The sequence below is a fragment of the Nuphar pumila genome, chromosome 17 (assembly GCF_984573655.1).
Source record: "Nuphar pumila chromosome 17, dmNupPumi1.hap1.1, whole genome shotgun sequence".
Taxonomy (NCBI): domain Eukaryota; kingdom Viridiplantae; phylum Streptophyta; class Magnoliopsida; order Nymphaeales; family Nymphaeaceae; genus Nuphar; species Nuphar pumila.
Window position 1 is genome coordinate 58,580 of NC_143265.1, and position 144,179 is coordinate 202,758.

Below are 144,179 nucleotides of genomic sequence, written 5' to 3' on the forward strand. Positions count from 1 at the left end.
TTATTATATTGAATAATCTAACATTGAGGCTATTACTCCAAGAGAGTCTCATCTAAAAATTACTTAGTTGAGAAGCAATAACAAGTTCAGTAACGTTTCATGTGTACCTCAAGAGATTGCTGAAGGTCATAAAATGACTTGCACATCTAAATTCTGTTGTGTTGCATGCTTTGCAAATGACCCATTGTTTTAGTGATTTTATTTTAGATTTGTTGATGGATAGAAGATGAGATTTGATGAATCTAAATGACCTGACATGTGACCATTTTGAATTATTTGATTTTTGGAAATTCTTAGTTTGTTCTTGAAGGTTGGTCATCTCTGTTGGTTTCTACAAATTTAAATATCATGTTGCAGGTCAGGCAACATAAGATGATGTGGTCTGTTTTGATGATTTATGAGTAGGCAGAAAAAGCACAACCTGCATAGCTATTGTCACAGCTAACTTGTCAGCCAACTACCAAGGCCACTAGCTGCAATAGCCTTCAAAATCCAACTGGTGACAAACTAGTGTGCCTAGTTGATGAGTGGTCAGTCAAAACTAGTTTCCAAAGATTTTTTTTTCCTGTCAAGACTTTTTTTCCTGCATTTTTCCTTTATATGTAGTCAAAAGTGCTGGGTGGAACTAGGTAGTGGGCCTTTTAAAAGGACTAGGCAGGCCCAAAAAATAAAAAGGAATACGTACTGTAAAAAACTGAATCACAACATATATGAAAAACAGTCACTAAATATATGAGCGGACATTAATAACACACACACACACCATATAAACAAGAATATAGAACTATAGCAGAATGCACCGTTAGCCACAAACTTTGTTAGTTCACTAACTCTGCTTTTCTTTTCCCTTTTTTTGTGGGGAATAGGACAAGAAGCCGATGTATTCTTGTGATTTTATTTATTAAGAACTTTTTTTTATTGTAAAAATAAAAATTGTTAATACTTAGAAATATTATTAAAAGGAGTGCCCATGAGATCATAGGAACACCTAAACGTAATTGGTCAATCTCTTTGATGTCATTCGTCCATGCATCAAACTTCTCTGGTTTGTCCATAGTTGGGTTGTCAATACATGGGCCCCGCAAAAAAAACCTTGTTCCTTTTGATTAATAATTTCTAAACTCCCCATTAAAAAAGTTTATTTGTGATTCTGAGGCTCTGATTCTCGACACAACACTTTCCTTGCATGTGTTGCACAAGATACATGACCATGATGACAACCATCGCTTTTTTTAACATTAAGGAAAAAAAACTTTTATAGTAGAGTGCCTATTCAATTGACAATTTTTCAAATCCATCCTTTTTTCCTAGTGTTTCTGATATCCTCTATGTTTCTTTAAGGACAAGTCTGTCATTCATGTTATAGCCCGTTAACTTGTTATCTAAAATTGTTTAATTTGGCTAACAAGACAATTTTACCTGCAATTAGATTAGAGATAATTAGTAGAACAGGTAGAAATGAAACTAAACTACAAAAGAAAATATAAAGTCAAAAAAATTCAAAAATAAAAAGTGAATTATCATGACACCTCATCTTTTCAAGCATCTTGTACTGTTTTTTATTATATTTATTGTTTTTATTTTTTCACTTTTTTCATTTGCTTAATTGGCTTTTACTTTTTCCAGTTAATTCTTTTTTGTTTTTATCTGGTAAAAATGCAAAAACTAAAAGGTTTTAAATTGATTTCTACTACACATTCAGTGCCAATATTTTGCAATTCATACTCCTCAATGTGATACTCTTTCCTCCTAAAGAGAAGACAACAACTAATAAAAAGGAGAATATGATACCTTTTTTTCGCATAACTCAATCCTAACCTTTAAATATCAATACAACCAAGAGGACGCCATGAAGAAGAAAACCAAGAAAAAACAGACTCTCAATTAAGACCATTAAACAATATAATCAACTAAAAAAATGACAAGAAGCATCAATTTATAAAAAATTTACACAAACTATGTAAAAAGATCAGCCAAAGGGCTTTCTCTGGCCACATACACACCCCATACGTAGAAGAGAGAGAGAGAGAGAGTAGATGCAAAAATAAAATGGTTGTTGCAATTAATGTACTTCACAAGAACCAAAGATTTATTAAAAAAAACCCTGAAAAAATTTCTTATATATTTGAGCTTGATTATGAATTTTCTTTCCCTTGTGTTCTTGAAACTAATATATGAACCCACAATTGAGACAGACAAAAAATGCAAACACAGTCCAAAGACAGAGAGAGAGGAGAATGAGGTAACAGTTACACAACGTGACAGAGTCGGAGGCGGTTAAGAGAGAGAGAGAGTAACAACGATTTATGTGGTAAAGAAAACAATAACATTTGTAAGAAAAACTCAGATTGGCCCCACAAAAATAGCTTCTTTGTCTTATACAGTTTTTTTGTTTTTTTTGTGCTTCCTATATAATAGAGATTTAGAAATGTTTACAAGAAATCATAAAAAATTTGCAAAAGCTGTGAAATTCATCAAAATTTGAGAAACTTTGTCAGTTATAAAGTTTGTAAAATTTGTGGAACTTCGTAAAGTTCGCAACAGTTTAAAATAGTTTTAAAATGTCCATAAAATCACAAAGAATATTTTAAAATTTGTCAATACTTGTCAAAAGCTATAAAATTTGGCACAAGTTGCAAATTTTATAAAGTTCTTAAAACGTTGTAAAATTTGTGAAATTTGTAAAACTTTTCAAAACTCGGCAAAAGCTATCAAATTTGTACAAATTGTCAAGAGTTGCCAATTTTGTAAAGTTTGTCAAAAATTATAAATTTTTTAAAGTTCGTGAAAAGTTGTAAAGTTTGTAAAAGTTTGAGATAGTTTAGAAATGTTTCACAAAGAGCACATGAAAATTTGTAAAAATTTTAGAAAAGTTGCAAAATTTCTAACGTTTTTCAAAATTTGCAAAGATTGAAATAATTCAAAAATGTACATAAAAATCAAGAAATAGTTCAAAAAAATTATAAGACCTCCACACAAGTTTATAAAACATTCTATATTTAGACCTCTCTAGCACACAATTTAAAAAACTTGCTTTCTCATATAGAGGTGAACCTCATGGAAATAAATGAAACTAGTTCCCATTATTCTCAAAGTTAATTTGTGATGCTTAATATATCTATTGTAGATCAAGTACATTTGCTTCTACACCCAAAAGGTAAACTAAAAAGAAAAAAAATTTGTTAATTTGTCATGCTTAATATATCTCTTGTAGATAAAGTACATTTGCTTCTACACCCAAAAGGTCAACTAAATCAGCATTACAAGTATGAACACTTTCCTACACCTAACTATCTCCAAAACCTGAACTAAAAATCGAGGTTTGGGCATTTTAAGTAATCTAACCCTAGATCCCAAAATTGTTCAGCAAATATGAAGGCCTACTCCTATCTAGTCCAACCTCGAAACTCTTGCCATCCGTGACGACTTTAAATAGATGATCAAGGGGTGTAGCATGTTTGGAACCACTTCCAATGTTTGGTAATGCAACAAAACAAAGTCAAGTAGTAAAACGAGGTAGTTGCCACCATTAAAAAAAAATGAGAAACGATGACAAGTTTTGTCCTAATATATAGTCCTATTGAGATTACTATGGAGATCGACCAACAAGCCTAAGTTCTTAAGGCCTTTCAAACTCTTTCTATAATGTACGAGAAGAGTCCCTATGAAAAAACTCACCCGCATGACATCAATGCCCTTGACAGGTGTGAAATGATTATAAGTGACCCTTATAGTGTTCTTTCCAAGCAGGTTGAACAACTCCATATGAAAAAAAAATGTGACCTTACTACAAAGGACTCAAAACACTTACATTTGAAGGAGTGCGCAACAAAAGCAATTCATAAGAATCTCAAGCCAGATCACTTTTTTGACCTTTTGTGTTTCTTAGTATTCTATCCTGTAGTCACCAATATTGTTCTGGGCTATTTGAGAAAATCTAGCAAATTTTAAAACTGGAAAAATATAAACAATAGAAGAAAAAGTTATCGGATAATTGGTTTTCTAATATTTTTCTTGCAAAAATTATAAAGAAGCAGTCGAAAAACCATTTCAAAATATAAAGAAACAAAATGAAAAAAAAATCACATGCTTAAAGATATGAAATAAAGAGATATTTTTGAAAGCTTTTTGAAAAATATCAGCAATATCTCGGCATTATCACATGATTTTTTGCGTTTTTGGTGATATTTTGTAAATATCAGGATATTCTACTGATATTATTGGTTGGCTTCAAAATGGCGATAATATTGAGATATTTTCATGTTCTTACCTAATAAGGGCCTAAAAGCTCCTCTAACTACATTCAAATGGTTCTTGAAAAGAGTCCAACTGACATTCAAAGGGTTTCTTGCTTGTATTCTCTAGCCAATATGGACCTAGAGCATTCTCGCCCATGTTCTTGCACAGGCTAGAGGCAAAAAACATCTATTTCACCTAAGCATTCTCAGAGTTTTTGTTCACAACCATTAAATTCTTGTTGTATTTTCCTTTTGAGTTGTATATATGTATATACATGTACAGAACATCATATATCCGATGTGATATTCCAAATTGAGGGTGGAAGTTGATGGCATAGCATAAATGATTGTGTATATTTATGCATTTCGATTGTGATAAAATACTTAATACATTCCCAAAAAACCAAGACCCTTGAATTATGAATGAGGTAAGGTAAACGAGGAAGAAACCTTGGAGGTTGCATAGGTTGCTTCTAGCCACTATAACAGAAGTTGTTTTAAAATCATTTTTTTGTTTTATTCGATTTGCTTGAGATAAATTGTCTTGTTGGAGATCTATAATGATATTTAATTTGGAGACTGATTGTATTATTCAGTTATGATATTTATGATTGAAATATTCAACTTTTGCAAAATTGTCAATTACTAGTTTTCCCTAATCAAAAACTCAAATTTATGAGATGTTTTAGATAAGGAAAGGTTTTCGTCTTGTTTTAAAAAAAACTCCTAATTTTATAGTTTGATCGCATTACAAATATTAAAATTCAATTCATTATCAATAAATCTAATTCGTTACACCTATGATGGCCTGACAAATGAGAGAACTAAGGGAGAAGGGCCCAAAATGGTCCAAGAGAAGAGGGAAGAATGAAAGGAGACAGACGAGAGAAAAAAATCTTAACCTTAAGCAAAAGAATAAGAGAGAATTAAGTAGAGAGAGAAAGTTCAACACATTTCATTAGTTGTCAAAGACATTCATTTCACTTGCTTTTATAGCCTTCTAGGTTGATACATTGCACCTAGTCCCATTTCAAGAAACCCCCAAACCTACATCCGAACAAACCCCAACCGTTCTCGCAATAAACGATTAGCCCTCTGCACGCACTCGGCACTATGGCGCCCACATGGGCTAAAACCTGCACAACCTCCCTAGACGTCGATGCTGCCTCATCAGCGCCCACCCATGACTTGCCTTGCTGCGATAGTGGCCCCTTGTAACTCGACTAGTTGTTGGATTCATATCAAATCTACCTCTTGGAATGCTCTGACCCAGATGGCCTATCACCCTGACTCGTGCAAGAACTCCTCCAAGTGTAACAAGGAATCAACCACACAGTTTTCACGTCCATTCTCATGTTGGACCTCGAAATCACAACCAACTTAACCATTTTTGCTATCTAGTGGTGGTGATCAATAACACAATGCCTTGCTCATGTAAGCAATGAGATGCTCCTCCTGCATAATCACTAAGCCTATGCTCGTGGTTGTAACTTGTGAAATCGAGGAATCCCCTCAAGGTTTTAATGTATTTGGGTGTCCTTCATAACTCAATGCATGTCGGGGTCAATTCTTACTCCATCACCCATCACAATATGGCCCAAGTACATGACCTCATTTTGGCCAAAATTACACTTGAATCTTTTGGCCTAGAGTTGGTGTTGGCTAAGGACAGCCAAGACACCTCACATGGTCAAGTTGTTCACTCATGACTTTCTAAACTACTAAGAAAAATCATTCATCAAACGTTGAAAAGTGGCGAGTGCGTTGGTGGGGCCAAAGGGCGACACAAAGAATTCATAATAGCTATCATGTGTAGAATACACCATCTTTTCAATGTTATCACTAGCTAATCGAATTTGGTGGTACCCTACTCTGATAGTTTTACCAAACTATGAGTTTATAAAAGTTTGAAATTTTTGTGAATTGAGTGAAGTTCATGAAAATATAATTTCACCAAAACTCCTAATAAAGACACGAAAGTCTAAAATCTTAAAGTTTATAAAAAATTATGAAAATCCATGTTTTCACAAAAGTTCATAAAAATTCTCTCAAATGTCATGCAACATCGCCAAAAACTTGGTGGAGATGCATGTCAAGACTGTTCATGAAATTTTAATAAAAGTCAACAAATGATTTGTGAGTGACCAACCCAAATCCATAAATGTTCATGAAAATTTCCAAAAGATGTATAGAAAAGTTTCAACAATTTTCATATAGGTTTAGAAAAACTTTTCACAAAGTTTCAAGGAAGGAGGTTCAAGACAAACTGTGTGAAAGACAAAGTTGACAAGCATCTATAACAACTTCATAAAAGAAACACAAAGTCAAAAAGTTTACAAAAATATCACGAAAGTCCTCAAAAATCTATAAAGCTTCAAGCATGTTTTTAAAAATATATGAAAAACTTAAGGTTCATAAAAGCACTTATTCAAAACTTATGGAAGTTTAAAAAAGTTTTGCAAAGTTATTTAATGAACTATGAAAATCAGAACAATTTGAAAACATTGATATTCATGAAAATTTTCAAACAGCTAGAAATACTTTTAAATAATTTGCCAAAGCTCATGTTTAAAATGATCAATGAAGTTCACAAAGATTTTTTAGAGCCTGTGTTTTTATAGAAGTTCATAAGTCTCTCAGTCATCAACAAGGTTTTGTAAACAATTTGGTAGAAATCCATGAAACTTCATGTTTGCTTGTGAAACCTTATAAAAGGTTAACAAGTTATAGATAAGTGTAAAAAATTGCAAAACATTCACCATACAAGTCAATAAAAACTACATTAAACTCATAAATATTCACCATATGTTTGTAAAAATTGCAAAACATCTTAAAAAGTGTGCGTAATTATTAGTGATAGTTTCATAAAACGGGCGTCGAAATTATGAAACACATAAAACATTACAAAAAGTTGCGAGAAGTTACAAGATTGGTATCTTGGAAAACAATATAAGATCATACAACTCTACAAATTTTGAAAAAACTCATGAAAGTTTGCAAACTTTAGATAGTTTTTAACTCGACAAAGCTCATCAGAAATTAAAATATCAAAAAATAAAAGCTCATCAAAAAAAGTTTAAAGCGTTCAATGATGCTCAAAAGAGTTTCTAGAAGTCCATATTTTCGCATAAGTTAATACGATTTTGTCCAACAATGTCACCAAAATTCAAAAACTTGGTGAAAATCCATGAAAATTCAACAATTTTTTGTCAAACAAAAATTGATCATGGAATTTTATAAAATGTCAACAAAAAGTTTGTGAGACTAGACAAGTCTGTTAAAGTTCATGAACATGTTCCAAAAAATGTTTGGAAAACTCCATTAGACCCTAAAACCCTAAACCCTACACCCTACACCCCAAACCCTAAACCCTAAACCCTAAACCCCGAAAACCCTAATCCCTAAACGCTAAACACTAAACCCTAAACACTAAACCCTAAACCCTAAAACCCTAATCCCTAAACCCTAAAACCCTAAAATCCTAAACCCTAAAACACTAAACCCTAAACCCTAAACCCTAAAACCTAAAACCCTAAACCCTAAACCCTAAAACCCTAAACCTAAACCCTAAACCCTAAACCCTAAACTCTAAAACCCAAAACCCTAAACCCTAAACACTCAAACCCCTAAAACCCTGAAAATCTAAACCCTAAACCCTAAACCCTAAACCCTAAACCCTAAAACCTTAAAAACCCTAAAAACCCCAAACCCAAAACCCCAAACCCAAAACCCTAAACCCTAAACCCTAAACCCTAAACCCTAAACCCTAAACCCTAAACCCTAAACCCTAAAACCCTAAACCCTAAAACCCTAAAAACCTAAAACCCTAAAACCCTAAAACCTAAAACCCTAAACCCTAAAACCTAAAACCCTAAACCCTAAACCCTAAAACCCCAAACCCTAAACCCTAAACCTAAAACCTAAAACCTAAAACCTAAAACCCTAAACCCTAAACCCTAAACCCTAAACCCTAAAACCCTAAACCCTAAAACCCCTAAAACCCCTAAAACCCGTAAAACCCCGAAACCCTAAACCCTAAACCCCTAAAACCCCTAAACCCTAAACCCTAAACCTTAAAACCTAAAACCTAAAACCTAAAACCCTAAAAACCCCAAACCCAAAACCCTAAAAACCTAAACCCTAAACCCAAAACCCTAAACTCTAAATCCTAAAACCCTAAACCCTAAACCCTAAAACCCTAAAATCCTAAACCCCTAAACCCTAAAACCCTAAACCCTAAACCCTAAACCCTAAACCCTAAACCCTAAACCCTAAACCCTAAACCCTAAACCCTAAACCCTAAACCCTAAACCCTAAACCCTAAACCCTAAACCTTAAACCCTAAACCCTAAAACCCTAAACCCTAAAACCCTAAACCCTAAACCCTAAAACCCTAAACCCTAAACCCTAAACCCCAAAACCCTAAAACCCTAAACCCTAAAACCCTAAACCCTAAAACACTAAACCCTAAACCGTAAACCCTAAAACCCTAAACCCTAAAACCCTAAACCCTACAACACTAAACCCTAAACCCTAAATCCTAAATCCTAAAACCCTAAACCCTAAAACCCTAAAACCCTAAAACCCTAAAACCCTAAACCGTTAACCCTAAAACCCCAAACCCTAAACCCTAAAACCCTAAACCATAAACCCTAAAACCTAAAACCTAAAACCTAAAACCCTAAAAACCCCAAACCCAAAACCCCAGACCCCAAAACCCTAAAACCTAAACCCTAAACCCTAAATCCTAAAACCCTAAACCCTAAAACCCTAAAACCCTAAAACCCTAAAACCCTAAAACCCTAAACCCTAAAACCCCAAACCCTCAGCCCTACACCCTAAATCCAAAAACCGTACACCCTAAACCCTAAAACCCTAAAACCCTAAACCCTAAACCCTAAAACCCTAAACCCTAAACCCTAAACCCTGAACCCTAAACCCTAAAACCCTAAAACATTAATCCCTAAACACTAAACCCTAAACCCTAAACCCTAAACCCTAAACCCTATAACCCTAAACCCTAAAGCCTAAAACCCTAAAACACTAAACCCTAAACGTAAAACCCTAAACCCTAAAACCCTAAAACCCAAAACCCTAAACCCTAAACCCTAAAACCCCGAAACCCTAAACCCTAAAACCTAAAACCCTAAAAACCCTAAAAACCCTAAACCCAAAACCCCAGACCCCAAAACCCTAAAACCCTAAACGCTAAACCCTAAACCCTAAATCTTAAAACCCTAAACCCTAAACACTAAACCCTAAAACCCTAAAATCCTAAACCCTAAACCCCAAACCCTAAGCCCTTAACACTAAACCCTAAAACCCTAAACCCTAAACCCTCAAACCCTAAACCCTAAATCCCTAAACCCTAAACCCTAAAACCTAAACCCTAAAACCTAAAACACTAAAACCCTAAACCCTAAACCCTAAACCCTAAACCCTAAACCCTAAAGCCTAAACCTAAAACCTAAACCCTAAACCCTAAACCCTAAACCCTAAACCCTAAACCCTAAACCCTAAACCCTAAAACCGTAAAACCTAAACCCAAAGCCCTAAGCCCTAAGCCCTAAGCCCTAAGCCCTAAGCCCTAAGCCCTAAACCCTAAAACCCTAACCCCTAAAACCCTAAACCCTAAACCCTAAACCCTAAACTCTAAAACCTAAAACCCTAAACCCCAAAACCCTAAAACCCCAAACCCTAAACCCTAAACCCCAAAACCCCAAAACCCCTAAACCCTAAAACCCTAAACCCTAAAACCCTAAACCCTAAAGCCCTGAACCCAAAACCCTAAACCCTAAACCCTAAAAGCTAAAACCTAAAACCCTAAACCCTAAAACCTAAACACTAAAACCCTAAAACCTAAAACCTAAACCCTAAACCCTAAAACCCTAAAACCCTAAAACCTAAAACCTAAAACCCTAAAACCCTAAACCCCAAACCCCAAACCCCAAACCCTAAAACCCTAAAACCCTAAACCCTAAAACCTAAAACCCTAAAACCTAAACCCTAAACCCTAAACCCTAAACCCTAAACCCCTAAACCCTAAACCCAAAACCCAAAACCTAAACCCTAATCCCTAAACCCTAAACCCTAAAAACTTAAACCCTAAACCCTAACCCTAAACCCTACCCCTAAAACCCTAAACCCTAAAACCCTAAACCCTAAACCCAAAAACCGCAAACCCTAAAACCTAAACCCTAAAACCCTAAAACCATAAACCCTAAACCCTAAAACACTAAACCCTAAACCCTAAAACCCTAAACCATAAAACCCTAAACCCTAAAACCCTCAAACCCTAAACCCTAAAACCCTAAACCTTAAAACCGTAAACCCTAAAACCCTAAACCCTAAACCTTAAAACTCTAAAACCTTAAAACCCTAAACCCTAAACCCTAAACCCTAAACCCTAAACCCTAAATCCTAAATCCTAAACCCTAAACCCTAAACCCTAAACCCTAAACCCTCAACCCTAAACCCTAAACCCTAAAACCCTAAATCCCTAAACCCTAAACCCTAAACCCTAAAACCCTTAACCATAAAACCCTAAAACCCTAAAACCCTAAACCCTAAACCCTAAACCCTAAACCCTAAACCCTAAACCCTAAACCCTAAACCCTAAAACCCTAAAACCCTAAACCCTAAACCCTAAACCCTAAAACCCTAAAACCCTAAACCCTAAACCGTAAACCCTAAATCCTAAACCATAAACCTAAAATCCTAAACCCTAAAACCCTAAACCCTAAACCTTAAACCCTAAACCCTAAAACCCTAAACCTAAACCCTAAACCCTAAACCCTAAACCCTAAACCCTAAACCCTAAACCCTAAAACCCTAAAACCCTAAACCCTAAACGCCAAAACCCTAAAACCCTAAAACCCTAAACCCTAAACCCTAAACCCTAAACCCTAAACCCTAAACCCTAAACCCTAAACCCAAAACCCTAAACCCTAAACCCTAAACCCTAAACCCTAAACCCTTAAACCCTAAACCCTAAACCCTAAACCCTAAACCCCTAAACCCCTAAAACCCTAAACCCTAAACCCTAAACCCTAAACCCTAAACCCTAAACCCTAAACCCTAAACGCTAAAACCCTAAACCCTAAAACCCTAAACCCTAAACCCCTAAACCCAAACCTTAAACCCTAAACCCTAAACCCTAAACCCTATACCCTATACCCTAAACCCTAAAAAACCCTAAACCCTAAACCCTATAAACCCTAAACCCTAATCCCTTAAACCTTAAACCCTAAGCCCTAAACCCTAAACCCTAAACCCTAAACCCTAAACCCTAAACCCTAAACCCTAAACCCTAAACCCTAAACCCTAAACCCTAAACCCTAAACCCTAAACCCTAAAACCTTAAACCTTAAACCCTAAAACGCTAAACCATAAACCCTAAACCCTAAAACCCTAAACCCTAAACCCTAAACCCTAAACCCTAAACCCTAAACCCTAAACCCTAAAACCCTAAACCCTAAAACCTAAAACCATAAACCCTAAACCCTAAACCCCTCAACCCGTGTTAAACCCCGATTCAAGGTAATACTTCATGTAGAAAAGAGAGAATATTTTCACAGCAATGTGCATCATTTTCAATTATTTTGAATCAACATCAATTTTCAACATTTTGACATTATTTTCTAGCTATCCTGACGTGAAGTGAGAGCTTGATGTCCGCTTTGATACATCCTGACGCCATTTGCCATCCCTCTTTAGGACTTGATAATGGAAGTTTTCAAGATTCCTTCCCTTCTTTGGTATAGTCTGAGCGCCTGGACTCTCAAATTTGCACACTTTCTCGTGTCCCCACTGTCCCACCATAGACAATCCAATTCCAGCTCGTTGTTAAGCCACCAATCATTTTCTCTCAAAAGGTCATCAATTTCAAAAGTTATTTAGTCTCAGCAATGAGACACCCAAAATCAACCCCTTTTCAAGCTTTAGAGACCTTCGTTTTCATCCTTTTGCAAAACCCCTATCGGATTCATTATGCGAAAGTCTGAAGGTTCCATCATGGTGTCTTCTTTCGAGGATTCCATTATTTTCCGATCAGGTTAAGGGATAAACCTGAGTCTCATTTTGATGAGGTATTTTGTTTTCATATCAGGTTAAGCGGTTAAACCTGAGCCTGATTCTGATGAGGTATTTCACTTTCCGATCAGGTTAAGGGTCAAGCCTGAGCCTCGTTTCTACATGAGGTATTTTTCGTCTCATCCAGGTTAAGGGCAAAACCTGAAGCTCACTTCTATGAAGCAAATCTTTCTTCGTCATTTTCCATTTCATACCTACCATTTTCATCACGGCTAATTTCTTCATACCCAGTCAGATCCTTCTAATTGGGACATTTTTATAGCCGAAATTTGGTGTGTTTTCTTTGTCACTAAGCTCGGCCCTATACCAGCTTAGTATCCAAGTGGGGCATCAGTAAACACCCCAATTTTTTCTCATCCATTCTTAGACACATCCCTCGTGTGGATGCCAACCCTAGTAGGCCAGTACAGGAGTCCAACCTCAAGTTTATGTTTGGAAATTACCATTTTACCCCTAGGTCATCCTAGACCCATGTCATTCAGAGTCACCCAAGCTCATTTATAAGCTCAGAACTGTTAGAATGTCAGTCATTTCTAGCTCACCTGAGCTCACAATGAGAAGACTATGTTCATTTCTGACCATTCCTGCCAGAATGGGACCATTTCTTTAGAAATGAGCTCATTTATCACTTAAATCCAAGCCAATTGTCTCCAAGTCAGTCATTCACAGTCAATCCTAGTCCTTTGAGTCTAGCTTGAGCTCACTAGAAGTTCAAGTGCTTCAGTTTCAGTTCAAAATCACTTCCAAGTGTCTAGGAGCCCATTTTTGCTCATTTCAGCTCTTTCAGCTGAAATTGAGCTGAGTCCAGTCAGTTGAGCTTGTGTTTGAGCTCCAGTTTTAGTTCATCTCAATATTACTAATCTTTGTTCCAGCTCAAACCCAGCTCTGGTTTGTAATTCACTTCACTTCAGTGATCATTTCTCTAAAAATGGCAGCTTTTCTTGACAATTCAGTCTGAAACCCTAAAACTCAGCTCAATTCAGTTTATTTTAGTTCAATCCAGCTCAAATCTCAATTTTCAGTGTCACTCTGGCTCGATAGAGACCAAAAACCATTTCTTGAACCATTTTCCCATTTTTGTTAAAATTGTCACTTTTTAAACTGGTATAACTATCAATCGGGGTCTAATATCCAAAATTCTTCATCCAGGGTTAGCATTTCACATGGCATTTCATATCATTTCTCATCATTTCATAGCAATTCATCATATTTCATTTCATTTTTGAGATCTAGAACTCTAGCTTTCAAAATTTCAATCTAGATTTGAGTTTTAAAGTCTTTAAAAATCAATTTCAAACCCTGGGTTTTCAAAATTGATATTTTTACCCCCAAAATTCTAAATTTGAAAATATTTTTCTGAGAAAACAATCTAGATTCTTTTCAAACTTGTTTTCTCAAATTCTAAACTGGATTTGCTTCGCAACGGGGTACAGAACTTCAAATTCTGAGTTCATTTCAAAAACTGCCAAAAATAGCTCATTTTATCCGAAAACTTTTTGAGAGAATTTTATTTCCTTTCGTTGAAAAAGAAAAAAAAATCTTTTACTCGCTTTTCATTTTCTTTTTGTTTATTATTTATTTTTATTTTTTTTATTCCATTTTTTTTAGAGAGGTGGGACCCACAAGGGGGTCGACCCCCTCTCTCTCCTCTCCTTCTCTTTCTTTCCTTTCCCCTCCTTTCCCTTTTCTTTCCCTTTCTTCTTTTCCCTCCTCTTTTTCTTTCCTTTCTTCTTTTCTTCTTCTTTCTTCCTTTTCTTCTTCTTCTTTCTTTTTTTTTTCTTTCTTTTTCTTCTTTCCTTCCTTCCTCCTTTCTTCCTCCCCTTGGTCGACCAGCCTTCTTCCTCTTTTCTTTTCTCTTTCTTCCTTCCCTCCTTCCTCTCTTTCCCTCCTTAGTCCAGCCCATACCTTAGTACCCCTTCCTCACTTCCCAAAGCCCTAAGCAATACACATACGGTGGGCTTTCTCTTTGATTACCCTCTCACACTCTCCTTTCTTGTTCTCCCAACACACATTACACGCCCAACCAACCCTAGCAATTCTCTCTCTCCAGCTCTCTCTCTCTCTCCCCTCTCTCTTGAATCCCCTTTGAATCCAGCCATCTTTTGTTGCAGCCAACATCTCCAACTTGGACAACACCTCCAGCCATCTTTTGTTGCAGTCATCTCCACCAAGCAGCTACCACCACTGGTCATCTCCAGCCAGCATCTTCAAGGGATCTCCAGACTCTATCTACGGTAGCACCTTCTCCTCTAGCCGGTTCTCCTTGCAGCATCAATCTGCCCTAGCTACATCACAACTGTGACTTTCACCATAGCTTCATCCCCTTTCAACTGCAGTCGGTCCAGCCACTTCAACACTGGAGCAACAACACCTGCAAATTCCAAGACTTCCATCATCATCTTCAACTGGCGCCATCTCCTTCAAACTTGAAACAACAACCTCCATCCTCCAATCGATCCCAGTAGGGTGCTCTTCATCCCTTTGGTGGCAACCATAGTCAATTTCTTCCAAGTAGCCGACCAGTCTAAGTTTTCTCCCTTCAACCGGATCTAACAAGACCTCCCTTCTCAAGGTAATTTCCTTTATTTTGGCAAAATTTTCATTATTTGATTGTTTTTTTTTCCTTTTTTTGTTGTTTTTCCTTTTTCTTTACATATATTTCATGCTTTGCTATGTGAGAGAGGAGGATTCGTCCAATCCATGGATCGGATCCTCTCTTCTCATAGCCAAAAAAAATGTATAAATGTGGTTCATATTTCTCAGTCATTGATGCATTTATTTTTGTTTTATGTTAAAAATGCATTCTAAGCACTTTATTAAGTTAGTTTTATGGTTTTGTAGGTAGATTGTTTAATCTTATTAAGACTTACATTAAGATGTCTAGATGTTGGTTTTAGCATATATGACAATCATTATTTCCTGCAACTTTTTTTGTCAATAAATCATAAGAATTTTATGGTAAATAGGTTTATATATTACTGATTTCCTGCTGAAAGTTTGTATCCATTTGTGTTTCGGAACCCCAATGAACAAATAGAACACCAAGTTAGGTTTTTAACCCTTTGGAGATTCCAGATCTCCCTTTAGCAGGGTTGTCGGTCTGAGATCTCCCACATGGGAGATTCGAATCTTTCTTTAAAAAATTTAATAGATTTTTGGATGGATCTACTATTTTATTGTACTTTTCTAGATTTTTCTAAAAGGATTTGATTCCTGTCAAAAATCGATTGTCTCAGTCCACTGTGAATAGCCTGTCACAGGCTTGTCAGGGTCTAGACCAACCCAAATCTGCTACGGCGCTTCAATCCGTAGGTTAGATGCTCCAACTATCAAAAGATGAATTGTTCCTCAGAACATTCACTGCCATATTCTAGAGTTTCAGTATTTTTAGAGTTTATATTCTATCATTTTTAGATTTTACAAACTCACCTGTCCATGCCCTGTCATTTCAAGTTTATCAGAATTAAAGGTCTGATAACCCATTGTGTCTTCCCAATCCATGAGTTCAATGCCAAAATAGTCAAAAAAAGAATTGTTCCTCTGTGTGTCAGGAACGTTCTCCTAGAATTTCAGCCATTTTGGCCACTATTTGCCATTTTTCCTGCATTGTTTGTGAAAACCTATTAGTCTGCCGTAAGTTCTACAGTCACCGGATTCTGATCAAACTTGCCGGAGCTGTAAAGCTCCGACCATAGGTTAAATTCCAAATATGTAAAAGACAAAAATCATTGCCTAACTGTCCTATGTCTCCCCATAAAATTTGGGGCATTTCTAGGGTAGGTTAGTACCTGAAACTAGGTCATCATTAAGCTAAGCCTAAATTTTTAGGCAAAAAATATATTTTTCTAAGTTTTTTTACTAATTTCCATATTAGAAAATGCCAAAAAAATAGATTTTCAGATTTCATTATGTTTTTAGAGTTAGTCTAGGTGTCCATGTCAAATTTAAGTTAATTTCAAATTCATTTGCCTTGTGGGTTAATTAGCTTTTAAAATCAAAGGCGAAATTCAACAATTTTGTGATAATTTTACATTTTAAGGTTTTTAATATGTTTATCACCATCTCATATCATATTATAGTTGATTTCCATATCATTTGCAATCATTGGAATTTCAAAGTTTGCATTTTTACAAAATTTATTTCAGAAAACCCTCATTTCAAGGCCATAGTCATGCTATCAGGGAAATTTTGGTCATTTGACCTCAATTTCGAATTTCCAAACTTTGATTTTCATATTTGTAATCATATTATATCATCTTGTGTTTGATTTATTTTTATTTAAATTTCAAAATTCTCATTTTTATAAAATATCTTTCTGAAAACCCTCATTTCAAGGCCATAGTCTTGCTATCAGGGGCATTTTGGTTATTTGGATCCTAATTTCGAATTTTCAAACTTTATTTTCGGATTTTCCATTTATTTTTATCATATGTTTCTTATGTTTATATCAGGGAGGTATGAATTGGGTTTATATTTGGATAATATATGATAATTTTCTTAATATTTTCGGATCAATTCAGATAAACCTACATTTTTGTGCTAACTTATTTTCTAGTTTTACAGGGATATTCAGGAAGAAGATTTCATTTATTTTTCTTTTATTCAATTTAATGTAAATATCAGATGTAATATTTGGAATAAGATTTACATTTTCTGCTTAGAATAGGGTGCATTGCATATAGTTTGCTTTTGCAATTTCAATATCTGATGAATGTATAATTCATGCATATTTTTTCAAATCCACTATATTTGACACGAATAGCACGTTCACAAGCTCTTAGGGAGTTGACAAATTCGATGAAATTTGTATTTATGGCCATAGTCAGAATACGAATAAAACCCAGATTTGTGATCTTCGTATTAGCCACATTCAGCCAACACTCTTAGGCTAACTTCAAAATATACTGCATTTCTCACAAATACAAAAGGAATTTCTCAATTCCTCAGAAAATGTCTTCCAAATCCATATTCATTTATTTTTTTCAACTTACAACATTTTCTAACTCAAATTCCAATTCTATTTCAAAGAAATCGATTTTCTCAAGAATTTTAAGTCTTTCTCAGGAAATGATTTTCTGAAAAATTCTGAGTTTTCAAATGCTATTTCAAATATTTCCCAAGTTAAAATTATGATTTTCCAATGTTTTAACATTCTCAAATTTTAAAATCCCAAGTTTTCAGAAATCGATTTTCCCAAAATCTTTTAATTATCTCTGAAATAGGTTTTCTCAAAATTCTCAAACCCTTCTTAGAAATAGATTTTCATTTCAAAAAGCAATCCAAATCTCAAAAATCGATTTTCTCAAAGTTTCAGTTTTTCTCATAATCCATTTTTCATTTCAAAAGTCGTTTTCCAATGCAATACCTGATTTCCAATGAAATTCATGATTTTCCCAGAAGCATCACTTTTTTTAAGTATTTCCAAGAATTTTCCCAAACAAATATCATATTTCCCAAAATGTGCATTTTTCAAAACTTCCTAGCGCATGCCTGATTCTCTGTGCATTTTAGGAAAATAGAGCATAATTTAGACATTTGAACTTAGTTGAACACACTATTTATCATTGGTTCAATTACCCCTGGTAAAGGTGCCAGGAATGGTTGAACCTCGTACCGACAGGCAGATCTCATTCCACAGAATTTTCCTGCAAATTTTTAAAACAAAGGCGAGTAATTTTCAAAACTTTGGTCGAGTTTGACTCGCATAATCGTTTCTTTTCTCTTGTAGAGGGAGGGAACAAATTTTGCGATGATAACAACACCCTAAACCCTAAACCCTAAAACCCTAAACACCTAAACCCTAAACCCTAAAACCTAAAACCCTAAAACCCTAAACCCTAAAACCAAAAACCTAAAACCCTAAACCCTAAAACCTAAAACCTAAAACCTAAAACCTAAACCCTTAAACCCGGAAACCCTAAACCCTTAAACCCGAAAACCCTAAAACCCTAAAACACTAAACCCTAAACCTTAAACCCTAAACCCCAAAACCCTAAACCCTAAACCCTAAACCCTAAAACCTAAACCCTAAACCTAAAACCCTAAAACCCTAAAACCTAAACCTTAAAACCCTAAACCCCTAAACCCAAAGTCGTAAACCCTAAACCCTCAATCCAAAACCCTAAACCCTAAACCCCAAAACCCTTAAACTCTAAACCCTGAACCCTAATCCCTAATCCCTAAACCCTAAACCCTAAAACCCTAAAACCCTAAACCCTAAAACCTAAAACCTAAACCCTAAAATGCTAAACCCTAAACCCTAAACCCTAAACCCTAAACCATAAACCATAAAACCCTAAACCCAAAACCCAAAACCCAAAACCCTAAACCCTAAAACCCTAAACCCTAAACCCTAAACCCTAAACCCTATACCATAAACCCTAAAACCCTAAACCCTAAACCCTAAAACCCTAAAACCCTAAACCCTAATCCCTAAACCCTAAAACCCTAAACCCTAAAACCCTAAACCCTAAAACCCTAAACCCTAAAACTCAAAACCCTAAACCCTAAAACCCTAAACCCTAAACCCGAAAACCCTAAAACCCTAAAACCCTAAAACCCTAAACCCTAAAACCTAAACCTTAAACCCTAAACCCTAAAATCTAAAACCTAAACCCTAAACCCGAAAACCTAAACACTAAACCCTAAACCCTAAAACCCTAAGCCCTAAACCCCAAACTCTAAACCCTAAACCCTAATCCCTAAAACCTAAACCCTAAAACGCTAAACCCTAAAACCCTAAAACCTAAACCCTAAAACCCAAAACCCTAAACCCTAAAACCCTAAACCCTAAACCCTAAACCCTAAACCGTAAAACCCTAAAACCCTAAACCCTAAACCCTAAACCCCTAAAACCCTAAAACTCTAAAACTCTAAAACTCTAAAACTTTAAACCCTAATCCCTTAACCCCTAAACCCCTAAATCCTAAACCGTAAAACCGAAAACCCTAAACCCTAAACCCTAAAACCCTAAACCCTAAAATATAAACCCTAAACCCTCAACCCTCAACCCTAAACCCTAACCTCTAACCCCTAAACCCCTAAACCCTAAGCCCTAAACTGTAAATCCTAAACCCTAAACCCTAAAACCCTAAAACCTAAAACCTAAAACCTAAAACCTAAAACCCTAAACCCTAAAACCCTTAACCCTAAACCGTAAGAAAAATTAAATCAATTAGAAAGGAAATTCGAGTCAGAACTCGAATCCCGAAAGAAAATTAAATCAATTGGAAAGAAAGTTCGAGTCAGAACTCGAATCCCAAAGGAAAAAGATTCTAACCTGGAAGTTAGATTTGAAAGAAAAGAAGTCCGAGTCGAAACTCGGATCCTTAAAGGAAAATTAATTTTGAAGGAAAACCCGAGTTGGAACTCGGATCGTCAAAAGAAAAAATAATTTGAAGAAGAACCCGAGTCGGAACCTGGACCTTAAAAGAAAATTAAATTAAAGGAAAACCCGAGTCGAAACTCGGATCTTCAAAAGGAAAAATCTTTCGTCCTGAAATTCGGATTTTAAGAGGGATTGACAAAAATATTGAATTGAATTTGAAGATTTTGAATTTTCAGAGATGAGAAATTCATTCAAAATTCTTGACCCAAGATGGTTTAGGATTAGAATTGTTCATGATGGTTTCAGGATTATTCCCTATCCTGAATGGAAGTGAAAATGAATGCAAATGGATGCAAATGGATGCAACTGAATGCAAATGAAATGCAAATGAATGATGAAAGATTTTGTTTGATCCTGCCTGCATACAAGACATTTTAAAGTAAAAACAAATTTTCAAAAAAAAATGTCTCAGTATAACTGGGCAATAAGATGTTGGACGAAAGGAGAAGTAATTGATATTTGACGAAAGCTCTTTGAAGATAACAGGGGAACAATGCGTTTCTTGATTGATTCAGGAGGCACTTTGAGAGAGGTCACTTCTTGTAAGAAGACATTTAAACATTTTGCAAAGGAGAAATAAAAGATGGCGCCAAGCCGTGATGAAAATTGAAAAATTTATTAATGCATTGAAGCGAGAGATAACAGATTGATAAGAGAACTGAGACTACATTATCCCTTCAAAATGTCAAAAGCAAAATGTTAGAAATGATATGGCGTTGGCATCATTCTTTTTCTTCACATCCTGAAAGGATGTTGGCAGGATGGATGATTGATTCTCTAACTGCCTCAAGAAGTCCTGTGTCGATGCAATCTTGCATGATGCTCTTGAAGTCAGAGCAATGTTCTATGTCATGCCCCAATTCTCGGTGAGACTTGCAGAATTGATCTTTCCATTTCCCCATAGTGACGAAAAGATCAGCAGCCTTCGGAAGTCTGACCATATCTTTTGCGAGCATGTGTTTGAGAATACTCTCGAGTGTTTGATCTAATGGGGTCAACTTGCGGTCATGATTCCAACTATCGCGTTGTATCTGTTGCTAAGTGCTTGATTTTTGCTGAGACTTGGCCAAGACAGTCGACTGGTCCTCTTTTTTATCCTCAATGAAAAAATTCTTGTCGATATAGTCTTGGACGATGTTCTTGAAGACAAAGCAGTGATCAGTATCATGCCCTACTACCCCATGGAATTTGCAGAACTGGTCCATGAATCTTCCCATGATCGTGGGAGGATTTGTGGCTCTTGGGAGATTTACCAATTCCTTGGTCAACATATATTCAAGGATTTCATTGAGAGACTGCTCAAGAGGAGTGAACTCGGGATCGTTACCCCAACCATCCCACTTTGTCTTTTTTTTTTGCTGAGATTTCTGGTGAGAACCTGACGGGAAAGGCTTATTGTCATGCTTGAAGGCATCTCCCTTTTTTGCATCCATTGCTACTTCTGTCGGACTGAGAAGTTTCTGTGTTGCTGCTCTTGCTAGTGATATTCTTAGAGAAGGAGACATGTTTTTTCCTTGATGGGAGCCTTGTTGTGACTGTCTTCAGCTTACTCAGACATCATCTTAACCATCATTTTCTTGAACAACTAATATGCAACGAGATTGATGTCATCCATGTTAGTCTGACTCTGTCCTCTAACAGATATTGGAGAATTCATATCTTCTTGATTGCTACTGATATTACTAATGCACTGATATAGTGACGTCTTTTTGCCTGATCTGATCTGGACCACTTGGGAATACCGATGCTTTCTGCAGAATGAGATGGATGATTAAAATTTGATGATGACGATTCAGGATAAAAATGAATAGAGGAAAAATATTTGATGAGAATTTGGTAGACAATTGGAAGGATATCCCATTACTCGGGATTGAGTCATCGTCGGAATCACGACAATTGTGTTATTATTCTTTGCAATTTGACCATGAGATGTGAACCTTTCAATTATCTACTCAGAAAAGGAGTAAAGTTTGAATGGGGACCAAAGTGTCAACAGTCGTTTGAGCGCATCAAGAAATATCTCCTTAATCCACCTATTTTGAAGCTGCCAGAATTAAGAAAACCTCTTTTGTTATATGTCCCAGTTAATCAAACCACTTGTGGCAGATTCTTGACGCAATATGAAGAAGGCAGTCGAGGGAGACATGTCATCTACTATGTGAGCAAGACCTTTGTTGATTATAAGAAGAAATATTCTCAAATAGAGAAGATATGCCTAGCTCTGGTCTCGATGTGTCAAAAATTGAGGTATTACTTGTTAGCATCAGAAGTCAAGATTCTATCAAAGCTTAATCCTATCAAGTATATTCTCGAACAACCATTTCTCAGTAGATGAATTGTCAAGTGACAAGTTCTGTTGATGCAGTATGACTTAAAGTATGTCTCTCAGAAGTCAATCAAAGGCCAAGCCATCACCGACCAGTTAGCAAATTTTCTTTTGTCAGAGATGTGAAAGGCGATGATGACTTCCCTGATAAGCGCATCCATAATGTCCAGCAACCTCCAATTTTGGAGTTTATTTTTTGATGGCTCCAAGAATATGGTTGATATAGGAATCGAGATCTTATTGATCATGCCTGAGAAGGAGATGATCCCTTTTTCCCTCAAACTTGATTTTCAATGTACTCATAACATGACAGAGTAAAAAGCTTTAATACAAGGTCTAAGAATTCTGCAAGACTTTAACATCAAAAGAGTGCACGCCTTTGGCGACTCATTGCTTGTCATCAGCTAGGTCAGAGTCAAATGACAAGTGAAAGATCAGAAGCTACTTCCCTATCAAAAGATTATTTTAGCTCTCATCAATAACTTCAAATAATTCCAGCTTTATCATATCCAAAGAGAGTTCAATCAAATAGCTGACGACTTAGCCAACCCAGGCTCCATCATGTCCTTCAAAGACAATGAGTCCTGTTGTTCCTTTAAAATTGACAGACTCGATCAACATGCCTTCGTTTCATCCATGCAAATCAATCAGACGGAGCAAAAGAAGAAGCCTTGATACCAAGATATAAAAAATTTCATTGAAACTGGTGAGCTTCCACCAGAATTGTCAAAGAGGGAACAACGAGCGATTCAGCATATGTCTGCCCGATATTTCATTCTCGCCAATGTCCTTTATAGACATGAGTTCAGTGTCGAGTATTCCAGATGCTTGGATAAAGATGAAGCCAAGGAGGTCGTTCGAGAAGCATACAAAGGCATTTGTGGTGGCCACGTCGGTTATCAGACCATTGTTAAGCAGATCATTCGAGCAACGTACCATTGGAAAACCATGCAACAAGACTGCTATCGTTTTATAAAGAAGTGTGCCCAATGTCAGATGCACACACCTTTCATTCATGCGCCAACCACATATTTATAATTAGTCGTATCTCCATGGCCATTCTCCATGTGGGCTTTCGACATTATGGGCCTAATTACTTCTTCTGCTTTTAATGACCACAAATATTTTCTTTCTGCAATAGAATATTTTATCAAATGGGTTGAAGCTGCTACTTTGCGTATAGTGGAAGGACGACATGTGATCCAATTCATCCACAAGAATATTCTTTATCGTTTTGTCATACCACGTGACATTGTTTCAGATAATGACAGTCATTTCAAGAACGAGAGAATGAAGATCTTTTATTTCAAATTCAGGATTCATCATCATTTCTTAGCTCCCTATTACCCTCAAGGGAACGGTCAAGCCGAAGCCACCAATAAAATCCTAATTCGTATCTTGAAAAAAGCCGTTGAAACAGGTCGTGATTGACACACAAAAATTCATGATGCACTATGAGCATATAGAACCATCATTCAAACTCCAACCAATGCCACTCCATCAGAGCTCGTTTATGAAATAGAGTGTGATCGTTGAAAAAATTTTCCTTTTCTTTTTTAGGAAAAAAGAAAACTCTCGCAAGGTCCACTTGACCTTGTGAAAAGATTTTGAAAAATTACTCATCTCCATTTCTAGAAATCTCCTAAGAATACATGGGCAATGACAGGCATAAAATGGGTGGGGGAAACAAGGTGCAGCTCGCTGATCCACCCTTATCAATCCATACCATACGCACATATACCCGAACGGTTCTCCACGATCGCCAAGGAGCGGCCAATATGCGAGACCACGGGGAATCCTGCTCCTACCATCATAAAATCTCATCAAGAGCGCTGATCCTGGGTGGGGCCCGTTTCCAGGTACCGTGGGCCCATGATGAGCCTCATGTTAGATGTTGGGCGTTGGTCCTGAGTCCTGACGATTACAAACGTTGAATGGGTTATTGGTTCGATCATGCTGTGCTTTTCTAGACCTCATATGCAGCACGGGGTGGAAGAAACGTCCACGCGAGCGCAAGCGCACGGTCGACGGGATAGAGCAGGGATCGTCCGCCCTCCCTGCTCCGGATTGTTGATACATCACTGTCACTTGTAAATAATCGGCTAATATCTCTGCTGCGAGCAGGAAGCAGGAGGACGAATTTCTCTTTACCACGAGATGCTGTCGCTGCTACGACCGAGGGACCAAGAGCAACCAACAAACAACTCTCAGAACCAGGTCCTTTGACCACCGGAAAGTTAAAATTTCTCTCGATATGGCAAGTTCCATTACGGCACCCGCTGTAAACGTTCACCTGTGTGCCAACCGCCAGGATCCGAGCAAAGTAGCGCGCCTACAGGTTTGGGGGGGCTTGACCTTTGAGCCCGTTCGCTCCACCAGTAAGGCTGGTTTGCGGCGCCGGGTTGGCAAGGGCATCTCCTGTTACGCCGACGATACCGGTAGTAGCAAAAGAAGAGATCCCGTCAGAATTGAGCTGTACAACCAAATAGAAAGGTACGCCCTCCTGCTCTCTTCTTGTCGATTTTGTTTTTCATTGCTTCTATGTCCAACGGGTTGCCTGTCTTCATTCGTTCCTCTGTTTATACATCTTATACTTGAACTAGTCTTGGATTGATACCAAATTCGACCATGATTGGTAGTGGTTTTTCTTTGGGCCTTTTTGTAGGGTCATCACAGAAACTGCTAAGCAGTCTCAAGATGGATGGGGTTCTTCGGGAGATTGGACTGAGATCGAGGTGTAGTCTTCGTTTATCTTCTATTATCACCCTCGCCGTCCCAGCCTTTAATTTTAGTTCAGCTTATTTATTCTCTTCATATCCTTGAATAGTAGGGATTAGAAATTTTAAAATCGCTTTGTTTCTTTTTCCCGACTGCTGCACAGAAGTTGCATCCTTTCCACTGGGGTATAAATTGCCACCCCGTTCCCATATTGGCTGAACCAACTTTCCCTTGCCACATGTTCTTGGTGTAGTGCATGCCACAAATATCACGGTATTTTGAATTATTTGCAATTACATCGTAAGAATTTCACAAAATGAGAAAGTTTGATAAAATCATATAAATTCAAAAAAATGGAGACTTGTGACAGTGGATCTAGCTTTTGGTGGCAAGATCCACACAAGCAAAATTGTTTGCATCCTATGGTGCTATTGTTGTAAACCATTACCATATAGGGTTTTGTCAAGATGCATTGTTTGTGGTGGACAGTGACAGGTCTAAATTGTATTTCCGTTGGTGTTTTGTTTTGGATAGGGCTACCTAACGGGGATCTTAATCCGATCTAGTATTTTTTAGTGATCCCCTTCTTATATGTACAAATATAAAACAAACAAATTATATATATATATATATATATATATATATATATATATATATATATATATATATATATATATATATATATATATATATATATATATATATATATATATATACACACACCATTTATTTGTAAATGGGTATTGTTATGTGTGCATGTGCGGTCATACACACACACACAGTTTGTGTGTGATTGCACACATGAAATGTCTAAGAACTTTATAAACCTTATATTTGTATATTATGCCAGTCTTCATCAATTTCTTTGTATTTTATCTTAGGGGACTTGGGTATTGAAACCAAGAAAAACAAAGCCAACATCAATAGTCCATTTCGTTGGGGGAATATTTGTTGGGGCTGCTCCGCAACTCACTTACCGCCTATTTCTTGAACGTCTTTCAGAGAAGTGAGTAGCTTTCCGATTCAAGTTTCTCTTCTAGTTTCAAATTATAATTCTACTTTTATACTTGAATTTACTAACCCTGTTGTTATATATCAGCTTGAACTGACTGGCCTTTAGATATTTTTGCAATTAACTTGGTGGGTGCAAGAAGGTGACTTGCATAGTTGACAGTTTCACACTCCTAGATGCTCAAAGTTTTATTTCTCCTCGTTTTTTAATTCTTACAATGCCCATGCAATTTTCTCTCTCATGCACTCATGAGTTCATATTTAGCACATGAATGTACGATAGAGTTTTCTTTGATAAATATTTTATATTTTGACAACAATTATCTCCATTTTTTCTTGCAAGTACAAGTTTCTTGACTAGAATAGTCCACGAAGCATCTATGGCTGAATGGTTAAAGTGCCCAACTCATAATTGGCAAATTCGTCGGTCCAATTCGTGCTGGATGCACACAGATTGGAACATTCAATAATAGAATTGGCTCCATATCAAGGGAATCTCATCATGCTAATTCACTAATTCAATTTAAACATATTCATGATGCTCTTTATTTGATTATGGGAATTGTATTTTGTGATGATTTTTTTTTGTGTACGTATGTGTGCACGTGCATGTGTTGTATCTCTTTTGATGACTTTCCATCCTTTTATGCTCTCCAACGGTGGTGGAATTTCAGCTTGTGGATACCAAAAAAAATCTGATTAATTGATAAATGCAGAGAATGATAATAACTTTATTGACATAAATATCCTTATGAACATATGGTATCCCAAAAGAACTTGTAGTCCCTTCAACCTTTTAAATAAGATGACTCTTGTGCACTTCATATTAGTGTCTGATGTCTTATTTTCTCCCAAAAATTCAACCAATGAAGAATTTGATCTTTGACCTTTATTAAGGACAAATATGAGAGTTTTCTGGAAGGAAGAAAGATAGAGGCAGAACAGATTATGGCACCCAAAGCATGTTACTTTAGTATGACTAGAAGGTGTGGAAGTCTCTAGTTTCTTATCGCACCACAAACCAAGGTGAGAACCAAGTAAATAATCATCTGGCTCTAGTGTGTCGTTTAGAGAGCTTCTTACTGAGTACAAGGCATGTCACATAGCGTTTGTGAGGATCTATACAGAAGTATATTCTTAGTGAGCTTGTTGTAAATGTAAGGCTGAAGACCGACTTACAATGAGATAAAAAAACAACAATTCAGTTGTCTTCAGATCCAACTTATCTTAAAAATACAAAGCATATAGATACAAACTGCCACTTTATCAAATCGCTCATGCAAGATCTCAATTTTAGTTTGCTGATATCTTCAAAAAACTGTTAAAGATCAAGCCTTGAAGAGACCAACTAGCAGGTTGGGGATGATTGTCATTTTTTCCTATCTTGAAGGAGAGTGTTGGAGTACATAGGGATAGATTTGCTCTTTTAACTGTTTATTTACATTCTCAGTCCTTATATACATGTGTATAGAAATGGCCTGCTTATTTTGCCCTAGTCTATGCCTCTCTTCTCTCTTCTTCTTCTCTATGCCTTTCCTCCTTATCATCCATATAAATCTTCTAAATATACTAAGGCAGAAAGAGGGCCTTGTATGAAGCCTTTTTTGTCGTCTTGTGGTGTCTCCTCCAATGTGGGAGAAAAACAATGTTACTTTTTGACACAAATATTTATTAATTTGTGCAGGAAATTGTGATACAAGTATTCATTGGTTTGTACATAAGAACTGTGGAATGAACTGGTTCTTCTTGTTCTTCCCCAGTTGAGTCAACGTATGTTTGTTGGGTTGTATGATATATCTATTTATCTATGCTCACCGAAGCCTATTGTGAATGAACTGGCCATTCTTGTTCTTTTCTGTTGCTTTGCTCTTTAGCCAACTCAATTGGGTGTTCTTGCAAAAGAAAATTTCTTCCTTCAATAAATGAGGTGATGGTTTTTTGCATATATATTTTAATTTTTAATCAACATATATTTATTGGTTTGTATGGTATGCCTAGGTATCTATGTTGACCAAGCCTATTGAGGTTAATAGTTAAAGTAATATGTCCTCCAATAGAAAAATCTTGTTCTTCCCCAGTCATTAATTGCTGAATTGTTTTTTTGTACAAATATTTATTGCTTTGTACAAGAAATTGAACTTTTCTTTGAATATATTTCTTAGATTTTAGTCAATTTACATTTATTGGTTTGTATATCTAAGTATCTATGTTGACCAAAGCCTATTAAGGTTAATGGTAAGAGTAACTTGCCATTTAATATGGGAGCAACGTTTGTTCTTCTCACTCACTATTATTGTTTTTTAGTGAGTCCAAGGGGGTGTTTCTTCCTTTTATTGCTTTTTGGTACAAACATTTATTGATTTGCCTGTTGGTCAATTGATGGGAAAAGATATGATTGATATTGCCAAATTGATGGCTATAGATTGTCCCTATATCTTAACCATTGAGTATATGGTCATTCTAATGTGTATTTATTTTGATCTACAAATTTTTTAGTGCATCATCATCCTTCAGTGTATCTAAACCTCTTTCTAATTTTATGGCAAAAGGTCTAAATGTTGGATATGTTGTACCTCTTTAATTGATGGATTTGTACAACTGTCCCTTCAACATTTACTCAAAGTCCCTGCCAAGTTTTATTTCCATTGTGTTCTCTTGGATTGTAACCCATAAACAAGATAATGAGACAAATCTTAGTGGGTATTGTATTTATTAGACATGTGGTACTGGAAGCCTCTTGAACACTATAACTAGAAGTGTGCCCATTGCTTCATCATCCAAATCATTCAGGGGTTTTCAAACTTTAAATAAAAATAGAGATAAAGGATCATACTTGGCTTCATTGTAGGTGAAATCTTTGTTTTGTTTTCTTTAAAATCACTTCATTGGTTTTCACTTCTACTGGTTAAAACATCTTATCTCTCTCTCTAAAAAATTAAAACCTTGATTGCATGTCTTGAAGCTTCATGCCATTTGCTTAAGTTACCTTTTCTTTTTTATAAGATTGGAGACACCAGTGTTGTAAGTATCATACCATGCCGTATCATACGATACAGTACGATATGTATCGTTACTTTTGGGTTTTGTGATGTGATACAGTACGATATGTATCGTACCTGTATCGGGCATATCATATGATAAACCTCTATATCGTGTTGTATTGTACGATACAGGGTGTATCATACGATACAACTTCAATGCACTTTAATAAGGCCGAAAGTTACTTTTTCATTGTGGGCTTTAAATACTTTTTGAGGGCCAACTTCTCCATTTATCTAGAGGCCATTAGATATACATTTCCACTATTTTTTCACCCAAATAAGTGAGTTAAGGTAAAAAAATGCATTTCCACCATTTTTTCACTCAAGAAAATGGGTTAGGAAAATTACAAAGCTACTCTCCAAAAAAGTTAGATTTGCAAAAATTAAAAATTTATATCAAAGGTAGAAATCAAGCTCCACACTCCTCCAGCAAAGATGGCATAAGATGATCTGGCATGGCAATGGGGCACTCAAGTAATGAGTGAAAACCGATTGAAAATCGAGTGCAACTATTGCCATAATATTTTTGTTTATGTAATATAAAAGTATGAGTCTTGTGGAAATAAAACGTGTAGGGATGTCAACTGAATGTATTTAACAAAAGAATTCTTGCCTACAATGATACTTGAACCGTTGACCTCCCTAACATAAACCACAACTCTAACCACTACACCATGAAACTTGCTGATTATTTTATGAAAAAAATTATATATTTAGGTTGTGATAAGCCGATCAACCCAACAATTACTCGAACCACCAAAGACTGATCATACAAATGTGATCTACATGTTTAATTTTATAGGAATAGACTCTTGAATCTTCCGATTATGATACGTAGTTAGGTTTTTATAAGACTTAAAAATCAATGGTCTATAATTTTGAAAAATAGTTAATGCTTAAAAAATTATGTTTTTTTATCAAAAAACATGATCCAAGTGTCAATTTCTAGCAAATCAACCATGCCGAACACATCTGCAAGGTCAGATTTGCAAAAAACAATCTGAAACCCCTATTTACTGGTGATAGACTCAAAAAGTGTTAGGCAACTACCACTTTTTCTGTAACGCCCCAAATTTGTATCGGGAAAATTTCGAGAATTAAAAAAAAAAACAAAACGAAAGTGATTTTCAAACTATGCTCAAACCCGAATAAACTTGGGCGCATTATAATTGAACCAACTACATGAACATGATTGAAATAAAGTTTAACAAACCATTCATTAATTGAAGTATTCAATCTTAAACAAATCAGAGTCTTAACAAATAGATTAAAAGTCCTAAACATCTAGGATGCCCAAGAGCCAAAAACCAAGAGTCGTAGAGATATGACGAATGTTCTGTACCACCCCAAGCATGCCATATCACCCAACTTACTCATTGTCTGAAAAATAGTAAAAGTAGGGGGTCAAATCATGCCCCAATACCATATAGACAAGGAAATAAATTCCAAAGACACTAAGTATGCAATTGATCATATCATACACACACAAACCAAAAATTTAGATTACATTCAACAGAAATGAACATAAAGGTAAAAAAACTACATTACTTACTCTCTAATTTGGTACCTGCATACAAGTTCATCAGTAATCAAAATCATGCAACATTGCATATATTCATTTCATACATCTCAATATAAAACATGCAAATATGTGAACCAGGTGAACCTCATCTATAATGTATTGTTTCTCTTTTCTCGCCCTATAAAGGTACACTCTCGGGCACTCAAACTTTGATCCAACCAATCCGATGGGGTGTTCATTATTTCATGTGTTTTATTATCCCCATGAACTCAAAAGGATCTGCAAACACCCAATGGGTCGGTCCACAATTGAGAGACACTCCAGTGGTACAGGGAATCGGTTCCTACTCTGTAGAGTCATGGGTTTACCAACCCAGGCCTTATCAGGTAGTCCTGGTTCTTTACATTGAGGATGGAGAACCGGGGAGACACTTCACTTTCCAAAGCAAACATCTCTTTCCTCGATCATGTGTACCGGCTACCCTCTCTAAGGTAGACACTGGTTTGAACAAGTTACTTAGTGTTAATTAATTAAACTCATCAGTCAATTCAAGTGCCTCAGCACCAAGGGCCTTCCAACCTGAGCTTCCCTCAGAATGCTCTCACAAACACAAAACAACATACCCATTCAAACCAAACCTTCAGCAACATATTCCTGTTTCGGAATACCCTTGAGCCAGACTCGCAGTAACATACTTCTCTCGAAAGTACCCTTGAGCGATACCTCCCTTGAGGTTTAAGAATGTATGTGCATGCATTATAATTATTCATAACATGGTGCTTACGAACACCGCAATGGTTCCACTGAACCCAGGTTTACTTACGAGCTATATGCACGTAGGGTTTCTTATGACCCATGTCACATCCAACATGCTTTACATACACCTTTCAACACAATGCATGATACCCATGTCTATAACACAAACCATTTATGCCACATTCGTGTAAATTATCATCATACATGGCTTATCCCATCATGATTCATCACATCAAGAAACATGACATTTATCAAAATCATCATGCTGTCACATATCAATTTTACACATTTCATAGATTGTACACAAATTCATAAATTGACTATGTGCATGTGAGTATGATAGGCATTGAATCACATAGGTTGACAAAGCATACTTACAAACAATAATCTATAGAAATCATGCTACTGTTATAAGCTCTGCCGCGACTCATACAGAGCACCAACAATCAATAAAAAATTATGGGTAACACCTCCATGTGTCCCCTAACATCTCCAATTTTCAGATCCAGAAAACCTCTTATATTTTTACAGTATTCCCGGTCTAAAACTGGTTTTTCTGTTAACAGTTACAGATGCAAGATTTTGTTCCCTGAAGAAATAGTGATTTAACATCATTTCCAAGGGCTTATAATTTTATATATTTTTTTTGATAAAATCCTTGTCTGTTACCTTTCAACAGAGTCCACTCTTGCTGTTAAACTCCATGCCATTATTTTTAAACATATTCTGGACCGGACCCCTATAAGGAAATTTCACAGGTCCTGGTTTTCTGTAACTAATAGAATTTCACCAACTTAGATGAAGTTCTGGTACTAATTTGCAAGAGTTACGCTTTTTCTCTTATTTTTCATGGGATCTACAAGATGTCTAACAACACATGTCCAAAAAACAGTCGAAAAATCCATAAGCGGAATTTACTGGATTTTCGTGGTAGAACATACCAGATTTGGTTTTGTACACAGGCCAGATTTTTTTGTTCGTATCACATAAGCTATAACTCTCAAACAAACCACTTTTTGGCCAAACCCTATTTACTGGAACTTCATGTACATGTCCACATGACCCACATAGAAGAATTTCGTCAAACTCCAATTCGTTTGAGTGTTATGATTTTTCTACTGACATTACTCAGTTAGGAAAACAAAACTGTACATAGTTATTTTCTTAATTGAACTATTTACATGGAAATTCATGTGTAAAAACGTCTAGTCATGGATTTTTAAGCATGATACACACATGATCTAGCAAACATGATGTTGTAACATAACATAGAAATCAAATCATGCATTAAAACCTAATCACATTCATGTTTTTACCAAGATCTAAATCACATCTTTAGAAAAACACCTTTTTCATAACTTTTTATGAAATTTAATAAAACAAGTAGGATTCCAGATTTATAAAAATCTTGTTCACATCAATTCTAACATCATATCACATTGAATCATGCATTCAAATCCATAAACAATCATATAAAAATCGATTTGCATCTAACATTCAATACTACATGATTTTTTGAAACCGATTTTGGTAAAAGCCCCAAAAAATAATTATTTTCAAAGAAATCAATGTTTTTGAAATATTACATCATGAGGTATATCATGTACAAACATTTACAACCTCTCTAATGCAAAATCTATGGCAGATCAACCATGGATCACCATTGATCTTGATTTTGCATTATCTACGTACCTGAAATTCATTTTCGAGCCTATACGATAGAGGTACCTACCTCAACAACGAAATCCAACAGACTAGATGTCTCCTCCACTTGATGAAACCTTCAAGTGCAGTTCCAATGGCGGCTGAAACCTCCTTCAAGAATTATAGAAGAGAGGAGGAGAAACAGAAAAATAGAAAGAGAGAGAAAGAGGCTGAGACACCCCCCCTTTCTCCTCTTATTTTTAAAGGGAATTAGACTTAACTAAGGCAAGACTTGGGCTTGTCTTAGTAGTTGTGATCATTGCAAAATTTTTCCTCTCTTGTATTCCTTCTCTTTTCCTTTTTTACCTCTATTTTCCCTTTGTGAAGGGGAAATAAAAGACAGAAAAGAAAAGAAGAGAGAGATGAACTCTTTTGCGAATGTCTCACTTGACCTTAATTTTGAAAATGTTTCGAAAATTTACTCGCTTCCGTTTTGAAAATATTTACGGAAAAATGAAGAGACGAGATTCGCTCGTCGGTACGAGGTTCGACCATTCCTGGCGCCTTTACCAGGGGTAATCGAACCAATGATCGAATTTATGTCTTTTTGCTTTGCTAAAATATGATATAAGAATTTATTATAAGTATAAATGCACAAAGAATCATGCTTGTGCAATGAAAATGCAAAGATATATGCTTTTGAGAAAATAGTTTAGAAAATTTGAGATTTTCCAAGTGATTCTGAAATAAATTTGATAATGGAGTGAAGAAATGATTCAAGAGTTTGAAATTGGTTTGAAAAAGTTAGATATTGAATCTAACTTGGATTTTTGAAATAGATTTGGAAGAAGAGACTTGAAATTTCAAGTCCTGGAGTGATTAGATTTTGGAAAGATAAGTTTTCAGATAAAGAGAAAAGGAATTTAAAATTGGGATTTTTGAAATAAGAATGAATTTTGAAAGTCATAATAGACTTTGAATTTGAATCGATTTTCATGAATCGATTTTGAAAAGGAAATTTTGAATTCAAGACCTAAAACATGAATTGAATTTGACTTCAGATTTTGAGAAATAGATTTGAAATTGGCCTTGGAAATGAGAATTGGAAATGGAACTAGATTTGAAATCTAGAATATAATTTTGATCTGAAATCTGGAATCTTAGATGGATTCGAATCTGAAATCTGGAATCCTAGATGAAGCTGGATCCGAAGTCTGGAATCCAAGATGGAGTTGAATCTGAAATCTGGAATCATAAATGGAATTGGATCTGAAGTCTGAAATCCAAGATGGAGTTGAATTCAAAATCTGGAATCCTAAATGGAATTGGATCCGAAGTCTGGAATCCAAGATGGAACTTGGAATTGAATTTGAGAAATCCAACCGAAATTTGAAGATAGAATTGGATTTTGAAGATCCAGATGGAACTTAGATTCAGATTTGTGAGATCCTAAATCGACTTTTGAAATTTGAAAGGAAGGAATGAAACGTGATTTTCAAACTTGAATTTTGAAATCAGGAGATGAATATGGAAATTTCAAAGTTGAATTGAACTTTGAAATTTGATTTTAAATATTAAATTAAATCTGAAATTGAATCCTGATCCTGGAAATGAATTTGAAATTTCAAAGTTGATTTGTACTCTGAAATTGGATTTGGATTGGAAATTGAATTTAGAATATAGGAATGACTTTGAAATCTCAAAGTCAAATTGAACTTTGAAATTGAAGTTTGAATCTTTGAAATAAGATAGAATTTGAGGATAGAAATGAGATTTTGAATTTACAAATGAGAATTGAAGATTGATCTGAGAGGTGAAGAAGATATTTGAAGAAAATCACTTGGATTTTGAAAAAGAATTTTGAAAATATGATATAATTTTATCTTAAATGATGAATGAATTGAACAATTTTGAAAATCGGATATTGAAAAGCATATTTCATTTTTTAAATGAATTAAAATAAGATTGAAGATATAATACATTTCTGACTATAGCCATAAAATGTATTATATAATAATTTATATTTAAATTCAGGTGAAGAATAAAACATATTTTGGTGTCTTTATAGAGTTTAAAATGAAATTAACTCTCAATATATCCTGACTATGGCCATTGATATATATTTTGAGTTAATTTTAAGTTAAACTCTGATAAAGGAAAAATATTTAAAAATATGATGATTTTTGAAAAGAGATCCAGTGTGGATCCAATGTTATTTCATAAAAGATAAAAACCATAAGTTTTGTTCATCAACTTAGGATTTAATCACCTTTTATAAAATGGTGCACGTGCCATTCATGTTCCTATTTGTGGAGTTTTTGGAATAAAAGAGAATATGATATGAAATAAGCCATTTAAGATATCTACAATGCTCATACATTCTAATCTAGTACAGGAAATGGAAAATTCTCATTAATACTTAACTATTGCAACTTAAATTGACTTTGAATTTGAAATATCAAAATCCTAATCTAAGAAGGAATTTAAAATGTTTACATTTTTCCTGCAAAACTGAGTTAGTACCAGGCAATAGAAAGGCAAGTATGGAGAAGAAATATCATATTAGAGCTAGCATGCATATGACTATACCTAAATGCTAAATGAGAAGATGGATATCTAAAAGGCACGGGTAATATCCTAAACTAATGAGAACGTGGATATTAGGATGAATATGCACAATACATCTTATAATGCATATGTAAAGTATAAACCGATGGAAAAGGGGTTTATATAAAAAAAAAATGCATATGCATTTAGCTAGGGATGATACCTATGCTAGCTGAAGAACATATATATATATATATATGACCTAAGTATTATATCTAAGCTAAAACATGGGAATGCAGGTGATATACATAGCTAAAACGAGGGTAGCCTACCAAGGTGGAGATGTAGATACAACAAATGAGAGAAAATAATGAGATGGTGTTGTAATGCTGGCAGTACCGGTGCAAGAATGAGGGGTTGTGAAAAAGATGAAATGGCCTAAGCTGTGACTGTACCTAAGTTACGGTAAAACACAGACAATGCTACCCATTATGAGATGTAGATTTTTTAATTTAACATAACATGCTGTAATGTGCAGGTGTGGTGATGTTTGCAGGATGTGTATGGCAAAGGGGTCACAGTGATGCTATATGCATATGGGTGCAGGAAATGAAGACCTGCTACTGAGATGAATACCCTGTGCACAGGAGCTATGCATGGGCAAGTGATATGGTGTACAAACTCAATGCAGTGGTGTTCCTAATAAATCTACAGTGGTGAATGCAGAGAATGGAACAACAAAAGAAGAAATGCTACGAAGTGCTGAGGTTTTGCTAAGACTCAATTTTGCCAGCCGTTTTCAATGGCTTCAATGCATAGACCCTGCTGCAGCAGGTGATGGGGGAAGATGTGTGCTGATGGTGGGCAATGTACAACAATGACTGGTGGTGCTGGGCAGTGATATGACTGTGATAGGCTACAGGGAGGTGGCGCAGCAAGGTGCTGCCGTAGGATTGGGTGGTAATTGTGAGGTTGTAGCAACAGGTAAATGTGCAGATGTGTACATATGTTACACGTCTGGATCAGACGGGGTCTGAGAACCATTTATGGAAGGCAGTCTTAACATAATTTGGCACAAAATATTTGAAAGCACAAGAGCACTTCTATAATATCTCAGGGAGCAAGTGGCTTTATTGGATGTTCCAATTGCTCATGGGACCACAACTATTAAACCCTCAGCAAACTGGATCCAAAAGTAGCTTCAAAACACTGACCAAGCAGTATAACTGTAAGAATTTGGATCATACCATTAAATCAATTTCAAGCCCTGATTTTATTCACAGTATCAACAGGGACAACGTTAACACTATGTGTCACAGAAAAACAGGTATTAAATATACACCATGATATTTCACCGAAAACCCCTTTATTATCATACACAAGGCTAAGAGGAAAAGAGAATCCGCTTGTGATATTTAACATTGAACACATTTACCCTGTCTATGATTGCTCAGACAACGACTATCAAGGAAAAGGTCAATAACCACCTGATCATCCAAGTGAACCTGTACGGAAAACACTTACCAATCATTCCACCATAATCAGGTATTTAAAATTACTTGACACAACTGGCTGAAGGAAAATTCCAACGACTTTGACCAAATTCTGTTTTTTTCTTTTTGTTTTTAGATGATAGAATGCATTTGGGTCTGTATATACATAATGAGAACAAACCTAACAACGACTTTTTTTTTTCTGTTTTTCTCTCTTTTTTTTTTATTTGCAGATCAACCTAAAGACCAGACAACCTTCTTGATTCCGTCACATCCTTCTTGCTCAGGATGTAAGACAACCTGTCCATGAGGCACAACAACGGTGAGCCTAGTGGATATAACTTTATCCTATTACAATTGCTTGAAAGGCCTTTAAGATCTTCTTGCCCATAGATCGTGCCATAATCTAGATGAATTACATTAAAGCAACTTGCTGTAGGACGAGATATGCCCACATATGTGTAGGAATAACGTCACACTAAAGCAACTTTGATAAGTTAGCCGATCATCTTCAACGACTATTTTTCCTGAAGGTAAAGTAATCCTTATGAACTTCTGATCCTATCCAGTGGTGCTAGCTTCTCCTACTACAACATTGGGAAGGTTCATGAAGCATACACCCTATGGATCATACATCTACTCTTTTTTTTCCCTTTTTTTTAAGAACCTAACAAACTCACAGATACTCATCTTGAAAAGGTCGATGATCAGAAGGTACATGTTTTCCATCCCTTCTTATGCTATGACCAACATCTCTGTTTATCCTCATTCAATCAGAGGGCCGTATGCAACATAGCTATACCTGGTGATCCGAAAACAATCGGCAGTGTTCATTCACAAATGCAGTTACCCAGATGATAAATACACCCATCAACATAAGCGAGGTGATAATGGCATATAACATTGAGAATGCCAACCTCATTATTATTCTTACAGCATTATTAAAACAAGATTTTCTAGCCCATCGTCTATGCAAAGACACAAGATGGCATGAAACAATTAGAAGTAAGCACAACTAAAAGCAAAACAGATCGCATATCTGAATCTGTTTCTATGATAAACCTGTCAATTAGCATACTAAATGATGGAAAAGCATATGAGAATAAAAAGGAAACACAATACATCAATTTAAGCAAAATCCCAGGGAAAGAAACTAGCCATTCTTGACTTATTAGAAATTGTTTCTATCGGTGAAACGAATGCAGATTCAGCCAGAAACTCTATGTACAACCTTTCTGCTCCGAAGTTTTAAGTCTGTGTAATGTTTGGCTTGATGGGAAACATTTGTGGTGGGATATTAATGCTATGGAGGATGAACACCAATGCTGAATCGGAAGATGGTGATGCAAAACACGATAGAATTATCAACTGAAATATACAGGTAAGCTGGACTGATCTAATACAGGGTGAACACGACGTTAAGGAGCAAAGCAAAAGTATGATGATCAAATGCGCTCATGCGATGTAACATGCTATCAAAGTGAAACCAGAAATCAGACATAAACAGGAGAATAAAATCAAAGGCCATAATGAAAACATGATACGGATCAAAATTGCAATACATAGAATGATGATAAACCGAGTGAGTATGCAAATGTTGATGATACGGATATCATGCAATTCTAAATGCCAAGATGCAAATGGGAAATCCCTACTGAATGAAATATGGGAACAAAGGAAAACATATAAAAATCGGATGGGACAAAGATTGCAGAAATGTAACAGGGAAGACAGAATGGAATCTAGCATATTCAACTCCCTCGATAGGCAAATGAAAAATAGTGAGATCTATACGTATAACGGGAATCAAATCAAAGTGAAAATCAAAACGAAAATGCTTACCGTGACATCAAAATGAAATTGCAGCATTTAGAGAAATAATGAACAGGGATAAAAAAACGGTAAAAAAAAAGACTAGAAGCAAAATTCAAGACGAATTAAGATCGAAATAGGAATCAAAGCTAATTAAGAACAGAAAACGAATGTGAATCAGAGATTAAACGCTGATTAAGATCATAATAAAACAGTAAATTAAAATGGCTTGCGATATCTATAAGATAATAGAGATATCATAAAACATGTAAAATAAGAACAAAAAAATGTGACCCAGTGGAGGGCCGAATTTCTATTGCAAAAATGCAAATCAGGGCTGCTATAGACAGACCGATATTGCAATGTTGCTTTAGCAGCAAAGAAACAGAAAATCAAAAGGAGATTCTGAGAGAAAGAAGGAGGGGAGAAGCAAATTTACAGAAGGAACAAAGGAGAAGAGGCGACTCTTACCGTGTAGAGGTTGGGATGGACCTTCCTTCTTGGTGGAACTTCGTAGCTGCGGCTGGAGATTTGATTTCGATTCCCCGATCAGAAGAAATCTCAGAGAACGGGAGAGGAGATAAGAAGGGATAAAGGAGAAGAAGAGGAAGAACGGAAAAGGGGAGGAAGAGAGAAGGATTTCAGAGGGCTCGGCTGGGTGAGAACGGATGGTGATGGATGAAGGCGCTAATGGATTGGGTGAATAGTCGATCCTTTAGCCTTCCCCTATGGTTACTTATATAGGAGACATAAGAAGGATCTGGAAGAGGGGGGGGGGGGGGGGTCGTTGGAGATCAACGGGGAGAGGAAGACGAAGGTGGATGGAGGTTGAAAATGGACGAGCGATCTGCTGAAGAAGTAGATGGAGGGAAGAGGCGTACGGTGGTTGGGGATCGATGGTCATCCGTGAAGGAAGAGGCGGATGAGGAAGGCGATGGAGAAACAGTTCGCAGGGAGAGAGAGCGAGAGGGAGTTCGTGAAGCGGGAAGGCGAAAGCTGTTGCAATTTTTTTGATTTTTCAAAAAACAGGGTTCCTTTAAAAGAAATTTTTCTAAAAGGGGTTTTTATAACCTAAAAGGGGGTCTCTAGACCGATCTTTCGTACTTTTTTTTTCTATTTTGATTTTTTCTCGCTTTTTTTCTTTATATTTTCTGTATATTTTTGAAATAAAACTCTAAACTTACGAGAAAACAAAGGATTTTGAAATACTTTTGTAAAATTTGAAAATATTTACAAATGAAGGATTTTCCGAGAATTCAAGGCTATTCTTTGAAAAATTCTTCAGAAAACGGGTTTGGATCCAGAATTTGAGAAGATATTCAAGTTTTGGATCTCAAATCGAGAAATATAAGACAGTGGATCCAACCAGATACCGGATGGATTGTCTGAGCCTGTCAAACATTATTTTTGATATTTTTGTAGATTTTGTTCAAAATTTGGATAACGAGTCTTGGATTTGGATTTTGACATTGGATATGAAATTGACTCAGATATAGAAAATGGATTTGATTCCAGTGAATCCGAGAAATAAACTAGAATTTTGAGTGAAAATGACTCAATTTACTCAGAAAATGGGGCCAGGGGCAAAAATGAAATGTTCACAGAATTTTGAAAAATTTGGGGTGTTCACAGTAGCCCATAAAGAGAGAGAGAGAGAGAGAGGGCGCTAGTCGACCCCCTCTTTCTTTTCATTTTTTGAAGTTTCCAAAATCCAACTTGGTTGGATTCAAAACTTACATTATTTCTTTCTTTTTTCTTCCTTTCTTTCTTTCTTTTTTTTCTTTCTTCACTTGGACTCCCAAGAGGTAGGGATGTCCCATGTGGACCCCTCCTCATTTCGGTTGCCACATGTCATCCATGTGTGCCTTAGGCTTCTCATTTCAAGCCTTATTTAATATTTAGTAAGTTTTGACTTTTCATTTTTTTTCTAACTTAATTATTTTTTATAAAATCAAAAGTGAATTGATTTTTAGTAACATTGGTCCAGCCATGAGGGTGTGGGCCCACCTAGGGGGCGTCCCACCCTCCTTGGTTAACTTACATAATTTAATTTATTTAATTAAGATAAATCCCTAATTTCTAAAATGGATATTGGATCCATATTAAGTCTTGAATTTCATACCAAATTCAAATCTAATAAATTTTCAAACCTAATTTGGATCCAAACCCACATACTAAATCCAAATTTAAGTGAAATTAGTTCCAAACCCAATTAAAATTTAAATTCTTATTTAAATCCCAATTTACACTATTTTAACTCAGGATTAAATTCTATTTCCATTTTAACTTTGGATAAAATTCTAATTCACTCGGAATTTCATTTCGAATCAGTGTACAACATAAATTATAATTCACGAGATATTTAAATAAATAAAAACCATATTTAAGATAATAAATAATCTTTATTTATTTAAATAATTGTCAAAAATTTTGCGGGTATTACATTTTCCAAATCTATATAGGCTCAAAATTAAGTGGATTATGTTGTCAGATCTAAATGAAAACCTTAAAACTCACATAGTTACTATCATAGCAATAACTAATTGATCTTGATTCTTGAATTAGTAAAACTTGTCAACTATATATAACTATATCAGCTTTTGGGTCAAATGAAAATGCATTTAGTTTGTGTTCAGATATTTATCAGATCAACTATTGAGGAACCAAACCTACCCAATTGTGTTATAGTGGGTCGAGTAATTGTTGGGTTGATTGGCTTATCACAATCTAAATATATAATTTTTTTTCTAAAAATAATCAACAGGCTTCATGGTGTAGTGGTTAGAGTTGTGGTTTGTTAGGGAGGTCAACGGTTCAAGTACAATAAATTTTTTATTAAATACATTCAATTAACAACCCTACATGTTTTATTTCCATAGTTATAGAGGTAAAATGGTAACTTCATGGCATGTGTTAGGTTAAAAACTAAGAACAACCCAACGTTAGTTTATGATTGGGGTCATTTGATTAACAAACAACAACTACGCCTTCATCCCAAAATAATTGGGGTCAGCGATATGAACCAAAAAAGAAAATCATTATGGGTCTTCCACATGAATCCTTCTCCAATCATTTCTATCCAATGCCATGTCCTTGGTGAGGTTCAAAGCATTCATATCCTTTCCTATCACCTCCATCCATGTCTTCCTAGGCCTACCCTGACCTCTTTTAACTAATATATATTCCCATTTCTCCATCCTTCTAACTGGAGCATCATTAGGCCTTCGCCGAATATGTCCAAACCACCGTAAACGATTCTCTCTCATCTTATTTTCAATGGGTGCAACGCCTACCTTCTTACGTATCTCCTCGTTTCGAATCTTATCTTTTATTGTATTTCCACACATCCATCTCAGCATACGCATCTCAGCTACACTCATTTTTTGAATATGATGTCTCTTGGCAGCCCAACATTCCGTACCATATAGTAAAGCAGGCCTAATAGTCGTCCTATAAAACTTTCCCTTCAACCACAATAGCATTCTACGATCGCACAACACTCCAGTTGCACTTTTTCATTTCATCCACCCAACCTTTATCCTATGATTTACATCTCCATCAATTTCTCCATACTTTTGAATGATAGATCCCAAATATTTGAAACAATCATCCACCGGTATTTCTTGCTCACCAAGCTTCACTACACTCTCATCATTACTTCGTTGCTTACTAAACCGACATTCCATGTATTCTGTCTTACTCTTACTCAACTTAAAACCTCTTGCTTCCAATGTCTGTCTCCATAATTCTAACTTAGCATTAACCCCAGCTCTAGACTCATCAATTAAAACAATTTCATCAGCAAACAACATACACCACGACACATTTTCTTGAAACGTTTGGTGGGCATTTGCAAAGTCTGAAACGTTTGGTGTGCAGATGAATTAGGCCGAAACGTTTGGGGGTATTTGAAAATTTCCCTTTTTTTAGATGTCCCTCACTTTTCTGTTCATATTCTTATAGGGCATCCTTGATCCATATTCCACTCATCACCTGCGTTATCCCCATCGTCATACCCCATCTAGGGTTAAAAAAATGTATGTTTTTTTAAATCAACACCTTTTAACATTTAAGGTAGGGTTGACAGGGGAATTGATGGAACCAAATTTACTTAGTTCCTTTGCCAGCTGGACAAATGGGCATAAATGCAATGGCAAGAGTTTAACTATTTCATTTTTGCAAACTGAGCAAAGGCAAGATATAAGAGGCTGCTTATTTTCCTTTATATTTAATTAATGTAGTTCTTTAATTGATATATTAATAGTGTATTCTTGGGGAAGTCTTGTCTATCTCACCCTCTTTTGATCTTAATGGCTCAAATAAATTCAATAGAACCACCTGGCATTACTAGCTAGAATTTCTTGTGCTTCTAATGTCGATGGTAAGATTGCAGGATATAAACGTAATGGCACTTTCCTATTTATTGGTACTTTAAGGTGTTTGTCTGGAAATTTCTTGATGGTAGGATGTCTGATGATTTATTGCTAGTGGGTTAAAGTGCCCTCTGTAATGAAATGGTGGTCGTCCACGATTGCCCTTGGAATACTCAAAAGAAGTGTCTAAAAGACACTTTAAGCAAAGCCCTTAAAAAGGGTAAAATAGGAACAACACACACATAAATAAATAATTTTATTTATGTAAAGGGATGCTTGAAAGGCATTACAAGAAGTGTTTTTACAAGAGGGGCCTGTACCCCTATTTATACAAGAGCAAAGGGGAGAGCTCATAAGGAGCTCTCCCTTCTAGTCGTTGGACTAGTCCAACGGCTAGAAATCTAGCCGTTGGACTAGTTCCAACGACTAGACAGTTTGGTTAAGTTCCAGTTGGAACTTAACCAAACTATATTATCTAGTTCAATATGAACTAGATAATATATATTACATAAAAACTGAAAGAAAAATAAAAATAGAAAAATAGAAAAAATATATAATAATATTATTATTATAATATTATATATATATGTTACATTTTAACACTCCCCCTCAAACTTACAGTACAATGAGCAAAAGTTTGTCTAAAAGGAAGTGGAATCTGGGAGCTGCAAGAGGTTTGGTGAAGAAATCTGCTAATTGGTATTCTGATGTAACATATGGCAGATCAATGGAGCCATGTAGGAACTCCTCTCCGACATAGTGACAATCCATATCTATGTGTTTGGTGCGTTCATGAAAGGTCCAGTTGCTTGCGATGTAGATTGCACTCTTATTGTCAAAGCACATGCGCGGGGCCTGTGTTGCTTCAGCTCCCATGTCAACTAATAGTCTTGAGAGCCAAACAACCTCCATTGTGGTAGTTGCCATGACTATTTTCGGCTTCAGTGGAGGAAAGAGAAACCTTCTGCTGCTTCTTGCACCTCCATGATATAAGAGATTCACCTAAAAACACACAAAACCTAGTGGTTGAGTGCCTATTATTAGGATCACCCCCCAATCAGCATCAGTATAAGCAATTAAATCTAAAGAGGATGATGCGGACAAGAAGAGTCCTCGTGAAAGAGAACTCTTTAAATATCTAATAATGCGTAAGACTGCTCCCATGTGAACAGAGGTGGGGGCATGTTGAAATTGACTAGCCGTATGGACGGCATGTGCAATGTCTGGCCGAGTGATAGAAAGATAGGAAAGAGCTCCAACAAGTTGTCTAAATGGAGTAGGATCTTCAAGTCGTTCTCCATCATCAATTTTCATCTTAACATTAACTACTTCTGGAGTATCTACTTTCTTTTCATTTGAGATGCCAGATCTGCAAACAATGTCAGAAGCAAATTTAGATTGAGATATCAAATACCCTATGGGGGAATAAGCAACTTTTATTCCTAGGAAATATCGTAATAGTCCTAGATCAGACATCTCAAAATGAGTTTTAAGAAGAGTTTTGATATTAACAACTCCCTGTTTGTCACCTCCAATGATGATCATATCATCCACATAAAGAAGAAGAATGATGATACCTGCATCAGATTGCTTAATAAACAAGGCAACGTAGTCAAACAAGAACGAAAACCAATATCAGTCATAACATGACTAAACCTGTCATACCAGACTTTTGGTGCCTGTTTAAGACCATAAAGAGCTTTCTTCAGACAAAGAATTTTACCCTTAATACCAGGAGGAGCTTCCATGTACACTTATTCAACAAGACTCCCATTTAAGAAAGCATTTTTAACGTCCATTTGAAATATAGTTCATTTCTTAATAGAGGCTAAGGCAATTAAAGTTTGAACTGTGGTCATTCGAGCCACATGAGCTAAGGTTTCTTTGTAATCAATGCCATACTTTTGAGCATAGACTTTGGCTACAAGTCGTGCCTTATATCTTTCTAGGGTCCCGTCACTTTTGGTTTTTACTTTATAGACCCATCAACAACCTATAGGTTTCTTTCCAAGAGGTAGATCTTGGATGGACCAAGTATTGGCCTTTTCTAAAGCATCTAGCTCTAATTTCATAGCTTCAATCCATTCTGCATGATTTTTGGCTTCAAGATATGAGGAAGGTTCAACATAGGATTGAATTAAAGCAAGAGCTGCCCTATATGAGGGTGAAAAGGACTCATAAGACACAAACTTCTTGGGGGGTCTAGAGATTCTAGAAGTCCTACGAGGAAGAGCTTCAGAAAATCTTTCTAACGCACATGGAGGGCGTTGCTCTCCAATTCTTCGTCTTGAATACTGAAGACTAACATCCATACTAGTTTGATCTTCAATATCATGTTCATAGCTAGTAGGGCTTTGATCATTGTCAAAAATACATTCAAAATCCTTTTCATCGGATTTGGAAGTTAAGTCAATTAAAAAGGAATATTCAGCAATATCCTTGGGTTTTTCACTTTCAAAAAAATTTTCTTTTTCAAGGAAAGTCACATTCCTTGACACATATAGCTTATTATTTTGAACATCGTAACACCTGTACCCTTTTTGATTTTTGGCATATCCTAAAAAGGTACATGGAATAGCACGAGGAGAGAACTTATCATTTTTGTCTGTAAATACAAAACATTTGCAACCAAATACTCTTAACCTGGAGTAGTCTGGAGCTAAGGTATAAAGTTTTTCAATCAGAGATATGTTTTCTAAAGAAGAAGATGACATTCGATTTATAAGATAAGTAGCAGTTAAACCTGCTTCAGCCCAAAATCTTTTTGGCACTTGACTTGCTATTAGCAAGGTCTGAGTGGTCTCCATAATGTGATGATGTTTGCGTTCTGCAAGACCATTCTGTTGCGGGGTATTTGGGCAAGATCGTTGATAAATAATGCCATATGAATTAAGATAGTTTTTAAACTCTCTAGACATAAATTCTCCCCCTGAACCAGTGCGAAAAATGGAGACATTACTTTGAAATTTGTTTGTGACCATTTTATGAAATACTTGAAAGTGAATAAAAACTTCAGATTTATGTTTAAGAAAATAAATCCAAGTATGTCTAGTAAAATCATCTATAAAAATGACATAATATGCGAAACCACCTTTAAAAATCACTGGTGCGGGTCCCCAAACGTCCGAATGTATTAACTCAAGAGGTTTTGAAGAGACAAAAGTTCTACTAGAGAAAGGTAATCTTTTCATTTTTCCCAGAATGCAGTCTTTACAAGTAAAATTTTCAGATTTACAGAACTTTCCCAAACTTTGGATTTTAGACATATGAGGAAGGCCAAGTCTTTTGTACCATAAGTCTGTTTCCAATTTCTGAACATTTAAACAAAAAACATTCTTGGGTAGTTCCAAAAAGTCCATGTAATACAGTCCTCCTTCTCTATGGCCTTCCCCAATCAGCTTCCCTGACTGGCGATCCTGTATCCAACAACCATCAGAGGAGAAGGATATATTACATCCATAATTAGAAATTTGAGAGACAGATAAGAGATTCAAATTAAGTTTTGGGATATATCTAACTTCTGGAACACAAAAAATTTTGGTTTTTTCAAAACACTCAATTCCCTTTATTTCAAGAGATGTTCCATCTGCTGTAAAGACTTTTGAAATACTTGAGTTATTTTTAAAACATTCAAATAAGCATTTATAATGCGGGGTCATATGAAATGAGGCACCAGAATCTAAAAGCCAAGGAAAGTTACCTGGACCGGAAATAGATGCAACTGTCGCTCCAGTTGAGGCTTCAGTGGAAGAAGAGGCCTTTTGAAGAAGAGGCTGAAGAATCTCCAAAAGTTGAGCTATAGAAGCAGGTGCATCTTGGCCTTTTGATTCTTCAACTGATGCAACCTTCTTTTCATCTCTTTTCTTTAATTTTGGACATTGAGGCCTATAGTGCCCCGGTTCATGACAGTGATGACAAATCACTTTTCTTTTATCAAACTCCCCATTTTGCCTCCTAAAATGAGGTGGCCTGTAAGTGCGAGTATGATTCCCATGCCTAGACACAACTAGGACAGAATCATCATGAACTTTAGAGGAACCTTTCCGGAGACGATTTTCCTCCATTGTTAATTCTTCAGTAGTTTCAACAATGGACGGAATTTTTCTTCGGTGAAGAAGGGCACATTTGGTGGTTTCAAATTCCGGCCTTAATCCAGTTATAAACTGGTAAAAGTGTTCAACATCTAGTTGCTTTTGACGAAGCTCGATGTCTTCGACACAATGCCACTTTGGTTCTAAGAGATAAAGTTCCTCCCAAAGTTCTGACAACCCATTGTAGTATTCACGAATCGTTTTATCTCCTTGGGTCATTATTCGAACATTTTCTTGGAGGTTGCACACATGTGCAATATCTTTAAGGGAATACATATTTTTAAGGTATTCTCATGCCTTATCAGCATGATCAAACTTGGCAAGACTAACACTTTTTAATGTCAACACTATTGATAAGCCATGACATTCTTTTTGCATGAGCCATTCTCCACTCCTTCCATTTTTTCTCATAAGAGGATAGGGCCTTGATTTTCTCCTCTTCCGATAGAGGAACCTCTTTATCTCCCTCTTTTTTGGTAAGAGATAGTTTAGGTTCCGACTCGGAACCATCCACAATCCCCCAAGGACCTTTTCCCCATATATGGTGCTTCATGATTGAAGCCCATGTTACATAGTTCATATCACTTAGTTTCATGGGAATGATGGTGACTTTATCATTGTCATCCATCGATTACAAAGGAAGAGAAAGAATAGGGATAGAAGAGAAGAACAATAAAAGAACGAAAAAGAAAGAGATACAAGATGTAGAAACTCTTCCAATGAAGTGATAAAACACTTCTCTTCAAGTGGTGAAATGCTTTTGCAAAGGGCATGGAAACCGAGACAGTTTTTCTCCAAGATCTAATATTCCCGTAGCTCTGATACCATGTAATGAAATGGTGGTCGTCCACGATCGCCCTTGGAATACTCAAAAGAAGTGTCTAAAAGACACTTTAAGCAAAACCCTTAAAAATAGTAAAATAGGAACAACACACAAATAAATAATTTTATTTATGTAAAGGGATGCTTGAAAAGCATTACAAGAAGTGTTTTTACAAGAGGGGGCTGTACACCTATTTATACAAGAGCAAAGGGGAGAGCTCATAGTCGTTGGACTAGTCCAACAGCTAGAAATCTAGCCGTTGGACTAGAGATGTTCTTTTCCTAATTATGTGTTGGTGGGTGAATGCATGATCGTAGATTGGCTGCAGATTTGATAGTGCCACTGTTTGGGCTCTCCCTTGTATCACGTTGTTATGTATTTCTCTACCAAGTGTTCTACTTGCATGGAGCTTTTGAGGTATTTTTTTCCTAATTATGTATTGTGTGTATGTATGTATCTAAAGAGGACATTTCATATTGCTGCCTGTGAGATCCCTTGTAAGGTCCACAAATTTTCTATGCTTAATTCCGGTATTTATACAAAATTCATCGACCATGGAAAAATCGATGAACTTTTGGATGTTAAGAAGGGTTGGAGCTAAATCAAACGTATTATGGATTTGGACCTCGGTAAGAGATCCAACTACAAACCTTTCTTTCTTTTAGGTTTTTTTGGTTTGGATCTTCGAAAGATCCAAATCCAAAACACATTTTCTTTGGTTTTTCGATATATATACATATTACATATAATATATATATATATACATATTACATATAATATATATATATATATATATACATATTACATATAATATCTATATATATCTATATATATATATTTATAGTGGAGGACTGATTTGGGTCTTATTGGACCCAACCTAGTCCAATTTGGGGTTCCCAACCCAAAAGTTGGGATGGATCCATATTGAATCGAACCAGAATCCGAGTTGGGATGACGACACCACCGTCGACATCCCCCCCCCCGTTAGCCCCTATTTAAACACCCTACGGGGGTTGTTCTTTTAAAAAGAAACGCACACCTCGTCCCTCTCTCTGCTTACCCTCTCCCATCACCGGGAGCCTCTCCCCTCTCGTCAGGACCCTCCGGTAAGTCTCTCTCTCTCTGATCGACATGAGGGCGCCACCCTCTCGTCCCTCTATTTTTTCGATAGGAGGGCGCTGCCCTCCTGCCTTTCTCACCCCCTTTACGATCAACAAGAGGACAATGTAATAGATATGCGGAAATACAAAGAGTGCTATAAGCACTTGCAATGTCCTACAATGGACAAACAAAAGAGACAATAGCCAAGTCCACAAAGGGACAACACATACACAAGCCTTGAGATAGGCAAAAATATAAGTCTCTTTATTGAGAGAGAGAGAGAGCTCTCAAGCATAATGCAAATACAAAGGGGTTCACCCCTATTTATACAAGAGAAAAGAGAGGAAGAGGGGGGGCCATATGGCCTCAAAAGGAGAGCCACAAAAGGGGGCTCCCATGGAGTCGCTGGGAACCCCCAACGACTCTATGGTGGGGCCCCTTAGGTGGCTAAAAGAAATTTAAAAAATAAAAATAAAAATAAAAAATAAAATAATTACAGAAAATAAAAAAAGAAGAAAAACAAGTACCCCTATCGGGTATGGTGTGAAATGACCATAATACCCCTATCTGGTATTATGGTGTATTTGAAGAAATACACACACACACACACACACATATATATATATATATATATATATATATATATATATATATATATATATACCATGGTTGCCAGTTGAGGAAGCGGGTGCGGGAAGCGATACGGGAAGCGAGGCACTTTCAAAATTTTAGGAAGCGGGGAAGCGTGAGACCACTTAGGACCGATTCGGGAAGTGTCTCAGAAGCGACCTAGGAAGCGTCTCGGAAGCGACCTAGGAAGCGTCTCGGAAGTGAGGGGAAGCGAAAAAAAAATAAAAATAAATAAAAAATACAAAAAAATTGAAAAAAGCAGGGGAAGCGTGGGGGGAAGTGAGGGGAAGCGTGGGGGAAGCGAGGGGGAAGCGAGGGGAAGCGTGGGGGAAGCGAGGGGGAAGCGTGATGGGAAGCGCGCTTCCCATTAAAGGGAAGCGCGTCCCCCATTAAAGGAAAACGCATCCCCCATTAAAGGGAAGCGTGCTTCCCAAAAAAGGGGGACGCTTCCCCCCACGCTTCGGAAGCGCGACGTTTCGCGCTTCCGAAGCGCGCTTCCCCTTTTAGGTAGGCGCTTCCGGTAACCCTGATATATACATATATATATGTATTACATGTATTTTAACCCTCCCTCAAACTTTACGGGGAGATGACAGAAAGTTTGATAAGAAGAAACATGAAGCGGGGAGTGGGAAGAGCTTTAGTGAGGAAGTCCGCCATCTGATATTCTGAAGTGACATATGGAAGAGTAATTGTTCCTCGTAAAAATTCATCCCGAACAGAATGACAGTCCATCTCGATATGTTTGATGCGCTCATGGAAGGTGTGATTACTTGCAATATATATGACACTCTTGTTGTCACAACATAACTTTGAAGTTCCAACAATATCAATCCCCATGTCTTTGAGAAGACTGCGAAGCCAAACTAGTTTCATTGTTGTGGTTGCCATAGCCCGGTATTCAGCTTCAGGAGAAGATAGCGAGACTTTCTGTTGCTTCTTGCATCTCCAAGCAATTAAGGAATCTCTTAAAAATACACAAAAATCAGTAGTTGAGACCCTATCATTAGGGTTACCTCCCCAATCTGCATCAGTATAAGCAAGAAGGTTTAATGAAGAAGATGAGGATAAAAATAACCCTTTATTTATAGTGTTTTTGATGTATCAGATGACCCAGAGTACGACGCTCATATGCACAGTTATAGGAGCATGCTGAAATTGGCTTGCAGAGTGAACCGCATGAGCGATGTCTGGTCTGGTGATGGTTAGGTAAGTGAGAGATCCAATGAGTTGTGTAGGGTGTGGGATCTTCCAGAAGAACCCCGTCCTCTAACCTTAATTTGGTATTAATAACCTTTGGAGTCTCTACCTTTTTGTCATCTGAAATGCCAGACTTGGTACATATATCTGCAGCAAGCTTCATCTGTAACAAAATATATCCTCTAGGAGAATATGCAACTTCAATACCAAGAAAATATCTAAGGAAACCTAAATTAAACATGTCAAAATTATTTTTCAACATGGTTTTAACATCAACAGTACTATTTTGATCATTCCCAGTGATAATCATATCATCAACATAAAACAATAAGATAACAATGCTAGTACCTGCACTTTTACCAAAGAGAGCAGTGTCAGTATAACAAGAGTGAAATCCTAATTTAACCATGATATCACTAAAACGATCATACCAAGTCTTGGGGGCTTGTTTAAGATCATATAAGGTTTTTAAGAGTTTAAGAGTTTGATCTTATTCAATATTAATTCCAGATGGTGGATCCATATATACTTCTTCATTTAAATTCTCATTTAGAAAAGCATTTTTCACATCGAGTTGATATATAGGCCATTTTTTGGTTGATGCGACAACTATTGGAGTTCTGACACTAGTCATTCAGGTTACAGGCACGAATGTTTTCTCATAGTCGATTCCATATTCTTGCGAATATCCCTTTGCTACTAACCTGACTTTATATCTTTCTAAGAATCTCATCCTTTCCCTTTATTTTCTCAAACCCCGGAAGATTTTCCCAAATATCCAATTTCTTTCAAAACTCCAGGTGATTTTTCCATTCTTCCGTTCTACTGGATCTTGAATTTTCAGCTGCATTTTTATCCTGCCTGCAATTTTTCTAAATCATATGTTTTCTCTCATTGGATTTTCAATCCTTTTGTCTATTTGCAAAATTCTTCATCTTATTTTCCTCGTGCATACCTTGACTATTGCAGTGGAAATTGTTTACCCACTTGCTTTCTCCTTATTCTAAATCCGTTTGTGGATTATTTTTATTTTTTTTCTTTCCAAGAGATATCTCTTTCCTTCAAAAAAGGTGTTTTCCTCGTGGTTGACGACCTCGCCTAGGTAACAAGGCACATTTTTCGTTGTTTATTTCTCTTACAAAGAATGACAACACAATCCAAACATATCGAGTAAAGTCATCGATGAAAGTAACATAGTAGGAATAACCCCCTTTAGACATGACCGAAGATGGTCCCCAAACATCCGAGTACACCAATTCAAAGGGTCTTGAAGAGAGAAAAGTTCTAGTTGGAAAATGAATAGACTTCATTTTTTCAAAAATACAATCTTTGCAATTAATGTCTTTTTCCTTACAAAATTTGTTTCCAAACGGAAAAAGATACATTTTTGAATAGCTTGGATGACCAAGCCTTTTATGCCAAGTTTCAATATTTTTTTCTTGGACATAAGAACAAAAATGGTTTGTAGGAAGGTTTAGATGATCCATATAGTAGTGGTCCCCCTTCCTATGGCCTTGCCCAATCCGCTTCTCGGACCGAAGATCCTGCACAAAGCAACCATTAGATGAGAAAGATATTTCACATCCATGGTCGGCAATTTGGGAGACCGAAAAAGGTTTAAATTTAGTTTTGGGACAACTCTAACTTTTGGAACAAAAAGATTTTGAGAATTTTGAGTTTAGAGTTCCAATACTAGAGATTTTCAAAAAAGTTTCATCGGCCGTAGAAACACAAGAGCCTTTTGAATTGGTGCAAACATCGACTAAGGCATTTTCATGAGGGGTCATATGAAAAGATGCTCCGGAGTCTAAGATCCAAGAATACGTACCGGGTGATGATGTAGACGCAATGACTGCACCCGATGTGAAGGAATTAGCTTTAAGGATTTGTTGAAGAGCCATGGATATTTAACCAAGGGTCTCTTTGAGATCACCATTCTTGCCTTCATCTTCTTTGGTGGTAGATTCTTCAAGAGAGGCCACCTTAGGTTTGAAAGTTCCATTGAGCCTTGGGCAAGCGGGTTTAATGTGACCCGGCTCATAGCAATGATGACAAACAATCATTTTTCTTCCTCCATTGTAGTTTTCTTGTTTGCCGAAGTGAGGAGGTTTATAGGTTTTTACATTGTTGCCGGGTTTGGATACGGTAAGCACTTCATCAACATTCTTACTCATGCCAAGCCTTGTTTCTTCTTGAGTGATTTCGGCAATGACATCCTCTATTGGAGGAAAGATAGATCTACGGAGAAGTGATGACCTCACTTGCTCAAATTCGGGACGTAACCCAAATAAGAATTGGAACAATCGATCTTGTTCTATTTGCTTTTGTCTTAATTCAACATCTTCCATAGCAACCCATTTTGGCTCTAAAAGAGCCAACTCATCCCATAGTGGATTTAAAACACTATAATAATCTTGAATACTTGAATGACATTGTTTGGTGGTTCTAATTTTTTCTTGCAAGAAATATGCTGATGCAAGATTCTTTTGGTTATACATACCCTTCATAAAAAACCAAGCCTCATTGGCCCGGTGAAATTTAACTATATTAGCACATACCTTGAGTTCGACATTGTTCATGAACTAAGCAAGGATTTTTTCGTAATTGCTTTCCCAATCTTGAACTTATTTTTGATGATTTTCAATGGCTTTGAGACGAGCATCTCTTTCAAGAGCCTTTTCTTGGTCTCCTTCGATCTTTGTGAGCTCCAATCTAGGTTCCGGAATGGAACCCCATAACATACCTCCAAAGTTTCTTACTTTTGAGGTTGTTTTCCATAGCCGAAGCCCACATCATGTAGTTCTTTCTCTTGAGTTTGAAGGATAGGTCAATTTTTGCTTCCATAATGCCACCAAGAAGTGAGAAACGAGAGACAATAGATGAGAAGTATACGCATCACACTTTTTCCTCTAAGAACCGAGTGGCTCTGATACCATGTAATAGATATGCGAAAATACAAAGAGTGCTATAAGCACTTGCAATGTCCTACAATGGACAAACAAAAGAGACAATAGCGAAGTCCACAAAGGGACAACACATACACAAGCCTTGAGATAGGCAAAAATATAAGTCTCTTTATTGAAAGCGAGAGAGCTCTCAAGCATAATGCAAATACAAAGGGATTCACCCCTATTTATATAAGAGAAAAGAGAGGAAGAGGGGCCACATGGCCTCAAAAGGAGAGCCACAAAAGGGGGCTCCCATGGAGTCGTTGGGAGCCCCCAACGACTCTATGGTGGGGCCCCTTAGGTGCAACAACAACAACAACAACAACTACGCCTTCATCCCAAAACAATTGGGGTCAGCGATATGAACCAAAAAAGAAATTCATTTTGGGTCTTCCACATGAATCCTTTTCCTCCAATCATTTCTATCCAACGCCATGTCCTCGGTGAGGTTCAAAGCATTCATATCCTTTCCTATCATCTCCATCCAAGTCTTCCTAGGCCTACCCCGACCTCTTTTAACTAATATATTTTCCCATTTCTCCAACCTTCTAACTGGAGCATCATTAGGCCTTCGTCGAATATGTCCAAACCACCGTAAACGATTCTCTCGCATCTTATTTTCAATGGGTGCAACACCTACCTTCTTACGTATCTCTTCGTTCCGAATCTTATCTTTTATTGTATTTCCACACATCCATCTAAGCATCCGCATCTCAGCTACACTCATTTTTTGAATATGATGTCTCTTGGCAGCCCAACATTCCGTACCATATAGTAAAGCGGGTCTAATAGTCGTCCTATAAAACTTTCCCTTCAACCGCAATGGCATTCTACGATCGCACAGCACTCCAGTAGCACTTTTCCATTTCATCCACCCAACCTTTATCCTATGATTTACATCTCCATCAATTTCTCCATACTTTTGAATGATGGATCCCAAATATTTGAAATAATCATTCACCGGTATATCTTGCTCACCAAGCTTCACTACACTCCCATCACTACTTCGTTGCTTACTAAACCGACATTCCATATATTCAGTCTTACTCTTACTCAACTTAAAACCTCTAGCTTCCAATGTCTGTCTCCATAATTCTAACTTAGCATTAACCCCAGCTCTAGACTCATCAATCAAAACAATATCATCAGCAAACAACATACACCACGGTACATTTTCTTGAATTGATCTCGTAAGCTCATCCATCACTATCGCAAATAGGAAAGGGCTTAAAGCAGATCCTTGATGTAACCCAACCGTTATCGGGAAATTGGTTGTCACCCCTCCACAAGTGCGGACATTGGTTACTACTCCTTCATACATATCTTTAATTATACTAATGTACTTGAGAGAAACACCTTTCTTCATCATTGTCCACCAGAGAACGTCCCTAGGTACTCTATCGTATGCCTTCTCTAAATCAATAAAAACCATATGCAAATCTTTGTTCCTCTCTCTATATCTTTCAATAAGTTGTCTAAGAAGATGTATAGCTTCCATAGTTGATCTTCCAGGCATAAAACCAAATTGATTCTCCGATATCATGACAACCTTCCTCAACCTAGACTCAATCACCCTCTCCCAAAGTTTCATAGTATGACTCATGAGTTTTATACCACGATAGTTTGTGCAATCTTGTATATCACCCTTATTCTTATATAAAGGCACCAAAGTACTCTTCCTCCACTCATTAGGCATCTTATTTGTTCGCCAAATCAAGTTAAAAAGATTTGTCAACCATTCTAAACCTTTCTCTCCCAAGCATTTCCAAGCCTCGATAGGTATACCATCTGGGCCAACTGCCCTTCTTGATTTCATTTTCTTCAAAGCCTCTGCAATTTCTTTCTTTTGAATCTTGCGCATGAAGTCACGATTTATCTCATGAAAAGGAATGGAGAAGTCTCCAAGATCTTGAGCATGACTATCATTAAATAGCTTATCAAAATAATCTTTCCATCTCTCCTTAATCTCCTCATATTTGACTAAAACCCTTTGCGTTTCATCTTTGATACATCTAACCATACCCAAATCCTTCGATTTCCTATCTCTCATCTTTGCAAGCCTATAAATATCCTTCTCGCCTTCTTTGGTATCCAACTTGTCATAAACCTCCTTATATACCTTAGCCCTCGCGTTTCGAACAACTTTTTTAGCTTCCTTCTTTGCTATCATATACTTCTCCAAATTCTCATTATCACGACTCTTACTTAGATTTCTATAACACTCTCTTTTAACCTTAATAGCTAATTTGACATCCTCGTTCCACCATGATGTATCCTTACCTAGTGGTGCACCGCCTTTAGACTCACCCAATACCTCCTTAGCTACTTTTCTCATACCACCCGCTATCTTATTCCACATTGATTCTGAATCCTCCTCGAGACACCAATCAACTTCCTTAACTACCTGCTCTACAAACATTCCTTGTTTAGCTCCTTTCAGTGCCCACCACTTAATTCTAGGATCTATCCTATGTCTATCCCTTTTGCGGCATTGTCTAATTCTAAGATCTAAAATTAAGACTCTATGTTGTGTAGCTACACTTTCTCCTGGTATAACCTTACAATCGATGCAACAACCCCTATCTCTCTTTCTAAGTAGGAAAAAATCTATCTGACTCGTATTAACCCCACTTTTAAATGTTACTAGGTGAGACTCCCTCTTCCTAAACCAAGTGTTTGCTAAGATCATATCATAGGACAAACAAAAATCTAAAATCCTTTCTCCACTTTCATTTCTTTCTCCTATACCATAGCCTCCATGGATATTCTCAAATCCATCCCTACTAATGCCTACATGTCCATTAAGGTCACCGCCGATGAAAAGCTTTTCTCCATAAGATGTCTCTTGTACTACTCCATCTAAATCTTCCCAAAATTGATGCTTAATGGAATCATCTAAACCTACTTGAGGTGCATAAACACTAATAATATTAATAATATCCGTACCTAATACTAATTTAATAAGTAAAATTCTATCACCCTTCCTACGGACTTCAACTACATTATCTATAAACTGACGACTCATAACAATCCCTACTCCATTCCTATTCCTATTTATTCCTGTATACCAAATCTTATATCCCCAAGGTTCTATCACTTTAGCTTTCTCACCTACCCATTTGGTCTCTTGAAGACATAAAATATCAATCTTTCTCCTACACATAACATCTACTAACTCTACCAACTTACCAGTTAAAGACCCTATGTTCCAAGTGGCTAACCTAATTTTATGGTCTTGGACTAACTTCTTTACCCCCACCCGTCCAACAAAGTGAGGGAACCCTTGCCTATTTGACCCCACACCCGGGCGCCGGTGTGACGCGTCGCTTCTGGGCGACGACCTAGCAACCCTTGCACATTTATCACTGCCTCCGGGCCTAGAGAGTACAGCGCGTCGCTCAGTAGGGAACGCCCCAACGAAATTCTCATATTGGTTCATTTTCATAGGATATGACAAAGTTTTTATGCTGGCTGTCACAGGCCTACCGCAACCCTCCTCCTTTATTCGGGCTTGGGACCGGCAGTGTATAACTACACAGGCGGAGTTGTGGGGCCCCTTAGGTGGCTAAAAGAAATTTAAAAAAGAAAAAATAAAATAATTATAGAAAATAAAAAAAAGAAAAACAACTACCCCTATCGGGTACAATGTGAAATGACCATAATACCCCTATCGAGTATTATGGTGTATTTGAAGAAATATATATATATATATATTTTAACAGGCAACACCCTCCTGCCCCCTTTCCATCGTCTCTCTATTTTTGCCAGGAGGGCGACGCCCTCCTGCCTCTCTCTCCTGCTCTTCTTACTGATCGGAGGGCAGGCGCCACCTGCGGCTGCCTCCTCCTTTTCCCTTTCTTTTGTGGCTGCCCAAGGCAGCCACTGCCACCGCAAGGGAGGCTCTCCCTTGCGATACCTTCTACCATCCACCCCACAGTGGTGGCTGGTCTCGGGTTCCCAGCACCTTGTCGTGCCACTAAGGGTAGGCATGGATCTCTTCCAGGGGTGGAGGATGCCATGTAGGCACTGGTGCTGCCGTGGTATTTTGCCCCCTCTTTGTCTCTCAACTCTCCCTGTCATGCCACCTTGGGTGGCCACTGCCTCTGGTAGTGGCCTAGCCGCCGGCCTCGCTCCCCTTCCCCTGGGCTTACTGAGCCCAGCTCGGTACCCTCTGTGGGAGGACCGAGCCCAGGCTCGGTCCTGTCTAATTGGGGGGCCAGTCTTGGCTCGACCTGGCCACTATACTACCCTATTCACGCGAGCAACAACAACAATTGCTGCTGCTGCATGCTTGGCTCTGAGCTGAGTTCGGTTGGAACCAAACTCAACTCAGTCCAGGTTGTTTTAGCCGAGCACGACTCGGTCAAGAGGCAACATCAAGCTGCCTTTTTCTTGGCTCAACTCGAGCCCGACTTGGTTAAACCGAGTTTGGCTCGGTCAAACTTAGTCAACACAGTTCCTTGCCGAACCAAACTGACTTTCTATGCCTCGTTTAGCCTAGCTCGATCGAGTTGGCTCGAACTGCGCCGAGTTTGACCCCTGCAACACAATCGTCGCTTATTCTATTAATTTTTTTGCATCATTCTTCACGCAACACGATAATTTTTTTTAACGCACCGCATTGGAGAAATAGAGGAGACACGCTTACCGAGGCATGAGCTTTTAAGAACCGAGGCTCGAAATCATAAAAAATTCAAACCATTTTCGAGGTAGGAGAAAGTTGCACTCGATGTTGACAAAAAAACATTTCTAATATATATGTTATATTTACGTCAAATACACACACAAATATATATATATATATATATATATATATATACATACATACATATGCTTTTAACTCAAGGATGCAGTTTTGCGTATTCTTGTCCCAATTTAATTACGTCATTTTCTTTGCCGTCGCACCGTAATATGCACAAGCTCCAGCTTTCTGCAATTTACTTAGCCTGATGTATGGTTTCGTACATCGGGCCCTGCTTTATGCTATTTACTTTGCCGCCGCACTGTAATGTGCACGGGCTCCTGCCTTATGCAATTTACTTAGCCCGATGTACGGTTTTGTACATCGGGCCTCGCTTATGCAATTTAAACCATACATCAGGCCCCGCTTACGCAATTTATTTAGCCCGATATACGGTTCCGTACACCGGACCTTATATATGTAATTCATTTAGCCTGATACATGGTTTCACACACCGGGCCTTGCTTTACGCTACTTACTTTGCCGTCGCGCTATCATGTGCACAAACTTTTGTTTTAATATTTATGTATCCTATATATATATATACATAAAATTATACAGGTACACAGTTTTGCATACTTTTATATTATTTCAATTACGTACACATCTATATAGAGTACACAGTTTGCGTACTCATGCTTACTTTATATTATGTCAGCATTTACTTATTTAAAGACGCAGATTTGCGCAATCCTTTCTGAAACTCAATTTTAAAAGAATCTTCATACGAGGTTTCAAACTCGCATGCCCCGATGTCTCGAAAAGCAAAACAAGTGTTTTGCGTTCGCATATTCGCGATATCCAACAATTACATACATAGCTTATCCTAAGTATAAAGCAAGGCTCTCATGCACACATGTATCAATGTTGTCACATTCACGTTTATCGGACAAACTGAAAAGTCTTACACACAATCAAGTTTCCAAATAACTTGATATTCAAAACATTTGCCAACACAAAATAGCATAAAAAAGCTTCACACCACAAGAGAGAACAAGTGCTTCAAATGCACTGTGTTATTGCAATGAGGGGATAAAACCCTTTCATTAATTCACTATTACAATGGGCTCATTGCCCTTATTTATAATACATTACACTTTGAAAGAGTCGTTGGGCTATTCCCAACAGCTCTAATTAGAGCTATTGGGAATCAGCCCAACAACTCTTATTTGACAGACTCTGTACACAGCCAATGGCTGACTGTTGTACACTGTACACAGTCAACTACTGACTGTGTACAGAAAGGGAACAAAAAGTGAAAAAGAAAAATAAAGAAAATGAGAAATTACAGAAATAAGAAAATAAAAATTACAAGAATATACGTATATACTTTAAATATGTATTTATATACATATACATATACTTATACATATACATATTATTTTATTACAAAGCATATGTATATATATATACATTTAAGTATATACATATATGTATTATTTTCTAACAGTCTCCCTCAAACTTATGGTGACATCACCGAAAGTTTGTCAAGTAAAAAGTGTCAGAAATCTATGTGGCACCACAAATTTACTCAGCAGGAGAATATGAGAAAGGAGAGAAAGAGGAACAACTTACGACAGCCACATCTTGTTTGGCGTGCCCTAATAACTTTATATTGCTTTATGTTACAAAATACATAAAGACCCTTTGGTAAAAGGGTAAATTACAAAGTGTACCCTACACCTACGCAATACACATGTTTACATGATAACACGGATTTGGATCTATTTCAGACCCAATCCAATACAAGAATAAATCACGTGTTTTCACCCTCCCTCAAGTTGTGCATGATATTGAATCATGGACAACTTGTTCTTTAAGAACCAATAATGGTGTTTTGTTAGACCTTTTGTAAACAAGTCAACTACTTGATTTTTAATCCTAATGTGCTGAGGCATGATTTCTTTTTCCTCCACCTTTTGCCGGATGAAATGTTGATCAATCTCAATGTGCTTCGTGCGGCTGTGGTGAATCAGATTAAAAGAGATACTGATGGCACTCTGGTTGTCACACAACAATAGTGAGCCTGTGATAACTTCTCCTAGATCATGAAGTAAGTGCCTCACCCAAGTTGCTTCTGCTGTTCCAGCTGCCATGGACCGATACTCTGCTTCTGTGCTAGATCTGGCAACAGTCTTTTGTTTCTTACTACTCCATGATACTAGGTTATTTCTTATGAAGATGCAATACCAGAAACAGACCTTCTTTCATTGGGATCACCTGCCCAGTCTGCATCAGTATAAGTATTTCATGACCCTTCTTGCTTGACCAACTCCTTTGATAAGCAAGTCCATCTCCAATGGTTTCCTTCAAGTACCTCAAGATTCTCTTCACTGCTTAAACATGTCCAGTTCTCGGCTCATGCATAAACTGAGATACTTGATTCACAGCATATATAATGTCTAGTCGGGTGAATGTTAGATATTGTAACATTCCAACAATGCTTCGATATCTAGTGGGGTCATGGTATATTTCTCCATCTTGCGAACTTAACCTTTGGTTTATAGCACTGGGAGTAGTCAAGGGTTTGCAATCTGTCATCCCAGCTTTACTTAATAAGTCAAGGGTGTACTTGTGTTGTATAAGAGTCAAAACATCACCCTTCTTATCCACTTCAACACCAAGAAAATATCTTAATTCCCCTAGATCTTTCATCTTAAAATCTTGCATTAGCAAACCTTTCACCACCTGTATGTGATCGTCAGAATTTCCAGTGATGACTATATCATCAACATATATGAGCAACAAAGTAGTCACATCTTCATTTCTGTAAATGAACAAGGAATGGTCAAGAAAACACCTACGAAAACCATGATTTTGTATTTTGAATGAGAAGCTTTCAAACCAAGATCTAGATAATTGCTTTAGCCCATAGAGGGCTCTTTTCAGCCTGCACACATATGCTTGTGGATCTCCTTCAGCATAGCCAGGAGGTTGCTCCATATATACCTCTTCCTTCAAATCTCCATGCAAAAATGCATTCTTTACATCTAACTGACTCAACGTCCATCTATGTTCAACTGCTAGGGAAAGGATGATACGAATAGTTCCCATCTTGACAACAGGACTAAAAGTCTCATCATAGTCTTGTCCATACTCTTGAGTAAAGCCTCGAGCAACGAGCCTTGCTTTATGACGTTCTATACTTCCATCCAGCTTGTATTTAATTTTGTAAACCCACTTTGATCCTACAACATTTTTCCTTCAGGTCTAGGAACAATCACCCAAGTTTGGCACTCATGTAGGGCTTCCATTTCTTCATTCATTGCTTTAATCCACTTACGTGACTTGATGGCTTGATAAAATGCAATAGGTTCGTCTTGCTTCTCAACCTGTGACATGAATAACTGAAAATCCAGAGAAAAGTTGTCATAGCTAACCCATCTCTGGATTGGATGGCGATTCCTTACAGACCTTCTTGTAATGGGTTGGTTCATGCTCTCTTCTACATTGTCGGAAGAAGGATTCTTATCTCTTCTAGTATATACTTGGCCTGAAAATTTTTTAAAACCTTCACTTGCAGCAGGCGTCGCTTCTTCTGATACGAGCTGTTCTTGATGATTTTCCTCTCTTATCTCAGTTCTGTCACAAGAAGGTTGACTAAACTCTTTCTCACCGACAAATAAGTCTGCACTCATCCAGGGATCGTAGACTTCTATATTGCAAGGCTGACTTTGCTGAGATGAAAACTTGCCTTCAAAATCCTGTTCATCAAAAATAACATTTCTGGAGATTTTAACACGTTTGGTAATGGGATCATAGCATCTATAGCCCTTGTAGTCTTCTGCATACCCCACAAATCTGCATTTGGAGGCCTTATCCTGGAATTTGTTTCTTAGAGATTTATCAATATGCACATAGCAAACACAACCAAAGACTCGCAAATCATTATAGTCAGGATGATGCTAAAAAAGAACAAAATAAGGAGATTTATCTGCAAGAACTTGTAATGAAATGGTGGTCTTCAACAAATGCACAAATAACTCACAAACAAGTGTCTATTGGAGACACTACAAGCATGACCCTTGAAAGGGTATAAAGGGAAGAACACTTGAAAAATAAATAATACTTTATTCATGAACAAAATGCTTAAGAAGCATTGTAATTTACATTGAAGGGGTTCACCCCTATATATACAAAACAATGGGAGAGAGAGGAGAGCTCATTTTGAGCTCTCCAAAAAGAGACGTTGGATTCCAACGTCTCTTAATATAGCTGTTGGACTACAGTCCAACAACATTTATTATTATAGCTGTTGGACTATAGTCCAACAACATTTATTATAGCTGTTGGACTACAGTCCAACAGCTACTTGCACAGTCAAGTTCCAACAGGAACTTGACTGGATCAAAATATCTAGTTTCTATTGAACTAGATGCTAAAAAAGAAAATAAAAAAATAGAAAAAGAAAATAATAAAAGAAAATATAATAATATTAAATAATATATATATATATATATATATTGCAGTTTACATTTTAACACTCCCCTTCAAACTTACGGTACAATGAGCGAAAGTTTGTCTAAGAGGAAGTGAAATCTGGGAGCAGCGAGAGGCTTGGTGAAGAAGTCTGCTAATTGATATTCTGATGTAACATATGGCAGATCAATGGTTCCATGTAAGTATTCCTCTCTGACATAGTGACATTCCATCTCAATGTGTTTAGTGCGCTCATGGAATGTCCGGTTGCTTGCAATGTAGATCGCACTTTTGTTGTCACAACACATCTTTGAAGCTTGCGTTGCTTTAGCTCCCATATCTGCTAGCAATCGTCTGAGCCAAACAACCTCCATAGTGGTGGTTGCCATGGCTCTGTATTCAGCTTCGGTGGAGGAAAGAGAGACTTTCTGCTGCTTCTTGCACCTCCACGAAATTAAGGTTTCACCTAGGAACACACAAAAACCAGTAGTTGAGTGTCTATTATTGGGATCACCTCCCCAGTTAGCATCAGTATATGCAATTAAATTTAATGAAGATGAAGCAGACAAGAAGAGTCCTCGTGAAAGAGAGGATTTTAAGTATCTAATAATACACAAAATCGCTCCCATGTGCACGGAGGTGGGAGCATGCTGAAACTGACTGACTGTATGAACCGCATGAGTTATATCTGGCCTAGTAATGGAAAGATAAGAAAGAGCTCCAACAAGTTGTCTATAAGGAGTAGGATCATCAAGAAGTTCTCCATCATCAATTTTCATTTTAACATTGACAACTTCTGGAGTGTCTACTTTCTTATCATCTGTAATTCCAGACCTGGAAACGATATCAAGAGCAAATTTAGATTGAGATATCAAATACCCCCGAGGGGAATAAGCAGCTTCAATGCCTAAAAAATATCTTAATAAACCTAAGTCAGTCATTTCAAAGTGAGTTTTAAGAAGAGATTTGATATTTGCAACTCCCTGTTTGTCGCCTCCGGTGATGATCATATCGTCCACATAGAGAAGAAGAATAATGATGCCTGCATCAGATTTCTTAACAAACAAAGCAGTGTCAGTTAAACAAGGTTGAAAACCAATATCAAGCATAACATGACTAAATCGGTCATACCAGGCTTTTGGAGCCTGTTTAAGACCATAAAGAGCTTTTTCTAGACGAAGAGCTTTACCCTTAGGGATACTAATACCAGGTGGGGCTTCCATATATACTTCTTCAACGAGATTCCCATTCAGGAAAGCATTTTTGACATCTAATTGAAAGATAGGTCATGTTCTAATGGAGGCCAAGGCTATTAAAGTTCTAACAGTGGTCATACGGGCCACAGGAGCAAATGTTTCTTCATAATCGATGTCATACTCTTGGGCATATCCTTTTGCTACTAAACGGGCCTTATATCTTTCCAGGGTCCCATCACTTTTGGTTTTGACTTTGTATACCCACCTACAACCTATAGGTTTCTTACCCGGAGGAATATCTTGTATCGTCCAAGTATTCGCCTTTTCTAGTGCATCCAATTCTATTTTCATGGCTTCTATCCATTCTATATGATTTTTTGCTTGAGAATAGGATGATGGTTCAACATATGATTGTATTAATGTAATGGCGGCCCTATACGTGGGTGAAAAAGATTCATAAGACACAAATTTTTCTGGAGGTTTAGAGATTCTAGACGTTCTTCTAGGTGGGACTTCAGAGTATTTTTGTAATGCACATGGAAGATTTTGCTCTCTACGTCTTGAATATTGTAGACTAACATCCCTATGGATTTGCTCTTCATTATCATCATTTTCAACAACAATAGGACTTTGATCATTGTCAAGGTCACATCCAACATCACATTCATTGGATTTTGAAGTTGGATCAATTAAAAACGAGTATTCAGTGACATCCCTGGATTTTTCAAATTCAAAGAAGCTTTCTTTTTCCAAAAAAGATACATTTCTTGACACATAATTTGTCATTTTGAAAATCGAAACACCTGTAGCCTTTTTGATTATCAGCATATCCTAAAAAGGCACATGGGATTGCACGAGGAGAGAGTTTATCATTTCTGTTGGTGAAAACAAAACATTTGCATCCAAAGACTCTTAATCTAGAATAATCTGGAGTTAAATTAACAAGCTTTTCTATTGGAGTTGTATTCTTTAATGAGGAAGATGGCATCCTATTAATGAGGTAGGTGGCAGTTAGGACCGCTTCAGCCCAAAAACTTTTTGGAACTTGATTTGCAATTAGCAATGTCCTAGTAGTTTCCATAATGTGCCGATGTTTGCGTTCGGCTAGGCCATTCTGTTGTGGAGTGTGTGGACATGATCTTTGATGTGTAATACCATGTAAATTGAGATAGTCTTTGAATTTGTTGGACATAAATTCTCCCCTTGAATCAGTGCGAAAAACAGAAATATCATTTTGAAACTTATTTTTAACCATTTTATGAAATATTTGGAAGTTAGCAAAGACATCAGATTTATGTTTAAGAAAATAAATCCAAGTATGTCTAGAAAAGTCATCAACAAAAATGACATAATATGTATAACCACCTTTGGAAATAAATGGTGCGGGGCCCCAAACATCCGAATGTATTAACTCAAGTGGTCGTGAGGAAACAAAAGTTCTACTAAGAAATGGTAACCTTTTCATTTTGCCAAGAATGCAGTCTTTACAAGAAAAATTTTCAGAATTACAAAATTTTTCCAAACTTGGAAAATATTGAATTTTAGACATATGAGGATGGCCAAGCCTTTTGTGCCATAATTCCAATTCTAATTTCTGAATATTATAACAAAATGCATTCTTGGGTAATTCCAAAAAGTCCATGTAATAAAGTCCTCCTTCTCTATGGCCTTCCCCAATCAGCTTCTCTGACTGGCGATCCTGTACCCAACAACCATGAGAAGAGAAGGAGATATTACATCCATAATCAGATATTTGCGAGACAGATAAGAGATTCAAATTAAGTTTAGGGATATATCTAACTTCTGGGATAAAAAATCTTTTGGATTTTTGAAGATTTTCAAAACATCCTATTCCTTTTACTTCGAGAGATGTGCCATCGGCTGTAAAAACCTTTGACACACTTGAGTCATTTTTAAGACATTCGGATAGACTATTAACATTTGGGGTCATATGAAAAGAAGCACCAGAATCTAAAAGCCAAGGAAAGTTACCTGGACCGGAGAAAGATGCAACTGCCGCTCCAGTTGAGGCTTCGGTTGAGGAGGATACCCCTTTGAGAAGAGGTTGAAGGATTTTCATCAGTTGAGTCATAGACACAGGTGCATCTTGATCTTTTTACTCAGATTCAACAGATGCAACTCTTTTTTCTTCTCTTCTTTTTAACTTTGGACATTGAGGCCTATAGTGCCCCGGTTCATGACAATGATGACAAATAACTTTTCTTTTATCAAAGTCACCGTTTTGCCTTCCAAAATGAGGCGGCTTGTAAGTACGAGTATGATTCCCCGGTCTAGATACAGCTAAAACGGAGTCATCATCAACTTTTGGAGTACTTTTTCTAAGTCTATTTTCCTCCATAGTGAGCTCTTCTATAGTATCAACAATAGAAGGAATTTTTCCACGATGTAAAAGGGCCGATTTGGTGGATTCAAACTCCGGCCTTAGACCATTCACAAATTGATAGAAATGTTCCATATCGAGTTGCTTTTGGCGAAGCTCGATGTCTTCGGCACAATGCCATTTGGGCTCAAGAAGAGCCAACTCTTCCCAAAGTTCGGACAACTCATTATAATATTCTCGAATAGTTTTATCTTTTTGAGTCATTGTCCGAACTTTATCTTGTAAATTTCATACATGTTTTTGAGGTATTCTCAAGCCTTATCGGCATGCTCAAACTTAGCTAGACTAGAGCATTTTTTAATGTCTATGCTATTGATGAGCCATGACATAATTTTTGCATGCCCTATCCTCCATTCTTTCCATTTCTTTTCATAAGTGGCTAACGCCTTACTCTTCTCTTCTTCCGTTAGAGGAACCTCTTTATCACCCTCTTTTTTGGTAAGAGATAGTTTAGGTTCCAAATCGGAACCATCCACTATACCCCATAAACCTTTTCCCCAAATGTGGTGCTTCATAATCGAAGCCCACATTACATAGTTAGTATCATTTAGCTTCATAGGAATGATGGTGATCTTATCATTGTCATCCATCTTTTACAAGGGTAAGAGAGGAATAAATAGGAGGAGAGAGAGAGAAAAATAAAAAGAAAAGAAAAAGAGTAGACAAAGGAATAAGAGAGGATACAAAACCAAATTTTTTTTATAGCACAAGTTCGCCTTTCTTCAAACAAATCTTCTTGAGCCAAGAACAAGGTGATGAAACACCTTTTGTAAATGTGGCATGGAAATCGAGGCGGAAGCACTTCAAGATCTAAGGATTTCGTAGCTCTGATACCATGTAATGAAATGGTGGTCTTCAATAAATGCACAAATAACTCACAAACAAGTGTCTATTGGAGACACTACAAGCATGACCCTTGAAAGGGTATAAAGGGAAGAACACTTGAAAAATAAATAATACTTTATTCATGAACAAAATGCTTAAGAAGCATTGTAATTTACATTGAAGGGGTTCACCCCTATATATACAAAACAATGGGAGAGAGAGGAGAGCTCATTTTGAGCTCTCCAAAAAGAGACGTTGGATTCCAACGTCTCTTAATATAGCTGTTGGACTACAGTCCAACAGTATTTATTATTATAGCTGTTGGACTATAGTCCAACAACATTTATTATAGCTGTTGGACTACAGTCCAACAGCTACTTGCACAGTCAAGTTCCAACAGGAACTTGACTGGATCAAAATATCTAGTTTCTATTGAACTAGATGCTAAAAAAGAAAATAAAAAAATAGAAAAAGAAAATAATAAAAGAAAATATAATAATATTAAATAATATATATTGTGAAAGGCTTCTGTCCAAAGACTAGTAGAAACATTGCTGTCATGGAGCATGCTCATGGCACTCTCAACAATATGGCGATGTTTCCGTTCAGCCACTCCATTTTGTTGAGGTGTATGGGCCAAGATACTCGCCGACTTATCCCATTATTTTGAAGAAAGTCAATAAAGCCGGTTGAGGAATACTCACCCCCCCCCCCCCCCCCCTATCGCATTGGAAATGCATGATATTGGTGGAAAATTGATTTCTAATCATTGCACAAAAATGTTGGAATAACTTAAAAACTTCAAATTTGTGTTTCATGAAGTGTATCCAAGTATAGCAGGAAAAGCTATCTATAAAAAGAACATAATATCGACTTCCAAAAGAGGAACATATAAGAGCAGGTCCCCATACATCAGAGTACACAATTTTAAAAGGTCTTGAAGCTCTTTTATTTATAGAAGAAAATGGAAGAACATGACTCTTGCATAATTGACAACTGGAACACTTCTTAACATCTGACTCAGAAAGTAGACTAGACTCTGGAATAAGATTATTCGACACAAGCTTTTCAATGAAAGTACGACTGCAATGACCAAGACGACCATGCCATATATATGGCTTATTGCATTGACTTATACTTAAAATATTCGAAGAACTTGACTTTGGAAGTTGTGACGACGACTTTGAGACAAAAGATGGCTTCAAGATAGCAGTAGAAGGATCCTCGTTGAAGACGTACATATTCCCTCGTCGCTCCTCTCTAGTGAACGTCTCCTTCGTTTGAAGATCCTTGACATGCACAGAAGAGGGAGTAAATTCGACTGAAGAATTTGTATCATCAACAAGTTTAGATACAAAAATAATATTCTTTTTTATATTAGGAGCAAGGAGAACATGAGACAAATTAAGGTTAGAAGATGACAATGGAATTTGTGCATTTCCAGTGTGAGTAATGGGGTGATGTGTACCATCGCCAGTAACGATACTTCCCTTTCCAAAATAAGGAGATAAGTTAGTGAGCTTACCCGAATTACCTGTCACGTGGGTGGCTGCTCCAAAGTCTATATACCACTCTCCCTGATCATTCTGCTTAATATTCATCTGTGAAAAGGCTGCAAGTAAGAGTTGTTGTACATCTTCAGAAAGCTTCGATCCCTCAATTTCCCTTTTTTCCTCTGCTCTGTTATTTCTGCCTTTGTTTTGAGGATTAAACCAACAATTTGCTTTGATATGCCCCCTTTTGTTGCAGAGAAAACATGTAGGAATATTTCGATTTCCCACTGTAGAGTTTCCTGACATATTTGGAGTAGGAAGAAGCCCACGACCTCCTTGTCCATGACGACCATGACCTCTTCCACCTCGAAAATTATTCCCACCACGAGCATCACCTTGATATATATCTGTAACCAAAACATTTTGTGTACTGGACTGTTCTTTCCTGATAGTCAATCTGTTCAGACTCATCTCATATTGTAAAAGTTTAGCTCGAAAGTCTTCAAAGCATGGTAATTCTGGCAGGCACAACAACGAGTGTAAGAGCGTGATATTCTTCCTCGAGGCCATTCAAAGTTTGTTGTACTATCTCCTTGTCTGATACTATACTTCCAACAATAGCAAACTGATCCGTTATTGTCTTCATTTTGTTCAAGTACTCCATAATGGACATGGTGCCCTTTTGGAGAGTTTGGAATTCCCGCTTCAAGAACAAGACTCTAGCCTCTGATATTTGGGAATATGTTTGAACAAGCTTATTCCATAACTCTGCTGCAGTGCAATCATCAGGAATCGATATCAAGACCTCTTGTGACAAGGTCGAAGTAATGTAGGCCACTAAGGCCTAATCCCGCTTCATCCAAGTCGTGAACTCCAGATTTTGTGTTAACTGAATCGATGCATTCCCTTTGTCATCCTTTATTTCCTGTGAAATAAATTGTGGTGGGGTAGGAATTGATCCATCCAGATGCCCAGACAGATCCTGACTCCTTATAAAAGGAACGATTTGTCTTTTCCAAGTCAGAAAATTAGAATGGTTTAATTTTTCAGATACAAGTTGACTGAGGAAATTTGAAGAAAGACCAGTATAGGAAGAAGAAAAATCCATATTAAGGATGGAAATGAAAGGAAAAATGAATAAGAAACTTGCCCCGCAGTTCAGCCAAATCAACAACTGTATAAGCTGTTCTTTCGTGGCTGTTTCCCAACAGCTTGAGCTACTCCAATCGAGTATACAAGTGGTGGCTGTAGGATTTATAATGAAAGTTGCCTGAAACAAAGGCTCTTATTCCAGATATGATCCAAAAGAAGAACAAAAGAAATCTTACCAGATCTGATGTAGATAGATCTGATCCAAAAGGACAGAAAGAAAGGAAGATTTAACACGCAGAAAGAAGATTTAAAATGAATTAAGATGTATACCAGGTGTAGGAACAAAGTGCAGATCTGTAGTAGAGATGAGATCAGATGCAGATCTGATCTATTAAACAGAAAGGCTGATAGATCTGTTTTAGGGTTTGTAAAACGCAGATCTGACTTGAAAGATGTGAAGGTATAATTTTAGTATTATAAAAAACGACACAAATATGAGAGAATATTCGAAACAAAGAGAAGGTCTTCTAACTTGGAATTCAAACGTAGATCTATTTAGGCATACCTTTTGGAAGAATACGCTACCCAATGCTCTGATATCATGTCAGAAATCTGTGGCACCACAGATTTACTTAGCAGGAGAATATGAGAAAGGAGAGAAAGAGGAACAACTTACGACAGCCACATCTTGTTTGGCGTGCCCTAATAACTTTGTATTGCTTTATGTTACAAAATACATAAAGACCCTTTGGTAAAAGGGTAAATTACAAAGTGTACCCTACACCTACGCAATACATATGTTTACATGATAACATGGATTTGGATCTATTTCAGACCCAATCCAATACAAGAATAAATCACGTGTTTTAAAAAAGTTGAATCTTGGTGAGCACAGTGCCTTGGTGAAGAAATCCGCAAGTTGATATTCTGATGTCACGTAGGGAAGATCAATAGTCTTCTTTAAATATTCTTCATGAACAAAACGATAATTCATCTCTATATGCTTGGTTCTTTCATGAAACGTATGATTTCGAGCAATGTATATGGAGCTCTTATTGTCAGAGCATAATCTTGTAGGATTCTGAAGATGAATCCCCATATCTGAAATTAGTTGTTGGAGCTACACGATTTCCATGGTAGTAGTTGCCATTGCTATATATTCAGCTTCTGCAGATGATAGTGACACCTTTTGTTCTTTCTTTCACCTCCATGAAATCAAAGATTCACCTAGAAACACACAAAAACCAGTTGTTGAGTGTCTATTATTTGGATCTCCTCCCCAATCAGCATCAGAATATGCAATAAGATCTAAGGAGGAAGAAGAGGATAGAAAAACTTCCTTATTTATTGTGCTTCTAATGTATTTGATAATTCTCATCATTGCACTCTTATGAGCTGATGTTGGAGCGTGTTGAAATTGACTGACTATATGTACATCATGAGCTATGTCTGGTCTTGTAATACTCAAATACATAAGAAATCCCACGAGTTGTATGAAGGGAGTTAGATTGTCTAAAGGAACTCCATCATCGGCTCGCATCTTCATTCCAATAGTCTCTGGGGTGTCAATAACTTTATCATCCGATAGTCCTGACCTGTCAATAATATCTGAAGCAAACTTTATTTGTGACAATATGTACCCTCTATTAGAGTAAGATATTTCTATACCAAGAAAGTATGTTAGGAACCCAAGATCTGTCATTTCAAAAGAATTTTTTAAAAACTGTTTTACTTTCTTGATTCCTTCTTTGTCACTCCCTGTAATCAACATATAAAAGTAAAATTATAATACCTGCAGAAGAATTCTTGATAAATAAAGCTGTATCAGTATAGCATGGTTTAAAACCATATCTTGCAATAACATTGTTAAAAGTATCAAACCAAGCTTTAGGTGCTTGTTTGAGACCATACAGTGTTTTTTTTAATTTAAGTACTTTACCCGAAGGAATTATCAATCCAAGTGGAACATCCATGTATACTTCCTCATTAAGATTCTCATTCAAAAAGGCATTTTTAACATCCATTAGAAATATATTCTAATTTTTAATAGCTGAAATAACTACAAGCATTCGAACAGTGGTCATCCCGGCAACATGAGCAAAAGTTTTTTCGTAATCGACTTCATATTCTTGAGAATATCCTTTGGCAACTAGCCTGACTTTATGCCTTTCCAATGATCCATCACTTTTGGTTTTTACTTTAAAAACCCATCTACATCCTATGGTCTTCTTTCTAATGGGTAAATTTAGAATTTTCCAAGTGTTATCTTCTAATTCTATATGCATATCTTTTATCCATTCGGGTAAATTTTTTGCTTCATTGTAACATGAGGGTTCAAAATATGAATGAATAGCTATAAGACATGCTCTATGTCTAGGAGAGAATGAGTCATAAGACACAAATTTATTTGAAATTCTTGAGGTTCGTTCAGATCTACGAATGGTGGTTTGTTCCGAAGGAATTTCTAATGTTTCATTGTTACTTTGATTTATACTTTCATTGGTTGCATTTTGATTTCTTTTAGTGTATACTATTGGTTCAATTGTTGTTCTATCTTCAATAGGAGATTCTACATAACTATTTTCATCATTAGACAACAATTTAAACAAGAATAATCAGAATTTATGTCTCGTGACGTGTTTCCTTCAAATCCACTTTCATTTTCAACAAAATTAGCATTTCTTGAGATAAGAAGTTTATCATTTTTGATATCGTAGCATTTAAATCCTTTTTGTGTTTCAGAGTAACCAATGAACGCACATGGGATAGCCTTAGAGGATAGTTTATCTCCTTTATCATTTAAAATATAACATTTACAACCAAAGATTCTCAGTCTTTGATAGTCAGGTTGATATTTGAATAATTTTTCTAAAGGAATCTCATTTGACAAAGTTTTTTAAGACATCCTGTTTATGAGATATACTGCGGTTAATGCAGCTTCAGCCCAAAGATTTTTAGGAACATTTCTAGCAATAAGAAGGGTTCTTGTAGTTTCCATGATATGTCTGTATTTTTTTTTGAAATTCCGTTTTGTTGTGGGGTTCTAGGACATGATTTTTGATGTAAAATTCCTTCATTTTCTAAAAATTATTTAAACTCATTTGACAAATATTCTCCTCCAGAGTCGGTTCTGAGAATTTTGATCTTACTTTCAAATTAATTTTTAATCATGTTATGGAATGTTTTGAAGGTTGCAAATACATCTGATTTAAACTTAATAAAGTAAATCCAACAATATCTCGTGAAGTCATCGATAAACACAACGTAGTAGGAGAATCCTCCTTTAGAAGCAACAGGAGCACGACCCCACACATCCAAATGAACTAATTCAAAAGGCATTAATGAGTAAAAAGTTCTTTGACCATAAGGCAAGGCTGTCATTTTATCGAGTAAACATTCTTTACATTCAAAATTATCTTTACAACGATTCTTGGTAACCGGTACAAAATTTAATTTTCTTATATTTAGATGCCCAAGTCTGTGAATGCCAAGTCCATATATCTTTTGTTTGGGCAGTGTTACAAAATGATTCCTTTAGCATACAAAGGAAATCCATATAATAGAGATCTCCTTGCCTAGAACCTTCCCCAATCAATTTCTCGGGCTGGCGATCCTGCACCCAACATTTACTTGATGAGAAAATGACATCATATCCATGATCCGAGATTTGAGAAACTGAAAGTAGTTAAGATGAAGTTTTGGTATAAGTCTTATTTTTGGAATGTAAAATTTGTTATGTTTCGACAAATCATTTTTAAAAGTTCCAACACCCTCTATTTTCAAGGCAGTGCCAGCGGCAGTGGAAACAAAGATGCATTCGAATTAGGTTGACATTCAAATAATATAGACTTATGTGGGGTCATATGAAAAGAAGCTCCTGAATCAAGAAGCCAAGAGCACATACCAGGAGTAGAAGATGATGCAATGGCCACTCCTGAAGTAGATCCTTTGAGTAATGGTTGCAATGCTTTAGTTAGTTGAGATAATGATTTTGTGAGGTCTTTGAGATTCAGAGTATCCTCATCTTGTTTTGATGGTGCAGCGGCAACACATTTTTCTTGAGGCCTATATTTGTATCTAGGACATTGAGGCCTAATATGACCAAGTTCATTACAATTATGGCAAATGATTTTTTATTCTCCTCTATTCTTCCTAAAATGAGGAGGTTTATATGACTTGATATGATGCCCTGGTTTTGATGCAGCAAATGCGCAATCCTCTTCTTGGCCATTACTAGAAGTAGCAAACACACTAACATTTTTACTCATATTTAGTCTAGTTTCTTCTTCACTAAGTTTAGTGAGAATCTCATGAATAGGAGGAAGAGACAAAGATAATAGCAAAGGCTCTTGTTTGTTCAAACTCAGGTCTCAAACCATAGAGAAAAGCGAAGAGTCTATCTTCTTCAACTTGAATTCTTCGCATTTCTATACACTTACCTTTCCATTTGGGTTCAAATTGGGCAAGTTGGGTCCATATGGAAGATAACTCCATAAAGTAATCTCTTACATTTTTATCTCCTTGTTTGATATTTCTAATTTTTTTTGGAGATAATACTTGTGGGCCGTATCTTTTTCGGTAAAGATACCTCTAAGATATTTTCATGCTTCATTTGCCTTTTTGTAGCATAATAGGTTTGAGGCAATTTTTGTCTCAACTCCACTTAGCATCCATGAAAGAATTTTTGCGTTTTTTATTTCCCATTCATCCAATTTCTTGTAATATTCTTTCATGGCTTTGTTTCTTTCATCAAGACTAGTCTCAATCCCATTTTCACTTAATGTAATTTTGGGAGTAGGTTCAAGAATAGTACTTATGAATCCCCACAAATCTTGACCCTTGATAAATGTCTCCAAGTGTCCCACCCAAATGTTATAGTTGTTTCCTTCAAGTTTGAATGGCGGAATAAAGTTGGAGTTGCTTGTATTGTGTAGAAAAAATTCACCCATAGTGAATTAGAAGAGAAAAAACTAATCACCACCACAAATGAGAATAAGCACACTTTTCGAGGCAACCCACCAATGCACGGTTGATCATACACCAAGCTCTGATACCATGTGAAAAGTCTTACACACAATCAAGTTTCCAAATAACTTGATATTCAAAACATATGCCAACCTATGTCACATGGGTGCGGGTGCGGGTGCGACACGGGTGCGGCGCAATTTAAAAAATTTTGGACACGGGGACACGACTATATATATATATATCCAGTGTGTGCTTATATGTGGATATTGTCCTCTAAAGTTTGGCACCAGCACGAGTGTTTTTACAAACTTTGCAAATTGTACTTTTGCCCTTGCAGAAAGGGGGGTCCGGAGGCTCCCCCCGGCACGGGTCCCGCTGCGCGGTCAGCGGGCAGGGGTCCAGGGGGGGCCGTAGGGGGGCAGTGCCTCTCAGAATTTTTTTTTCTGGGGCTTATGTTTGAGACTCATGGTATATATATATATTAAAAAAATATATCAAAAGATCATTTTTTTTTTGTTTTTTGCCCTAAAAATGGATATTTTTGGACTCAGTCAACGTTGACCAAGTCCAAAACAAGGACAGACTCAACCTCGACTCGTTGACCGAGTCCGACTCGACGTTGACGGAGTCTGGCCCGAGTTCGAAGCCACACCCGTGTCCGCACCCATGTCGGGGCGTGTCGACTCGGGTGCGGCGCCTCCCTAGTCGAGTCTGTGTGACTTAGATGCCAACACAAAATAGCATAAAAAAGCTTCACACTACAAGAGAGAACAAGTGCTTCAAATACACTGTGTTATTGCAATGAGGGGATAAAACCCTTTCATTAATTCACTATTACAATGGGCTCATTGCCCTTATTTATAATACATTACACTTTGAAACAGTCGTTGGGCTATTCCCAACAGCTCTAATTAGAGCTGTTGGGAATCAACCCAACGACTCTTATTTGACAGACTGTAGAAAAGGAACAAAAAGTGAAAACAATAAATAAATAAAATGAGAAATTACAAAAATAAGAAAATAAAAATTACAAGAATATACGTATATACTTTAAATATGTATTTATATACTTATACATATACATATTCTTGTATTACAAAGAGTATGTATATGTATGTATATATATATTCAAGTATATACATATATGTATTATTTTCTAACAATTCTAAACATCTTTCTAACCTGGTTCGAACTTTAAAATAAGTTAAGATTGACATGACTCAACAATTCACAATTGAGTTTTCTTTTCGAACCAACATAACGAAAAGACTTCGACTACAAAGCCTTCAGTGGTACGTGCGTCGGGTCCTTTTCTGTATTCAGAATGACACATATTCCTTGGCCTAAGTCGCGAGATATCATGATTGCCAATGTTGTGTTTGGGTTTCTTTATGAGAAACCAATATCTTTCTCATTGTAGTAGTACTATCAGACATCCACGACATACTAGTACGATGATGAATAGACTGGAGGTTTATGGTAACCTCGTAGTACGACAATGCACCATGTTAAAGGAAATCACATAAACAAAGATGATCGCCTTACAACCAAGATGATCGATTTGGTTTAAAAAACCAGAGCATATTGAATGAGTTGTGAGATAAAATAATACTTGACGTACCCATTCATCCTTTGGGTCTCTCAAGAGAGAGGATAGGAGGTACAAACTTCGATGGACAAGTTCTTAACAACTATGCTCCTAGAGTGGCAATGGCTTAACGTCCCCGGTCATCGGAGTTAGGGGACTGGGCTACCAAATATTATCCTAGGTGCTAGATCCTATTGACTTCTGCAGAAGTTTGGATGCATCCCCCGGTTACAATTGACATTTAGAGAATTCTCTCTCGATCATTAGACTGTTCCCTTTGGAGCAGATTCAGCTAGTTGACCAGGGTATCAAAATACATGAAATAATAAACCCCGAACGGTCTCAGTTGTTTATATGTATTGTCTTGTGAGTACCCGCATGTTATAATTATCGAAACAAGATTATGATGTTTACTTTGCTTCTCTTGAAACCGAATAGTGTGAAATGTGATAATGTATATATTAGTTTTGTTCTATGTTTGACATCGATACACCTAACAAGCTTTTATGAGTTTGGCCCGTTTTATGGGATACATGTGACAATTAGGATGATGCTGCAGGCGATGGCACGATAACGCGATGATATAAAAAATCTACTCTCTCTTTTGTCTGCTTCTTAGCACGTTTTGTAATTTTGTATAAGAGTTTCTTTGTAATAACTCTTTCTATATAAAATCTTGTTTTTAATCTACATGGTTTTGAATGAATGTACTAAGATACAAACCTAAATTGTTGAGTTGAAAGGGAAGTTTGTCTCTAATCCACCCAAGGTCCGTCGACTTGTTCTTTTCAAACATTGTTTTCGCTAAACTATCTTTTACTCTGAAAAAGGATTGATTGTAAAGTTTCAAATTTTTCCTAAAAATTTACAAGTTCGGGATTTTGGGGCATTACATCCCTTCTCTGTCTTAGAATTAGAAATGGAGGGTAGGCACATCTACTCAACGAGGAATGTTGTTGAAGTCACTCATATCTTTTTTTGTTTATAATGTTTGTTGAACTATGCACTTATTATGGTTGTCTTGAGTTGTCCTTAATACAATCTTCTTAGTTAATTAAAGTGACTATATAAGATGTAACTGTGTGTGTGTGCGCCTCTGTGCTTTTATGCTTAAACATTTACATGCAAAGCACGTGAATTCCACTAGTGTAGTACTAAGTACTGAATGGAAACATGTTATGACATTAGACATCATCCTTTGCATGAGGGTGTGGCACAATGTTGCTTTTGGCTTTCAAGTCTTCTAACCTCTTCCTCTTCATATGAATGCCCATCATAAAAACTGAATAAAGGTACATGGTCCTTGACTAGAGCATCTCAGGATGACTTTGTGCAATCTCCATCTGATTGAGTATTTTGCATTATTATTAAACTAAAATCCAGCTTGCAAAATTCTACTTTGGTTAAAAGTTGGTACTTCGAAGCCATTTTCTCCATGGTATTATTGGTACTCTTGTAATTCCAAAGCATGTGGAGTTAGTGTAATACTTTTGGTTGCTATTATGTGGTACGGAAAAACTAGTAAAGTACATACCAAATATATCATGGTAAGCTGAACAAAACCGTATACAGTATCTCCTTATTTGCTATATGTTGACTTTTAGCCCTCTCTGTTACTGCTTCAGTTTCCTCCCACTTCGTCCATGGATAGGCTTTTTGTAATCAATTCATTGACTAGGAGCCTGGACAAGCCCAGGTGCTGCATTATTGACATTACATCTTTTGAATAGTGGAACTAATCTTGTGCTTTTGGAATTTCATTTCAAATTTTATCTTGATGCATTTTTCTTTAATCTTAATGAGGAGCTGGTCTGTTGTCACTTATCAAAGCATCATGATGAGCCTTAATATCATATGAACCTTTATGATTATTGCCACATCATTCTGGTCTAGATGTTCACATTCAAATCAAGCTGCCATATTTCTTAAAATTCACGCATACTAATAAAATATGTGCAATATCGGTGATTCAGGGGAGTTTTGGTGGTTGCAACACCATTTGCTAGTGGATTTGATCACTTTTTCATTGCAGATGAAGTGCAGTTTAAATTTGATCGATGCTTACGCCTTCTACATGATAGTGTAAGTCCTATGATTTTTTTGGAATATTCTCTATTATGTGGCCTAAGTCTTTTCTCTTGCCTAAAATGTTCTAAACTTAACAGGTAAATGAGCTGCCAATCTTTGGTGTTGGTCATTCTCTGGGATCTGTTATTCATCTTTTGATCGGTAGTTATTTATTTTAAAATTGTGGAAGCATGCTTGTGAGTGGTGGTTGAGCTTTGATATCAAAACTATTTAACATACCATTTTGTTATCTGTGTATTTCACAGGGTCTAGGTATGCTGTGCAAAGAAGTGGAAATGTGTTCATGGCATTCAATAACAAGGTATATCTTGTAGCGGTAACGAAACCAACAAAATGACAATAGAGTGCCACTAAGGCTAAAATGGATCACAAAAGCAAATCGGTCACTTATGACCCACACAATCTCACAAGGAGAATCACACTAACAACTCACAAGTAAAATATAATATGTTTCACATTAACAAAGTGCTTAGAAAACCATACATATTACAATGGGGAAGATGCCCTTATATAGACAAAAGATAAGACACAAGAATAAGACAAAAGAATAATAATAATAAAGAATAAGACAAGGCTGTCCCAATTCATATTGACTATAAAAAATAAAAAAACAAAAAAATAAAAAACAAAAAATATAAAGTCAGCCCCTAATGGGATGATCCCTATTACAATGGAAAATGACTAAAATACCCCTGATGGGTATTTCAGTTTATATACACAATAATATATATATATATATATATATATATATATATATATATATATATCAGGGTTACCGGAAGCGCCTAGCTAAAAGGGGAAGCGCGCTTCGGAAGCGCGGAACGTCGCTCTTCCGAAGCGTGGGGGGAAGCGTCCCCCTTTTTTGGGAAGCGCATTTCCCTTTAATGGGGGACGCGTTTCCCTTTAATGGGGGACGCACTTCCCTTTAATGGGAAGCGCGCTTCCCATCACGCTTCCCCCACGCTTCCCCCACGCTTCCCCCTCGCTTCCCCCTCGCTTCCCCTGTTTTTTTTAAATTTTTTGTATTTTTTATTTTTTATTTTTATTTTTTTTCGCTTCCCCCTCGCTTCCGAGACGCTTCCTAGGTCGCTTCCGAGACGCTTCCTAGGTCGCTTCCGAGACACTTCCCGAATCGCTCCTAAGTGGTCCCACGCTTCCCCGCTTCCTAAAATTTTGAAAGTGCCTCGCTTCCCGCTCCCGCTTCCCGTATCGCTTCTCGCTCCCGCTTCCTCAACTGGCAACCATGATATATATACATCGGAATCAAGAATCCAAGAAGTCTTACCGGGATCCACGCAAGTAGAAACGACCGCAACGAAAAGAGAAGAGTTTTGACCTTTCAATAGTGGTTGAAGAGCTTCTACGAGTTGATCAAGCGACATGTTTTCAACACTTTTTTAGCCTTCATTTATTCCACTCTTTTTGAATGATGGCCCCATGGAAGCCACTTTCTTTTATTCTCTTCTCCTCTTTGGACAACATGGCTTGATGTGGCTCGGTTCATTGCAAAAGTTACATATGATTTTCTTTTTGAAATCATAGTCATTTGAACTTCTTCCAAAATGTGAAGGCTTGTAGACTCTTGAGTAGTTTTCGGGCGTTGACATAGCAAGCACAAATTCTTCATCCGTGATAGATGAGGATTTCTTCAACCTATTATCTTCCATAGTTAGTCCCTCAAGAGTCTCAACTATGGAAGAAACACCTCCTCTATGCAGGAGTGTTGCTTTGGTTCCTTCAAATTCAGGTCTAAGCCCATTTACAAATTGATAGAATTGCTCCGCTTTGACTTGCTTTTCACGAGGTTCTATATTTAATGGACAATGCCACTTAGGCTCAAGAAGAGCTAACTCATCCCAAAAGAGAGACCGGGCATTATAATATTATCTTATGCTCATATCTCTTGGGGTCGTAGTCCTCATCCTATTTTGGAGGTTACATACATGGGCTATATCCCTTAGAGAATACATATCTTTGTGATACTTCCAAGCATCACTGGCAAATTCAAATTTTGTTAAGCTAGAATACTTTTTTATGTCCACACTATTGATGAGTCATCCCATGATTTTAGAGTGACCCGTCTTCCACTATTTTCATCTTCTTTCGTAATAGACAACGACTTTGTTCATGTCATCTCCTTGAAGCACCACTTCCTTGCCGTTTTCATTCTTGGTAAGTATAAGCTTTGGTTCTTTCTCGGTGCCATCCACCAAACCCCATAGACCTTTTTTCCAAATTTTATGTTTCACTATGGATGCCCATTTCACATAGTTGATGTCATTGAGTTTCACGAGAATGGAAACAATAACTTCTCGTTCATCCTCCATAGATACAAAAGAAGAAGAGAAATAGAGAAAGAAAAGATAGCGGGAGAGAAAAATAATGAATGGAGGCAAAGTTCTTTTGGAACACCACAAGTCCATGATCCCACGATCTCGCGTCCACACGAACAAGCTTCACAAAGATCTCAATGCCGATGACTCTTATACCATGTAACGAAACCAACAAAATCACAATAGAGTGCCACTAAGGCTATAATGGGTCACAAAAGCAAAGTGGTCACGTATGGACCCACACAATCTGACAAGGAGAATCACACTAACAACTCACAAGTAAAATATAATATGTTTCACATTAACAAAGTACTTAGAAAAGCATACATATTACAATGGGGAATATGCCCTTATATAGACAAAACAGAAGGCACAAGAATAAGACAAAAGAAGAAGAATAAAGGATAAAACAAAAGGGGCAGCCCAAGTAGAGGTTTGGCTGTCCCAAGTCATATTGACTATAAAAAACAAAAAAACAAAAAAACAAAAATAATAAACAAAAAATATAAAGTCAGCCCCTAATGGGCTGACCCAGTGTTGTGAAAAGCGTTGAGGCATAGCAAGGCGCTCCACCAAAATCTGAGGCGAGGCGTAAAGCATAAGCCTTAAAAAGAAATTAACTTAAAAGGACTATAAAAAAATATCTAAAATTATAAATAAAAAATTGTCCAAATTTAATTTATTATGTATGAGGTGGGTCAACCTTTTTTTTTCTTTTTGACAGAAACATATATGTACTGAACATAAAGATGAATGTTACAAAGGTGTGAGTGTGATGAGCTATTGCACTCTAGATCAAAAGTAGAGAAAAACAGAGTGTGGCGGGGAGTTAAACCCCTGCAAATAACAACAGAATGTATTAACAATATTTGCATCCTATGTCACGTAAAGAGAAAACAGGCATAGCCTGTCTATATTCTTGACAAAAGGATATGAATATCCTTAAACAGATCAGCAACTACAACTATAACCAAAACAATAGAGAGCTTAACTATAGCAGACCAATAAATTCTACAAACACTTGACTAAAACTAGATTGCTAAATGGAAAGGAGACACACCTTTAATTTTGTCGCTACCTGCAAAAAGTAATCGTTTCCAAATCAGAGACAGACATGGTTATAAAAAGAGAAACTATAATAACTATGATTAAGTAAACAAATTTTTTTACTATTCCTCACCCAAGAGAATAATGCTGACAGTGCTACACCAACTCCAACCCAAAAGAGGACTGCGAGAGACAAGAGAGAGAGAGAGGGACTGCGAGAGATGAGAGAGAGAGAGGTGGGAGAGACCGAGATGAGTGAGGGACTGCGAGAGACGAGAGAGAGAGAGGGGGGGATTGCGAGAGAAGATAGAAAAATTAGGGCCCCCGATCCTCATTAAGGTCGGGGGCCCTGATTTTATAAAATTTTAGTTTTGGTCAAATGAGGGCTTTGACCCTCAGTTGACCAAACAAATGAGGCGTGAACGCCTCACCTTGAGGTGCGTCTTGCCTCGAGGCGTACGCCTCGAGGCTTTTACGCTTTATGCCTGCGCCTCAAGGCACAAAGGTCCTCGCCTTGAGGTGAGGCACGCTTTTTGCGCCTTGAGGCATGTTTTTAATAACACTGGGCTGATCCCTATTACAATGGAAAATTACTGAAATACCCCTGATGGGTATTTTAGTTTACATACACAACAATAAATAAATAAATAAATAATATATATATATATATATGTATATATATATATATTTACAAAAAGAGTACAATCTCTTAACAGTAGCATGGACCAATTTGGGCAATAAAGATTCTGTTAGGAAATACAGAACATTTTGACCTAACCATTACTAATTTATGTGTCACCATCTATATTTTCTTGCTTAACATTATTGCCTTCTTAAGATTTTTTTTTTCTTATTTCTGTTCTTTTGCAGGAAGCAAGCCTGGCCATTCCATTGTTTTCTCCAGTCATTGTCCCAATGGCACAAAGTTTTGGTCCAGTTATCTCCCAGCTCATATCCTCTCCCACAATCCGATTTGGGGTGTGCATCTTTGTTGTTTCCGTTTCTGCTTAGTTTCATGAAATTTGGTTTCTCATGCTCAATTATTCGTAGAAGCATGAATTTGAGATTATACAGCTATTGTCTTTACTTGCTAACAATAAGAAATGCTTAATCAATCAAGCACAGGTAAGCATTTCTTTTCTTTTCTTTTTTCTCATCGGAAAAAAAGAAACACTTACAACCTGTGCTTGATTGATCAAGCATAAGCGTATGCTTAAGTTGCAGAACATTTTCAACTTATGGTCAGGCTAAACTGGTGTTGGAATCCTTTCATCCTTTTATGTAAAACTTTTAGGCAGAAATGGCCATGAAGCAGCTAGAAAGCTTGAGTCCTCCAATTCTGAAGCAAGTTCTCCCTTTGGTGGAGCAACTTCCTCCATTATATATAGATTTGGTTAAGGGACGAGAAGATTTCACCCCAAAACCAGAAGAGACTCGCCGACTGGTACGCAATTTTTACAGACTGACTTAAAATGCATTGAGTCTCTCAGAGGGGCATTATTGTTTTTTAGATCATTTTTTGCTATTATTGCACTATTATTGACTACTGATCTTGATAATCTTCAGTTAGAGATTATACCTTTTGAGCATAAATGACACGTGTTTCTTAAGCTAATTTGCTATTATTGCACTAATATGGAACAATACTGATCTTGATAATTTTCGATTTATAGACTAATTACCATTTTAGCATAAATGACACATTGACATCATTCAGTAATAAGTGTAAGCAGTTCTTGTCATTTAACATGTTCCATGACAAATTAAGGAGCTCATTATCCTTTTTTCCCCTACTGTGGTTTTTTTGCTTGTGCAATATTAGCTAACAGTCTGATATAAAACTCATCAATATCCATAATTTGTGTTTCAAGAGTGGTGAATTTTTCTGGAAGGCATGGTCTAAGCATATATATAGTTTCTTTCCTCAATGTCCCCCCTCTACTGCATATATAATACCATGATATTTTGAACTTTCAGTGAAGGCTAGGCTTAACTTTTCTCCCGATGAAAGACATAACAGTTCTGAAATTTTAAATAGAAAATCTTCAATTACAGAAGCACAATAACACACAAGCATGCTTTTGGGCTTTTATATCTAAAAAAAATCTTTAAAAACACAAAAGCCTCAAAAAATTCAAAAAAATAAACTTTAAAAAATATTTAAAAACACAAAAGCCCTAAAATCCATTTATCTTCTCCTAACACTATATCAAAAGGGCCAGCCAACACATTTTTGCATGTATATACACAAAACAGGATTAGGTGAAACAGGATGAGCAACATCAAAAGTATCAACACACATTCTATTGTGTATATACATGCAAGAGATGACAAGGATCAACACACATTTTTGCATATATATCCTTTCGATGTTGCTCATCCTGTTTCACCTAATGCTATTGTGTATATACACAGTTCTGCTAATCCTGTTTCACCTACTGGGTGAACTATGCCCACTGTCTAGTATATTTGCTTAAGATGTGAAATGAATAGCATTTCCAACATTAACTAATAGGTCTGATGAAACATGTCTACTGATCAGTTCTTGTTTACTGGTGATCATTGTAGGTGAAATCCTATTATGGGGTTTCCCGAAATCTGTTAGTGAAATTCAAAGATGATACGATTGATGAAACTCCAGTCTTGGCTCAGTTGTTGAGCTCTGAATCTGCAATCAGTTCGTCACTGGATTTGTCCATTCGCTATTTACCAGGGGATCATGGACTTCCTTTACAACAAGTGAGCATTCAGAAAAAGCATCCTTTTTTGCTTCTTTGGTGAATAACTGTGTATATCTGATGACTTGCTACCCAGCAGTTCTCGCTCTGGGTTGACCAGTGGGAAAGTGTAGAGTATATTAGCTCAGCTGGGATAAACAAGATGTCTTATTGATGTTCCCTGTCTTAGTTTTTGTTTGTTTTTCCCTTCTCGGGGTCCATGATATAGGAATGACTTTTCTTGGATAACTTTTGCAGGTTTTGCCAGATGTTCCTCCGGCTATGGCTGATGCTGTGAACAGGGGGGGAGAACTGCTGGCAAATCTGACTGTTGGAACACCATGGGAGACCGTCGCCAGAGAGGTAGGGAGCACATTGGGAGCTGATTCAAGGGGTCTTCGTGCTCAAATCGCAAAGGATGTAGACCTTCTTGTGGATGTCATCACATCTTGGATGCTGTTAAACTCTGGTCCTAAGCTACTGAGATCCTGACGGTTGATCAGAAAGTGGCATAAAGACAAGCAACAGTTGCAGGAGATCTAACTGGTTGTTGGAAAAAAGTCAGATAAAGATACGCAATGGGCTTAATAGGAGTGGCTGCTTACTGTACCATCACATGTAAAAGAACGTATCTGTTACCTGCATGTAGATATGCCTTGCGATCTAAAAGATTATGGGGAATTCAAAAACGAGCTGCGGGTTACTCCACATTCTAATGGTTGATGCCCAAAATGGAGTCTCACATTTGGTCTCGTTGAGCTTAAGGCCATCTGAAATGCATTAGGCATTTCATATGAACTACAATTTTATCATTATAAACCTAGTTGAATCAAATCACCAAATATGCCTGTAATGGAAGATGAATGGATCTTGTTCTAGCTGGGAATACATTTTAGTTTTTGTTGGGGATGTTTTTGACTGTTCAACTGCAATTCATACGAGGTCCTCTTTTTAAGCTGTCACGTAGGTAATGGTTACTGTCACGGGACTACTTTTTTCCGCTTTGCTCCAGTGCAGCCTAACCCACCCTTGCAAGCACCGTTAGCAGCGCACAACACGCAGCAACACCAAAAGGGACAAGGCACAGCATCCAGCACTATGCCAAAACACTATTGTGCAAGGGACTGGAGGTTTTGCTAGTGCGCACACGCACAAGCAACACACTCGCAAGGCACCAACATTCAAACGGCACACAGCACACATTGTGGCTGCACACTTAATGTTTTTTTCACTCCCACACTCAAATGCATACATAAACTAGTGCCTATGTATAGACACCAGGCAATACAGTGTAACTACCCACAATGGCTTTGGCACATCCCCTTGTGCCACGCCACCTTCCTGCCTTGTTTGTGTGCCACTTGTACAAGCAACTGCTCCCGCCAAGTGCGCCCATATTGAAGAGGTGTGGTTGCAGTGCCACCCCGCACTGCATGCCCACTCGTGCAACTGCTGCACATACTATCTCATGCCATGCTTCATGGTCTGTTACCTGTGCGCAGCAACCACCCAACAGCCAGAGCACCATAACCGTTCCCTCCAACACCTTCGACCCATGCATCACCCACCATGTGTATACTGGTGCACTAGGCAGCCACTCACACAAAGCGTCAGCAGCATCAACCTGCGTTGCACAATTTGCCTGATGTGCCTAAGTGTCCCAGCAACCACATGCCCGAACCACACGACTAAGTGTCTGAAAGGGGCCGTTCTCACCAGTGTGTCTGCCGTCACGCACACTGCACCTCTGCAATTCAATAGTCTTCCCATTGCTGGCCTTGTTTCCATCCAATGAAGCCAAGTGATTCGACCCTAGTAGGATAGTTCCCAAGATCTATGCTGATTTATGGCTTAATTGCATTTCCACAAACATGTAGCGTGCAACTAGCTTAGTTACCACGTTCCAAGGTCATTTAAATGTTTGGATTCAAGTCTGAAATAAGAGGAAGATAGAAGAAGAAACTAATGGAGGAGATGAGAAGGAATGACATGCGTGAATCCTCAAGAGAAGAGCAAACTCCTCTCCAAGGCCTAGTCCTAACTCAGTAAGACCTACTCTCAAAGAGAGCCAAGAGACGTACCCTACTTGCCATGCAGGCTTTACAAAAGCTTTCCTAGATTTTCCAAAAGTTAAAGATGTAAGATGTAAAACCCGATTTTTTTAGATTTTTTTTCTGACCGGGTCGGATCCGGATCTGACCCGGATCCGAACCTGGGCACCTAACGCCCTCCCCCGTGCTTATTTAAAGCACGCAGAGGGCAAGGATTTCCGTCCTCCGCTCTCTCTCTATCCCCTCGTTCGCCTAACACCCCCTCTCTCCTTCGTACTCTGCAGCTCGCCGGAGCCCCACCCTATGTCCGACCACCTGCCGCTAGCAAACCAGCTGCCGTCCACTTTTCCCAAGCACACCTCCCTTCCCTCGCTCGCCCCCTTTCTCCCTCGTCCTCCTCGGTTCGACGGAGGAGCCCCCGACCCCGTTCCCCCTCCGGTGACCTCGCCCGACCCTTTTCCCCCTCCGGCGACCTCGTCGGGCACCCGACGTCGCCTGACCCTCCCTGTTCCCACTCCCTCTCTTGCTCCTCGTCCTCTGGTGACCCGTTGCCGGACCCCCTGTGAGAGCCCCTCCCACCGACGCCGGTGCTCGCCCCCCTTCACCGTCTCCCTCAGGTAACCTCTCCCTCTCCCTACATTGTCTTCTTCTTCGTCATGTTCTTCTTTTCGTTTTCTGGCAGAGGCAATGCCCCCTGCCGCCTATGTATAGCAGACAGGCAGGGGCTTTGCCACTGCCTCTTAGTCTTTCGGCTGACAGGGTCCCTCCACCATTTTTCGGCAGGCAGGGGCTCCACCCCTGACTCTGTACTTTTCTGACAGGTAGGGGCGAAGCCCCCTGCCTCCCTCTCCACTATTGTCAGGCAGGGGCTTCTCGCCTGCCTCTGTGCTTTTCCGGTAGGAAGGGGCGAAGCCCCCTGCCTCCCTCTTCACTGTTGTCAGGCAGGGACTTCACCCACGCAGGGGCAAAGCCCCTGCCTCCCTCTTCACTGTTGTCAGGCAGGGACTTCACCCACGCAGGGGCAAAGCCCCTGCCTCCCTCTTTGCTATTGTCAAGCAGGCCCCTGCCTCTTTACTTTTCCTGGGAGAGGCCCCCGCTTCTTGGCAGGAAAGGGAGAAGACCCTGCCTCGCCCTCCTCATTTCTGACAGGCTGGAGCAAAGCCTCTGCCTCCCTCTCAGTCTGCTCTTGTTTGGGTGGAGTCGGGCTCGGACTTTCGAGCCCACCCCTGCCCCTTTTTGTTGTTGCGAGCTGCACCCCTCGGCCTTGGTTGTTTGAGCTTGGGTTAGCTCTCAAAACACCTGTATAAGGGATCTCTTGTTTGAGTTGTTTGGTATGTCTTGACACAAGTATCTTCTATATCGCACGGGCGAGTGCATGGGGGTGTTGTAGTGCAAATCTCTCATGGAACATAGGCAAAGGCTTTGGGTGCATGAGTAGGTGGCCTTTGGTGTAGTGGTGCAGTCTCAATCGTGCATAGTAGTACAGGATCATGCAAGTGAGTGCATGGTGCTGACAAATGAGTTTGGGTGTTGTTGTTTGCTATGACATGTAATCATCAACTGATCTTCGGATTGGGGGTCGAAAGTCCTTGTCCATGTGGTGATGAGGTTCTACTAAGGCATGCTCATGAAGTCACTATCTATTTTATGACACACAAGGCTAAGACATCTGTGTGTTGTTGGCTTTGGATGACCGCAATTAAGGAAATGTGGCTCAAAATGATACTTGGAGGCTTGGCATGTATTGGTAAAGTCTTTGGGATGTGCCATGCTCCTCATATCTTGCGTTGGATGTTGGTTAAGTTGGTGGTGCTACAAAGACCTATTTCAGCCTATGACAACATACACTTTCCTGTGTGAGTGGAAATGCATGTTTGGCTTTTTTATTAAAGGTGTCAGTCGGTATGTGACGATTATGCACGTAAGTGGCTATCAGATGCCCACTGACCTTGTTCGAAAGGATTTCTTGAAAGAAAAGTTTGCTAAGTTAAAGTTCTGCTATGTAAGAAGATTATGTGTGAGAAAAATACGTGTTGTGAGGTTAACTAAGCTGCGAGGCCTAGTGTCGCACGGGCGTTCCTTGACTTGAAAGGCAAAAAAAATTAGGCTTGGAATTTAGCCCGTGACAATTGGTATCAGAGCATATTTCATGTCATCATGGCATTGGTTGTCGAGCTTGTTTTGATCAGGAGCACACAAATGCCTAAGTGGTGGATGTGTTGATGAGCCTTTGGTTGGGTTTCTCTTCACGTTGTCAAGGTATGTTTGTAGCACCGAAGCTGGAGTGTGACGCTTCATGGTGGAGTTAGCACGAAGGTTGGTTTGCTGGAGTTGGGTTTGGCTATGTAGGTCAACTACGTAGTCGACTCGAGTCAGTGATGTGTAGTTCCTGTGTGAGCAAAAAAGCATTGTTGTTTCTCTAAAACCTCGAAAGCTTTGTGTGACACAATGGCATACGAAAGGTACGTTTAAAGAGGATGGATCCTTTGGGTCAGGGTGGCACTGAAGAGGGTAGTGTTCGCATGTTACGAGCTCATCAACCACCAAAAAAGTGCCCTAAGAGTTAGGGCTTGTGCACGACAGAAGGTTGTTGTAGAATGTGATGGACCATTATTGGAGTTGCTGGAGGCACGCTAAGGTACAAGACTTAGCGTGTTCAAAAGGTGTAACGACTGCGGGTTAAAGCCAAAGTGTAGGCATGCCTTTGGGTTTGAGGGTGCCTTGTGTGTTGAGGGCAGCACGAGGAGAAGCTCAACTGTTGCTCGTGGTTGAGGGCAGCACGAGGAGAAGCTCGACTGTCGCTCGTGGTTGAGGGCATGTCCGTATGTGCAAAAGTTGTGCAAGGCCTATTGGGTGCATTAGCAGGCATGCACAGCTTGGTGCGCATGCACAACAATGGCACCACGATAGCGTGGGCCACTGCTATGCGTGCCACATGCACAAGCGCATCGCAGCATCGCACACGCTGCGTGCATCACATGAAGTGTGGCGTGTGGTGCGTAGTGTGTAGTGCACATGGTTGCATGCTGTTGTGTGTGTTGGCATGCAGCAACATGCTGCAGCAATCACGAGCATGCGACTGTAGTGAGTAGGACATGGGCAAGGCACGTTCAACAACGTGCACGACATGAGCATGGTTGCGTGCATGATCTTTTGAGGCGATAATTCAGCATGCAGTTGGAGTTATTTGGGGCCAAGATCAAAGATTCACCATGTAAATGGACTATGGGGAACGCGTGGATGAAGGCAGATTCGAAGAATTTTGAAGTTGAAAAATTTATGGTTTCCCAAGTGTTTTTCAAGTTCCTCTTACTGGTGGGGACTCAGCTCTCAAAACACCTATATAGGAGACCTCTTGTTTGAGTTGTTTAACACGTTTTATCACAAGCACCTCCCATATCACATGGGCAACACTGGGAGTGCATGGGGGTGTCTATGTGTAGTGCAAATCTCCCATGGGACGTAGGCAAAGGCTTTGGGTGCGCAGGTAGGTAGTCCTTGGTATGGCAGTGCGGTCTCAACTGTGCATGGTGGCATGGGGTCATGCAAATGAGTGCATGGCACCGACGAACGAGTTTGGGTGATGTTGTTCGCTATGACATGTAATCATCAACCAGTCTTCAGACTAGGGTTGAAAGACCTTATCCCTTTGGTGGTGAGATTCTGGTGGGGCATCCCCATGGGGTCGCTATCCGTTTCATGGCATGCAAGGCTAAGGCATATGTGCATTGTTGGCTTCGGATGATCGAAATTAAGGAAAGGTGGTTCAGAATGATACTTGGAGGCTTGGCATGGATCGGTAAGGCTTTGGGATGCGCCATGCTCCTCATGACCCGCATTGGATGTTGGCGGTGCCGCAAAGGCATGTTTCAACCTATGCCAATGTATACTTGCTTGTGTGAACAACAAGGTACGTTTGGCCCTTCGGCTGGAGGTGCTAGCCGATATGAGACAACTATGTACGTAAGTGGCTATTGGATGCACGATGACCATGTTCAAAGGGATTTCTTGAAAGAAAAGTTTGCTAAGTTGAAGTTTCATTGTGTAAGAAGATTACTTGTGGAAAAAACATGTGTTATGAGGCTGACTAGGCTGCGGGATATAGTGTCGCACAGGCGTTCCTTGGCTTGAAAGGCAAAAAAGCTTGTGATAGTTGTGACCCTTAAGTCCATTGTACAAGATTTTTTCAACATCCCTTTCAAAGTATACAACATTTGGAGGCACCCTTACTACCTTTCCTTGAGTGGGGTCTCCTTCATCTTCAAAGTATGATTTCAAGAAGCTCACATGAAAAACAGGTTGGGACTTAATCTGCATCAACAACTCTAAGTGATAAACCATGTTGCCAATCTTCTCTACCACCGTAAAAGTCTCATCATACCTTGCAACAAGGCATCAATGCACCATCTTCCTACTTATCTTATTTCATATTTGCAGTGTAAGTTTCAACATAACTTTGATCCCCAACTACAAACTCTAAAGGTTTGTGCTTCTCATTAGCAATCTTTTCATCCTTCAGATCTCCTTACCCAAGTAGTCACAAGCATTTTCCAACACTTCTTGTTAATTCCTCACCATTCGCACCGTTGTCATGCACTCTCTGTGCACTAAAAGTGCCAAATCGACATGTGTGAAGGGTTGTTGGCCCGTGACCAACTCAAATGGACTGCATTTGATAGTGCTAGTTTTCTGCAAACTTTAGCAAAATTGGGCCACATCAAGTAAACCCAACCAATTCTTTTGATTCGCAGTCATGTAGTGCCTCAAATATTCCTTCAAAACCGCATTCACCCACTCCATTTGGCCATCACTTTAGGGATGGTTGCTAGTTGAAAATTTTATCTTCATGCCCAACAACCCAAAAAGACAAGTCCTAAATCAGCCTGTGAACTGAGTGTCTTGGTCACTGACGATGTGAAGGGGTAGACCCCAGTTCTTTACCACATTGCTCATGAACAACCTTGTCTCCTTGACACTGCAAGTCTTAGGAGCAAAAACAAAAATGTCATACTTAGTGAAGCGATCAACACCAATATCGAATCCATACCATCCACCACTGGCAATCTTGTGATAAAGTCCATCGATATGCTTTGCCACAAACTATCCAGTTCAGGTAGGGGTCTAGCAACCCATCAGGCTTTTGTTGATCCACCTTGTCTTGCTGGCACACCAAGTAACTCTTAACATAGTTTTGAATATCATCCTCCATCGTAGCCCAATAGTAGCTGTGTGAGACTAGCGCCATCATATGTTCCTGACCTGAGTGTCCAGCCTATGCACTAGCATGATTTCTTGCATGAGTTCCACCAATAGCAGGGACATAGAGTCTATTGCCTCTAGCATGCAAGACTCCCTCATGCAACTAAAACTGTCAGCATACACCTTCCTTTACCAAGTCCACCAACTAGGCAGTGATGAGGTCTTTTTCTGTGACATCGTTGATGCATTATAGTAGGTCACCTTACACTTGAACGAGTGTAGAGACGTGCGAGCCACGACTAAGAGCATCTACTGCTTGGTTGTATTTTCTGCCTTGTGAACAATAGAGAAACCAAACTCCGCCAAAAATTCCTGCCAATGGGCCTGCTTCGAGCTCAATCACTTTTGCGTAGAAAAATATCAAGCTCAATCACTTTTGCGAAGAAAATTAGCTACTAGCCACATTGTCAGTCCTCACTACAAAGGGACACCTAAGGAGAGTGAGTCCATAAGCGCAAGCAGTGTGCCACGACGATCATTTCCTTTTCGTGCATTATATCATTCAACTTGTGACTCTCATATGCTACTGTATGATCTTCTTACAACATCACTCCGCCCAAGTGTCATAGCCTTTTTTCTCTGCGTCTTCCTGACTCGTGCAGAGAGGGAGATTAACGGGTTGTCTGGGCCTTGCGGCACACAACTTGCCATATGCAAGGAGCTACGTAAGCTTAGCGGAAGCGAGATCATAGTTGCATATATCCCATGCACGCTTAGCACAACAAAATATCGAAAGCGAGAGAGTCGAACGGGTCAATAGAGTGGGGCAATGCCAATTGTCAGTGCGAAGAACCTTCAAGCCTATGAGGGACGGGTGTGTCACCTTCCTATAATGAGCGCACAAGCAGTCAAGGGTCGATATAGCTAGCTATGCGTTCAAATAAGCATCACGAACCTTAAAGTGAGCATCGAGTTCCAAAGATGCACTGAACGAGGGGTATATTGTATTTTGGCACTTGCGGGCCCCGTAGAGTGCAACGTGCTCCCTGTGAGGAACCCCCCACTACGATGGAGAAGACCTTTCAGCCTCCAGCCTAAGCCAGTTGCTAGTTTGACATAGTGAAGCTCCCTAGCCAAGAGAAATCACCATCACTCGACATGCACTCGTCGAGCCTCTCGCAAGAGTAAGAGGTTGGGCGGCAAGGCGGGCGACTAGAGCGGGCCCCAAGCATGCCTGTTGATGCCCATAAATTTTTTTAATACTCGTGAGCACCCTCGTGCACTCCGATGTGCTACTCACGAGATATAATGGTTGCCCACTCTAGACTGCACAGTGGTGCACCAATGCAAGTTAAGAGGAAGGTCTCCTATATAGGTGTTAAGGGCGCTGACTCCCACCAATAGGAGGAACTCCAAAATCCCTTAATAACACATTGCTTTTGTTCCCAATGAAGTTTTCCAGTATAGACTTCGTATTTCATCAAAACGATTGCACCGGATTCTTCGTCACATATGAATGTGTCGACGAGATTTCGATCTTGGCTTGGTAATTCTCAACGTGCAAGGAGATGTGTTGCCCCTAAGTTTGGGCGGGCCCGTGTGGTAATTAAAAAAATGAGAGCGTGACCTTTTGTAGAGGGCTTAAATAAATAAAAATAATAAGTGCCTTATTACAAACTCAAATTTGAATTGAATTAAATAAAATAAAAACCTAAGCTATAAAAAACTAAGAAAAGTCTTCAGTGCTTGAGCTTCTTGTCTCTTCTTGTTTCTTCAATTGCTTATTGTTCTTTCTGTATTCTGAGGGCTCCCTGAGGGCCTTTTGAGGGGACCTCAGAGAGCTCTTTGGGGGTACTTTTGAGGACTCATTGCATGTCTAAATGCTTTTCTGCAAGAATAAAAAGATGAAGTACAAAACAAAGAAAAAAACTATGAGAAAATCACATGCTAGTTTTAAGAAAAATCACAAAAACACTAAACAAACTATGAAATAACACTACACTACAAGACACAATAGCATAACTAATTCTATAACTAACATGAAACTAAGTTATGAAACTAACTACTAAAAGACAAATTAACAAAACAAACAAACTAATTAACAATAACACTTTATGAAATAAACTAAGGTCAAACTAAAAAGAAACAAACTAAGCAAATTAACTATCAAGAAAACGTGAATATGTTAAGAACTAACTAAACTAATATATCATGTTAATCAAATCAAATGTTAATATTAATTAACTAATTAGCAATCAATAAACTACGGCTAGCCGAATTATAAAACTAAAAGAAAACTGACTATTACTAACATGCTATGTTATATTAGTAAACAAAATCGCACGTCACAAGATCATGCAACACACAAAGGCTTGATGAACATGGAGAAACAAATCAAACATATACTCTATGCCGATCCGATACAAACCTGAAAGGAGGTGGGGTATGGTTCATGCATAGCTCAGGTTGCCCTTCGAATACAAAGAATTATGGCAGCAAGGTCGGCTGATCTGCATGATCAAGAGGTCACACAGGTCAGCTTGGATTCGTCGGATCAGCCCCAACACGGTCTAGTCTAACGTGATCTACCAATTGTACGATGCTCGGGATAAGTATATAAAAAAAACAATTTTTATGTCTCAAGAAAAACATGAACCAATCCACGATAGATCCGTTTGATCAATGTATGTCGACAACCTCTGAGTGCGATAAATAAAAAGAAATATACGAAAAGAAAACTAATGTTAAACCACTACACTATACTATGATTATTTTATTTTTATTTTTGTAAACGATAAACTATATAATATATGATATGCTGAAAATAAAATAAAATCATGCAGTATGCAATGAAGATAATAAAAATAAAACTAACTACGATGTATGCAATGATTCTAAATACTATAGAGATGGGGAAGAAGAGACTCACCAAGCAGCTCACCTTCGATGGTTGGTTGAGAAGAAGAAACGACTTTTCCACTTGTCGTGAACACCTCCTGACGAAAAAGAAAGAAAGACCGACGAAGATAGGGGCAAGAAGAAGAAGAAAAGAAGAAGAAGAAATCGGTATGGAAGAAGAGGGAAGAGAGAGAGGCAGAGGGGGGCATCAACTTTAAGAAGAAAAAAACATGGGCTACTTTGAAAAATTAATATTTATACTCAAACTCTATGCTACATGATTTTCTAAAGAAGTCCAAATAGTTTTTAAAATTCCAGAAAGGGTCTTCTTCTAGGAAAAATGTGTTTTACAAAAAGAATTACTTCTAAACTGTCTAGAATTAGTAAATAACATTCCTAATTTAACTAAGCTACATATTAGAACTTTTTAAAATAACTAAAACTCTATTTCAATTTAAATGCAGTTTCTCAAAAATAATCATGCATAGGATAATATAAATAAAATGCAAAATATATGCATGATCAAATTTTCTCATGCTTATCGTTTGCTAGTCTTCAAGCAAACTGAAGCAAAAAGCAAAAATATTAAACTAATCAAAACAAAAGCCTAACTCACTTTCGTAGGAATCACGGTTGCATTTAGCATATGCAACAAGCTTTTTAAACTCCTGGGTTATCCCAGTGGATGAGTAAGGTCTCGCGAAGGTTTGCAGTGATACTACCCACAAACATCTCTTTCATGTGTGCATAAGAATTTCAAGTCACAAAGCATTAGGCAGTTAAGGAGTTTATTTTCACGAATATTTTGTGTCATTATATTATCAAAACATAATTAGAGTCTTTTATAGGCCACCACAGAATAAAAATTTTTCTTTAACTTTTCTAAATGTCATAATCATTTATGCTTTATTCTCAGAAAATCAAATATGTACATGTTATTATTTACTAATCCTCACTTATATATTTTCTGCACAAGTTTTCTCAATATTTGCTTCTAAGCAGTGAACTTTTTTTTACGCTTTTTTTATTTTTATTTTTTTTACACTTTTTCTTTCTTTCTTTTGTTGAGCACTATATCAAATTTCCAGTTTGCGTGACCCATGTAACGAGCTTTGGGTCAGTGACTCCCAGGCCAGACGACCTTAGAGCACCAGATACAAAGTATCTCTCAGACTTAATTGCTTGAGTCATTAGACCTTTAATTTTCATGGTTTACGTATAACTTGCTTCTTGTCATGTGCAATGTCAATATCTATTAGGCTCTCTATAAAGTCCATGTAATGGGCTTTTGAGCTGGTGGCTCCCAAACCGAATGGCTTTAGGGCATCAGGTGTAAACATCCCTTAAGATCTACTTGCTTGAACAAAATAGGTCATAGATATTAACTTGACAAAGAAGTGACTTCCTTCATTATCATTTTCGACATGAGAATCAAATACTTCAACTTGTGTCTAGGCCCAGCTACTGAGGAATATGAAGAGATCAAACAATTAAACGTATGCTCTTTTTCACTTTTGAGCTCTTATTTTCAATGTTGTTCATTTGCTTAGTTTTTCAAAAATAAATCTGTGTATATTCATACTTATGATTCAAAATAAACTCTAACATGTATCTATCGTCATTTCTTTGAAATTCATATAAACAACCACGATTTTCTAGATCAGTGTCAAAAAAATGTTTCGTGGAGCTTAAAAATTCTCTAAAAACTTTAGATTTTGTAAAGCATTCATATAAGGTCAAACTCATTCCTTAAAAACTCAATTTTTATGAGTTGTCATAAAAAATGTAAGTACAAAGATAAACAAAATTTGGGTGTGCAAACTATATCCTCCCCCATGATTGAATGACACTGTCCTCAGTGGTACTCTCCCATGCTTGTATGAAACTGAGTGAATGCATATGAGAAAAAAACAAATGAGAGAGAAGTAGTAGAAGTCATTTGATCCTCGCTATGGAACCTTACTTGATACGACATGTGAATATCTTTGCATAGGTTCCACCTATCTACCTGTTATTCAGCTCATAAAAATATATAAAAAATGCAATGCATATATAATCTAACATTTAACTCATGAAAGAAGAAAACTACCTAAAAATAGACAAACTACTAAACTACTAATGGTACATTACAAATATGGTCTGCCTCCCATAAAGCACTAAGTTTTACGTCCTTAGCCAGACGGATCTCTGGTGACCCTTTATCGTTCATGAGATCAATGAATGTGAAGTCATGCTCAATCGGGAGGTCTGGGAAAAATGGTTTCATCTATGACCCTGCCCACTATGTTTTTTCCAACTCTACCCCTATATACCCTAAGATGACTCTCTAGACTAGCAAAAAGAACGAGATTAGTCTCCACGTAGAGGCTATTCTCACAGGATGGAGAACCATAAATCGAGCATCTATATGTATCCAACTGTGAATCAGAATGCTTTCCTATGACGTTTGTCACCTGGAAGCAATTGTCATGTCTTGTCACTCTATTGGTAGGATCACAAATATGTAAGTGCAAATGCTTGTTGCCAAAAGAAACATCTATCTCTTCAGTATGATAATCGATACAAGCATGGGCAGTGGCCAAGAATGGTTTGCCCAGAATGATGGGGATCTGCTGAGCGACCTCAGTGCCCTCCATGTCCAGAACAATAAAATTGACAGGGAAGTAAAAGTTTTCGACCTTGACTAACACGTCTTCCAAGATTCCTCGTGGATGCTTGGTAGACTTGTCAGCCAACTGCAAGACAGTAATCGTGGGCTTTAAATCTCTAATCCCAAATGTGTCATAAAAAGAATTCAACAATATGTTCATGCTTGCCCCAAGATCGAGCAACACACACTCGATAGTCATGTTCCCTATAACACACGAGATGATCGGTGCCTCAGGATCCTTGAGCTTGGGTGGGGCTTGGTGCCGAAACACGGAGCTCACCTGCTGAGTCAAAAAGATCATCTTGGGCAACAACCCTGATTTTTTCTCCGGCGTGCAAAGTTCTTTGAGAAATTTTGCATAAGCAAACACTTGTTTGATGACATCAAGAAGAGAGATGTTTATGTGAACCTGCTTGAAAATGTCAATCATCTCATGTATGCGCGCTTCCTGCTTGCTAAAATCATTCAATTTTGCTAAGGCTTGAGGAAAAGGGGCTCTGGAGATATACAAAGAAAGCACAAGCTATGGGCCCTATCCGTTATCCTTAGGCCTAGTGGAGAAGATCGACTGGTCAATAGGTCTGTCATTGCGCCCTCCAGACTTCTCCTGAGTAGAGTGAAATTCCTTCCCACTCCGAAGGGTGATAACAGAGTTGGCCTGCTCTTGGTGAAACTCTGTGAGGTGCAGGTTATAGTGCATGGGTTCTTTACCCTTCGGGTTGACAATAGACTGACTTGAAAGGCTTCCCTCGCTTCGCCTGCTCAAGGCCTCTGTCAATTGTCCCATATGGGTCTCTAGCTTCGCTATCGACTGCATATGAGAATTGAACCTGGCCTTGATGTCAGAGAAGGCCTCAAGAAGCTTCTCTTGAAAAGATGAGCTCGTGAGGAGAAGGCAAGCAAAGCTGGGGAGGGGCTTAAGGAAATGTAGGTCATAGGTAACCTTGTGGGAGGTTACTCTGTCTGTGTTGTATTTGGGAATGCAGATAGGGTAACTCTTGTGGATTGCTCCACGCAAAGTTGTGATGATTTCACCATCCCAAGTTATAGGTGGGTGCATAAAGATCGTGCATCGGTCTGACGAAACCTTGGGTAGCATTCACTTGCTCTTGAACGAATTCAGAATAGGGTGGTGTTGTCGGACACTCGAAAATCAAGTGTGCAAGGCTAGCACATATCTCACACACTTTTTATATTGGCTTTAGCGAAGCTGAGTTGGCCAGTAATTGATCAACTTTCTTGGTCAACTGGTCTACTTTGATTTGCAACTCATGTCCGGACCCAACTTCGAAAATTCCTTCCTTCTTAGGATCATTAGGAACAAGTGTGGTCTTATCAAGATGCGAGGATAGGGCATGATGCATGACATTTTTGCTCAATGTATCGAATAGAGTCCATACCTTATCCTCGCTCTTGAGCATGAACATGCCCCTACACAAAGAATCAACCATTTGCATGTCCTTCTCGGTTAGGCCATCATAAAAGTACTGCACCAATTGCCAATGAGTCACCTGGTGGTGGGGGCACTTGCGAAAAAGATCTTTCATCCTCTCCCAAGTCTCGTGAAACTGTTCTTCCTCAATCTGAGAAAAGTTGGTAATGGCTTTTCGATACTGGTTCGTCTTACCAATTGAGAAATGCTTCTTGAGAAACTCACGTTGCATGCGTTTTCAAGTGGTAACTTAAAGCGTATCTAAGGCCTTCAGCCAGTGCTTGGCTTTGTCATTGAGGGAGAACGGAAACAATGTCAACCTCAACGCATCATCTCCAAATTTGTTGATCCGCACAGTGGAGCAGATCTCGAGGAACTCATTGAGATGACAATAGGGGTATTCATTGCTCAGGCCATAAAAAGATGAAAGCATTTGGATTATGTTGGCCTTTATCTCAAAATATAGAGCTCCTACAACGGGTGTAGCGATGCAGGATGCAGAAGTATATTCATTATGAATGAAATACTCCCTCAAAGGTTGAGTCAACTGTTCATCCTGAGCCATGGGGCCGGATCGATGGGATCTCCTAATAAGAGACTCAGGGTCTTCAACTATTTCAACAAGCTTGGGGTCAAGCGAGCATCGCCCTTGCATGCACCTATGGATAGACCGGTGCAACAACCGTCTAAAGAAAAAAGCTTTCTACCTACCTAACGTGCAATGTGGCCAAACTACAACAAAACACAAAGCAGGTAAAGAAAAAAATAAACTAGAAAGCAGAAAATAAACAAACACCACAAACTTGCACCCAACAAATATTTTGCGAAAAGTAATCTATGAGCACGGTACCAATCATGCACAATCACCTCCTAAGGAGAAACCTAATAGGTGGGCCGTGCAAAAAAAGTAAATTGGTCTCTAGGGCTCACAAGCAATGTGGTTCTAAAAATTCCAAATACAAAAGCAAACTAATAATCTTAGTTAATAAACAGAAAAAATAAACTAGCAATCCTAAATATTATGTAAAAAAGAAACTAACAATCTTAAGTAAAATGAGAACACACAAGAGGCAATAAAGTGAATACTCATATTTTAATCGTCGTTCCCCTGCAATGGTGCCAAAAATTTGATGCAACTTTTTTCAATAAAGCATTTTAAAACAATATTTTCAATAAAACATTTGTGCAAACTGTGCATCAAATAATAAAAACTGGCTCGCACAAGTGGTGGAGTCTGGGTCGAACTTAGGGAACGGAAAAAATACTTGTATTCTATAAATAACTAAGCTACTTTTTATTGCCTTGAAAATAAAATTAATTAATTAAATAAATGAGAGTGTGGCTCTCTGCTGAGGGCTTAAACAAATAAAAACAATAAGTGCCTTATTACAAACCCAAATTTGAATTGAATTAAATAAAATAAAAACCTAATCCAAAAAAAAATAAGAAAAGTCTTCGGTGCTTGAGCTTCTTGTCCCTTCTTGTTTTTTCAATTGCTTATTGTCCTTTCTATATTCTTAGGGCTCCCTGAGGGCCTTTTGAGGGGACCTTTTAGGGACTTCAGAGAGCTCTTCAGGGGTATTTTTGAGGAATCACCGTACGTTTGAACACTTTTCTGCAAGAATAAAAAGATGAAACACAAAACAGAGAAAGAAAACTACGAGAAAATCACAGGTTAGTTTTCAGAAAAATCATAAAAACACTAAACAAACTATAAAATAACACTACACTACAAGACAAAATAGCATAACAAATTCTACAACTAACATGAAACTAAGTTATAAAACTAACTACTAAAAGACAAATTAACAAAAAAACTAACTAATTAATAATAACACTTTATGAAATAAACTAAGGTCAAACTAAAAAGAAACAAACTAAACAAATTAACTATCAAGAAAATGTGAATAGTGTTAAGAACTAAATAAACTAATATATCATGTTAATCAAATCAAATGTTAATATTAATTAACTAATTAGCAATCAATAAACTATGGCTAGCCGAATTATAAAACTAAAAGAAAACTGACTATTACTAACATGCTATGTTATATTAGTAAACAAAATCGCACGTCACAAGATCATGCAACACACAAAAGCTTGATGAACATGCAGGAATAGATCAGGCATATACTCTATGCCAATCGACTATAAACCCGAAAGGAGGTGGGGTACGGTTCACGCATAGCTCAGGTTGCCCTTCAAATACAAAGAATTATGGCAGTAAGGTCGGCTGATCTGCACGATCAAGAGGTCATGCAGGTCAGCTTGGATTCATCGGATCAGCCCCAACACGGTCTAGTCTAACGTGATCTACCAACTGTACAATGCTCGAGATCGGTATATAAAAAAACAAATTTTATGTCTCAAGAAAAACGTGAACCGATCCATGATAGGTCTGTTTGATCAATGTGTGCCGACAGCCTTTGAGTGCGACAAATAAAAAGAAATATACGAAAAGAAAACTAATGTTAAACCACTACACTACACTATGATTATTTTATTTTTATTTTTGGAAATGGTAAACAATAAACTATATAATATATGATATGCTGAAAATAAAATCAAGTCATGCAGTATGCAATGAAGATAATAAAAATAAAACAAACTGCGATGCATGCAATGATTCTAAATACTATGGAGATGGGGAAGAAGAGACTCACCAAGCAGCTCGCCTCCGACGGACTAGTTGAGAAGAAGAAACAACTTTTCCACTTGTCGTGAACACCTCCTGACAAAAAAAAGAAAGACCGACGAAGATAGGGGCAAGAAGACAAAGAAAAGAAAGAAGAAGAGAGAAAGAAGAGAAGAAGAAGAAGGAAGAAACCAGTATGGAAGAAGAGGGAAGAGAGAGAAGCAGAGGTGGGTGTCAACTTCAAGAAGGGAAAAATGCGGGCTACTTTTAAAAATTAGTATTTATACTCAAACCCTATGCTACATGATTTTCTAAAAAAGTCCAAATAGTTTTCAAAATTTTAGAAAGGGTCTTCTTCTAAGAAAAATGTGTTTTACAAAAAGAATTACTTCTAAACTGTCTAGAATTAGTAAATAACATTCCTAATCTAACTAAGCTATATATTAGAACATTTTAAAATAACTAAAACTCTACAAAAATGCAGGGAATGATTTAAAAATGCGAGTTTCATTTATTTTCAATTTAAATGCAGTTTCTCAAAAATACCGATAAGACTGGGTTTTTAATACGATTTTCACTAGATCATGCATAGGATAATATGAATAAAATGCAAAATGTATGTGTGATCACTAGGCAAGGCGATGAAGTGAGCAAACTTTGTGAGTCTATCCACCACTATAAAGATGACTTCTTTCTTTTGAGAAGAATGAAACTTCTCAATGAAATCCATACTTATGTCGGTCCAAGCTTGTGAGGGAATGAACAAGGGTTGAAGTAAACTTGGGGGTCGAATTCCCTCATACTTGTTTGCTTGACAAACTTCACATTTTTGCCCATAATTTCTTATGTCTTTCCTCATTCTGGGCCAATATAACTCGGATTTGATTCTTTGTCAAGTTTTGTGCAGACCTTCATGTCCTCCCTCTCTTGAGTTATGAAAGTGTTCTAAAACATCTTTTAAGTAGGGAAGAATCATTAGTCAATACAAGCTTATCTTTGAAATATAACTTGTTTCCCTTCACCGAGTAAGAGGGATGACTAATAATTTTTTGAATTTCCTTACTCTCACTTGAGTTTGTCTCAATCTTTTCTCAAATGTGCAAGTGACTTTGGAAATGACTAAGAGAGGGTCATTTTTTCTCTTTTTAGACAAGGCATCAGCTACTACATTTTCAACACCCTTCTTGTACTTAATTTCAAAATCATAACCCATGCGCTTAGTCAACCACTTTTGTTGGAGAGGAGTTGAGACCCTTTGTTGCAAAATATACTTGAGACTTTGATGATCCATTTGGATTAGAAAATGTCTCTCAAGTAAGTATGGTCTCCACTTCTCTAAAGCCAATACAATGGCAAAAAGTTTCTTTTTATAAGTAAAAAGGCTTTTGCTCTTTCTCGAAGAGTTTTGCTTAAGTATACTAATGGATGTCGCTCTTGCATTAAGACAACTCTTATCCCAATATCACAAGCATCGACCTCTAAGACAAAAACTTTGTTAAAGTCAGGCAAACCAAGAACCAATGTCTCTATCATAGCTTGCTTAAGCTTTTAGAAAGCTTGCTCGGCTTCACTATTCCACCCCCATGTATTCTTTTTGTACAAGTAAGAGGTTGGGCAATAATGTCATAGTGTCGAATGAACCAACGATATTACTTCGTAAGACACAAAAAACCTCTCAAGGCCTTGATGGTGGGTACGCGAAGTAGGCCAACTAGACATGGTCTCAATCTTGTTCGGATCGGTACTCACACCTTAGCTTCTCACTATGTGTCCAAGATAAGATACACTCTCTTTTCCAAAGCTACATTTGTTTCGCTTGACAAAGAGGGTATGTTCTTTTGACACATTCAACACAGTCTTCATATGCTTGGGGTGATTCTCCCAATTAGAACTATAGACCAATATATCGTCAAAGAATACCAACACGAACTTTCTCAACATAGGTCTAAAGATGTCATTCATTGTTCTTTAGAAGGTGGCCGACATATTGAACAAACAAAATGGCATAACCAAGAATTCATATTGACCATCATATGTGCAAAATGTGGTCTTTTTTATGTCCTCCTTAGCCATTCAAATTTGGTAATATACGACTCTTAAATCAAGCTTGGAAAAATACTTAGCACAGAACAATTCATCCAATAACTCATCAATTACCAAAATTGGATGTTTGTCCTTGAATGCCACCTCGTTCAATGTTCTATAATCAATACAAAACTGCCATTGTTATCCTTCTTGCGCACAAGAAAAACTGGCAAAGAGTAGACACTCAAACTTGGGTGAATGATGCCAATTGCAAGCATCTCTTGCACTAATTTTTCAATTTCACTCTTTTGCTCAAAAGCATACCAATATGGTCTTACACTAGCCGACCCTTGCCTTAAAATAAGAGGTATGTGATGGTCTTGAGTGCGTGAAGGTAGGGATGGCAGTGGACCAGGGGAAAGCGGGGCCCCGCCCCGCCTCGGCCCGTTTGGACCGGGGATGGAGGGTATGAAACAGGGATGGAGGCAGGGACGGAGGTTAAAATCCATCCCCGTCCAGGGGTGGAGGCGGGGATGGACTGGCACGTTCCCCCGCCCCGCCCCGCCTCACCCCAGCCCCACCTCGGCACATCCCCGTCCCGGCCCCACCCCGCCCCATCCCCATTCCCATCCCCGTCCCGACCCCGCCCCATCCCCGCCCCCAACCCTTTATATTTTTCTTACTGTTTACTAACCCTAACTCCCTTCCCTAATTTCCTAACCCTGGAGCCGCCAAGCTGGGCCGTCGCCTCTTCCCCTTCCCCATCCGCATTATCATTGGAGTCGGGCCGTCGCCGACCACCGTTGGCCGACACCGACCACCGTTTGCGGACACCGACCACCGTTGGCCGACACGAACTCTCCCTCCTTCCATCTCTGTCGCTGCCTTGTGCCACTGCCGTGAGCCTCCTCTGTGGTGCCATCTCCTCCCTCCTTTCTTTTTCCTTTCCCCGTCTGTGGCCTTGCATCGTCAGAGCAGCGTCGTCGCCGACCCCTCTCCTCACCGTCTTCCTGTTTCTTTGCTTCGCTTCTCTTAGGCTTGTGATATCGTTTCGTTCTTTCTAAGCCGATCTGTGCCGGAACTCTTATAGCGGATTTAGGGTTTTTAAAATATCGTTTATCGGTTTTGTATCATCTTGTTACGGGTCTGTGGTTGAGTTTTGTATTTGTTGTGTACAGTAGATTTGTGTTGACTACGTGATTCGGTTGCAACTCGATTCTCTATGCATTTTTTGATTTCTGAAGAGTCGTTTGATGTGGATTTTCTGCTGGTATCGGTGTGATTCCTATTGATGTTACGATATTCTGGTTAGATTTCCAATTAATGTTGAATAGTTGTGATAACAGAGCTTTGCTTGATGAATTGTTGGGGAAAGAAATCCTCATATGGATTTTTTGCAGAGTGCATTTGGATTTTGAGATGAGCATTCTTGTAAATGAGAATTCAATGGATCACGGTTTAGGTGGAAGTCCAATTCAACACATGATACCCCTGTTGGATATCATATATTTTTAATCCACAATAAGGTCTTTTAGTTTAATTGGAATCCTATGAGATGCTTATGGTTAAGAAGGTTACCTTTTGTGATCCATTCAAAACCTTGGTAATGTCGCACTCAAAACCTTGGTAATGTCGCACTGCCACTCATAAAAATAAGCATTATTATGACAAAGTGTAATATTGCTTAGGGCAGACTTTGTAGAATATCAAAGAGTGATGCAATTTGACAAATGAGGATGGGACAGGGATGGGATGGGGCGGGGACAGGGACGGGGACGGGGCGGGGTGGGGATTAGAATGTTGAGATGGGGCGGGGGTGGAGCTCCAAAGTCTCCCCCGTCACAGGGGTGGACTGGGGATGAAGGTTACATTTTAGAGACGGGGCGGGGTGGAGACCTTGTCCCCCGCCCCGCCCCGGTCCATTGCCATCCCTACGTGAAGGAGGTAACCCTTTGGGTTCTCCAAAAACATCCCTATATGACTCAAGTAATTCATTCATGTTCGGTGAAACAATGTCTTCCAACTTGGACTCTTCTTTTGGCGCCAAAGGTTGTGCTACACATAAGAAAGTCATATGAGTAGCCCGAAAAAATTTGATGGCCTCTTTCCCATCAACTACCTCGCCATCTTGTGTAGAGTTACCTCTTAAAATCATTGATCGGCCCGCTTTAGCAAATGACATTTTCATGTTGGTGAAGTTCCATGTGACACTTCCTAAAGAGCGAAGCCAACACATCCCTAACACAATGTCGGCGCCGTACATAGGCTATACAAACAAGTCAAGTTTGAAATGTGACCCTTGGAGATTAATCTCCACATCGGTGCATAATTGGCCATATTTGATATGACTTTCATCTCTCACCATAACATCAAACTTTGGATGCTCATGTGGCCGAAATTTGAACTTAGACACTAAGTCCTCTCTCACAAAGTTGTGGGTAGACCCGTGTCTATCAAAAGATCCACTTTCTTGCAAGATAAAGTGTTGAAGACTCACATGAAATTAGGGGATGATTTGCTTCCCAAAGCATAACATTGTCCAATTGGTTCTTGAATTACTTCAATTTTTCTCTTGGTTCAATTCTTCCATGGTCTCTCCTTCTTCTGACTCATAGTTATCTTCATTGTCGGTTACTATAAAACACTTCAATGATTCACATTTGTGACCCGACATCCAATTGCTCTTGTAATTAAAATATAAGCCTTTTCTTCGCAATTCATCCATCTCTTCTCTAGAGATGCACTCCGCCTTAGGGTGATTAGAACCCTGAAACTTAACCCCTTTGTTTGGCGTAGGCCTCAGTATGAACTTAGAGTTATGATTGGCATTCATGGAGCTTTTGCGAAAACTATGCATTCTCTTATGTTTTTCTTCTATGATACGAGCTTAAAGATAGCACTCCTCAAGTATATATGGATTTTGAGCTAAGAACTCATATCGGATATCATCTTTTAGTCCTCCAAGGAATGTGCTCAAGTGAGCATCATCATTCCATTCTCCATAAAGAAAACACAAATCCTCAAATTGTGCTTGGTACTCTTAGACAGATCCCACTTGACGAAGTTGTTTTATTTCTACGCCATGACTAGTGTATGGAGTTGGGCCAAATCGCTTGAGAAGCTCATGCTCAAGTATCTTCCAAGTAGGGTACCCAGGTCATTGGTCAAACCAACAAAGAGCTTCATCATCAAAGCTCATAACAACATATTGAACCATGTGCTCAAACCTTATATTGTGGCTTATGAAAAATTATCGCGCTTTATACAACCATTTCAATGGATCTTTGCCCATGAACGTCGAAAATGGAAGTTTGACCGATCTAGGTAAATTGCCTCATTGAAATTTTTATGTCGACCATATGTTTAGACGCCAAATTCATGATTGAGCATGAACTCGCACCCTTGCATTTCCTCATTTTGTTAGAAGGCATTCTCATTAAAGCGGTCGTGCATTAGAGTATACTCCCCAAGTTTGTCATGGCATGCAACGCCTGGATTGTCGCACATAGTGTGTGTGTGAAGCAATCTATCACTCGTGTGGCGCGTATGGTCGCTTGCACAGGCAGCACTGTGTGCATCATGGCGTAGCGCATGCTCTGCGGCTGATCGCATGTGCTGACACCATCGTGCACGTCATGCATCATGGCATAGCGTGTGTGCACAGTTCTACCTGGGACGTCGTGCGTAGATGAGTAGAGCCATTGCACGCTAGTGCTAGGTACATTGTGCTCTAATGCATTGGCGCATCATGCGTATGATATTGTGTACCCTTCACCTCCTGCACATGAACCACGGAAGGGTCTGCTGCCATTTCTATGTCACCAGGCAATTGCGCATTAGGTGTGTGCCTGTTTGCAGAACAGTCAAGCTGTTTTGGTCGCTTACCCTCGACCTTAAGCTGAGCTTTTAGATCTGCGAATAGATCGGTGAGGTTCTGCTGCAATGAGGCGATCTGGAATTCAAGGCCTGCCATCCTGTCGTCAACCTGCTCCAGCTTGCTTTCCAATGAAGCGGCTTGGACCGAGGTCTCCTCAAGGCATTCTTGCACCCGCTACTTAAGTTGATCAAAGACGATTTCCTTGAGCAGTGTCGCTTTCGGCGACATGGCTTTGATACCAATTATTGTGACAACACCAAGATTCCTACCGCACTAAACGCTGCTACGAGGTGCATGCAGGAACACTGCCACTCAGAACTCACAGACACTAGTAGACAGGTGCACACAGGCACTTCCAGCATAATGCACACTCAGGCATCGTCGACCAAAACGTGTAGGCATCAACAGGTTACACACACAGACGATGCTCAATTGCGCATACAAGTGCGAAAGGACTATCACTCACAGACGATGCTCACTTGCATACACAAGCTTTTTAGCCAGAGCACGCACTGGGGTGAGTTGAGTTGAATGCTCTACTTCTACGTCATCCCATAGTGCGATCTGTCACGACCTCACCGATCTGTTCATGGATGGTGAAATATACAAAGGACACATATCTTCATTGTTGTGTGCATATCGTGACAGATTGCACTGTGGAACGACGCAGAAGCAGAGCAATCAACTCAACTCGCGCCAGTGCACGCTCTTGCTAAGAAGCCTGTGTACACAAGTGAGCATCGCCAATGCACGATATCCCTTCCACGCCTGTGAGCTCAAGTGAGCATCACCTGTGCGCGATAGTCCTTCAGTGCTTGTGCATGCAATTGAGCATCGCCTATGCATGATAGTCCTTCAGCGCCTGTGTGCATAACCTCTCGATGTCTACGTACATTTTAACCGACAACGCCTTAGTGCACGTTGTGCTGGAAGTGCTTGTGTGCACCTGTCTACTAGTGTTTGTGAGTTTCGAGTGGCAGTATGCAGTGCACCTCATAGCAGCGCTTAGTGTGGTAGAAATCCTGGTGTTGTCTCAACAATTGGTATCAAAGCCATGTTGCCAAAAGCGACACTGCTCAAGGAGATCATCTTTGATTAACTTCAGCAACGGATGGAAGAATGCCTTGAGGAGACCTCGGTCCAAGTGTAACGACTCCAACTCATACCAGTCAAAAGTGCTAATTTTTTTTTTAAACATTTACGAAAATATTCCCAGAGAGCCCGGGCCTTTACAAATATAACCAATCCACAACCACAAGGGATTTTACACTACCATCATTCAAACCAAAATGACTTTATTAATTAAAGATATAAAGTCTAAAAACATATGCAAGTAGATATAAATAAATCAAAACATCGAGCCACTCTATTCCTAAAAGAATCTGTTAAGTAGTCGTGTAACCCTCGTAGCTCCTCGTAATCGCAAGTCCCCTCACTAGGCTTAAGAGGCTATGAAAAACACAAAAGTAAGGGTGTCAAAATAAAAGATCCTATGTACGAATTTGTTATCATTGCAAAATTTTACTTTTGCAAGTCAAATCGGCCTTTGAAAAAGATTTTGAAAATAACTCGCCTTCGTTTTAAAATGCAGGATAATTCCGAGGAATGAGACTCGCCTATCAGTACGAGGTTCAACCATTCATAGCACCTTTACCAGGAGTAATTGAACCAAGGATCAATCATATGCTTTGCTTTGTTCAACTGTCTAAATCAATGTTCTATTCCTAAATGCACAAAGAATCAGGCATGTGTTATGAATTTTAGAAAATGCAGACTTGAAAACATGATGTATGCTTCAGGGATTTGAAATACTTAGAAAATTCTTGGAAAATATGACCCTTTGAAAATCATGAATCATGGTTGGGAAAGCATTTTTGAAGAAAGGAAAACTGATTTCTGAATAAATCTTTGATGCTTTATGAAAATCGTTTTCTGAAGAAATTTCAAATAACTTTGGAAAAACTTGATTTCTCTTAATTAGGACTTTGAGATTGAGAATATAACTTGGAAAATCATGAATTGAGCTTGGGAAATGCTTGAGAAATCCTTAAAAACCAAGGGTTTTAAGAAAATCAATCTCTGAGGAAAATCTAGCAAGCTTTGAGAAAAAATGATTTTCTGAAATAGAATTGGAAAATAAGTCAAAAAAAGGGGCGTGTGGCCCTGTGAAATACTTTCATGATGCAATCTAAACCTAAATAAGGTATGAATATGATTTTTGAGAAAAGATTTCTGAGAAAATTATTTGAAAAGGAATTTTTATACCTTATAAAATTTCCATGGATTAAATTCTCTACATATCTCTGACTATGGCCACAGATATGGATTTAATATAACTCATTTGATTCTAAAAGGAGAAAAGAATTTAGAAAACTTTGAAATATGCAATGATTTTGAAAATAGCCTAAGAGTGTAGGCTGATTGTGGCTTAAAAGAAGATGATAAATATGGATTTTGTTCGTATTCTGACTATGGCTATGAATACAAACTCAATCGAGTTTACCAACTTCCTAGAAGCTAGTGCACGTGTCATTCATGTAGACCATGGTGAGTTTGAACATGCATGAATCATCATCCATCACACATTAGCATTTATATAAGGAAACAAACTATATGCACATGCAAACCCTAATCTAAGCAGAAATTTAAATTCTTATTCCAAATTTATTTACAATTTAAATCACTAATTAAATTTAAATAAAGGAAATTAAAAGAAATACAACCTTAAATGTCCCTGCAAAACAAAAAAACTTGTTAGTGAAGATATGTTGGTTTTTCTGGATTTATCCAGTAATATCAGAAAATTACTGTATTTATTTAGATATAAACATTTTTCCATGTTTCCCCGAGATAAACATAATAAAATACAATGTAAAATTAAAGAAATAATAAAAATAAATAACTTTAAAATTCAGAATTTGGGGAAAATTAACAAAAATACCCCTAAAAACAAGACTATGACCTTGAAATCAGGGTTTTCAGAAAATATTTTGGTAAAATCTTGGATTTAGGGTTCAAATAAAATCAAATAACCACAAAATCGGGTGTGAAGCACCCTTGTATGATTAAAAACATGCACAAACCCTTAAAACATAAACTTTTATGAAAAAAATTAGAAATATCATAAAAGTCATGATTTTGCCAGTGTTTTGCTCGAATTGAGACTCTACGGGCACCCTGTTTTTGTAATTTAATCAAACAAAGCATCAAATGAATTCCAAAATTAATAAAAATTGACACATGCACTGCTGATAACCCTAAAATTAAAATAGAATAAAAAAATCTATTTTTGACATTATCTCAATATGAAAATTGCATAAAACCCTAAAATATATGATTTTGCCTGTGGGCACATACCTGTCACAGTGTCAGACCCAAATAAAGGACCAATCACCATAGAAATCCATAAAATTGTACAGAGAGATACTAAATATAAAAACAAAGATTTTCCTTTTTACAGATCGGAAAAATCATTTTTGCTTTGAGAGATATTGTTCCGACAATATACGATAAATTATAACGAATATAAAACATGTTAAAACATGTGCTTCCGGTTTTGGGTATAAAGAAAAATAGCAAATCTCATTCAAATTTTATGAAATTTTAGCAGTGAATAGCAGACACATAAAGAAAGATTTTATCTTTTACATATTGTTGATCAGATCTTCGGTTAGGGAGATACGATTGACACAAGTCGATCTAGGGTTTAAACGAGATATAACGAGTTCTGAGAAACCGATCCTACCTTCTAACAAAGGAAAAATAATAAACAGATGCAGAAAAATATGGAAAAAATACAGTAAATACTAGACATTAGTATAAAACTACTACAATTTAAGGATCATAAATCAGATCTTGGATGACAGAAATATTGCATCTTCAAGTTGCTCTCGAATCTTAATAATGATTTCACAGGGTAGAAATCACAGTTTGACTTTCTATTTTTTTAACAGAGTTCCCGAACCCAAAACCATCTGATTTTTTACAGAGAGTTACTGACAGATTTGTGAACCTGCCCTAAAAAAATTAGATTTTTGTAACGAAGATTCATGCATGAAAAACATGATTTTTACAGCTCTGGGATCGAAACACATGGATATTCAATAAAACACTAAAAACCCATGATTTAAACATGAAAAATAAAGAAAAAATAAAGAAAATAACACAATGAAATTGGGTTTGATGTTGAAATCAATAAAAAGACCATTAACATGATACAAAATTTAAAAAAATCCAGGAAACACACAATTGGATTTGATTTTCACTTTGAAAAGAGAGATTTGACCCATTTAATGGGCGAATCACATCTTTTATTGGGTAAAAACATAAAAAACCCTATTCTAAACCATTCCAACAGATCAAAAATGAAAAATACACCATAGAACAACATTAGATCACGTTCTTGACTTCACTTTAGAGTTCTTGAAGGTAGATCATGCATAAAATCCATGAACAAGGGGGCAATAATGGTGAAATCCATGGTAAAATCATAAAAAATTAATAAAAGCATGAAAAAAAGCATAAAATATTACCTTGGATGGATGCAGCTGCAAGGGAGGAAGAAAAGGGTGCTAGGAGGACAAAGAAGCTCCAAGAAAGTAAGGAAAAAGAATAGGGGTCGACCCCCCCTTTGGTCCCTCTTTATAGCTTTCAAGCCCTTTAATTAAAGAGTTTGGAAAAATCCAAACTCTTTTCTTAATTGGATTTGTTAGGGGGGGGGGGATTTTTTTTTGGGAATTACCAAAACTAACCCTAGCCCTAACTGCCTAATATGAATGCTAACAAAATCCTAAAACCAATCCAAATGTGGTGCCAACCCCTGTGGGCCCACATTTGGTTCTTAAAGCTTTAAATTCAAAACTTAAAAATGGAGTTTTAAAACACTAAAATAAAATGAAGTTTCAAAATCAATTCTGACTCTTCTAAACCCCTAACCTAACTAGAACATTGACTAACCCTGACTTCTTCAAATGTGGCTCCACCCAAAGTGGGCCCCATTTGATTTTTCAAAAACGATTTTAAAACTTGAGAATGAGAGATTTTCAAAAGAGGTTTAAAAGTAAAATTGAAGTTGAAAGTTTTAAAATGACATAGAGTCCTGACTGGATCGAAACTTTTCCAGATATGGCACCAACTGAGTGGGCCCCACATCAGAGTTTTAAAAAAGTTGAAATAAAGAGTGAAAATGGTTTTAAAATGGAGTTAAAATCAACACATGAAATTCAGAAGTTTTGAAAATAGAGTCCTAAATGGACTGAACCTCTAGACCAGAGTCCTAAATCGACTAAAACTCTGAGATTTAGGTTTTTGAAAACCAAAGGAAGAGGTTTTTGAAGGATTTTCTCAAAACTGGTGAAAATAAGTTGGAAAATGCAGTCAGGGTTAGAGTTCTAACTCGACTGAGACTCTGAAGTAGAGTCCTGAATCAACTGGAACTCTGCAAAATGAACTAATTTTTTAAAACAAATGGAGAAAATGAAAATGGAAGTAGAAACAAGATTCAGAATAGAGTCCCGATTAGATTAGGACTCTAAGACAGAGTCCTGATTGAACTGAAACTCTAGATTTTTGGCCTTTTCTGAAAGACTGATAAATGAATTTTCAAAAACCAGTAAAAACATCAATGAGCAGTGAAATCAGAACAGAGTTTTGATCCAACTAGGACTCTGGGGACAGAGTCCTAATTTGACTAGGACTCTTAAAATTTTGGATTTTTTGAGAAAACAAATAAGAGGATTTTGGAAAATAGGTAAAAGTAAGGTGGAAATTGAAGTTCAGTTCAGAGTCTTGATCTGACTAGGACTCTCAGGAAGAGTCCTAATTCGACTAGAACTCTGAGAAATTTTTATTTTCTAAAAAGCAAATGATGAGATTTTAAAAAGAACTTGTGAAAACCAATGAAAATGAAGTGAGAAAATGAACTCAGGATAGAGTCCTGATTCGATCAAGACTCTGGTATAGAGTCCCAGAATTTTGAAACTTTGTGGTAGAAATGTAACAGTTTTGGTTTCTAAAGAGATAAATGAAGAGATTTTTGAAAGATTCTCTCAAAATTGAAATCAGGGTCAGAGTCTTGATCTAACTAGGACTCTTTGGATAGAGTCCTGGTTTAACTAAAACTCTGAGTTTTGACTTCTTTCGAAAGATTTTAAAAGATTTAGTTGAAAATAAGTAAAAATGGCAACAAAAGATAGAGTCCTAATCCGACTAAAACTCTGAAGTAGAGTCCTAGTCTAACTGAAACTTTAGGATTTAGACCAGAATGAAGGATTTTGACAAAATTTTATTGAAAACAAGTGAAAATAGAGATAAAATGCAGAGTCCTAGTCTGATTGAAACTCTGTGATAGAGTCCTAATCCAACCGAGCCTCTAAGATTTTGGCTCTTTTGAAAGTTAGATGAGAAGGTTTTCGAAAATAAGTGAAGAACAGGAGTAAAGGATGAAATCGGGATAGAGTCCTAGTCCGACTGAAACTCTGAAAAAGAGTCCTGATCCAGCTAGAACTCTAGAATTTTGGCTAAAATGAAAGATTTTGAAAGGTTTTCTCAAAAATAGGTAAAAATGGTAGTAAAAGGTAAAGTCCTGATCCGACGGGGACTCTGGAAAAAGAGTCCTGATCTAACTAGGACTCTGAGATTTTGGCCAAAATGAAAAGAATGGGCAAGGGATATGACTACATCTGGTTTAAAATCAAAATGGAGTTTTAAAAAGGTTTAAAAAGATGAAAAGACAGAGTCCTGATCCTACTAGGACTCTGAAATTTTTAAGAAATTTGATAAGTGAAGGAATTCAGAAGCGACACCACCTAGATGGATCTCATCTGAGAATTGAAATCAATTAAAATTGATCTTAAAATGAATCCAAATCATTTTCTGAGAAAATATTCTGAAATATAAGATCCCGGGGATTGGCAAATGACAAAATGTTGATTCAAAACCCAGGTTTTGAAATTGATTTCGAAAGAAAAGTTTTAAAACTCGAATTAGGATTCAATATTTTGAAAACAGGAGTGCTCGATCTCGATAATGAGATGTAATGACATGCAATGCAATGCCATGCCATGCCATGCCATGCAATGCAATGAAGTGATATGCCAAATGCGTGCAGTGATATGCAATGACACATGAAATATAAACCCTGGATGAGGGACTTGGAATCCCGAACCCTTGGCAGAGACAAAAAACTTGGAGACTCACATATGAGGATGAGAACTATTAATTGAATTTGAGCTAAAATGAGGATTGAATCTTGATTACAGGATGAAGTATTGAATTTTTTTTATAAAATTTGGGCTACGAATAGCCCTGGCTCAAATATCGACCAATTGGTTCCTTGAAAGCTATAGAGAGTGGGTCCCAGTGGTAGGAGGCAGGTGTTTGTGAATGAGGGTAAAAATTTGGGGTGTTTACAGATGCCCCTCTTTGCTACTAAACCGGTTGAAAGTCGAGCTTAGTTGCAAAGAAAAACACACCAAATTTGAGCTATAAAAATGCTCTAGTTAGAAGAATCTAACTGGGTATGAAAGAATCAGCTTCAGTGATTATGATAGATATGAAATGGAGAACAAAGAAGAAAATTCACCTCATCAAGATAAGGCTCAGGCTTAGCCCTTAACCTGGATGGAATGAAAAATACCTCATGAAAGAACGAGGTCCAGACTTGACCCTTAACCTGAAGGGGACGATACCTCGTGGAAGAATGAGGTTAAGGTTTGACCCTTAATCTGAAGGGGATGATACCTCATGGAAAAATGAGGTTCAGGCTTAACCCTTTAACTTGAAAGGGATGATACCTCATGGAAAAATGAGGTTCAGGCTTAGCCCTTAACCTTAAGGGGGCGACAGAATCCTCAAAAGAAGAAACTATGATGGGACCTTCGAATTTTGCATAATAAATCAGAGAGGGGTTTACAAAAGTAAGAAAATGGGGTTCCCTAAAGCTTGAAAATAGATTGATCTTGGGCATCTCATTGCTGAGACTGAATGGCTTTTAAGACCGATGACCTTTCGCAGAAACAATTCTGGTTTAACCCTTATCCTGAACGAGAACTCTTTATGGTGGGACAATGGAGTACACAGAGAAGTGTGTGAATCTGAGAGCCTAGTCGCTCAAATTAAAACAAGAAGGGTAGGATCTCGAAAACTCCCGTTATCAAGTGCTAAAAAGAGATAAAAACAACGCCAGGATATATCAAAATAGACATCAAGCTCTCACTTCATGTCGGAATAACTTAAAAAGATTGCCAATAAGACAAAAATTGTGACTGATTAAAAAATGATTGAAATGTAAACACATTTGTTCGAAAAATATTTCTTCTTCTACCTTGAGTATTACCTCCAACTGAGCTAACTCCATAGAATCTAGAATCAAAATCAAATTTATTGTTGTTGAGTTTCTTCAAGGAAGCTATCAATTTCCTTGATATGAAAAGAAAGGAATTTGTTCTCAGTATCATAAAAGAAATTAATGGAAGGATATTGATAAAAGAATTTTACATAAATAAAGAAGATTTTTGGCAATTTTGGCAGTTTGACATCTGGGGTTTATCCATGAAGATCTTTTTGCACTCTTTTGAGACATAGAGAATGAGTTTCCCTGAGATTTGGCGAGAATTTCATCACATCAGCCTTCAACTCGATAATGTTCTAATTTTTCTTTGGAATGACACGTCACATACTCCTTCAACTTGGAGATGATCTGAATCTTCTTTGGTCCTAGGAATTATATTGATAACATTGTCTCTTTGTACATCTCTTGGTAATCTTTTAAACTCTTTTGAGACATGAAAAGTAAGCTTTATTGGGATTGGGCAAGAATTTCATTGCATCAACCTTCAACTCGGTGATGTTCTGATTCTCCCTGGAAGGACACGTCACAAGCTCCTTCATCTTGGAGATATTTTGCATCTTCTTTGGTCCTAAGAATTGAATTGATAATACGATCTCATTGAAAATCTCTTTATGATAACAGTGATAAAATATCTTTAAGGGATTGTCGGGAGGTTCATCGCATCAGCCTTCAACTTGGCGATGCTTTAAACTTTCCCTGGAAGGACACGTCACATACTCCTTCAACTTGGAGATGATCCGAGTCTCCTTTGGCCCCGGGGGTCTGACTCATCCACCAGTCTTCAACTTGACGATGATTGAGAGATCCCTTTTGCAGATAATTGATTGTAGCTTGACTAATTTGAGAGATATTGAAATTGAGATTGAATGAATTCTTTTATATCGCCCAAGATATTTTCACTGCCTTATTAACAGAAGAATAATCTTTAAAAATGTGTCATAGCTATGATCAATATCAATTTACTTATGGCTTCTCAACATCATTGAATTTTTCTTTTGCCGGTCATATCAAGGATTTTTCTTCATCCTTTTGATTGACCAACAAAAAAGCTTGAATTTTATTCTTTCTTTGCAAAAGCTTTGTTCTTTTGGAGAAAATATTGAAAGTAATATGAGGTAAAATTTGTGCAATAGAGGTTTTGAGATCAACAACTATTTTTCATGACGAATTGGCAAAATATTCTTGGAATCATCGGTGAAAGAAATCACTTGAGATTAGAATGACACATTCGAGAGTAGATTCTCCTCTCCTTTCCTCAAAGGAGAGACTCAAGCTTGACCCTTACCTGAACGGGTAATAAAAGATACTCCTCTCTTCCCCAAAGAGAAGGTGTTTGCAAAATGAACTTTCAAAAAGAAATAAAGTTTTTGTCAAAACTCCCTATCTCTAGGCTTCTCTTATGGAAAGGTGGCCGCTAACAAAGGTCAGGAAGGATATCATAAAGGGGCGAGTCCATCACACTCTCCCTGAAAAAGGGTCTTTGATGATGGGATGGCCTAACAAAAGACTTTGGGGGGCCACAAGGAGAACGTGCTTCCGTCGAAACTCTCTCTGGAAAAAGGGTTTCTTGTGTGATAATAAAGATTGTTTTGCAAACTGTTTGTGAAGCATGAGTCCCTTCAAACTCTCCCTAAAAAGGGGTTCAACGAACGAACAATAAAGACATGCGAAAGGAGCGAGCTCCTTCGAACTCTCCCTCGAAAAAGGGTCCCTCGCAAGAGAAATGATTGATAATTGATTTTGAGTTAATTGGCCGACAAATTCGACACAAAGGTCGAATCTTGAAAGACCATGATTGACGAATGTTACCCGAAGGTCGAAAAATGCGACTAATTTTGATAGAATTGATAACCCAAAGGTTTGCTTGATATGAATCGATGACCTAGAAGCCTGAAAATGATTGACTGGAGTGACCCGAGGGTTTGATAAAAATTGTTTGGCTCACAGATCTGAAGATTGGCATTGAGCTTGAACCCTAATGCGGGACTAGTGTTTGGATTGCGACCAATGTAAAAATCAGACTTTGAAGAAGCACCAGCACAAACACTGGGTTTTGAAAAGGTACCAACACGAACACTGTGTTTTGAAAACAAAGTACCAGCACGAACACTGGGTTTTGAAAACAAAGTACCAGCACGAACACTGGGTTTTGAAAACAAAGTACCAAAACCAGCATTGGGTTTTGAAAATAAAGTACCAGCACGAGCACTGGGTTTTGAAGACAAAGTACCAGCACGAGCACTGGGTTTTGAAAACAAAGTACCAGCACGAGCACTGGGTTTTGAAGACAAAGTACCAGCACGAGCACTGGGTTTTGAAAACAAAGTACTAGCACGAGCACTGGGTTTTGAAAACAAAGTACCAGCACGAGCACTGGATTTTGAAAAAGTATCAGCACAAACACTGAAGTTGGTGAAAGGATCAACGCAAAGCTGGGTTTGGAGGAAAAGTTTGAGTAAGAACTCAAGTCTTCAAAAGAAAACTAGACAAATTGGATTTGAAAGAAGATTCCAGTCGGAACTCGAATCTTCTAGACCAATTCCTGAATTCAAAAGGAGGTTTTAGTAGAAATTCAAATTTTCAAAGAAAAGCTAGACGAATTGGATTTGGAAGAAAGTTTGAGTCAGAACTTAGATTTTCTAGACCAATTATGGCATTTGAATTGGATTTGGAAGAAAATTCGAGTCAGAATTTGGATCTTCTAGACCAATTCTAGAATATGAAGAAAAGCAAATTAGACGAATTGGATTTGGAAGAAAATTTAAGTCAGAACTCAGATCTTCTAGACCAATTCTGGCATTTGAATTGGATTTGAAAGAAAATTCGAGTCGGAACTCAAATCTTCTAGACCAATTCTAGAATTTGAAAAAAAGCAAATTAGATCAATGTAAATTGGGTTTAAGAGTTTTAACCAGTAAAACTGGATTTTAGAAAAGTACCAGCACTGGATTTTGGAAAAGTATCAGCACAGCCGTTGGATTTTGAAAAATTACCAGCACGAACACTGAATTTTGAAAGATTACCAGCACGAACACTGGATTTTGAAAATTTACTAGCACGAACACTGGATTTTGAAAAATTACCAGCACAAACACTGGATTTTGAAACATTACCAGCACGAACACTGGATTTTGAAAAATTACCAACACGAACACTAGATTTTAAAAAATTACAAGTACGAACACTAGATTTTAAAAAATTACCCGTTGGGGTCTCAGGATTTATCCCTTATCCTGAATAAATTTGATGCAGATGCAAAATGGATGTAAGCGAATGCCAACAAATACAAATGAATGCGAATACATGCAAGTGAATACAAATGAGTGCAAATAAGTGAATGGTGAAAGATTTTGTTTGATCCTGCCTGCATACAGGGTATTCCAAAGAAAATACAGTTTCATAACAAAAGATGCCCCAGTGTAGTCGAGGGGGGGGGGGAGATGTTCGGATAAAAGAATAATTAATCATTATTTGAAGGAAATTTATTGAAGAATACAAAGGATAGAATAGAAATTCTCTAAGTTTAGAATTTCTTCAAATGTCAGGCATTGATAGGATCGGGTAATTTTACTCCATCCGCGTTAATCAGACAATATGAATTACGTGGTAATGCTTCTTTGACCACATAGGGGCCCTCCCAGTTTGGTGACCATTTGCCACGTGGGCGGTGCTTGAGATGAGCCGTTGATCTAATGACCAAATCATTAACTCGAAATCTTCTTTCGATGACTGACTTGGCATATTGTCTAGCTATCCTCTGACGATAAGACTGAGCATGCTCTACTGCTTTGAGTTTTCTCTCATCAAGCAGATCAATCTGTATCAATCTTTGTTGCTGATATCGGTCGAGTGGTAGTTCTAGTAATGATGCAAACTTAAGGGCGGGTTTCTGAACATGGAGAGGCAGTACCACATTGGTTCCGTAAACAAGCTCTGAAGGAGTTGCATTGGTCGGGGTCCGAATGGTGGTTCGATATGCCCAGAGTGCATCATTGATTTTCTCTTGCCAATCATGACCCATTTCAACGATTCTTTCCAAGATGCGAATCAGAATTTTGTTTGTAGCTTCTGCCTGGCCATTCCCCTGGGGATAGTAAGGAGTTGATAAATGATGATGAATTTTGAATTTCGAGCAAAAGGTCTTCATTCTCTCATTCTTGAAATGCGTACCATTATCTGAGACAATGTCATGCACTATGCCAAAACAACAAAGAATATTCTTGTGAATGAACAAGACCACATGTCGCCCTTCCACTGTACGCAATGTGACAACCTCAACCCACTTGTTGAAGTATTCTGTTGCGGTAAGAAAGTACTTATGACCATTAGAAGCAGAAGGAGTAATTGGGCCTACAACATCGAAAGCCCACATAGAAAATGGTCACGGAGATATGACTGATTGCAAATACGTGGTCGACGCATGAATGGAAGGTGTGTGCATCTGACATTGAATGCATTTCTTCATGAAACGATAGCAGTCTTGTTGCATGTTTTTCCAATAATATCCTACATGAATGATCTGCTTAACAAGAGTTTGGTAACCGACATGGCCACCACAAATGCTCTCGTGCACTTCTCGAACAATCTCCTCGGCTTCTTCTTTGTCCAAGCATCTGGAATACTCGACATTGAATCCTCGGTGATAAAGTACATTGGCAAGAATAAAATATCAGGCGAACATACGCTGAATTGCTTTCTACTCTATTTTTTATAATTCAGGTGGAAGCTCATCGATCTCGATGAAATTTTTGATATCCTGGTACCAAGGCTTCTTCTTCTGCTCTGCCTGATTGATTTGCATAACTAGAATGAAGGCAGGCTGATCGAGTCTGCCAATTTCAAAAGAGTGGCAGGATTCGCCATTTCTGAAAGACATAATGGAGCCTAGGTTGGCCAAGCCATCAACTATTTGATTAAATTCTCTTTTGATATGAAAGAGTTGGAATTCATCGAAGCTATCGATGAGAGCTAGAACAATTTTCTGATAAGAAAGTAGCTTCTGATCTTTTACCTGCTATTCGGCTTTGACTTGGCTGACAACGAGCAGCGAATCACCGAAGACATGCACTCTTTTAACATCAAAATCATGCAAAATTCTCAGACCTTATATTAAGGCTTCATACTCGGCCATGTTATGAGTGCATTGAAAATCAAGTTTGAGGAAGAAAGTGATCATCTCCTTCTCAGGTGTGATCAATAAGATCCTGATCCCTATGTCAGCCATGTTCTTTGAACCATCGAAGAATAGACTCTAAACTGGAGATTGCTGAACATTATGAATGCGCTCATCAGGGAAATCATCCTCGACTTTCACATCTTCTAACAATGGAAAATCGGCTAACTGGTCGACGATGGCCTGGCCTTTAATTGACTTTTGAGAAACATACTCTAGGTCATATTGCATCAACAGAACTTGCCACTTGGCGATCCATCCACTAAGAAATGGTTGTTCAAGAATATACTTAAGAGGATTGAGCTTTGAGAGAATCTTGACTTCTGATGCTAACAAGTAATACCTCAGTTTCTGACACATCCAGACCAGTGCTAGGCATGTCTTCTCTATCTGAGAACACTTTTTTTCATAGTCAATGAAGGTCTTGCTCACATAATAGATAGCATGCTCTATCAGGCTGCCTTCTTCGTACTGCATCAGGAATCCACCGCAAGCGGTTTTATTGACTAAGACGTATAATAAAAGATGCTTTCCCAATTTTGGCGGCTTTAGTACAGGAGGATTGATAAGATATTTCTTAATGCGCTCGAATGACTACTGACATTCTGGTCCCCATTCAAACTTCATTCCTAGTTAGATCAGGACTCTGTATTTTCATCTTTTTGAATATTTTTAAAACCCCATTATGATTTTAAACCAGCTGTGGTCATATCTTTGTCCATTCTTGGCCAAAATTTCAGAATCTCAGTCCAATCAGGATTCTTTTTCCAGAATCCTAGTTGGATCAAGACTCTTCTTTCAGAGTCCTAGTCGGATCAAAACTCTATTTTTTACTACCTTTTTCACCTATTTTTGAGAAAACCTATCAAAATCCTTTGTTTTTTATCAAAATTCTAAAGTCCTAGTCGAATTAGAACTCTTTCTTAGAGTCCTAATCGAATCAGGACTCTATCTTTCTGAAAGTGCACTAGGATCGAGACAACAAGCACTAGAAGGGGGGTGAATAGTGCTTTTAAAAAAATTGTCTGTGGAATATTTAATGATTTTGCAAATCTCAAAGCAAACACACAAAGAACACAAGATTTTATCCTGGTTCGGTCTAACCCGACCTACATCCAGTCCCCAAGCAAAACCCGCTTGAGATTTCCACTATCAACCTTGTAAACTACAAGATCACACAGACCATAACTGGTCCCACTTTCAGTAACAACCCTACTGAAAGCAAACAACTCCTTTACACCAAGGAGTCCTTCTTTTTACAGAAAATAAGTAACAACTTACAAAACAACCTATGAGCCTTCCTTTTGAATGCAAATGAGATGCTATTGGCTTTTGAGGTTGTTGAAATACTCTACTCACGAATTCACTATCTCTCAAAGTGATTTGAGTGAAAAACTGAAGTGAAAATATCACGTGAGTGAGAAAACAAATACTTGAATGAATAGGAGTGAAAAGCAATAAGTAAATGATTCAAATCGATTGAATTCTTGTTGTTTTTGAGTGTATAATGCACTCATATTTATAGTTAAAGTTTTTCATACGTTGAGGGTATGAAAGGGTATCAAAACTGTCCATTTCGAACGATCAAAATGTTTGAAAAATGAAAAGATACGCCTTTTTGAAGTTTCAGGAAAACGGCAAAATTAGTCGACTGAAACATCGGTTAGTCGACTAATAGTTAGTTATTAGTAGACTGACAGTTATCGTCGGTCGACTGATCTGTTAATCGAGCCGTTTGAAAATCTGAACTTTTGAAACTTAGTCGACTTGAGAAAAGTTAGTCGACTGATAATATCATCAGTAGACTGAAAAACCTTTTAGTCTACTGCTGCTAAAATCTTCTGAAAAACAAACATTCTGTTCGGTCGACTGATAAAAAAGCATTAGTCGACTGCTGCTAAATTTTCAGAAAACACATGTTTTGTTCAGTCGATTGATAAAACCATTAGTCGACTGCTGCTAATTTTCCAGAAAACAGACATTCTGTCCAGTCGACTGATAAAACCTTCGGTCGACTAATTTGACAAAAATGACTTTTTAGAAAATATGGCGCGAAAAGATTAGTCGACTGGTAAGTCTATTGGTCAACTAATAAACATGAAAATTTAAGAAAAGAGTTTTCTAAAAAGATTTTCATGAGGGTTCTTTTTAGAAAAGTTTTTCTAAAGACTTTTAAGGTGAAATGCAACCTAAATATGCACTCTAAGTAAGGCTCTTACAAGAATCTAAGACTTTTAATGAATTAAACATTTGCACACTAGTCTTCAAAGATTCTTCACTGAATTCTTCAATTTCTTCATAGCCTTAGCTGAAATGCAGTTGATTCCACTTGCTCATCATCAAAACCTTGTACTTGAAGTATCATGTATGGCTTCATTGTCGTAACACTTTCATCGTTATTCTTACCTGTTTTTAATCAATTCTTTCAAAATCTTTCAAAGAGAAGTCAAAAACTCAGAGTTTTGGTTGAACCCGGACTCTATTCAAAGAGTCCTAGTTGGATCAGGACTCTGACCCTGATTTCAATTTTGAGAGAATCTTTCAAAAATCATTCTATCTATCAAAATTGTTATACCTTTATCATGGAATTTCGAAATTCTGGGATTTTATCATAGAGTCCTGATCGAATCAGGACTCTATCCAAAGTTTGTTTTCGCACTTCATTTTCACCGATTTTCAAAAGCTTTGTTTAAATCTCATCATTTGTTTCTTAGAAAACCAAAAAATTTCAGAGTCCTAGTCGAATTAGGACTCTTCTTCAGAGTCCTAATCAGATTAGGACTCTAAACCAAATTTCAATTCTATCTTGTTTTCACTTGTTTTTCAAAATTCTCTCATTTGTTTTCTCAGAAAATCCAAAATTCTGAGAGTCCTAGTCCAATCAGGACTCTGTCCTCAGAGTCCCAATTGAATCAGAGCTCTATTTGATTTCACTATTTTCACAAGTTCTTTCATCTGTTTTTCAGAAAATACAAAAAAAAAACTAGAGTTTTAGTCTGATCAGGACTCTGTCCCAGAGTCCTAAAACAGTCCGGAGTCTGTTCTTAAGTCTGTTTTTACTTCTATTTTCATTCATTTTCATTTATTTTTCAAAAATTAGGTCATTTTGTAGAGTCCCAGTTGATTCAGGACTCTATCTCAGAGTTTCGGTTGAGTTAGGACTCTAACCCTGACTGTGTTTTCTAACTTATTTTTTTACCAGTTCTGATAAAATCTTTCAAAAACTCCTTCATTTGGCTTTTAAAATTTAAAATCTCAGAGTCCTAAAATTTCAGGACTTTAGCTCAGAGTTTCAGTTCGCTTAGAACTCTATTTTCAAAACTTTGAATTTCAACTGTTGATTTTAACCCTTTTTTAAAGCCATTTTTAGTATTTATTTCAAAATTTTTAAAACTTCGATGGGGGGCCCACTCAGTTGGCGCCATATCTAGAGGAGTTCTGACTCAAAGTCTACTTCTGAATATCTTTTGAAAAACCTCTCATTTTCAAGTTTTAAAATGGTTTTTGAAAATTCAAGTGGGGCCCACTCGAGGTGGTGCCACATTTGCGAAAGTCAGGGTTAGACTAGGGTTAGTTAGTGTCCTAGCTAGGTTAGAAGAGTCAAAAGTGATTTTAAAACTTCATCTTTTCTTTTCAACAGTTTTTAAAGCTTTTAAATTCGAGTTTTTAAAAAAAAAAACAAATGTGGGCCCGTCTAGGTGGTGCCACATTTGGAATTTATTTTTATTAATTAAGTTAATTAAGTCAATTAGGTTAGATAGAGTCCCACCTAGGCTACCATTCTTTAAAAAATCGTTGTCCTCTTTATTAGATTAATTGGAAAGAGTTCTAAAAAAATAAAACTCCTTAATTAACCCTAATTAAGGAGATTTTGAAAAACTATAAATAAAGGCTCTTTAGAGGGGTTAGAGAGGCTTTTTTCTCTCTCAAATTTTTGTGGTCTCTCTCCAGCACTTCTCCTTCATCCATTGCAGCTGCAGCCCCAAGGTGAGTTATTTAATATTATTTTATTAGTTTTTATTAGTTTTTTATGATTTTTTTATAGATTTCACCATAGAAACCCTTGTGTTCATGGATTTAATCATGGAGTTCATCCAAGAACCCCAAAATCGACCCAAGAAGATGATCTACATCAGTTTGAAGGTGTTTTCTAGGATTCTAATCTGTTAGAATCGTTTAGAGGTATGTTTTATACGTTGTTAGCCGATGAAAGATGCGATTTACCCGTTAAATGGGCTAAATCCATCCTTTCAAAGGTAAAATTAATTTCAGCCATGGATTCCCTGTATTTTTTTTTTCGGTCATGTTAACATTTATTTCATGTGTTTCGACATTAAAATCAATTTTGTTTTACTGTTTAGATTTTTTTATTGTTTTTCATTATTAAATCATGTCTTTTTAGGGTTTTATTAGATTTTTATATGTTTTGATCTTAGATCTGTAGAAAGCATGTTAGTTCGTATTGAAATATTGATTATAATTTTTTTTTTTTTTTATATGTGGTTCACGGATGCATCAGCAAGCTCTTGTAAAAAAATCAGAGATTTTGGGATTTGGGAACCCTGATAATAAAATACAAAGTTAAATCAAGATTTCTGTTGGTTAAAATCGTTGTTCAAATTCAAGCATAACTTGTAGATGCATTATTTCTTTCATCCGATATTCGATTCAAGATACATAAAATGCAGTGGCTTCGTGTTAATGTTAGCTATTTACTATAAAATTTTCATAATTTTTTGTTACTGTTTGATATTTTTCCTTTGTCAGAAAGTCGGATCCATGTTTTGAAACTCGTTATGATTTACTAAAACCCTAATTCAACTTGGGTTGATCATAGATCCTTAACCGTAGATTTGATTCATGATCTGTAAAAAAAAAAGTTCATCATTTATTTGTTCATTATTCACTTCTGAAATCTCAAAAAATTTTTATAAATTTTGCTATTTTTATCTGTATTTGCAACCGGAAGTACCTATTTTAATCAATTTTACAATCGTTAAATTTAAGTTCAGATTGCCAGAATGATATTTCCCTAACCAGAGATGATTTTTCTGATCTGTAAAAAGGAGATTGATGTCTTCTTTTAAATCGTTGTAATTTTGAAAAGATTTTTATACGTAAAACATGTGAAAACCAGACATCAAATAATAAAACCGGTTCTCACTAGTAGATGAGACCGGGTCGAACTCAGGGAACGGGAATATTTCGTATTCAAGTACACAAATTTAAACTATTCTTTATTGCCATATTATTAAAATGTAAAATGTACGAGTAAAGTAAAAACAACTAACTATTACAACAAATGAATACCTTTCGCAGAGGGCGTAAAATGCAATATTTACAAACCCACTTAAATTCCTAATTCTAAACTGAAAAATAAAAAGAAGCTTCTACTCTTGTGCTTCCCGTGTCACGTAATCGCTTCAGATCCACTCCTGTGCTATCCTGCATAATTCAAATAAACACGAGCAGTACCAGAGATAGAAGTAAAACTATACTAAAAAATACTACTTAAGTGCTAGAAATATGAAAGAAATCAGAAAAGACATCTAAATGACTAATTACAATTGAAAACTAATTCTAATTAAATCTACTAACAACTAACTAATTAGAAAACAATTAACTAACAGTTACTTAACTAATAACTAATGCTTACTTAACAAAAGCACGAAAATGAACTGAAAATTAATTGAATGACAGGAAATCAAGGAAGAAAACAAGAATAGAAAATGAAAACAATATAGAAAATATTGAATGCAAAACAGAAAAAATAATGAACAGGAAACAAGAGAAATTGAAAACAAAACATGAATTTACACTGAATTGAAAGCAAACTGAAATAGGAAAGACAGGAAAATTAAAATTTCAGAAACAGTAGTTAAAAGAATTAAAAGAAAACAGGAAAAATGTAAAAACAAAACTAAAAAACAATGATTGAATGTAATGTAAAACAAAGAAATCAACATAAAAGAAAAATTCGGACAATGAAAAATTAAACAAAAAAACAAAACAAAACAGGAATTTAAAAAAACAACAATAACAATGAATAAAAATAAGAAGTTGACAATTGCAAAAACTGGAAATGACTTGAAATAAAAAAATCAGAAAATCAAAGCTGGAAATGAAAAAAAAAACAGGAATTGTAACATTAAACAAACAACAATTGGAATTAAACAAAACAGTAAAATAACAAAATTAACAACAAGACATTAGGAAAGAAAATTAACAACAGGAACAATTAGAAACAGAAACATTAAACTAATGAATGTAAAAATTAAACTGAAAGTTGATGAATGAAGAACACCGTAAAACAAAAATTCATATAATAAAGAAATAGGAAATTGAAAAATACAAAACAACAGATTATCTAATGTAAACAGTAAAACATGATATTACAGAGAAAGAACGCAGGAAATTCAAGTAAAAAAAATACAGGAAATTCAGGATAAAAAAATTATGGAATTTACTACATAATCAAAACAAAAATTACTGAACTAAAATGAAAACATGAATTGGAAATAGAAGAAACAGAAAATGCACGAAAACATGCTGAAATGAAATAAAAAAAATTCAAGCAATTAACCGATCGAATGTTATAAGCATAAACAGGAAAATGAAAGAACAAATCAGTAATAAAAAAAACAGGAATTGACAAACTCAAAACAAAATTGCATGAAAAAATGAAAAACAGGAAGCTGAAGAAACATAAAATTGGGAATGATTAAATCAGAACCTAATGCAACATTTTTTCTTTTTTTTGTTTTTCAGAAATAACAAAGCACAACAACATTGATTTTTTTCCTTTTCGTTTTTCTGTTTTTTTTTCAGAACTAACACAGCACGATTTAAGAAAAAGAAGAAGAAGATGATGAAGAAGATGCAGAATCGGAAGAAGAAGAAGATGAAAATCAGAAGAAGAAGAAAAGGAAGATGCAGATCTTACCGTGAACATAGAGGGGTTAGGGAAGAATGGCGGCCTCCACCACCATACCGTCGCCGGACTGAAGAGCCACCACCACCACCGGCTGGAGATTGAATCAGAGAAAGAGGGAGAAGGGGAAGGTAGGTCAAGAAGAGTCGGCGATGGTGGTGGAAGGGTGAGAAAAAGAGGGAAGAGAGGGAAAGAGGGGAAAGAAGCAAGGTTCAGGCAAGAATGGGGAGACACTTGCTTTTTTTTCTGTTTTTTGGTTTTAAAGAGCCCAAACCGGCTTGAACCGGTTTGTAACTATTTTCAGATTTATTTTTTTAGTTTTTACAAAAAGCAAACCAGTTTGAACCGGTTTGTTTTATTTTCATTTTTTTCAAAAAAACCACAAACCTTGTAAATCGGTTTGTTTAGAAATTTTCAAAAGTTAAAAACTTTGAAAACAAAACTTATTTATTTACAAATAAACTTATTTAAAAAAATATATAAAACTAAAATGATTTTATTAACAATATAAAACTATTTTTCTCCATTTTTTTATTTTTTATTTTTATTTTTATTGAAAACTAAAACTAAACTATTATGTTAATATCAAACATTAAAATATGTACTAAAATATACAAATAAAGCTATTTTCATACATTTTCTGTTTTGAAATCATTTTAGCTCATTTAACGAAAAATAGCATAAACTTGGGTTTTTAAAACATTTTTTCATAAAATCATGCATATTTTAATGTTAATTCACCTTGAAATATATGCATGATCAGAGATTCTTTGATTTTTTGTCTATTTTGTCTCTATAAAATTTGAGGAATTTCCATAGTGGATTGACCCCTGATTCGGGTTTGACACTGAAACTCGTACGTGACCACGAGTAAAAATAGCATATTTTAGAGTTTTAATGCAATTTTTGAATTGAAATAATGTTAAAATATATTTTTATGATTTCAATCTGATTTTAGGGTGATAACAAGTGCAGGTTCCAAATTTTAGCAATTTTGGAACCCATTTGATGCTTAGATGAGCCAAATTGCAAAACAGGGTGCCTCCAGGATCGCGAAACACTGCCAAAATCATGATTTTTGTGATATTTTTAGTTTTTCATGCATAAGTTCATGAATTTAGGGTTTGTTCATGTTTATAATCATGTTAGTATGCTTCATGGTCAATTTTATATTTATTTGATTTCATTTAAACCCTAAATCCCAAGTTTTCACCAAAATTTATTTCAAAAAAACTCTGATTTCAAGGCCATAGTCTTGCTATCGGGGGCATTTTGGTCATTTAACCACATTTTCAAAATTCCTAACTTATATTTTCTTATTTTCAATCATACCACATCATATTATGTTTGATTTATTTTCATTTGCATTTCAAAACCTCATTTTACAAAATATCTTTCTGAAAAACCCTTGTTTCAAGGCCATAGTCTTGCTATCAGAGGTATTTTGGTCATTTTGACCCCAATTTCAAATTTTTTCAAATCTCATTTTCATATTTTTTCAATTTTATTTCCTATTTCATTATGTTTATCTCTGAGAATCATGGAAAAAAGCTTATATCTAGCAAAATCCAGTAATTTCTAGAAATTACTGAATAAATCTAGAAAAGCCAACATATTTTCACTAACAAGTTTTCTAGTTTTGCAGGGATATTGAAGCCTTTATTTTCAGTTATTTAAATTTAAATAGTGATGTAAATTATGGTTAAATTTGGAATAAGAATTTCAATTCCTGCTTAGATTAGGATTTGCATTGCATATAGTTTGAACTTTGATATATAACTGTTATACTCATCATTCATATGCATATTTCTATAAATCCACTATGGTCTACACGAATGGCACGTGCACAAGCTCTTAGGGAGTTGACAAACTCGGTGGAATTCGTATTTATGGCCATAGTCACAATACGAATGAGACCTAGATTTGTGATCTCCGTATTAGCCACATTCAACCTACACTCTTAGGCTAACTTCAAAATGCACTGCATTTGAAAACTCAAAAGAATTTTCTAAATTCCTCAAAGAAATATCTTTCAAATCCATATCCATTCATTTCATTCAATTTGCAAACTCCAATTCCAATCCAGAGAAATTGATTTTCTCAAAATTTTCTAAGTCTTACTCAGAAATTGATTTTCTCAAAACTCTGAGCTTTCAAATGGTATTTCAAGTATTTTTCAAAGTTCAAAATTCGATTTTTCAAGTTATATATTCAATTTCAAAGTTTGAATTCGAAAAAAAACCAGTTTTCCAAAGTTACTTGAAACTCCTCAGAAATCCATTTTCACAAAACACTTGGATTCTTCATAAATCAATTTTCATTTTCTTCAGAAATGTTCTCTCACCATGATTCACGATTTTCCAAGTAACATCTTTTTCAAGAATTTTCTAAGTATTTCAAATTTCCGAAGCAAACATCATATTTTCAAATTTGCATTTTCTGAAATTCATAGCACATGCCTGATTCTTTGTGCATTTAGGAAATAGAACACGATTTAGACAAGTTGAGCAAAGCTAAGCACACTTTTGATCCTTGGTTCAATTACCCATGGTAAAGGCGCCAGGAACGGTTGAACCGCGTACCGAAAGACGAGTCTCATTCTTCGAAATTATCCCGCATTTTAAAACGGAGGTGAGTTATTTTCAAAATCTTTTTCAAATGTCAGTTTGACTTGCAAAAGTAAAATTTTGTGATGATAACAGGTTTGGCGACCGTGATGGGACGTGTCTTTGCCTGATCAATTGTGTGCTTGACTTAGTTCAAATTGTCAAAATCGTGTTTCATTGAATGTTAGCTTTTACTTTTTGTTATCATGTGAACCTAGGAGCCTAGACTTGAACCCAACTGACATGCATTTCATTTAGACTAGGTATGGTTTGGTAGGACTGATTAGGGAGAATTATTCATGCTCACATAGACTTAGGTCTGAAATACAACACTCCTTAATCTAGGATTTATATTAAAAACAATGTTTGCTTCTTCGAATATTTCAAAAACTCTATCTCTCTAGGTCTTAGAGCCCTCTGTTTGCTTGCATGTGCTCATTTTTCAAAAAACCACCCCACCTACTTTTACCCGGTCTTCACATTGTTGGGCTTTCTTTCAGAACCATAGTTCGGGACAAAGCCTCACAGCTGGACCACCTATTTGGGTGAAAACCCCTCTGCCACGTACCACGGGCCATAGTCCAATGTATATCGGCAGGTGCTCAAGGATGTTAGAAAACATGAACTTAGAACCTGAGAAATTGATTTTATGCCACGTACATCGGGCCTTGGCTCAAGTATATCGGCATAGCATTATTGGACACAGCTGATCTGAGCCTAGAGTCAGAATTAGGGTCCTGCAACTCTTTCAAAATTGATGCATTTAGAGTCAGCTTCTTAGAGAATGTTGTATGTGCATAATTGTTTGTGCAGAATATGATGAAATGCCTTATTTTATTTTCCTTTTATATCATTTTCCAAATTTCATCTATTTTTCCAATAGTTTTATCAAAACCCTGGACGATTTTCAAAAACCTCATATTTGCCTTCAAAAAGTTTAGGCAATTTTTCTTTCCTACCTTTCCTCTAGATCTCTAATTTTCAACCTTATTTTGATCCTGCTTGTAATTTTTCAAAGGTTCAGATATTGTCAAACTTCTTCTCTTCGTATATGTCTTCCAAATTCTATTCAAAATTTTTGTCTCTTTCCAAATCCTTAGACATCTCCTTCATCATCTCGATTTCTCCCAAAAATCCTTCAATCTAACCATCCCATTTGTCTTTCCTTAATTTATCATTTTTTGTTCAATGCATCAATAAAATTGTCTATTTTCCTCACAATCTTGATGCCACCTTTTATTTTTCTTCTCTGCAAAATGTCCTTCATGAGGAATGACCCTTTTTCCAGAGTCTCTCCTGAATCAATAAAAAGTCAATTGCTTTGTTACCTTCGAAGAGCATTCTTCGAACGTCAATTATCTTCCTTTTATCTAAAATTTCCTTCCCCTATTACACTGGGGCATTATTTTGAAAATTGTCGTCAAAACGTCCTGTATGCAGGCAAGATCAAACAAATCTCTCATTTTGCATGCATGTGCACCCATTTTGCATTCATTTGCATTCACATACATTCATTTGCATCCATTTGCATCAAATTCATTTCTCCTTCATGTTAAGGGATAAATTTGAGTTGTCCAGTTAGAATAACAGATAAATCCTGAGACCCCGACAGTCGTCCAAGTCATCGCAAAGGCGAAGATTGAAAATCTTCCATAGCAACCAACAGACACTTTTCAAAACACCAATCTTTTTCAAATTCGACCTTCAAGTCAAATCCTTTTATCAAAACCATTTTTGTCAATCTTGTCAAAATCAACCTTCAGGTTAAGCCTTTCTCCAAACCCAGTTCGCACTGATCTAGTTTTCCTTCAGATTCGAGTTTCGACTCAAATTTCTTTTCCTTCCAAATTGATCTAGTTTTCCTTCAGGATTCGAGTTCCGACTCGAACTTCCTTTCCTTCAAATCCGAATGGGTCTAGTTTTCCTTCGAGGATTTGAGTTTCGACTCGAATTTTCTTTCCTTCAAAACCAAACTTTCTAGTGTTTCTTTGAAGACTCGAGTTCCGACTCTAAATTTCCACTTTTTCTTACAGGATCTGAGTTTCGACTCAGTTGTTCTTTCAAAACAAACCTTTGAGTTGGACTTACCTTCAAAATCCAGCATTGTGCTAGGACTTACCTTCAGAATTCCAATTTTGTATTGGATTTACCTTTAGAGTTCAGGTTTGCGTTGGACTTTCATCCAGAATCTCATTAATGTGTTAACTCGAATATTAAGCAATCTCTTTCATCAGGGATTCCAAGAACATTTTGTCAATTTATCATTAAATATTTGTTGATCTCAAAACCTTTATTGCACAAAGAATTACCTCAAAATTACCTTTAGTATTACTTCCAAAAGGATAAAGCTTTTGCGAAGAAGGATTCAAAATCTAAATTCTTTCTATTGACCAACCAAAGGGATGAAGAATAGATCCTCGATATGGCCAGCAAAGAAAATTCAATGTTGTTGCAAAGCCATAAGTGATCGATATTGATCGCAGTCAATGGCACATTGTTAAAGATCATTCTTGGAAAATAAGGCAGTCAAAATATCCTGGGTGATACAGAAAAATCCATTTAATTTCCATATCTCCTCAATCACTTAAAGCTGCAATTAAATATCTGCAAAATGGATCTTTCAATTGTCGTCAAGATGAAGACGAATTATGTGAGTTAGACCCCCAAAGCCAAAGAAGATTTGGATCATCTCCAAGATGAAGGAGTTTGTGAGACGGATCCTTCCAGGGAAACTTCATAGCACCGTCAAGATGAAGGCGACTGCGATGAGCCTCCCGACAAACCCTAAAAGATATTTAATTTCAGCTACCATCAAGAGACCACCAGCTAATGAGCCAATATCGTCAATATAATCCTTGAGGCAAAGAAGGATCAGAACATCTCCAAGATGAAGGAGTTTGTGATGTACCCTTCCAAAAGAGAGAGAGAGAGAGAGAGAAAAGCCAGAACATCTCCAAAATGAAGGATGATGCAATAAATTCCCTAGAAACCCAAGAGAGTTCCAATTCTGTCGAAAAAAAAGAGGGCAGAGAGACCATTCTGAGAAAAGAATCCCAGGATATCAAACTGCCTAATCTGCCAAGAATCTTCTTCAATTTTGTGAAATTCTTTTATCAATGTCCTTTCACTAATCGCTTTCACAATATCAAGAATATCTTCTTTTATGTTCATATCAAGGAAATTGATAGCTTCCTTAAAGAAAGTCAATCACAAGCAATTTGAATTTGAATCTTGATTCTACGGAGTTAGCCCAATTGGAGAGAATACTTTAGGTAGAAAAGAGAAAATATTTTCATACCAATATACATCAGTTTTAAGTATTTTGAATCAACAAACAATTTGGCAATATTTTCGTGTTGTTCCGACATAAAGTGAATATTTCGATGTCCATTTTGACACATTCTGGTATCACCTTTTGCCTCCTTGAGAGAGTAACCATTGTCGTCTTTCACGTTGTTGAAAAATTAGCCTTCTCTCTGAAAGGATAGCCTTTGTCATCTTTCGCGTTGTTGAAAGGATTCATCTTTCGCGTTGTCGAAAGAATCGCCTTGCTCCTTTGGATCATCTTATTCATCTTTTGCGTTGTCAAAAGAATCGCCTTGCTCCTTTGGATCATCTTATTCATCTTTCGCATTGTTGAAAGAATCGTCTTGTTTCTTTGGATCGCCTTTGTCATCTTCCGCGTTGTCAAAAGGATTCATCTTTTGCGTTGTCGAAAGAATCGCCTTGCTCCTTTGGATCATCTTATTCATCTTTCGCGTTGTCGAAAGAATCACCTTGTTCCTTTGGATTGCCTTTGTCATCTTTCGCGTTGTCTAAAGAATCGTCTTGCTCCTTTGGATTGTCTTATTCATCTTTCACGTTGTCGAAAGAATCGCCTTGCTCCTTTGGATCTCCTTTATCATCTTTCGCGTTGTCGAAAGGATTTATCTTTCGCGTTGTCGAAAGAATCGCCTTGCTCCTTTGGATCGTCTTATTCATCTTTCATGTTGTCGAAAGAATCGCCTTGTTCCTTTGGATCACCTTTGTCATCTTTCGCGTTGTCGAAAGGATTCATCTTTCGCGTTGTCGAAAGAATCGCCTTGCTCCATTGGATCGCCTTTGTCATCTTTCGTGTTGTCGAAAGAATTCATCTTTCGCATTATCGAAAGAGTTGCCTTATTCTTTTTCAAAAAAGTTGTCTTATTCGCCATCCAACTTACCATTTTCTATCTTCTTGTTCCGGTTAAGGGTTAAATCTGAATTTTCTGCAAAAGGTCATCTGTTTTAAAAGCCATTCAGTCTCAGGAATGAGACGTCCAAGATCAATCCCTTTTCAAGCTTTAGAGAACCCCTTTTCTTACTTTTGCAAACCCCTCTCGGATTTATTATGCAAAATTCGAAAGTCCCATCATGGTTTCTTTATTTGAGGATTCTGGTTATCTTCCCATTTCCGGTTAAGGGTTAAGCCTGAGCCTCATTTTTCCATGAGGTATTGTCCCATCCAGGTTAAGGGCCAAGCCTGAGCCTCATTTCGATGAAGTGAATCTTCTTATTTATTCTTCATTCCATATTTGTCATTAGCATCGTAGCCAATTCTTTCATACCCGGTCAGATTCTCCTAACTGAGGCATTTTTTTATATAGTCCACATTTGGTGTATTTTTCTTTGCCACTAAGCTCGGCCCTATACCGGCTTAGTAGCAAAGAGGGGCATCTATAAACACCCCAAATTTTCACCCTCATCCAGTGTTTACATTTCATGTGTCACTGCATATCACTGCATGCATTTGGCATATCATTTCATAGCATTACATGTCATTGCATCTCGTTATCGAGATCCAGAACTCTTGTTTTTAAAATATTAAATCCAGATTTGAGTTTTTAAAACTTTTCTTTCAAAATCAATTTCAAAACCTGGGTGTTAAATCGACATTCTTGCCATTCGCAAACCCCCAGGATCTTATATTTCGAAATGTTTTCCTCAGACAATAATCTGGATTCATTTGAAACTCAATTTCAATTGATTTCAATTCTCAGATGAGACCCATGTAAGTGGTGCCGCTTCTAGATCCCTTTATTTATCAAAAATCTCAAAAATTTTAGAGTCCTAGTTGGATCAGGACTCTGTATTTTCATCTTTTTGAATCTTTTTAAAACCGCATTCTGATTTTAAACCAGTTGTGGTCATATCCTTGTCCATTCTTGGCCAAAATTTCAGAATCTCAGTCCAATCAGAATTCTTTTTCCAGAATCCTAGTTGGATCAAGACTCTTTTTCCAGAGTCCTAGTCGGATCAAAACTCTAATTTTTACTACCCTTTTCACCTGTTTTCAGAAAACCTATCAAAATCCTTTGTTTTTGGCCAAAATTCTAGAGTCTCAGTCGAATTAGGACTCTTTCTTAGAGTCTTAATCGAATCAGGACTCTATCTTTCATCGTTATTCTTACCTTTTTTTAATCAATTCTTTCAAAATCTTTCAAAGAGAAGTCAAAAATTCAGAGTTTTAGGTTAACCAGGACTCTATTCAAAGAGTCCTAGTTGGATCAGGACTCTAACTCTGATTTCAATTTTGAGAGAATCTTTCAAAAATCTTTCTATCTATCAAAAATGTTATACCTTTATCATGAAATATCAAAATTCTGGGATTTTATCCTAGAGTCCTGATCGAATCGGGACTCTATCCAAAGTTTTTTTTCGCACTTCATTTTCACCGATTTTCAAAAGCTTTGTTTAAATCTCATTATTTGTTTCTCAGAAAATCAAAAATTTCCAGAGTCCTAGTCGAATTAGGACTCTTCTTCAGAGTCTTAATCAGATCAGGACTCTGAACCGAATTTTAATTCTATCTTGTTTTCACTTGTTTTCTCAGAAAATCCAAAATTCTGAGAGTTCTAGTCCAATCAAGACTTTGTCCCCAGAGTCCCAATTGAATCAGAACTCTATTTGATGTCAATACTTGTTATTTTCACTGTTTTCACAAGTTCTTTCATCTATTTTTCAGAAAATACAAAAAAAATATCTAGAGTTTTAGTCCGATCAGGACTCTGTCCCAGAGTCCTAATCCAGTCAAGAGTTTGTTCTTAAGTCTGTTTTTACTTCTATTTTCATTCATTTTCATTTATTTTTTAAAAATTAGGTCATTTTGTAGAGTCCCAGTTGATTCAGAACTCTATCTCAAAGTTTCGATTGAGTTAGGACTCTAACCCTGACTGTGTTTTCTAACTTATTTTTTTACTAGTTCTGATAAAATCTTTCAAAAACTCCTTCATTTGGCTTTTAAAATCTAAAATCTCAGAGTCCTAAAATTTCAGGACTCTAGCCCAGAGTTCCAGTTCACTTAGAACTCTGTTTTCAAAACTTTGAATTTCAACTGTTGATTTTAACCCTTTTTTAAAGTCATTTTTAGTATTTATTTCAAAATTTTCAAAACTTCGATGGGGGCCCCACTCAGTTGGCGCCATATCTAGAGGAGTTTTGAATCAGTCAAGACTCTGTACCATTTCAAAACTTTCAATCTCAAAGTCTACTTTTGAATATCTTTTGAAAAACCTCTCATTTTCAAGTTTTAAAATCGTTTTTGAAAATTCAAGTGGGGCCCACTCGAGGTGGTGCCACATTTGCGAAAGTCAGGGTTAGACTAGGGTTAGTTAGTGTCCTAGCTAGGTTAGAAGAGTCAAAAGTGATTTTAAAACTTCATCTTTTCTTTTCAACAGTTTTTAAAGCTTTTAAATTCGAGTTTTAAAAAAAAACAAATGTGGGCCCGTCTAGGTGGCGCCACATTTGGAATTTCTTTTTATTAATTAAGCCAATTAGGTTAGATAGAGTCCCACCTAGGCTACAATTCTCCAAAAAATTGTTGCCCCTTTTATTAGATTAATTGGAAAGAGTTCTAAAAAAATAAAACTCATTAATTAACCTTAATTAAGGAGGTTTTGAAAAACTATAAATAAGGGCTCTTTAGAGGGGTTAGAGAGGCTCTTTTCTCTCTCAAATTTTCGTGGTCTCTCTCCTCTCTCCAGCACCTCTCCTTCCTCCATTGCATCTGCAGCCCCAAGGTGAGTTATTTAATATTATTTTATTGTTTTTTATTAGTTTTTTTATGATTTTTTTATAGATTTCACCGTAGAAACCTTTGTGTTCATGGATTTAACCATGGAGTTCATCCAAGAACCCCAAAAAGATGATCTACATCAGTTTGAAGATGTTTTCTAGGATTCTAATCCGTTAGAATCGTTTAGAGATATGTTTTCTACGTTCTTAACCGACGAAAGATGTGATTTACCCATTAAATGGGCTAAATCCATCCTTTTAAAGGTAAAATTAATTTCAGTCATGGATTCCCTGTATTTTTTTTGTCATGTTAATGTTTATTTCATGTGTTTAAACATTAAAATCAATTTTGTTTTACTGTTTAGATATTTTTTATTGTTTTTCATTATTAAATCATGTCTTTTTAGGGTTTTATTAGATTTTTGTATGTTTTGGTCTTTGATCGGTAGAAAGCATGCTAGTTCATATTGAAATATTCATTATAAATTTCTGATTTTTTTATATGTGGTTCATGGATGTGTCAGTAAGTTTCTGTAAAAAAATCATAGATTTTGTTGAAAGGTATATGTTTTTTTATATTTTTCTCTTCAATGCTATTGAGAAATTTATTGTAATCCGCGATGTATATTGTTGACAGATGCATATTTGACCTCAAAAAAAAGGTTTGGAATAAAGCAAGAGTACATTGCTCTATTTGTGAGGCGTACACTTTAGAAGAGATTTCAAATTTCTCATCTATGTACTTTGAACCTAGCATTCCAACACGTTATACATGCCCACCTCGTAATGATGATGGAGAACAATTTACTGTAGCTAACAAATTATCGATATTTCAACCACTTGGGCATGCATTTGGCAGTTGTCGGTCAAGACTCTTAGAAGATCGAGAGCAAGACGCTGCACAAATCTATATCCTTTTTAATTGCTCAGCAATTGACCCATACATCAAGTAAGTATACTTAATATGTAACACTAAGTTTTATGTGTGCGTACATGGTTCAGTAATATAAGTATTTGTTAAGTGCAGACAATTTAATCTGGAGTTGCGAAGAAAACTTTCATATCTCACTGATGCAGAAGTACAGAAAGAGTGTAAAAATAAGTTTGTGGCATGGTTGAAAGAGTTGGTAAGGATGATGACATACATTCTTTCTGTGTAAACAACAATAAGTTACTTAATTGGTCGTGATCACAATCATTGTTTATGCTTGTAGGTCTGCCATGGTGATGTTAAAGATCAAGGAATATTTGATTTACAAAGTAGTCTGACCAAAGTTGTGCAATGTTACAACGGGTACATCATAAATGGTTATCGATTCCATACAAAAGACTATGGTGTCAACAAGTCAATGATGAATAGTGGCGTGTGCATCAAGGGTAGCAGCTACGGTGAAAATGAACATGACTACTATGGTGTTCTAGAAGAAATAATGGAGTTGACTTACTTAGGCATAAATAATAGTGTAACTTTATTCAAGTGTCATTGGTTTGATCTCACAGCAACAAGAGTCGATAAAGCCTCAGGCATTGTGGAGGTGAATCATAAATCAAGGTTTGGAATATATGAACCATTCATATTAGCCTCGCAAACTCAACAAGTTTACTATACTTCATATCTGAGTACAAGGAAGTCTGATAGAAATGAATGGTGAGCAGTTTGTAAAGTGAAGTCTAAACTATACCCCGAGTATGGTCAGTTAAAGAAAGACAAGTTAACTGAAGAGAGTAATTACTATCAATCAGATGATATGTATGACTTCTCTTATGGTCACGATGTCACACATGGTCTGCATGTCACATCTCCATTATCCGATGACACATGTATGGAAGAATATGATCCAAATGATATACCAAGTGGATTGGCACCCAATGTAAAAGTGGACGAAGAGGAGGAGGAAGAAGAAGAATATGAAAGTGAAACAAGTGATGAGGAAGCATACTCGATCTAGTGAAATGCATGTTTGAGTGCTATGAAGGATTTGAATGTATTGTCATATTTGATGAGGTAGTAGTTAGCGGAATATTCGAGTGTGTTTGTTGCAGGTACATGTTTGACATTGATATGCTATGAATGATTTAAATGTATTGCCATGTTTGATGTGACTGTATCCATGCTTGCATAAAGTTATTTTTTATTTGAATATATATCCATGAAATTGCATATCATGTAACTGATCTAAATAACATTTTTATTTGTTAGAATATGGTTCATGGAGGTCAGAGTGGTCGAGAACCAAGTGAAGGCCGTGGGACATCATTAGTTTAATGTCTTTGTGTTATATTTAAATATAGGCATTCATTATATTTTTACTTATATGTTGATATAAACATTGTTACTTGTTAATCGTCTTTATAGGATCCCAGCTCAGTGATAGGCAAACTCAGCCTTCGTCTTCACGCAATGCTTCGATAGGTATATCATTTAAATAACTGTATACTTGATTCGTTTAAATGTGCATTGTGTGAATTTCTAACTCATTGTTTTGTAGGTGATGTTTCGCCTACACATGACCCACCTACACCAGCTACTCATACACATCACGAGACAACGTCGGATGCAGGGTCTTCTCAGTATGACACACGATGACTCATTCAAATAGTATATATCGATAGTCGATCGTAAGTATTTCATTGTCACTTGTCCAATATTTATCTTATAAATAGTGTATATTGACAGTCTATTGTTAATGTGTATCAATTCATGTGCAGTGCGAGATTCGAGCAGCAAGAAGTAATCTGAGAAATTAGGAAGTCACTACTGCAGCATCTTTCAGGACCGGCCGCGCAATGAAAAGAGTACCCGACGGAGGTCTTAGACAGATTAATATCCTCATTCATGGTATGCAATCGTTTATCATAACTAATGTGTTTCATATTTAATTTTTTGTTATACTCATGTGTGCTAACTTTCTGAAAGTATTTGTAGGCTTTCCATCGCTTCGTGACTATGAACGAGGAGAAAGATGCGAGGGTAGTGTGGTAGAAGGTGGCTGCCAATCGATTTGCCGACATGCTACACAATATGAAGACTGCAACAAAAAAACAGCTGGTGGGATAGATGATCTACTATAGTGGAAGAGCCATGAGTCTTCTACTATCAGGAGAGATTATTAGGAGGGCATGTGCGACAAGTGGGCAAGCAATGAATTTTGAAACCGCTCAACAAAGGTTGCACAAAACCGAGCCGCGATGCCTGATGCCTATCTACACACAGGTGGATCTAAGACTTTTGGGAGCCACCAGAAGAAAATGGTAACTCATCAATATATATATATATATATATATATATATATATATATATATATATATATATATATATATATATATATATATATATATATATATATATATATATATATATTATCAAATTTGTAAGTATTTTTTCATACTTATTAATCGATTTTTTTTATCATGTAACATTGCAGGAAACAGAAAAGGAAGGCATTGTGTCTTACAAGGATGTGTTTGTTGAAACACATAAACGTAAGAGCATGGAAGATTTTGTATCATAGAAGGCGAGAGGGACATTGGTATGTATTTATTGTATTAATAAATATTATAATATATAAGTTACTATGAATTATGTTATCATAAACATTGTAATTCTTAATTATTAATTCATATTCTAATCATTACTTTGTAGGAGTCATACGAGCAGCAAATGGTACAACGATATGGCGATGACTCCACTCAGCATCCGCCTTTTGATCCTGCAGCATGGGTGACTGCAACTGGTGAACCCAAAAAGGGTCGTGTGTTTGGGTTTGGGAGTAACATGAACACCACAACAGTCGTTGCCTCCTGTAGCCATGGCTCTCAGAGTTCTCCCGCCAGCATCAACTCTCAACGTCCGATTGACCCTGCTATGTCTTGGGATGGTGTATGTCAATGTCTTGAGGACAAAATGCAGTACTTTTTTAATGAAGTCATTCCCAACATTGTCCGTAATGAGTTGTGCAAGTTTTTTCAGGACAGGAGAACTTCGTCTGCATTCAACATGAGCTCTAGTACCCGTCAGGTATAAAGATTCATGTCATTTGTTTCATGTCGTTAGATTTTAAGATATTATATGCATGATTAAATACATATATGCATGATTGTCTCACTATGACTTTTTTTGACACCTTTAGAACACATATATGCATGATTAATTCACTATACAATTTTTATGACACCCTTATAACACATATACGCATGCTTGAATCACTATAAAAGTTTTTTTACAACCTTACAACACATATATGCATGATTTCATCACTATAAGAATTTTTTAGTGCCTTATAACACATATATGCATGATTGAATCACTATGAAAGTTTTTTGACAACCTTAGAACACATATGAGCCTGATATTAGCATATATAAAAAAATTTTAATGCCTTATAACACATATATGCATGATTGAATCACTATAAAAAATTTTGACTGCCTTAGAACATGATACGCATGATTGAATCACATATAAAGTTTTTTGACTGCCTTAAAACATATATGAGCATGATTGAATCACTATGAAAGTTTTTTTACTGCCTTATAACACATATGAGCATGATATTAGCATATATGAAAGCTTTTTGACTGCCTTATAACATATATATGCATGATTGAATCAATATGAAAGTTGTTTGACAACCTTAGAACACATATATGCATGATTAAATCAATATAAAAGTTTTTTGACAACCTTAGAATATATATATACATGATTGAATCACTATGAAAGTTTTTTGACAACCTTAGAACACATGCAAGCATACTTTCATCACTATGAAATTGTTTTACTGCCTTAGAATACACATATGCATGATTGAATTGCTATAAAAATTTTCTTAGAACACATTTATGCATGATTAATTCAATATGAAAGTTTTTTGACTACTTTAAAACACATATGAGCATGATTGAATCACTATGAAAGCTTTTTTATAACATTAGAACACATATAAGCATGATTTCATCACTATGGAAGTTTTTTTACTGCCTTGTAACACATATATGCATGATTGTGATACATAACACATTTATTTGACAGCCTTATAAACCATATATGCACGTGTGAATCACTGTGACATTCTTTGACAACCTTAGAACACATATCTGCATGATTGAATAACTATAAAAAAAAATTCAGTCTTAGAACACATATCTGAATTCTGTTAATGTCCTTCAGTTTATTGCTAGTCTATGTGTCATTCAACCATTTACTTTGTTGCATTAGATTAGGTGTATTTCATATAATTTATTTCATTATATTTTGTTTATAATTAATACTAACATTTTGGTTCTCTTGTAGGATGTTAGAGATGATCAGCGTAGAGGAGCTGATGGAGGGAGGGGTAGATCAAGAAAATGAAGATGATGATGCCCAAAATCTTGGCGAGGATTAGATTCATTTGTTTAATTTGTTTGACGTACTTGTAACTAATTATAACTTGGCAAGGACTGTATTTGGTTGTTAAAGTTTGTTTAACTTAGAACTTGTGTTAAATTTATTTCACCTGTATATGTATTTTTTATGTGTACTTTGTTTTTTATAAGCAGGTTATATGAATTGTATAACAAGAAATTTTTTTCGAGTTTCAAAATATTTCAAAAAAACTAATTTTTTTATTAAAATTAGCGACGGATAGTATCCGTCGCCAATTTAAAGCAGTCGTTGGTTTGCGACGGAATTTAAGCTGTCGCTAATGGTCATCGCCAAATTGGAGACAGACATTAGCGACGGATATGTGTCTTTCGTTAAAGAGTAAAGACGGATTAGCGACAGATTAAATTCTATCGCATAACCAAATTAGCGACGGATTAGCGACGAACATGATCCGCCGCTAATCTGTTGTTACGTACTTAGCGACAGATTGGCGACAGATAAATTTTGTTGTAGTTTAGCGACTAGGGTTATGCGACGGACGCTAGCTGCCGCTAATCCGTCATTAAACACGTTAGCAACGGTTGTTGCAACGAATTAACGATGGATAGTGTTTGTCGCTAATACGCATTTTTCTTGTAGTGAGTGAAAGGAAAAGTCATCATAAAAACAAGCTGAATGGATGTCTACCATCAAGTATTATAAACCTTTGAAGGAAAGGGCCCAAGAGAGGAGTTGCCTAGAGAGTTGTTATATACTCTGCACAATTTTGATAGTATTAACATTAGTTATAGTTACTATAAAACTCATTTTTTGGTTAAAAGCCTAGCACAAGTTGGGAGAGGGAGAATTATCAAGATTTGGAAAGATCACCCCAATACGGGCACCCACCAAACACACAGGCATGGCCTTCAATCACACCCACCTGGAAACCTGACCCGCAATTCCGCCGTAGATCAAAAAATGTACCAGACTGAAAACATAGGATTTTATGGTTCTTCCTTTTTCCATGATAATGTTAGATGGTTTATTTGTTTAAGCGATCAGATGGGTTAATTCACTATCTATCCCTTTCCCTCTCACTTGACTATTTTTTATGACGTACAGTCCGTGTTATTGTCATGTAGCAGGTTCCCGGACTCTGGTCGATCTTGTTTCATTCGGGGGGGGGGGGCGGGGGGCACAGGTGAAGAAGAAGAAGTAGTAGTAGTGAATAAATAAATACACGGGCTGGCTCGAGGGTACTGCGAGTTTATTTTCCGAAAGAAAGAAAGATGGATAGATAGGGACAGGCA

At 37.2% G+C, this 144,179-nt stretch overlaps 1 protein-coding gene and 1 long non-coding RNA gene across 2 annotated transcripts in view; both read left to right on the forward strand.

Annotated features, from left to right (window-relative positions):
* The window catches only part of LOC149811276 (uncharacterized), a 40,186-nt gene extending 40,014 nt beyond the window's left edge, over positions 1 to 172 (forward strand). The window contains exon 3 of the long non-coding RNA XR_016428532.1: positions 1 to 172. This exon is cut by the window's left edge and continues 427 nt beyond it. This is a non-coding gene — a long non-coding RNA (uncharacterized LOC149811276).
* A 23,699-nt stretch (positions 173 to 23,871) lies between these two features.
* Positions 23,872 to 85,569, forward strand: LOC149811277 (Gut esterase (DUF1350)). Its single transcript, XM_089993486.1, has 10 exons — positions 23,872 to 24,535; positions 24,708 to 24,777; positions 25,642 to 25,766; positions 78,449 to 78,557; positions 78,641 to 78,704; positions 78,809 to 78,864; positions 82,814 to 82,921; positions 83,238 to 83,387; positions 84,512 to 84,682; positions 84,919 to 85,569. The coding sequence occupies exons 1-10, from the start codon at positions 24,297 to 24,299 to the stop codon at positions 85,150 to 85,152; spliced, it is 1,326 nt and encodes a 441-aa protein (XP_089849612.1). The 5' UTR covers positions 23,872 to 24,296; the 3' UTR covers positions 85,153 to 85,569.
* Positions 85,570 to 144,179: the final 58,610 nt, after the last annotated feature.

Coding starts and splice junctions, on each gene's coding strand:
- LOC149811277 (XM_089993486.1), top strand. CDS start 24,297: ATGGCAAGTTCCATTACGGCACCCGCTGTAAACGTTCACCTGTGTGCC. Junction 25,767..78,448: donor CTTGAACGTCTTTCAGAGAA/GTGAGTAGCTTT, acceptor TCGGTGATTCAG/GGGAGTTTTGGTGGTTGCAA. Junction 82,922..83,237: donor CTCCCACAATCCGATTTGGG/GTGTGCATCTTT, acceptor TAAAACTTTTAG/GCAGAAATGGCCATGAAGCA.